Raw genomic sequence first — 123,467 nt, 5'->3', positions numbered from 1 at the left:
CATAATTATAAAGATATTTAGAACGGATCCCATCCAGTTAAATTAGCTCCAGTAATGTCCGGTGATAGCTTTAGATGATGCCACCTACACAAAATGAAATCTAAAGGCTAGAAATTATTGCTTCTAAAATTAAATTTCACACCGTTAATTTTCTCCTCTCCACTGTTTGGTACAAACTAAAATTGCAGAAGTTAAAGTAGTAGTTTTGCTCAATCACCAAAATTGTATGACAGCTCCAAATTATTTTATTCTTTCATAAAATTAGTGGCGAAGTTAGAAATATCATTAAGGGTGTTAAAGATTTATTACATGTGTATGAAAAATAATTTTTGATCTATATACTTGATACAATTTTTAATATATATATTATGATTTTTCGACAAAGGATGTCTGACTAACCACCTGGATGAAAATGGATTCCCTCCAGTTAAATTAGCTCAGTTGGACACTCCTTATCGAAAAATCATACTATTTATATTAAAAAATTTACGAAGTATACATGTCAAAAATAATTTTGTACATATATGGTAAATATTAAGCACCCTTAATGAAATTTCTAACTTCACCACTAATTTCGTGGAAGAATAAAACAATTTGGAGCTATCCTACAATTTTAGTGATTGCACTACTTAACATCTGCAATTTTAGTTTGTACCAAACAGTGGAGAAGAGAAAATTAACGGTGTGAAATTTAATTTTAGAAGCAATAATTTCTAGTCTTTAGATTTCATTTTGTGTAGGTGGCATCATCTAAAGCTATTACCGGACATTACTGGAGCTAATTTAACTGGATGGGATCCGTTTCCGGTATTTAGTCGTATATTACTCCCTTTGCTTCATTTAACTGATCTCGATATCAAAAATAGATGTTTTAATTTAGTAATTATTTATATTAGGAAATCAAAAAAAGATTATTATTGTTCTTAGAATTGAATAATTATGTAAAGGTAAAAGTAGGTAAATTTAGAATTTTAAAACATCATTAATAAGGTTAATTTAATAAAATATATTATTAATTAAAAAAAATAAGAGATTTATCAAATAAAAAGGGATCAAGTAATATAAAATGGAAGGAGTAACATGGCCCTTAGAATTGTGATAAACTCCAATCTTATATATCTTCAAAGATTTTTTCTCAGAATTAGTAATATACTTCATCCTTGCCAAAAAAAAAAAAATTGGAGTACTTTTCTTTTTAGTCTATTCAAATTGAATGACTCTTTTTTTTTTTTTGGTAAAATTTTAATTTTAATTTTTTATGTGTTATATTTAAGATCATAAGATTAAAGTGTATTTTAGTACATTTGATATAATCTTTAATTTTAGACCACAAAATTCAAATAGGTCAAACAAATTGAAACGAAAAATATTATTTTCACTCTTAAAAAATATTAACGTGTGTGTAAACGACTAAACGAGGTGCTCTACCAACTAAGCTATAGCTTAATATTTGTGATACATATGTTAATTAAGCAAAACGTGTGCGTCGTACGCATAGAACAAAGATTTCATTTTCTATTCTCTTACACTCGTTTACGTTTAATCTCTTCACATTATTCGAAAATGAAGTTTAACAGCTTGTGGATTGGAATTTAAAAACCTATAGTCAAAGCCAAAGGAAATAATAGTAGGTTTATTTTTAATTTTTTTAGTTCTTCACCGGTGTTTGGAGTTCGTTTTGAAGCCCCAATTAAATTTAGATCGCACACTGCAAGGTGTCGAGACCTCTTATTAAGAGTGGAGCAATCTCACGACTGCATTCAAGTTAGTGTAACTGGAATACTTTTTAGTTTACGTCAAATAAACGATAAACCAGAATCTTATTCCAAAAAGGAATTTTAGAAAGAAAAAAAAATGGTCTAGATTACTAAATTAATTTGATGGCTACGAAAACCACAAAATATTCTCTTTTTTCCTTCTTTTACTTCCCCTCTTATCCGATATAAAAAATATTTACATCAAATCAATAATGAAAGTATGATATATTTTTTCATACAGACTCATCAATCGACTATGGTTAAATTATATATATATATTGCAATTTTGCTAAAATTAAATTGCTTGATTTAGTATAATTTTTACAATACTAAAAAAATAGGAACTAAATTTCATCGCTAAAAAGAAAAATTTGTTACTGATTCTATTTAGCAACGTAATATCATTTATTAGCTACACGAAGAACTTAGTAACAAAATTCATAACTAATTCCATTTTTTTCCTCAGTGTTAACGGCTAATTTTGAAATGAATTAGATCATCCACATAAAATAATCAGCAAGTTGTTTAATTTGTTTGATCTTCCAAATGATTTTATAAGGAGAATAATGAAAATAAAAGCCAAGGCTATGAAATTTTGTCAAAGGCACGAGAAAGAGCATATAGTATGGAAAGAATTATTTTATACGTTAATTAGTCTCCAAAGTGATTAATTAACATTCCTATTAATTTCAAGTGAGAAAGAAAAGACATAAAAAAGAATCAGATGACGACTTTTTAAACAAAACTACTTGAACAATTTGGTTACATATTTCTTTATTTAATTAAGATTCATACTCGAAATGATTGTCTATTACAAACACAATAAACAAAAAGCAAACGCGACTAATTAATTTGACATTAATTCTTCATAGTAGTTGTAAAAAAGGGTCTCATCTTAGACTAATCTTGAGAATTTCAAAAAAAATTACTTATAATAATAATTTTAAAATGGGGTCAAGTTTGAACAGCCAATATTACCATTGACATTTTGAAGCAAAAACAATTGTTTTCCAAAAATATGTCATTTTTAGTGACGAAACACCAAAAAAATATTTTCATTTCTTTTCTAAGTTTCTTCTTAAATAAAATTAAATATCTAATTATCTATTATCGCTCGTACCAAACACACCCACATGAATTGTGAATCATAAGATATTTGTACAATAGTGAATTAAGATATACAACGGAACAGAAGTCATACGGCCGACATCTACCTTAATCATTAACGTAGGGACAATGCCAAAGATAAAAGTACGTAATAATGGATGGACCCATTGTAGATTACTTATTTAGTCAACTAGTTGAACTTTAGCCAGTTGACCATTGAGCAACAAACAAACTGAAATTCTGTTTGCTTTTGTCACCTTTGAAAAAAGAAATCATTTTTCTTTTTTCTACTTAAACAAAATAATCTAATATATTATATTACATACATCAACTAGAGAAGTAAAATTGTTACAAGCTTGACATACAAATGACGATATCAATTGAATTATAAATATACTCTCTTCAAAGTGTGATGATTGTATTTTGAATTTCATTGAATAGCTTTCAAAATGTATCTCCAGTATGGTACAAGGAGAAATGGATTCTACAATTAGCAACATAAACAATTTAATTTCTATAACAAAATTATACTACAATTCAAAAGATAATATTTATAATAAAGAAATTCAATCATGATATTTCAGTTTTCTCGCATCACTCAATTCATATTTGGTTATGAAAAGGCCAATATTTCATTTGGTAAAACTGCACTAAAGCTTCTTAAAGATGAACAAGTTTGTTTTTGGAAGCTGAGGGGCCGTTTAGCCGACCCAAACTTGTTTGGGATAGAAACGTAGTTGTTGTCATGTTTGGTTTAACCCTCAAAGCTTAGTTAAATTACTTGAGAAATCAGTTACAAATGTAGGAATCAGCACAACAATTTTGTTACACGACTTCTATGATCAAGAAACTGCCATACTCCATTGCCCTGTTTTCTCCATCTCAATTACCTGTACTGCACAAAACTACATTTCTAGATCCCTAGTCTCATACTTGTTACCAAAAGAGTGTTATGTCACAGTAGAAACCGAAATATAGTACAAGTTGTTTCTACGAATAAGTTTAGCTGCATAAAGCAGCAACTAATGTGAGCAGTCCTGCTTGGGTAATCAGGCCATTGCACTGTCAGTCCGAGCTGCATCTTCAGTCGATTGGCTTCATTAATGTCTCAATCCGTCTGACAGAGCAATGCAACTTGTTCTCTCGCCTCAATAATTGCAGAAATGAAGAGAACCGATCAGTAAACTGAAGTAAATCCAGAGCTCAATCACTATCTTCACTCAACCTAAGCCAGTTTTTGTCCCAGATACAGGTCTAAGCATTGAATGATTGAGAGCGGGCTGGGAACTTGCTGGTGCATTAAACATACCAGGTGTTGAAGAGGATGGGTGTATCGCTGAGAGTGGCAGCCGAGGCCCAAATCCATAAATTCCTTGTTGCTGCATAAATGACATTTGAGGGTGCATTGGTTGGTTGTTCCCATATCCAGCAATAAAATTTTGTTGTGGAGGACCTGAAACTTGTTGCCTACTATTTCCTGTATTACTGACCACTGCTGCACCAGCACCAGACACACCCATTGGTCGGGATACACGAACCGAACCAGGTTGAGTTGTCATCATCCGAGCACGTTCTCCAAAAAAGCGTTGCCTTGTTCTCTCCAATTGTTCACATTCTTTCATTAACAAGGTCTCCACCTCAGCGAACTGCTTTAGCTTCAGCTCTAACCTCTTCAACTGTATGTACAAGGAAAGTAGTAGAAAGGTCAAAATTATTGCAAAGAGAAGGCCAAGAGAGATGCATCCTTAACCAAACATGGTTCAAAGCAAACATAGAGATCCACAAAAGAAGCTCCCAAACCAATGATTTTCCTAAAAATGCAGAAATAAGATACAAGAGGAAGAAATAGGGCATAACTTCAGACATAGTTGTAGGGACTTGAAATTTTCCTCTCTTTTTCAATAAGCAAACTAATTCAAACTTTAGATAAAATAGTGTGTTAGTACCATATTACTTATATACCATTGATGTCATGTCTATGGTTTCAAAAATATCAAGCAAACACAAGAAAAATCATACTCCTCCTTCCCAACTTATGTGAGGCACTATTTGACTTAGGCACAAAGTTTAAGAAAAAAATGAAGCCTTAGACATTTGTGTGGGTAAAGGGGGAATAATAAAGCTAAAACGTTCTAATTACAGAAAGGTGACTTTCTTTCTGAGACAGGCTAAAAAGAAAAGTAGTTCACATAAATTGGGACGGGGGGAGTAGTATCCAATGGTTACCTGCTCCAAGGAGAATTTGAAATTCATCAACAATTTATATTACTGGCATTACATTCTCCCATCATAATGTAAGGGAATGAGTTGTTGTCTCTTTATATGGTCTTGAACAATCCTCAACTTCCACCTAGATTTTGGGTTGGCCCAAGATCTATTTATTTTTTTTAATAATCTTAGGGTCAAGACCCATCCCTATTATTGGTTTATCCCATGGTATGTTGTGGACACTCCAAATGTCCGAATCTGGGTGTGTTAGAATGTTCTACATTGATTTGAGGGAATGGATTGTTATCACTTATATGGTCTTGGACCAGCAGCACCTCATGAACTTATTTTTGGGGTTGAAATAGGTCAGATGATCATTTTCTTCTCATAGAAATTTTGATCTTTCTTACCAAATTCATATAGAATAGAAAGCTAACTATAACAAACCATGTCCTATGCAGACCTCCTTATACACCAAACCTTAGGTCGTACTATATGATGATTGAAGGTGATAGAAGAGAACGAGGTAAGACCTAAAATCAAGTGGAGAAACATTATCTCATAAGTCCAAAAATCTCGATATAAGTGTGACAGTTAGAGAAATCCTTGAGAGGTAAATTATTTAGTATTGAAATAAAATGTGCTTTGAACAGAGTGGAATGAATAAAGATTCATAAAGTTGATCTCAGTTCTCAACTAGTTTGTATTATGAATTATGAATTTATCCACATAAGGTATGTATTATGAATTTATGATGAACTCATCAGAACCTCAAACCACAGCTCTCCAGTTACATCCCTCAAACTCAAACTCTTCCAACTTTTTTTAACCCAAGAATCGCTACTAGCAACAAAAAACAAACTTCAGCAGAAGTTCTTCAAACCCATTGTAATGCACCTATAATGGCCCTAATACTTCGCAAAACCCAAATGCCCGAAAGTAAAAGATGTCAATAAAGAGCTTAACCAAGCAAAACGCGAAGAAAGAGGATGAAATGGACTCAACAAGAGGTCAATTGGAGATGAATAACTACAGTATCATCAGATCACCTGATGGTTGACTATGTTTGCAGATAACCGCTGAATCTCACGTTCTTCATGGTCAGCAAAAAGCTTTGATTTTATAGCTGCAGCTGCAAGACCAACTTTAGCAGCAGCTCTTACACTTTCAGTGGATAATGGAGCACCTCCAGTATCATGTTGACCCCAGGGACCTTGTCCTCCTGCCTTTTCATCTGAGAAGATTATATTAGAAAATATTTGAAGGATGAAACAAGAACAGTCAGTACTAGTTCAAGTTTACAGGCACCTTTTAGCTGATACGAACTTCCAACATCTCCATGAGGACTTCCATTCTTTCCAGGCATTCTTCCTACACTGGTCCTGCAAGATTGAAGTATATACCTTGAGATCACTAAGATGATTAGAAATGTTTCATCTGTTGCTCCTCAAGAAACTAATAAACTGTGGTATTACCAATTGCTGAATGCAACAAAATGCATGAAGACGAACATCTTTAAAAAAAAATTCTCATAATATTTGCAAAAGGAAATAATGCTTCCTTTATGTTAACACGAAATCTAAATTTATTGTTGGTTATAATGAAGTATCCTTTTGCTGTGTATTTAAAAGAAGGCTGAACCCATCGGTATCCCCTTAAACTTGGCACCAAGTTTCACTTAGACACCTCAACTAGGCGATGCTCATTTTAGATGCCTCATGTAGAGTTTCGCTATGTTATTTCGACACTTTTCCTTACTCAACATAGCATGTGTGTTACACGAATTTTATGCGTGTGAAACACTTTTTTGTTGGAAAATATTTTTGCTTTCTTCTTCTTCCTCACTCTTCTCTTCCTGTAACTTCTCCACCTTCCATCACCCAACATCACCACACAACTTTTCAAAAAAAATCTGCAAAACTTTGTTGGGTAATATTAGAATCCAATTTCTTCAACAAAAGAGTCAATTTCTTTAGCAACCTCACCAGAAAAAATGAAGATCATCATCATTCTAGATCTTCATCATTCTCTAAGAATTTGTGACTCTTTTTCTTTTTAAAATCAAATCACATAAAGTTTAAGATCTGCTACATTAATGTTGTCTGCTACTACAGTCTACAACTAAAAAACTCCCGCCCCTAATAATACTGAGAAGTTCTCTTGATTTTCAGTTTTCTTACTGAAAATTATCCTAATTTTCTGTGTCTGTAACAACGAAAATTGGAGGAACAAGCTATTACACCGTCTGCATCTTCACCATTTAAATAACTAAATCCCCAACATTTTCCCATAGCATACATAACTAAATCCCACAACATTTCCCCATAGCATTCATAACTAAATCCCCAATATTTTCCTCCGTCTACATCTTCACCATTTATATAATATTGTTATTTTTGTTTCAAGATGCAATTTTGATTTTAAAAAAAGGGAGGAATCAAGGAATGTAACACAAGAAATCAAAATTTGTATAGCACAAGAAGAACACATGAATTTTAATGGATTTGAAGAAGAACACAGAGAAAGAACAAAAACACATAGAAGAAGATGCAGAAGATGTGGGGGTGAGGACTAGGGTTAGATATTTTGAAGAAAAAAAAAGTAAAAGTGAGTTTTTAAAAAAAAAAAAAAAAATCCACATGTCACATGTTCTTCATTTATTTATCCACGTAGGAGGCGTTTGGATACACGCACCTAAGCTAGTTCTAAGAATATAAAAAAAATGTCAAAATGACACATCAGAACCCTACATGAGGTGTCTAAAATGAACATCGTCTAGTTGAAGTGTCTAAGTGAAAATTGCTGCCAACTTTAGGGGCCACCGATGGATTTGGCCTTAAAAGAATGACACCATTATAAACTTGACTACCTCAAAACACGAATAGTTAAGCTCATTTAAGTTTTCAAAAGGATAAAATTGCAAGACCAGAAAGGTGCTCACCTTTTGCCTCATCAAAGGTGGATCACATTGCATTATGGTTTCAACTTTCAACTATCAAAACAGTGTATTTGAGCGAATAGAGAAGTGTGAAACTGTGAATGCTTCTAGCTCACAGCTAATGTTGACATATTATTTCTAGACTAAATGGCCAACAAATTAGTTTTACTGAAAATGATAGGAGGTGAATCTCACATCGACTAAACAAGGAAGAGATGATGGGTATATAAGGAAGTAAGCCTTAGACCCTGGTGATGCATTTTAAAGCCATGCATGCCCAGGCCCAAAGCAGACAATATCACTTGTGGGTTGAGTTGCTATAAAGTGTCTTACCCAAGGTAGCAAAGTATATCGTGCCACTATAAGTTGCTCGGACTCGGGTGCAAGGGTCTGATACGGGTGTAGATCTAGTGGTTGGATCCTTCAACAACAACATACCCAGTGTAATCCCACAACTGGGTCTGGGAGGGTAGAAGTACGCAGACCTTGCCCTACCTCTGTGGGGTAGAGGTTGTTTCCGATGGACCCTCGGCTCAAAAGGAATGTCATAGAAGCAGGATAGAAAGAAAAATATACAACCAAATAGCACAATACAAATGTTAAATCCTTCATGATGTAAATTTTAAGATTCGAGGGTATAGATCTAAGCACAGACACAAGTGCGGGGATTTGGTTTAAAGTAATTCAAGTATCAAAAAAATAGAATTATAAAAGTATTCCTAAATTATGGTTGACAATTTGGAAGGAAGGAATGCACAAATTTTCAAGAGCAAGTTCGAATTATTATTAAGTACGTATTAAGTTCGAATTAGAAATCTTTGTATCTATCTCAAATTTCTCTATTGTTCTAGGTCAAAGTACCCAAAATTGTTTGACCGTTATCTGGTACGGATCCCACACCCACACCCAAGTAGTGTTGACACTTGACACAGATGCAGCACCCAAAGTGAAGAGTCTGTGCAACTTAGGTGCCACTGAAGCATTCATGAGCATGGGCAAGCACATGAGCAATAGAAAGCAACTAAATTTACAGCATTAAGACCAACTTAATACCCAAAATAGAGTTTAATAGCAGTAGTGCCATTTTGGCTTCACAGTGTTGACTAAAGCTGCTTAATGAGTAGGACAGTAGGCTATTTGATCCAGAAGGGTTGTGTTGTTGACTCTTTCTTCCATATTTGGAGATGATAACACATACTCTTTTCACATAATCAAGTCCTATTATTATATGAGAAGAAAAGGCTTCAGCAACAAAGAGAAATAGTTGGAAAAATAGGGTGAATTTGGTCATACCGGTCTTTTTTTTTTTGTAAATACATAAACCAAACCAAAAGCTAGCTATGATTCAGCTTATATCTTTCAATTCAATTTTTTCGGTTGCCTTTCTGAGTTTGTGCCTATTCTAAACTTTGGAGTTTTGTTGGGCTTATAATATTTATCAAAAAAATATTTTAATTCTTATCGGGGGGTGGGCCCTATTCTTTATTTCTGGTCATCTTTCAAGTTATTGATACCCAAAATGAAAGGATGAAGAGGAATTCTAAACCAAGGAAAGAAATCTAACAACTTCTTTATCATTAATTATCTTATGGCATTTTGTTTCAGAGAGTTCATCAAGGGAAAAATATACATGTCTTATAAGTGAATTGATTTCTTCTATCGTTCAAAAAGAATCAAGCGAATTGATTTCTTCTACTGATCAAAATGAATCGATTCGAGTGAATTGATTTCTTCTAGTTTTTTTTTTTTTTTTTTGAACTTGGTAACTTTGTATTATATCACAAAACAGTACATGGGTCGTACTGTAACCTTCTATACAAGTGTACTCCTGATTTCACTTCTCTACGTCTAAATTGAGTCTAACACATCAATAATAGAGACAGTGTCATTAGAGTATAATTGATTAGACCAAAAGACTAAAAGTAAAATGCAGTTTAGTTTAACTTTCTGCACATTGTTCTCTATGCTCTCAAAACATCTTGAATTCCTTTCTTTCCAAACAGCCCACCAGATACCCCCGGGATAATTCTCCATCTACCTTTGTCCTTAGCATGTACACCTGCTTCCTCCCAGCATAGTAATGCCTCAGCCACCTTCCTGGGCATTGTCCAGGAGATGCCTTTGAGGCTTAGGAATATTCTCCACGGATGATGGGTGTACTTGCAATGTAAAAATAGATGGTTAACAGTCTCAGATGTTTCACCACATAAGAAGCACCTGGAACACAAGGTTCTCCCCCTCTTCATAACATTGTCCTGTGTAAGGACTGCTTCTTTAGCCATTGACCAGACAAAAAAGGAGACTTTGTGAGGGATTCTGCTCTTCCATATTTGCTTCCAAGGCCAACTTGAGCACTGTTGATCTGTCTGATCCATCAACTTGTAGGATTTGTTGACTTTGAACACTCCCTTGTCATCTCCTGTCCACCACAGTTTATCCTCACCTGGCTGTAGTCCAGTGAAAGTGTTCAGTGTTTAAAAATTCAGCAACTCTCACTATTTCCCAATCATTAAGGTTTCTTCTGAAAATGAAATTCCATCCTTGTGGTGACCAAAGATCTGCTATAGTGCTTTGTTGAAACATGATTAGGTTGTAGATGTCTGGAAAGAGATCTTCCATGTTGCCTTTCTCATGCCAAATGTCCTTCCAAAATCTGGTCTTATTCCCATCCATTACTTTTGCCTTTGAGTTACTTTTAACTTCGTTCCACAAGCTTCTGATGGACCTCCAGAGACTAACACCATAAGGAGTGGTTACTTCTTTAGTTATCCAGTTGTCCTCTTTTTCATATTTAGCTCCAATTACTTCCCTCCATAGCATCTGGTTGTTGTTTGCATACTTCCACAACCACTTCATACTAAGAGCCTTGCTTTGCAATTTCAATTTTTTTATTCCTAGACCTCCATTTTCCTTGCTTGTCATGACTTCTTCCCATTTAACCAAATGAAAACTTTTCTTTTCTTTGTTGCCTTGCCACAAAAAATTCCTCCTGATACGATCCAACCTCTTAATGACCCTTGGTGGGATAGGAAACAGGGACATCATATAGGTTGGCAAAGCATCAAGTACTGAGTTAATAAGGGTCAGTCTACCCCCCTTTGATAAGTACTGAGACTTCCACTTGGCCAATTTCTTCTCACACTTCTCAATCACACTATTCCATATGTCTATGGACTTGGATTTGGCCCCCAAAGGCATTCCCAAGTATATAGTAGGCAGAACTCCTATTTCACCACCTAGAATTGATGCTAAACAACTCATGTTGTTTACTTGATTTATAGGATACATCATACTCTTCCTCCAATTGATATGCAAACCAGAAATACCTTCAAATAAGACCAGAATCACCCTTAGATACTTCAATTGTTCTTCCTTAGCATCGCAGAAAATCAAGGTATCATCTGCATATTGCAAGTGTGTGACTTCTAGTCTCTCAGTACCTTCTCTGGCCACATCAAAACCCCTTATCCAGCCTCTCAAGTTAGCAGCTTTTATCATGTTGTTTAAACCCTCCATAGTGATCAGGAATAAAAAAGGTGACAAGGGATCCCCTTGTCTGAGACCCCTTTGGGTTTGAAAGAAACCTGCAGGGTTGCCATTGATGAGTACTGAGAATCTTACAGTTGATATGCAAAACTTTATCCAGTTCAACCATTTCTGCCCAAAACCTATCAGGTTCAACATCTTCATTAAGTATTTCCAGCTAACATGGTCATAAGCTTTCTCTATATCCAACTTACAAAGGACACCTGGCTTCTTTTGGTTATTTCTGGAGTCAACTGCTTCATTTGCAATCAAAACTGCATCCATTATCTGTCTCCCCTTAACAAAAGCCATTTGTTGTGAGTCTACCAACTTGTCCACCACCCTTTTCAGCCTCTCAGTAAGAACTTTGGAGATAAGTTTGTAGATGCTACCAATTAGACTAATTGGCCTGAAGTCCCGCAACTCCTTGGCACCTTTCTTTTTGGGTATAAGAGCTATAAAAGTTGCATTGAAACTCTTCTCAAAAACTTCATGTTCATAGAAGTTTTGAAAGGTGTCCATGATGTCTTGCTTTACCACATCCCAACATTTTATAAAAAAACCCCATAGTAAAACCATTTGGACCTGCTGCTTTGTCAACAGCACATAACTTCAGACATCTCAACACTTCACTTTCCTCAAAGTTGCTTTGTAGAGCTTGATTATCTTCTTCTGTTAGGACAGGAAATTGCACATTTATGTACTCAGGTCTCCACTGAGATGATTCCTTATACAACCTTTTATAATATTCAACAATTTCCCCTTTAATTCTGCTTGGCTCTTGATTCAGTTCTCCATGTATCATAAGCTGATCAATGTTGTTGTATCTCCTATGTGCATTTGCTATCTTGTGAAAGAATTTAGTATTCTTATCACCTTCCTTCAGCCATAGAGCCCTTGATTTTTGTCTCCAGGAGATCTCCTCCTTTTTTATCAACTCTTCATATTTCAACATCAATTCAGAATTTTTGGCAGACTCCTCATTAGTAAGGATTCTGTCTTCCCTCTCAGCTTCTAGATCAGCCAACTGTTCAAGCAATTTCTTCCTCTGTATACCCAAATTTCCTTCTTCCCCATTCCTCCATTCTTTAAGTTTAGTCTTCAGAGCTTTTAGTTTGCAAGCCAATCTATAATCAGGTTTCCCTGTGAAGTTGAAAGAAGACCACCATTCTCTGACTCTGTCAATGAAGCCCTCAGATTCTAACCACCAATTTTCAAGATATATTGTTATTAAAATCAGTTTTAGAACTTAAAATCCATTAGATTTGTGTGGAAGTGGAGCGAGTATGATCACTTATAGTAAATTAGATTATTTTTTTCATGGCAACACTAGTATTTTTATAGAATAAAACTTACAATGGCAAGTCGATAATAATCACTAGGGCAAACACTGCCCAATTTAGACAACAGAATTACACTATCTTGTTAAGTCCATGTGTAACCAGTTAAGCTAATCTAATTGCAAGGATCGTAGTAAGAGTAAGGCAGTCACACATCCGGCAGCATAGATAGAAGAGTAATCATTTCTAAATTTTATTTCCTTTTCTCCTAAGAACTAACACTGTTTATACATGCCTAAAATTTTGGTGTTTCTCTTTCTCCAAAAGAAATAAAACCAAACCAAAGAGTTAAAACTCACAAACTGAAACTGAACAGAAGAACCAAGAAAGCTTGAAATTCAGATTCAAATGATTTCCAGTTAAGTACGATGAAAGCAAACCCTAGAAAAGAGTAGTGCTTGAATCACAAGTTCCCCGAAACATGCACATCAAAGTTTCTCTTACTCATCTTTTCTAAGGTTCTGATTTACCTATATTACTTGTCCCAAAAAAGGAGGTAAGGATTACAGTAATGGTAGATTTCATGAGAAAATACAACCTATATCTAACAGAAACAATGAATATAAATGGGCGAATTTAACAACCCAGTTGCACAAACAATGGGAGGACACCAACAATTTAAGAGTAGAATCCCTGGAGCAGAGACATTTATTAAGTCTGACGGGGGCCACTTACATAAAAACATTAGACCCTTTGGTGTTCAATCGACAGAAAGAAATGAAGCATAAGGCAAAACTGCATGATCTGCCTTTATAGTATCTCTATCACAAGTATGAGGTGACAGTTAGAAGCAAGGCATACAACCCAGCTTATGCGCTAGAGATGCAGTTGTATCCAAATAGAAAACCATACATGTGTCAGCATGCAACCCAGTTTCTTGCATCTCAGATGTTAGTGATAAAAAGGCAAAGCAATAAAGCTCTAGGGTCCGTTAGGGGGGGGGGTTAAGAACTCAAGTGTGTGCTTTAATGGAAAAAGGGTGGAAATAGAAAAACAAAATACTATATATATATATATTTGATTCAAGACTAATAAATATAAGTATGAATAACAAATAATGGTGTTATCAAAGGCGAAAAGCGCAACAAGGCTCTAAGGTCAGTGGGGGTTTTAAGCGCAAATAAAGCGTGGGCTTTAATTAAAAAAGGCGCAAGGGAGAAAAAACACAAATATATATGTTTAGTCCAAGACTAATCATTATAAACATGAATGGCAAATATATGACCAAAGAGGCTCATTGGCAAGGAAAAGTTTGTCTTAGAACTTTGTTGAAGACACTGAAACGCACATAAAGCGAGGCGAAGTGCTCAACACATTTTGAGCCTCGCTTCAGGGCTTAAGCATGCTTAAAGCGTGCCTTTGATAACACTAACAAATATATGGACAAAGAAAATGAAAAAACAATTATGATAAAGTGAAATACCAATTATTTAGTATTGCCTCTTCAGGAAACGCTTATTCGCAAGGAAAAATTGTCTTTTAGCCTTAATGAAGACATTGAAGCGCACATTAAGCGAGTCGAAGCGCTCAACATGTTTTGAGCCTCCCTTCAGGGCGTAAGTGCACCTTTGACAACACAGCCGTCGCCATAGTTTCTCTACCACAGGTGAAAGAAACATGGCTTGCAATCCAGTTCCATGCAGACAGGAACGTTATGTGACAAAGCAAGTATAACAGTGGCGACACAACCAAGTATGCACTGAAAAATAGCAATCAGATCTCCTCTGTGCTTCCATTTAGCATTGTATACCTGTGCATATAATGGACTGCTCGTATCTCTAAAACTGGAGAAGATAAGCCAGCATCCTCTTAGTTACTCCAAGGTGTAACTAGCTCGGTAATATCAGCCAAAATGGAGCTCCATAGATGCAGCCAACAAGATTCTTAGATTTAAATGCTCCCAAAGCATAGGGGTTATGAAAATTACAGAGATGACTAAAGGTAAAAAAAATTGACAGGTAAAGAGATTACTATAAGGGACCGTTGAGATGATGAAATAAAGTATTTCATGTAGCACAAAATGCCTAATGCAGAAGGTACAATGAGGAGAAACACTTGGGCAGTTGGAAACGAATAAGAGAAGGTTGAGGGGATGTCAAAAGAGGTGTCTGATTTGCTGGCAAAGGATGTGGACGGAGAGCCAAGAATTCAAGTTCTAGATAAACCTATACAACCAAAAATAGAATACTCCCCCTGTTTTTCTTTCTTTAAGAGTTCTTTTGACAAGGAAAGATTAGTTAACTGTCGTTAAGAAGTTTTTTTTTTTTGAGATAAAGTGTCGTTAAGAAGTTTTACAGTGCAGATACTTACTTATTCTTATATTTTATTATTACTTGTTATTGCCTTTACTTCGGTATCATATTATTTGTTGTTGCTACTGATGACTTCTACCTTTATTTTTAGCATGTCTTCTTCACTTATGTATTTCCTTTCAAGTTCTGATATTGATAAAGAAAAAACAGTAGAATACATACCCATTATTTGTTGTGGATCCATCCATCTGAGTCATGTTCCGTGGTGCAGTTAAAGTATCATCCTTGGATAAAGCTGCCAAGGATGCATGGGCACATGCTGCAGCAACTCTCGGTCCAACAGCAGATGCCAGAAAAGCAACCTACAGATAACAACAGAGAGCTAAAAAATTCTTCTTTTTGTTCCCACCTCAGAATAAGGGCCCTCAGCACTCAACTGTCTATAATTTAGATGGTATGGCAAAGTCAATTTAAATGTAATTCAAACAGCTGCTTAACAATCATCAAAAAATTCTAATATATCACAAGTTATGAAAACACTAAGGAGAGGTGAGCAAGTATAAAAGAAAAATGTTAATATAAGCAATGTCTACACCATCAATTATTGGAGAAGGACTCAGAATGAGATACACAAATTAAGAGAATCAAGACACTAACCACCTCAAACTTAGCAAAATCTCTCTACTAAAACTTGAACCTAAGAACAGGTAGTTCCACGTCCAGAGCCTCAATATTGACAGGGCTGCTAAGGCCTTCCCTTATTTAATTCTACGAAGCCATGTACAGTTGCACATGCAGTATGTATTAGTTAATAATTTGGGATCTGATGGATCATTCCAGTAAGTTGAATGAAACAGTGAATAGATAACAGCAGGTAGATATTTAAATAATTTAATTTTAAAAATTCAAAAAAAGAAAGCTGCAATAGACGAGAAAACCAAATAAAAAGGGTCAGTCACATCTGCAAATTATATCATTCATTTTGCCAAATAAAGGAATATATCTAGACATTTTAGTTTTATCAAAAATTCAACTCTGAATCTTCTCTGTTAAAAAGCATCATAATGAATTCCTACGTGTTTCATTGCTATAACATTTTTACCATTGTGAAAGATCTTTTTAGAAAAACAACTCATGAAGAAGACTTGCATTAATGTTTCTCATAAATAGTTCATCTGCTAACTTCTATTTTGACAATTATCTCACCATAGGGGGATTATGGGACCCTTCAACAAGTTAGACAAACAACTGAACAAGGATAGCCTAGTTCTCTACCAACCTACCCCAATGAAATAACTGAACTCAAAAGGCATGTGTTAAAATGGTACTAAGAGCCCGTCAATTGTAGTTGATTAAAAGAAATTTTAATAGTCGAAGCTTTGATTAAAAGTAGTTTGAAGTGTTGAAGCTGATTTCCACTAGTACTGGTAAATATTGTGCTTGATTCGTTAACAACTTATGTAATGTCTTTATTTCCACTACCTGCTAAGGTTGAAAAAGTTTGGATAAACTAAGGAGGGAGTTCTTATGACAAGAGAATAGTGAAACGGGGAATTCTCACCTAGTAAAATGGACCACTATTATAGCCAGTAAAGAAGAGGGGAGACTGGGAATTGGAAACTTGAAGCAATACAAAAACAACTTGGTGTTGAAATAGCTGTGGATGTTCATATCTGAAGAACAAGGTTTTTACAGAAAGAAGTAGTTAATGAAAAGTATGGAGTTGATCCCTGCAGTACTAAAAGCTGTTGTTAAAGATTGACAGAAGTCCCACATTGGTGGTTAATGAGATGGGTGGACTCCTTATAAGGCTTGGGCAATCCTCCTCCCTTTGAGCTAGCTTTTGGGATGTGAGTTAGGCATAAGACCTAATTTAACATGGTATCAGAGTCAGGCCCATCCCAAATTATTGTTCACCGATGTTGGCCCCCTATTTAGAAGAGTTCAAGCTCCAGTTGAGATCTGGGCGTGCGGGGGAGTGTTAAGAAGTTTCACATCAGTAGAGGGATGGGAAATTGATCTCCTTATATGGACTTGGACAAACCTCCCGTCATGAGCTAGTTTTTGGGGTTGAGTTAGGCCCAGGTGTCATATCTTTACAGCTGTAAACATCCCTTGAAGCGCTGGGTTTAGAGGAATCTCTGGCAACAATTATTGGGCAACATTAGTTACAAGATGGGATGGAAGGAAGATAAAGAATGACTGCTGGATCGCTCATGCTCCTCTCAAAGAGTTGTTCCCTGACATACATAGACCATCTGTGATGCCAGAAGCAAGTGTCCAATAGAAGCAATGATGGTTGGAATCTCAACTCTAGGAGGAACTTGAATGATTTGGAAATGGGTAGACATGCTAAACTGCTACTGATTCTGGAAAATTCTAAGGTCTGTGACAGTGCCAGGACACGATGAAGCTGAAAGCAGAGGTCAATTCACAGTGAAATCTCGTTGTGATAGTTTGATTTCAAGAGGACTTCAGAATAATTTTTGGCTTCGGAAACAGATCTGGGAAACTTATGCTTCTTACAAGGACATATATTCTCATGGTTGGTGGCTCATAAAGCAAGCTTGAAATTACCAAAAAAAGAGGATACCGATTGTGATCCAGGTGCTTTTGTGTGGATCCAGTTCAGAGAGCATAGATCATTTGTTTTTACACTGCTACATCACTGATCAATTATGCAACTGCTCCTTAACATGGTGGGACTTAAATGGAGTGCCCAGAGAGACGATTGGGTTTCTAAAAAACTGGAACATCAAGGGTAAGAACAAGAAGAAAAGGAAATGGTGGTACACTATGCCTTCTTGTATGTCGTCTATTTGGAGAGTAAGGCATATGAGGTGCTTTGAAGACAAAGCAGGCTCTATTCAAAAGATCGAGATGAATTTGTTTACTTTTGTTTTATCTTTCATGTAAAAAAATTTAACCAGTGAAAGTGAAGCAGGAACTGTTAGATCTGATAGGATCCCTCTAAAAGAGAAGGGACATACTTTTTCTACTGATCTGTGAATGCTTTTTTTTTTTTGCAGCCTTGCACCTTCTTAGTGCTTTTAATCAATACAACTACAGATTCTTACAAAATTTGTTGAAGCTGATTACAAAATATACTTCAGCTCTTGTTGTGTATGGATAGAACTGGTGAAATTGATAAAAAGCAGTTGGTGTGTGTGGTAAAAAGTCTAATAAGCACTTTATTCTTGTAAAGTGACTGAAATGCCCTAAAGCTACTTTCAAATTTAAAATATTAGAAGCATCTCTACATGGAAAATGACAAATGACAATAATGAAATGGAGAGGAAGGAGGTGTTGTTTTGGGAAGGAAATTTCAGGGGTTACAAAAAGAATTAGGAATAACATAGCATAACATTGGTAAAAGATAAAAGCTAATAAGCTGAAAGTCATATGTTGGGGGGACAAGCTATGACTTTTGGCTGATTTTGGCTAATAAGTACTAGGCATATAGGCACATTTGGCAGACACCAACAAAGTAGGGCAAGTCAAAATGTGTTTATGTGTTGGTTTAACTAGCTTATAAAAGCTTACCCAAACACCCTCTAAAGCTCTAAAGGAAATGCATCACCCTCCACGATTTCACGCAGAGAGAGATGAACCAAAAAGGAAAAGGATACTAAAAGAGAAACAAACTATAGAAAACAAATAACATATTTGCGTTATAAACAAGTGACATGCCCTTCCCCACCCGACAAAATGAAGGCAACATTCCTCAAGAATCAACAGATATCCTTGCAGAAACTAGGAACTAAAGTATCTTCATATGAACAAGAGGAATAAACATTTCATAAGAGCAGGCTGACAATAACAAAGTCCTACCAGGGACATTACTGGATTTCCACAGTTCTCAAATGGAAATTTGCTATCAGAATCAAGGTTTCCAGTGCTTGGTCCTACATCATAACAGGATGAAGCAAGAGTATTAAAGATTCAGCATTGTGATCATATAATAAAGAGATATGAGAGTCCACTGTCTCACCTGCAAGATTCCCATTCAAAGTTGAATGGGATTTATTACGATCTTCACCTGTGTTAGAACTAGAGGCACCAGATGCACCTGGAAGTTCAATATTGTCTAATGAGGCACCATCCAAAGGCAGGCGGACAAAATGAAGGATGCACTGTGCCTTTGACTTGGTGCCAACATGTTCTGCAATTTGATTCCAGTTTTCATTGTAGAGTTGCATTCCCTCAAGAAGCAATAGTGTTTCCTGGTCAGTCCAAGTATCTCCATCTAGATCTCCATAATCTTTCATAGAGCTCACTTTGACAAAATCCAAGCTAGAGTGACCAGCAATAAACCTACCCTCATGGAAGCAATCCAAACACAATAGAATATCAATCTGTCAAAGAAAAAGCATGTCAGTGTTGAAGGCATCCACCACTCAACAATATTCATCAAAAGAAGTCATGTAATTCAGCGCCTATGTGCCAAATGAAGCGCTAACTTTAGTCGCACATAAATTTCTTCCCCAAATGATGTTGCTGAGAGAAAAAATTCATAATCTCAAATTTTCTTTTATGCTAGCAAGAAAGGTTCTTAGATTAATGTTTTTCCTTCTTTTGTTAATCTTTTCACAACCTCTTTGCTAAAGCCCTGGTAACAGCTAAATCTAATTCTGACACATCAGTAAACAGCAAGATCTTATGGAATCCCGCATCTCTCTACCAGATAAGAGCGGCAAAGGAACTAAAAGCCGATATTGGTCTTCTTCTCGCCTGATCAAGAAGGTAACTTATTGTGCATTCAAGCAATGAGAATTTTTACTGCACGTACACTTTCTTTAACACCAAATGAACAGCATATATGCCTATTACAAAGTACTTAAAGCTATCAAAGTAACTACTCTCTTCTCTCCACAATAGCAAATAAGGCATTGAAAATTTGCTCCATTAAGAAATACCTGAAAGAACTTAACAAGCATTTACTGATTCTTCAATATAAGCCATAACCAGCAAATAAAGACAACAGTAGATGTGTGATATACCTCTTTCTGTGACTGATAATGCGCTAGTGGAACAGGCCGAGAACAACAATTGCATCTAATTTCAGACAAGATTTCTCGAATTGAGTTGTCAAAATCGGACTCATCATCGCAGTCACGCACAAGTTCAGGATAAACATCTTTCGCCTTCAGTCGACATTTAGGCTTGTCAAATTGGACTAGGCTGTCAATAGACTTCAAACCAGCTACTGGAACACAGAGATCACTGTTTGTGTCCTCATACAAATATGTGCCATCTTTTGGGGCCTCATCTTTAGGAGGAACAGCACAGTAGTTGATGATCCCCCAATGATCAAGAAATCTTGCAATTCGAGTTACATCATCAGCACTGATACCAGCTACGATCTCATGGCAATCATCAACTGACAAGTGCTTTACAGGAAACTCCATGTACTTTGCAACAATACAATTTCTACACTCCATGTATTTTTCGGGTGTATGTTCAGCTGACTTTCCAGAGAAAAAATGTGGCACCACTTGTCTTTCCAATCTGTGCACAGTATTAGGTGAAAACCAATCTGTTTGCACAGGAATAACAAAGGGCCAATTAGACAAAGATCAGAGACCATAAACAAAAATACAAAAACAAGCCACCAGTACAAGGTTCTCAAGCAGTAACTGACCTACACATGGATACCATGAGCAACGCAGACGACATTCATTTTAAGAAGAAATCAATGATTAATCTAAAAAGTACTGCAATGGAGTACTAAGCCACCATGTAGTCTCAAAAGTAACAGAGAACATAATCCAAATATAAATCCAAGAATGTTACTCTATACTAGAAATAAGCAGCAGGTATGCTTGTATCCAGAAATACTTTGTACTGCACTCAAGTCAAATGCACCATGAATGCCAAGCATAGCATTTCCATTGTTTTCATATAGAAAAAATTCCAAGTGGACTTCTGACCAGTCCAGTTGTCGCATAGGTTTGAAACTTCGAGTACGAACCTGCCCTATCTACCTTCCTCCCAACTTAAATACCAGGCTTTGATTGTGACAGTGTCCAAACCCGTTACTTGTGTCTAATGCATATTGCGTCTTCACCACTGAACCAAAGTCCTAAGTGTCATTTCCAGGTGATTTCCAAGTGATTTTAAGAATTCAGATTCCCAAAAATCCACATATAACCATTTTTACAAACCGTGATTTTCTTTGAACCTAGCCAAGAGACAGACTTCTTATTCTCAGACAGATACCCCTAGCAATCTAGGCAACTTCGTCAAAGACTAAGCACCATTGGAATATAAGGAGACCTTCTTAAGGCAAACTACTTTTATAGAATATTGATACCTGCCACTCACCCCTCGAGATAAATCTGGGTGATAGAGGTGTTATTCTATAATTAATTTGGTAAAGCGCATGCAAAAAATAACATTGATAGAAAATGGCAGATGTTAGTCAAAGGATTACAAGTAAGATTAGTTTACTAAGGCACTCCACAATCCACACATGCAAATCTAGAATTCATGTCTTTAGTTCAGTTGGACCAAAAAAGTGTTTAGCTCGGTAAGTTTCTTCTAGCATCTATCTCACAAGTATGCCATCAACACTAGACTTGGACAGTAAGGTACAAAAGAGGATTCCAAGTTCTTGTTTGCACAGCTAATAACTTGTATAAATTCATATTTTTCCTGTGAGATATCACATACACCTCTTCTAACCTATCAATTATTCTATAAGATACACTCCTGGTGAAGGACGTTATCTTTGAACTGGAAGGGCAGCAATACTCAAAAGAAAGTGGAAGGAGATTCATAAAATTGCAACAGTGTCTATACCACACCTCTTTAAGGTCCCATTGCCAGCAGGCATACTGATTTGATAGAATTACTGCCAATTACCCTAGATACTAAGGTCAGAGATTTCTCTTAAATTTCAACAAATTAGGAAGTTATTAAATCCAAGGATCAGAATTGTCCTTCGAAATAATAATAATAATATCATTGGACTATGCAACTATCTTATTTCCCAAAAGTAGTCAAGTCCTGACAGAAAATGCAGAACTTCTACAGTACAATTAAGAAACTCCCAACAGTTGACCTTTTCAGATTGTTAAAAAAAATGCATACTACAGATCTTACACATATCACTCCTACTCACGGTCTTATCATTTCTTGCTCAAAATCATTATTCACCAGCAAACAAGTATTTTGGTACTTAAAAGCACAAAAAGGTTCCATCAACTATGGAAATGATATGCAACAAAATTTCACTATAAGCACATTGTATGAGTACCTGCGTGCATTGGCACGACATGGATTCGACCTGCACTACCATAATGCTTAATGACACCGCGACCCGGCAATATCTGTGGAGGAGTGATGACATATGAACCACTCCCACTACCTTCCCCTCCTCTTTCCTCAGTCAACAAAGAGTGACTATCTGCAGGCACAGCTGAAAGCGCCTGAAGCTGCCCATACGATATGTTCTCCAAAACCAACCCATTCTGCCTGCTCTCCCCACTTAGCCCAGCCTTCTCTGTTGCCACAATATTCAGCACAGATGAATGAGGCCGAGTCACTGCTCGTCTTACTACCAAAGGAAACTCACTAATCCGGTCCCTACTTTCTGACACCAACTCAACAGAGTAACTTCGATCCACTGAATTGTTAGGGTTTTGATGGTCATCTTCCATCTCCTGCTGTTCAATGTCTTCTTCATCCTCCTCATCTTCAAACCCGTCATCATCATGTTGGTTCTTCGATTTCCTCGAAATTAAAGGCTCCCGCTTTCGCTTCCTCCATCTATTCCTCGTCTCTACAACAACAACAACTAGTTAGCTTCGCCTATATCAATTCCTAACATATGGATCCATCAAATTCTAGCACAAAAATCAACCATTTTCAAATCAATTTCAAAAAAAAAACTCAAAAAAATACATATTTACGAACAAAAAGAAGAGGGTTTTTTTGTGTGCACCTGAGGAGGAAGCTGGCATTGCTGAGAGAAATTGGGTTTTTGGGTGCTGAGGAAGAAGGGGTTTAAAGGAGAGATTTGTGGGGTCTGAGATTGGTTGTTTTAGAGAGAGAAACACAGAGAGGAAAATGGGGAAAGGGGGGATTGGATTGTCTCTCTGATGCTTCGATGATAAATTGATAATTTTGAGCTCTTTTTTTGGAATTTCGCAGCTGTTTTTTCTACAATTAAATTAAATTACTTATTAATTTGTATTTAAGACAATCTTTTGATGGTTTAACCACGCGCTCAATAAGAGGGTGAGTAAAAACATGTACGCGCAAAGAGTAACGTAAAGCTAATTCTTTTTTTTCAGTCCTTCATATTTATCAAACAGACACTTGTACCTGCTTGAAATTCTCTTTTCGTCCCTCTAACTTCGTGAATTTTTATTCAAACACCATAACATTAGGGATGTTGATTCGGATAAAACTCGAACCAGATCGATTTTATTAGGCTTTCGATTCGATTTGGTTTGATTTTAAATTTTTTAAATCTGAAGTAGATGGTGGTTAATAAAGAACTCTTTGATCATAATTTCCCGTAAGAATACTGTGTCGAATATGAAACTTGTGGTTGGTAGAGCATGTTCTATTTTTCCAAATTTTCAAGATGAAAATAGAGGGATTGGCTAAACTTCCTCTATGCGGTTGCATACAACTTTGCTTGAGTAAGGAGTAGATCATTCCAGATAGGCTGCTTTTGCTATTACTGACCACGGAAAGTTAATGCAAGTCGATAGGTCCTTCAATCATCGAGTACACTATCGACTTCCCACACTTATCATGACAACATCACTGATCTTTGGCGCTTATGGGGGGCCCTATCATACACATGCACCACCAGAGTAATTGATAGTATTGATTTGATTTTTATTTTGTTTAGAAAAAATAAATAAATAACTGAACTGAACTGATAAATTATATACATATATTTTATTATCGTAAAATACATAATATATTGTTTTGTAAGCAATTTTAAATTAAGTATATTATATATATGTCTATATCAAATTTATTTATAATTTATTTATGAAAACATAAAGGTCCAAGATAATAACATTTATCTTATAGGTTTCATGTATATGAGTGTCTATGACAATTCTTGGTGGATTAGGAATGTCGTTGTCTCTTCATTCTAGGCCAGAATGATGGATTTTGAAGCTTTATTCACAGTAAATTCAGTTATTGAAAGATCCAGTCGTTTTAACTATTTTTTGTTTTCTGAATAGATTGTTGTTTCTTTTTCCTCTTTTGAATTAATCATTTTTTTTTAAAAATTGTATGGTTAATAACTGAACGGAAATAGATAACAACCAAACTGTTGGTCTTTATGCATTTTAATATTAAAATTAAAATATTAAGTGCATATGTTAGTGTGTATAAATTGACAAGAATGTGAATGTAGCTCTTGTAACCACTATTGTCATAATTTACCATTAATTTCATGCATTATTCTACCTTATTATACCTTGTAACTTATGTAACCTTTGAGCTATTCATTTACCCAATTTACTATCCATAATTGTCCTATTCTTTGGAAGAAAGATTTTCTACCCTGTAAATAGTGATGGTCTTCCTTTGTGTTGAGCATGACAAGAGATAGATACGAGAAAGAGTGGGAAAAATAAAAAATGAGAAGTATGGAAAAATATTGTAGTGTATAATGAGGAGAGAATTGAGACAAAGAAAAATGTTTCAAGTCTTCAACTAATTCACTATACAAAAGAGAGTAATTATATATTGAAGGAAGATATTCTTTTTGTGGAGCTTTGAACTCTTTAACTAATTCGTAGTTGTTTGAATGATAAAAAGAGCAAATTTGACCCTTTTGATTGCAAAGTAACTGGGTCAAGTAAATAATTCAAAAGGACAAAATGTAAATAACAGATTAAACACAAATTAATACTTATAATTGTATTAATTATACTTTTAATGGTTGGAGAATGAAAAAGATCATTTTTCTGATCTGGCATGCCAATACCAACACTCCTCCCTTAACAGTAGGTGGTAAAAAAAAATGCTTATTACTATTTTCATTTTATTTTATTTGAATGTCTTATATCAAAGATATATTTTTATTCGTTCATTTTAACAAATTAGGAGAATTTGATTGTCTTTTATAAATAATAACATAAATTATTATTTTATCAGTTCATTTTTATTTATTCTCTATACTAAATTAATAGATGTCTATTTTTACTTGTCCAATTTTAAAAATTTAAATATAATTTATCTCTTAGTTCCTAGCTTATCTTTATTAGTATTAATTATAGTCATTTTTCAAAATATTAAATTTATTATATTCAAAAGATGATATAGTTAAATTCATTATGCTTATTGTTATTTAAGGAGTATGCCAAGTCAATACTGAACAAGTAAAAATGAACAAAGAAAACAATAGTAAATTTTAGAGGTTAAAAACATAATTGGTAAAATTAATTTAATAAAATAAACCTCTAAAAAAACACTTCCTCCGTTCACTTGTAGTTGTCACATTTGAAATTGGCACACCGCACACCCATTAAAAACAGTGATTATCATGGCTGTTTTATCACATTAATTAATATTATGTTTTGAAAAAAAATAAAATTAGGCAGTAAGTAATTAATGCTAAAAATAAAATATGAAAAAAATTATATTTTTTTAATATGTTAAAAAGTAACAAATAAAAATAAAATAAAATATTGTACTTTTGTATAATGAAAAAGAAAAATACCCAAATCAACATGGATTAAGCAAAATGAACGGAGAATGTATTATTCAATGAGTAATCATAATTATTTAATTTGCAGTAAAAGCTATAGTTATGACTTATGACCTTGCAAAGCTTTCTCCAGAGGGAAGCAAGTTACGGATAAAATGCACATCATCCTCTCATATCTCACTTAATTAGGATATGTATACATATATATTATTCGCTCCATTTTTATTTGAATGTCGTTTTTATTAAAAATAATTGTTCTTTTATATTTGTCATTTTACAAAATCAATGCATAAATAACAATATTCTTCTTATTTTACCTTTGAGAGTTATTAGCTTTAAAAGTATGCATTTGACCAACATGAGAAAACAAAGTGATTAATTCATGTTTACTGGTTAAGTAATTAATCAAAATAAATTAATTTATTTTCATTAATTGAAAACTTAAATTCAGGAGAACACTAAATAAGAGTAAAATGGTAAACTTATCTTATTTTTTAAGGAGATAAAACCTAAAATGGTGACAACTAAATAAGAACGGGAAATATTATTATTGTTTGATCTGTAACATTTTCTAGCTTGTTCTTTTAATTGAAAGCTTGTCAAGAAGGGCGAATTTATAGTCTAAATTAAAATGGGGCATATAAATTTGTGATCTTTTATAAAATTAAATATTTTGTGTATATATTTTCTAAAATTTTATAATATTTATTTACTGATATCTATGCTATAAGAAAACTAAATGATGAATTGGTTAAATGTTAAGTTATTTACTTAAAAAATTAGTGATCAATTATCACTTACTACATTTCTCCCTTTAAAAAAAAAAAACACAGTGCACGATTATGAGAGGGACTTTTTGGATTTTTATTATATAGTATATTAATTTTGAGATAAGAAAAAAAATGATTTTTTAGGTTATATAAATGTGTCAAATCATTTTCTTTAAAGCTCATATTTACATGTAGCATATGTTACAGTGATTAAGGATAGTGAAAGAAGACTCAAATAACATCTCAACTGAGTTGGATGTATTGGGGATCAATTCATTTTTATTTGTATTGGTAAAAGATGAAATGACACTAGATTTTTAGAGGAAGTATTATGGTATATATTATTTTGCAGACGACTTAGTATAGATTGATGAGACATGCAATAGAGTTAAAGATATATAAATTGAAGATTTAGAAGTAGATCTTGAAATTTTAATTTTTTGAGGTTGAGCATGATCAAAATAGAGTACATGGAGTACAGGTTTAGTGTCGCATTACAAGAGATAAATGGGAAGAGATGATTGATACATTAGATGTTCTCAAGAGAGAAAGTTTAAAGTATCTAGCTTTTATAATTCAAGAAAATGAGGAGATCAATGAGGACGCCGTACATCGTATTGAAGCGGGGTGGATGAAATGCTGACTCGTATCTGGTGTCATGTGTGTTAAGAAAGTGTTACCGAGACTTAAAGGTAAGTTCTATAGATCTAGTGGTCGTCAAACTGACTATATTGTTCGAGATTGAGTGTTGGTCAATCAAGAATCCACACTTTAAGAAGATGAAGTTAGTAAAGATGAGGATGCATACATGATGAGTGTGTGAACATACTATGAACAAAGTGGCAAGATTAAGAATGAAGATATACATGATAAGATGATAGTAGCCTCCTTAGTGGATAAGTTGCGAGAACTACAGGCATGCACATAAGAGAAATACAAAACCTCGAGTAAGGAGGTGAGAGAGTGACAATAATAGGTTTGAGGAAAAATAGAGATAGATCAAGAAAAGAAGAAAGAGAAAAAAAATGTAATTAGCCAAAACATGAGATATCTTTATCACACTAATGACATGACTCTTATTAGATGAGCATAAATATCGAGAATTAGAGTAGATAGTTAATAAGTAGTCAAACACTTTCTTTCTTTCTATATCACGACTCTAGCTCGGAGCACCTATTGTTCCCTTATTATCGTGCTATCATTATGGTATCTTTCCAATTTATTTCTACGATTTTTTGTATACTTCAGTTATTTTTATTATTTCACTATAACTATTTTTTAATTTCATTATTTTTATCATAACTTTTAATCTTATATTTTTTCAAATTTATTCTAAAATATTATTTTTTAAATAAAAACTTATCAAAAATAATCTCCGTAATTCCTATTTCACAAAAATAGAAATAAAATCGACGTACACCTTACTTTTTTCATATTTCACAAACTATATTAAGAGCCTGTTTGGATGGGCTTTTAAGCTGGTCAAATTGGCTTAAAAGCCAGTTTTTGACTTATTAGAGTGTTTGGCAATTATCAAAATGACTTATTTTAAGTCAAAAATGACTTATTTTAAGCCAAAAGCTAAAAGCTAGGCGGGGGGGGGGGGAGCCTCTTTTTTTTTAACTTAAAAGCACTTTTATGTTGACCAAGTATATTACCTTTTTGCCCTTAATTCTTTTATACAATTTCCAAATTGCCCATATTGAATTATTATTATTATTATTATATTATTATTATTATTATATTCTTATTATTATTATTATAATAATTATAATTATTATTATTATTATTATTATTATTATTATTATTATTACTATTACTATTACTATTACTATTACTATTACTATTACTATTACTATTATTATTATTATTATTATTATTATTACTATTACTATTATTATTTTTATTATTATTATTATTAAATTATTATTATTATTATTATGTGTATTATTATTACTATTGTTATTTTATTATTATTATTATAATAATAATTATAATTATAATAATAATAAATATTATTATTATTATTACTATTACTATTATTATTAATATTATTATGTGTATTATTATTATAATAATTATTATTACTATTACTATTACTATTATTATTATTATTTTATTATTATTATTACTATTACTATTATTATTATTATTATTATGTGTATTATTATTATAATAATTATTATTACTATTACTATTACTATTATTATTATTATTATTATTACTATTATTATTATTATTATTATTATTATTATTATTACTATTACTATTACTATTATTAATTTTTTTTTTTTATTATTATTATAATAATTATAATTATAATAATAATAAATATTATTATTATTATTACTATTACTATTATTATTATTATATTATTATTATTATTATATTATTATTATTATTATTACTATTACTATTACTATTATTATTTTATTATTTTATTATTATTATTACTATTACTATTACTATTATTTTATTATTATTATTATTATAATAATAATAAATATTATTATTATTATTATTATTATTTTATTATTATTACTATTATTATTATTATTTTTATTATTATTATTATTATTATTATTATTTCTGAAATATGAACTTATATTCCTCTTATAAGGTGGTAAAGAAATATGTGAATGATAGAAAAATATTATTACTTTTGGATGTAAAACATAAATTAATTTTGTTTTAATTTTTTTTTAAGTATAAAAACCTTAAATTAATCAACTTTTTATCATGTTAACAGCTTAAAGGGTATTTCAGACATTTTGATAAAAAAAAAGTGTTTACCAACACTTATTTGCCAAACACATCAACAACTTTTTTTTCAACTGCAGCACTTTTATCCAAACACATAACTACTTATTTTTAAAATAAGTTTCAGCACTTTAAAAAGTTACTTTTTAAAAGTTACCTTTTTTAAGTCAATCCAAACGGGCTCTAAGCATGTTCGTTGTTTTTAAGTAGATTCATAATTGATGCGAAAGAGACAAGTTGTCTGTGCCGTCGCATAACGTGAATTCCAAGAAGTTCACTCACCCACAAACCTCTCCGAGTTGAGGGGTCCTTTTCACTTGGTCACCTAATATTGTTTGTCTATTTGTTTAATTTTATACAAATTTAAGTGTTTAAGTGTACACACTTAAAATTGGAGGATATAAATGTGAGTTAAGACTAGCTCCAAACATAATACGAAATATTAGTTTCATCTTTGAACTATCAACAACTTTTAAAATATTATTTTATTTGATTAACTAAACTTTGACACACCCTTAATTTGTCATAACATAGATGTGGTCTCAAACTTTTGTAAGAGAATGAGATTCTTAATAAAAAGTCAAGAGAGATGTTGAAAACACTTCTAATGTTGACGATAATTTAGGAATGTATTTCACTCATGTTACAAAATTGAAATGTATTTAAGTTCAGTTAGTCAAATAAAATGGTGTTTAGGGTTGTCAATAGTTCAGATGAACTAATAATTCAAATCAAATTTAAGAGTGTTTTCAATACTTCTCTCTTTTATTTATATTTTATTTTATACGTCTCAAAATGAATATGGCTTTTAACTCATTTCATACCCTTTAAAAGTATAGAATATAATTTACTAAGTTATCCTTATTGGTTAGTACTATATGTTTTTGAGAGTTAAGTAAACAAATTCTTCCAAAATAGAAAAACATTTAAAGATAATAATTATCTTAGAACAATTTGTTTTTGCTAAGGCTTATTTTGGAAATATGAAAATTACAAAACAAAGAAAAAATTGGCACACATAAATTTTTGAAGTGGTTGTGCAGATGAATGAACCCATCCCCAAAACTCTTTTTTTTTTTGCTCTCCTTTAGCATGAATTGAACTTTTTGCTTAGCTTTTGGAGATCAAGAAAGTATTTTGCCCCAACTCCTTTTCAATTTTTGTTCCAAAATCACCATGAAAGTGCTGTTGTTAGTGCTGCACTTTCTGCTACTATTGGAAAGCTGCTTTTCTGCTTTTAATTTTCCCATATGGAAGAAGCAGTTAAAATCTGGTTCTTCTCTTGTGTTCCCTCTAACTGGAAATGTGTATCCTATTGGGTATTCTTCTCTTTATTTCTAAAGTATGATTGAAGTTCATAAATTCTTGAAAAGGTTGTGTTGTAGTGTCATTTTTCTTCTAAACTATCATCTATTTCTGTTTTCATTGATTTGGGGGTTTTTTGATCGTCAATGAGCTTTGTTTATTCTTGATTGAAGTTCACCAATTCTTGAAAAGTTGTGTTGTAGTATCATTTTTCTTCTAAACTATCATCTATCTCTGTTGTTATTAATTTGGGTTTTTTTTTATTGTGAATGTACTTTGTTTATTCTTGATTGAAGTTCACCAATTCTTAAAGGGTTTTAATTAGTACTGGTTTAGTGATAAGTCATGGATGTTTGTTTAGTGATTAGGTATCTAATTGTGTTTTTCAAAGGGAAGGAGGGAGATTTAATCACTGGTTTTGTTTTGTACTGCTTTACTTAACTGGTACAGTAATACTCATTTCTTTTATGCTTTTATGGTTTGCTGATTGGGTAGAAATTGAGTGTGTGTGGATTTGGGAATTGGGATTAGAGAAGAAGAAGAGGATTACTATATCATTCAAATGGTATTATCCGGTACAATGTCCTACTTCATACTTATAATTATGAGCAATAAGAGTTCTAAATCTTAGCTATATAAAAGGAAATTAGATGCAAGTACAAGAGCTACAGGGGAAGTTGTGAGTCTTGTGATTGATTTGAAGCTTCCAGAAGAGTGCTAAGTGTGGGGATTTTTCTGTGTGTACATGAACTAGTTTCGTTATTAACATGTCATTTTATTGGGGTCTTGCGAGCAGAGGGTGCGAATTCTAAATTAAGCAAGATATTATTATCTATAACCTTAGTTGTGCGGACTCTTCACTTTTGATGCCACGCCCGTGTCGGATTCTCCAAAAATACATACTTTTGGCGAATCCAACACTCACCCATTGACATTTTTGAAGAGTCCGAGCAACATAGTCTATAACCACCAATCCACCATGGAATGCCTAGGTTCAAATCTCAAATAAGGAAAAAAAAAGAAGAGGCTATAGTCATTTTTTCTCCATGTCTAAGTGTTGGTAGGCGGTGAGACTTGAGAGGTAGAGGTAGATTAGTCGAGGTGCATGTTAGCTGCCCAAACACCTTCGTCATAAAAAGACCAAAAAGAAGAGGATTATTTGTATGTTTCAAGATCTGACATTCATTTTTTTCTCTATTCAAAACTTTGAAATACTCTTAAATTTTCTCTATCTGTTCTTTCTTGTAAATCCAGGTGGTCTTTTTATGTGCAGGTATTATCAGGTGACACTTGAGGTTGGCCAACCCCCCAAACCTTACTTTTTCGATATAGACACTGGTAGTGACCTAACTTGGCTGCAGTGTGATGCACCTTGTGCAAAATGCACCCCGGTAAATTACTCCCTTTTCCTTGTCTGTAACTTAAATCTTTGAAGTAAATTTCAGCCTGAAAGATCATCAATTTATCTGATCTTTGTATACCATGATATCGAATCATGTTCCAACCCTTAAGCATTAGTCTATGCTTGTCTGAATATCTGGAATATGCACCTTGCAGGCCCCTCACCATCTTTACAAACCACATAGAAATGTTGTCACATGTAAGGATCCTGTATGCACGTCCCTTCACTGGCCCGAGAACCATCCTTGTCACGACCCTAATGAGCAATGCGACTATGAGGTTGCGTATGCAGATAGTGGTTCATCCTTGGGAGTGCTGGTCAAAGACACATTTCCACTTAGATTCACCAATGGTAGCATTGCTGCTCCTCATCTAATATTTGGGTGAGAAACATTCATAGTACTTGTAGTAAACCTTAAAAATGAACTCGAGAGGCCTTTCTGTTTCTTTCACTTGTTCATTATTAAATATCCGATGCATTTAATTTATGACCTCCTGATTGAGTCGTCTTACGTAACTTTTGACACCAAGTTGGTGTTTATCAGAGAGTTTTTGACTTGCCAAAAAAACTGAATTAAGTCGTATGCTACAGTTGTGGCTACAGTCAAGAAGTGCCAGCTTCTACTCATACACCTTTTACAGATGGAGTTCTTGGTCTTGCCTATGGAAAATCAAGCATCGTATCGCAATTGAGTGGCTTAGGTCTTATCAGAAATGTAGTGGGTCACTGTTTAAGTGGGCAAGGTGGAGGGTTTCTTTTCTTCGGTGATGATGTTCTTCCCTCTTCTGGAATTGCTTGGAGACCAATAGAGCAAACATCTTCGGAGTATGTCCTCTGTTATGTTATAGGGTTAGTATCCGGAGCTTTGGAACTTAATGAAAACTGATGCATTTCTATGATTTCAGAAAGCACTACTCTTTGGGACCAGCAGAGCTCTTATTTGATGGGCAGGCCACAGGAGTAAAGGGTCTTCCAATTATTTTTGACAGTGGAAGTACCTTCACTTACTTTAGTTCGAAAGCTTATGATATTTTTCTATCTTCGGTAAGTTGGGGAAGTGTTGTTATAGTCCTAAATGCTTGATTCTTTTCTGTGCTCTAATAATAGTTTGTCTTCAGATAAAGAAAAACATAAATGCAAAGCAGCTGACTGATGCAACGAATGACAAAAGCCTTCCCGTCTGCTGGAGTGGTTCCAAACCCTTCAAATCTGTTAATGATGCCACAATCTACTTCAAGCCATTTACACTGAGTTTCATGAAAGCCAAGAATGTTGAGTTTCAGCTTCTGCCTGAGGCCTATCTTATTGTTACTGTAAGCACCTTTTCAACTGTTTCTTAGGTATTAAATTATGGTTGGATGATGTCAAAGACTGATTTTTGCTCGTGTTCTCTCAGGAGCATGGTAATGTATGCCTGGGCATACTGAACGGTACAGAAGTCGGATTAGGAAATCATAATCTGATTGGAGGTACAAAAGTGCTGCTTAAAATAATACATTCAGAAAATCAGTAGTTGACAAAATGAAGAGAAAATTCAGTTCTTAATCTGCATAAATAATCAAGGAGAGCACTAGTTTTTTTTAATAGAGTTTGTGTCCAAGTTCTCTGTGCACTCGATCTTTCTAATTCTGTTCATTCTTTTCACCAACAGATATTTCTCTACTAGACAAAATGGTGGTATACGATAACGAGAAAAAACAGATTGGATGGCTTCCAGCAAACTGCAAGAAGCTTCCGTAAACTACATAAACTCTATTATACATTTTCTTGCTTTTCACATTACGAGTCTAGTACATTACTCAGCATAAACTTTTTATTTTCATGAACAGCATCAGTCGTGATCATGGCGAAGATTATTATGATGCATACCCTGCCAACATAGGACTAAACAAAGGGACATGTCCTGCAAAGTTTGACCCTTTGAAGCAGAACCAGAAATAAGGTGACAAAATGAAGCTAATGTGGCTTTGATACCATTTTCTGTAAATGTTTGGAGCAACAAATATAATTGACAAGTCATTGGGAGTACAGATATATTACTGAAATGTTCCCTATGACCTGCACCGAAGTTATCGGGTTTATCCCAAATACATACAGTAGTACACGTTTAGCCTACATCATAAGATCATCTCCTAGCTTTGAAATTCTGAATCTCAGCTAGCTATACACTTTGGGCCCCCGTTGTGTCTGCTTCTTATATAAAATTTGGGCCATTTACAACTGCAATTGAGTTGATGCAATTCGCGTAATACCTGTCAGAAATGGAAACTACATATTAGATATATTGAAAACAATTTCTTGAGGGTTGTATCTAATATTAGTGTAGTGTTGAAAGTTGAAACACAGAATTCATCTTTCAAATAAATAATACGAGTGTTGCCTTTGACATTTTTGGCTTCTTGAGATCCCAAGTAAATTTCCATCTACATTTTAATATGTATTCTTTTGCCATTTTGATATAAAGAAAATTGCAACTTATACTACAATTGATCTAGTTGAGTAGTTTTTGGATATCTGAATTTTACTTTTACAAAAATATGGAAGAGATTCACGCATGAGGAAGGAACACATTTCTGAACAGCTCGGAGATGAAGATAATCTTTTCTGGTCTGCTATATTCAGTTATGTTAACAGAGAAAATAGAGAAAGAAATCAAACTTTCATCAAGAAAATGTAATTCATTTTCATGAATGGAGGGTTTTAAATCATGTTATTATCTTTACTTATGCATTTACTCAATTATTCATAGGGACCAAATAACATATCTATCTCCAGAGAAAAGATCATCAGCCCGTTGGAGAATACTAAGAAAGTATATTTGCTTGAGCTGTGGCAAGCTCACCTTAGATGTCAGAAAGTTCAGGAACTCCCAAGTAAAATGCTATAAAACATCAACCAAGCACTGCATTTTCAAAGAAACAAATGTAAATGTGAGTCCCAAGTGCAAAAAGAATAATTAAAAATCATTTTAACAGGTTTTTTCAGTTACAACAAAATATAAAATATTTATCCCCCTTCCAGATCTTCCTGAGGGTAAAACAAGAGGTGAGCCAATGTACTTGGAGAAGACCATTTAAATATGCTGACAAGATAATACTAATTGTTGTCTCGACAACCTAATACAACATGCCAATTCATTAACACCTACTACCATACACCAATAAAAACCAATCGGATATCCTCGATATTAATGTGTACTAACTTCTATTATATTGCTCATGGAAGGCCGAACTGTTTAGGACATGTTTATCATAAGAAAATTTGATACCCTCGCCTAAAGCAGCTGTAGCTTCAATGATTCCAGCATCCTGGAAAGATGATGGATCAGCTGGCCAAGTTCCAGGATGTAATGAATCTAATGAACAGCTGTAGACTTATGCTCAATGCAACCAAACCCTTGCGGAAAAATAAAAAATAAAAGGAACTATGAATCACTGCACATCCATGAGCCAAGGGTCTTTCAGAAACAACCTCTACTTTCACAAGGTAGGAGTAAGGTTGTGTTTATACCACCCTCCCCTGACCCTACTTGTGGGATTACATTGGGTATGTTGTTGTTGAGTTACTGCACAACAACACATTTTTCTAGACAACAATAACCATAAAGCAGTGAAACAAATAAGTTTTAACCTGCAGTTAAACAGATTTTCAATGTTTTCTGCACAACATTTCAACAGTCAGGCCGAAACTATCCCAGGCATGAAGATGCCAAAAACTGCATTAATATTTCAACCCTGAAAATCACCTTTTACGTAGAACTGTTCATGTATCCTACAGATGTCAATCTGTGAGGTTGTTGCACAGGCATGCAGACATTTCTCACTTAATTATTTATTTAACTTTCAAATATTTGACTTGCTAAGGAGGTTCGTGTCGCTGAAGTGTCTTAAATTCACTAAATAACCATATAATCATTAGATAGGTTATCTAGGACTGTCTTTTTTGATAGAGCATTTATAACAACGACTCAAAAGCATCCTCTATCCTTCCTAGTAGATGCAAGTTAAGAAAGTAATGCTTGCAAGATAGTATGAATAACATATAGCAATAATTAATCTAAGGATTCTTAACAGAACCACAAATAAAGTAGAAAAGAGAACATTTCCTGGTCAGCCAGTCAATCAATAAATTTAGTGCATGGATAGGAGCGCTCTAACCTTTGCACGACAAATCTTGGTAATGGCCTCAACATGAAGGCTTTGGAGCTCTTCGAGTGCATTAATATCCAAGCCACCCAAATCATCACCCTAAAATTCAATAAAAATGTGATTCATCTTGTAATGTCCAAATAAATGCCAGATTGATGACATTGTGTCTTGAGTGAAGAGTACAACACACAACAAGTTTCCAGTCTTTAGGCAAGAAGCAATGCTCATAGTTCTTCAAAGTGAAGCGCACAATTTACAGAAAATATAAGTTATCATACTATTCTAACAGTGGAAAGACGCTAAGTTGAATCACAACGTCCATTAAATATTGAACGACCATTTTACCCTTCACCTAAAAGTAAAATTACAATGCATTAAATGAATATTTTGAACTCTACAAGTAAATATACATTTTAGCTAATCCTAATACAGGTAAATAAACCTATACACATTGTAGTACAATGAATCAACTTAATGGTAATTAAGTAGCTCACATAGCTAGATGACGCTTAGGCTTCTTCTAATTATTGATCATGTGAAAGTTGAATCTCATAATAATGTAGAAGAATGTGAAAAGTATTATGTTTTTAAGTTTCTTAGTCTCAATAATAGCTATTTGGGATCACAAGGGTCTATAAATTAGGACTATAAATACTTAGTTATATCTTATCCTTCTTGGAAATGAAACAATGCTTCTTTAATGATATTTTTCAATGTCTTGGAGTCGCTTGGTTGCATATGATGTTGTTACTTCTTGAAATCACTTCTTCAAAAAGTGATCATGGCATTTGGATTACTTTTTGTGACGTTTTTAATATCTTTTAACAAATCTGAATTGTGTATCACTTTTTAAATAATAACAATGCTATATTTAGCATCTCTTCATATCATGCGGAAGATCATTACTTGTTTAGCAATCAACGTGGAGAGCAACTTGAATAATAATGTGTTATTAATTTATGTTCTTTCAGAGAATATCATTTCCACCTTACATTTCTTTTATTAGAACTTGATATTTCTTAAACAAAGATGTGTCATAAACACTATCAGCATAACAAAGTTACAATTGTAAAGTTTGAACCCTTCACGGTGGCTCAGATGGTTTGGCTAGGGACTTCCATAATGGAGGTCTTAAGTTCAAAACCCCTTGTGATCTTCTAGGTCGACCTCGTCGCAAGAGGCTTGCCTAATGCGATTTACCTCTTCTTCGTGGTTGCAAGCTATTAGACAAGAGTGGGGTTTACATTTGTGCTGAGATGTTGATTGGAAGTTGACTAGCAATGACCATTACATTTGAATTAAGCAAGTTGATAAAACTTTAATAGGCTTCTGGATGTGATTCTTGAAGATTAAGTGCTTCATTTTTCATTGATTTTATTTCTTAATTCTTTTGTATTCTTGTTTAAACAGAGTTTTTTTTTTGTAGCAATCTTTTAAAATTACTACAACAATCAAAGAGAAAGTGAAACTAATCATCTAACTATTATGCTCTGCAAAAAACGCATTCAGATCTTTGTAAAACGATATGCAAGATCTGAATGCGTTTTTTGCAGAGCATAATAGTTAGATGATTAGTTTCACTTTCTCTTTGATTGTCGTGTTAATTTTAAAAGATTGCTACAAAAAGAATAAATAACTTTGTTTAATGAATCTAGTTTGTGTTTACTCAATGTCCCTTTAAGATAAATATAACACTAAAGAAAAAAAAAATCTTTGAATTAGCTACATAAGATAACAGCATTCAACATCCTTACTTTTTAAAGTTTTAATCTATTACTCAGATACAAATGTTTTAGAACTCTTATACAATCTTTTAAATTTTTTATTCATCGACACATTACACGCATGAAAAGGAAATACGTTGAATGATCTTATTGTCCATAAAAAGCTAAACAAACTTCTTACCCTTTAAGCAAAAATTACTACCATAAATTTTTTCTACAAAGATGGAATCATATATTCTAATAACAATAAGGGGGAAAATAGCATATTAAAGTAGGCACATTAAAAGCAATTCTCTCCACTATTTCTATAATAAATTGAGTCATTAATTTTCTTATATTATTTATATGAAAAGATAAATAATGCATGAAGTTTTTTTAGCACAGTAAAATCCTGTTGTATTCTCGATAGAACTGATATAATAATGCAGTAACTCCTTCACTTCTTGTCAGTTTCATACTCTTCTAGAAGTAAGTAGATTTGAACAGTATGCTTATTCACATTTGTGAAAGAGTATGAAACTGATAATGGAACAAGTCTTTTGCTCTTAACAATATGCTTATTCATATTCTTTAACTCTTAACATTTGTGTATGCTAAATTGAGATCAATGGAATTGGATTCAAGAATTAGAATTCTAGGTAGAGTTTATCTATGTAATTTTGGTAGCTTTTTTTATTTGCTATCAAGTTTAATTTTTAATGCATAGACTCAGTCAATCAGATGCCTAGAAAATAATTCAATGAACACTAATTGTCTCATTTTCTTAGCTTAAGGTTCTTACTGGTTCAATAAAAATCACTGCTTTCATAGTTTAACTAATTTTATTCTTTTCAATATCAGAATTCATGCCAAAAGCCTTAATTTTTTCTCCTAGCTAAGATGTAGGAAAACAAAAAAGGCAGCTCTTATATTTAGAATTGGAGTAGAAAGACCAGATCAAAGTTCTAGGAAAGCAATTATCACCGTTATATTATTTTTTGAATGAAAATTATCACCATTATACAATTACTTTGTTTAAAATTATAATCATCAATCTTTATATGTCCCTTATTAGCACAAAGGTGATCCAAATATATAATTTTAGTTAATAGATTATGATGGAATATATATCAATTTATATTATTTCACATTTTGCTAGCTGCACCTGCACTATTTAACCTTCAAATATTATTTTATAAGTATCTCACACTTTTATTATTATGTGGTTTAAAAATTTGCACCGAATAGCATGGAATATACATTCAACGCACATATCCAAAACTAGGCTAACATATAAATAGTTAGTTCTTATAAGTTATAACATGAAAGTTGATATTCAAATTATAATTTAGGCATCCAATAAACAATAATGACAATATTAAAACTTAACAACTCAAATCAAACACCATTGAAATGTGACTGCAACATGCCTACAAAAAGATAACCTCAATTAAGAAATTGATTATTACTTCTCAATCAATTAGCCAAATAAGGAATTAGGTTAATGCATTTAATTTCATATTTAATTGCTTTAGTTTCTACTTAATTAGCTTCAATTGCAAGGGTCAGTTTTTATTTTTAAAACATCAGCATATATTTCAAGAGCAAAGAACTAGTAAATGAAGAATGGGACAGGTGAGAAAGGAAAAAGAAAACTATTGACATCAAGAAAGAGTAGAAGAAACAAACAGTAGAGAAAACCAGAAGCAAAAGAAAGCCAAATAATAGTCATTTGATGAAAGTGTTTATAGTTCACAGAACAGGTTAGCTACAATGTTCACAGAGTTGGTTAGTTGCATTCCTGATTTCAGTTTCATGGATGGATCTCTTTAATCTTTGATTTAATGTGAAAAATTCACCCACCCACCCTCCCTCCCTTGTTCAGCTCTTGCAAAGTTTGTTAACCAGTTCTTCTTTATTTGAGTTCATTAGAACTCTCAATTCCATATTTTTCTCTACACACACGGTGAGGTAATAGCAAGAAGGTAGCTACTGGAAAAATGCATATTAATCAGAGGCACCAACTTAAATAAGGCGTGGAAATGAGAAAAGAAATACCTTTAATCTTGAAACTAAATCGTCTAGTTCCTTGCACCTTTTCCTTTCCTTATGGTAACGAGCCTTCAATTCTTCTGATGTATCCACAGAAGGAATGTTTTCAAATGTTTCGCTACCTTTTTTATCTTTGGACAAGGAGATGTCATTTCTTGATTTTGCTTCCAAGATATTAGAGACATCCGACCCCTCAAATGAGACAGTCTGGGAAACAGGACCAGATTTCCTCATCTTCGCAACAAGTACCCACATATTGGCAAGCTCATTCTCCATATCTTCTTCTCGCCTCTTCGTTTCATCAAGTTGTTTACGCAGTTCACTTTCTATTTTATCTCTCTCATACAATGCAGCAACCAAAGAAGCTTCTCTTTGGTGTCGCGCACTCAGTTCTTGCTCCAACTCATCCACCGATAAACAATCTTCTGTCTTCCTACCATGTGCATCAGACCGACCTCCACCATCACCATTTTGCTTCATATCAAATGAAACAGATCTCTGACAGCAGCTATTTTTGCAAGGAGCATCTTTTTCAGCAGCAAGTGTGGCATTTGCATAGGAGAGCTTAGTTACCTCTTCTGCTAAGTTCCGAAGTTCTACTGCTGCCGCCGCCGCTAATTCTTTTGCATAAGAAGCTTCCTCAGCTAGCTTTTGATTGTGAATTTCTAAGGCTTCCTTCTCCTCGATAATTTGCTCTTTCTCTTGTTTCAGAGACTCTATTTCTGCAGTCTAAGAGGAAGAAAATCATGATTATATGTATATATATATTATATTACATTACAAAATTTACATCAAAAGCATATCAATTGAAGGAAAGCTTACCTGTGAAAGAAGCTGAGAGTTCAAAAGTGCATCAACGCTAGAGTCATTCGAGACTTCGTGCACAAATCTTTTATTTAATCTCATATTACTAGTTTGTATATTTTCATTCGTAAGTCTCTCTTCATATGAATGAGCCCCAGTCTCCCTTTCAAATTTAGCTTCTATAGATCCCTCCAAATACGCCGCAAGTGTGGCAGCGTCATGGTCTGGATCCTGCTGCTGGCATGTAAAACATTTTTCTGATACAAGTTGTTGCCTCAGCAGAAGGATAGTTTCTTGCATCTCAGAATTCTCCATCATCTTCAGGACCAACGATTTTTATTAGAGTTCAGAAGAATGTGACATCCGAATGGCAGATCATAGAAAGACTATAAATCTACCTTCAATTTTAGTTGCTCTTGCAGTACTCTGTTGTCTGCAGATTTAATCTTATCATGACAACAAACTAAATTGAGTTAGTCCAGCAGCATTTAACTAGGTAGTTAATGTCAAATGATTGAGTCTAATACCAGCTCAAAGAGCTGACCATACCTCCAGCTCAAAAGTCTTTTCATTTAGTTGAGCAGCTAGCTTGGACAATGCCTACATTTGAGTGAAGATCATAATTCAAATGCCATTATGTGATAAGAAATTACTCATGGTAAGAAATTAGACATGGGCTTGGGATGCATCCTGCAACAGATGGGACTAACATAACCTTTTGTTATTCCATCCCTCTAACTCTCTTGTTTGGTCTAGGAGTTGGACACCTCAATAAATAGGGATTTCCAAAGGATTTAAATGATCATGAGCTACTCCATCCATTGCCTTCAGATTTCACGTTGGATGTTCAAATTCTTTACATGATATCAAAGCCAAACACTGGTAAGCCCGCTTGAACAACTGCTTTCTCTCTTTCACTTTGGGCTTCTCTCTCTCAACTTAGCCCATCAAGCTATCAATAATGCTCCAGGCTCAATCATTAACTTGTTGACCTCTCCTTATTTCAGGCCTGCTTCTGTTGAGCCTCTTCTCACTACTTAAAAAACAAAATCATCCACATGGAAATCCTAACAGGATTACACGTGTAGGAGTGTATTAAAGAATGCAGCATTTCCTAATCAGTAGCTTAGAGGTTTCTGAAGGGGTTTAAATGGTCCTAGACTACTCCCATCCACAAGCACTTCAAAGTCTTCATTACATAAACACCCATGTAACAAATTCCGCCATTTCTCACAACAGCATAAATCCATTGCCTTAAGGTTTTGGGTTGGATGCTCAGATTCTTTTGATCCAAGGAATTATACGATCATTGGGGATTTTATCTCTGAAGAATTTTTTTGACCTAGGTTAAGGGTTATGGTCTTTTTCGAAACTGCAAGATTCTTTCAAGAATATGCTATAAGAAGAGTACTGCCGAAGATGGAAGTGATAGATGACAAGAAATGAGCCCAAGAAGATCAAACAAGCCATTAGAAAGGGATAAGTTCTCTCTCAAATTGGAAGACCAGTGGAACCTACCCCATTATGAACCAAGCCAGCAAGTGCAAGAAGAGTGAAAGAGTAAAGGATTTACTGGACTTCGCCCAATTCCAAGTGAATCACATTGGTCATACATCCATCACAACAACGCTCGATGATTCTGAACTTTATCAATTTAGGCCCATTCTGGATTAGGTTCAGAGGTTCACTAGAAGTATGTATGCTCTATGGAACTCCAAAAGTTTTCTTAATAGATTATAAGTATTTGTGCATCACTTTTTTTTTTTCAAATTTACCTGAGATATCTCAATATTGATTGAGCCCTGTGGCATCCTTTCCACTGATCCAACCATGCGTTGCTCCAGAATACGTATCTGGAGCTTTTTTTCTCTTATTTCATCCTTCAGGTTTCTCATTTGCTCCTAATCATGAGACAAATATATAGGCATGATTACTAATATACACATTCAGTATCCATTATATCTGGAAAAATAATATAAAGTTCAATGTTACCAATTTTCTAACCTGAAGTTGCAAGTCCCCAGGACTCTTAACTGCTTGCTCTGATACTCGTTTAAGAGAACTAACACATAATGCAACCTCACCAGCTAGCATCTTCACTTGCTCGTGAAGAAGATCCATTTGATCAGTTATAGTGGTCCCAGTCTGCAAAAGAAGATTGAGCCTCCTAGCAGAGTTATAAGCAGGGGACGACTGTAAAATCATTATCCAGAAATTGCACACAAGGTGACAGTTTATTTAGCATAAATTAACTTGACAGTGCAAAAAAAACATGATTATGGAAATCATGGCATACTCAAACCCAGAAGCCATTGTACATTTCCATTTCTAAGCATCTTTAACCTAAAGTGAAATTTTGATCTCACCTTATAGGCACCGTAATAAGTTCATTAAATCAATTACTTCCGACGAAAAAAATAAGCAGTTCTCTAAACACAGCCTTTCATCTCTACCTATTTTTAAAAATCACCTTTGAATCCAACTGCTTCAACTGAAGATTGACCATATGGAAATTGCATTTGTAACCATGTAATCTAACTCTTGCAGCAGAATATAGATGAGTTTGATGCATTGTGTCACAGATAAAATGTTTGATATGTCCTTACAGTTAATGAAGATACTAAGGAGGACCAGAGAACACATCTTTTTTCGTAGCACAATAAGTGAAGAAAATCAGTGGTTAAGATGAGTAGTGTAAGAACGGGCAAGAGCCATCTTTAAAATTTATAAAAACATATGTTGTATAGAAATAAATTCTCTTAAATGTTAGAGGAAAAACTCAAATTGAAGGGTTGGATACAAAGCAGAAACCAAGTGGGACATGTCATCTAATTACATCAAATATCCAAGACAAACTAATTTGTACAAAAAGATTTTCTATGTGGATTTCTTCATTCTTTATGTCACATCACCAGAAATTAAAACAACAAAGTAAGAACTTACTGGTGGAAGCCGACCTCCACTAGCTGCACTAAACAAATCGCCTGCCTGGGTTCTATCTGGAACAAAATCTACTGCTGGAGCATCATCTCCTCGCTTACTAACAGATCTTCTCCGCCCTTCCTTCACATCACTGAATGTAACTCTACTTTGCAATGACTTCAATGAAGATGCAGGGGAACCACTTGCAGAGCTTTCAGAATCAGCATTTGATGATGATCTAATCAGATTTTCAGGCTTCTGCACCATCAACAATTTTAGTATGTTGTTTTATGAGTCATACCTAGACAGTAAATCATTAGTATTTTAGAACAGAGTATTTCTAGAGAAAGGAATTATCATATAAATTGGCAAAGTTTTTAAAAGATAACTTCTGAGTAAGAATCATTCTTTGTACAGATCATAGTTGAAGGACAAACAGGATAAAATTCTGATACTTGGGAGACAAATATTACAGTGCTATTATAGTGTTTTTTTCTTGTCCTCTTTTGATCCTTCATCTTACTTTTTCAACCGTGCATAACAAGTGGAGATGGGAGAAGAGGAGAGACCAACAGTTCTCAGTCAAATCATACTAGCATATACTATTGGTAAGGAATGGAGTGGATTCTCTGCATCTTTCGATTTGGATACGAAGAGGGCCCAGAGAAGTGTGCTTATTTGTGCACTTTGGCTGCTAGGGAGCGATATTGACTGCAGAGAATATGAGGATAATCTTACATGTTTTTTTGTTGTTGCAAGAGGATAATCTTACATGTTAGTTGGTGCTATATGTTGTAGTTGTTTGGAAGAAGATGTAGATATCCAATTATTACACTGTATAGATGATAGGGTTATCTTTGTAGAGAACCATATTTTTGGTCTAGGATTCTCAACTTCTTAGCATACTTCTATGTATGGGGATTTCTCCAGCGTTAATAAAATTATTTACCTTACCAAAAAATTTAGCTTGTTCAATGTATCTTTCTTGTATGGCACTACATAAATGTATTATTTGTCCCTCCGTCTTCATCTTAGCTCTCCTTCTTGTTTCCCCATATTGTTTCTCGTTATTTTTTTGTTTTGTCATTTAGTACTACACAATCTACCTTTTAGTTTTGACAATAATATTCCATTTCATGCAAAAAGAAATTTATTCTTCTATCCTAAGTCTTGGTATGAGAAACACATTACCAACCCGCCAAAGTGAAATGATGGATCTTCTTGTTATCTGAAAAGTGTGCCAACCAGAAAAAACGCATCCACCTGTTGTCCATCAATCTCATACTCTTCTTATACCTAGTTAATATTTCTTAAGAGTTGAATCATTTGCACCCCACAATACATATGCCGAATTCTTGTATTCTTAAACTTGTTTTCTTTGATTTCCTAATAGGAAGCATTCACCTTTTATTTTACCAGCTGAAAATCAATGACTGAGATTCACTGTTGCAGTAGCATTAGAAACTTATATGGCCCACTTGTGACTTGTCATGTTCTAACAAGGTCTTATATCACACATCTATGAAGAGTATGGAGAAATATTAGAAATTTACTTTTAACTTGAACCAGCCAAGCATCCCTCTCTTTCTGTTTCTTCTGAAATCTTTGACCAATTCATCAAGGTTTATGACACCCTCTCTTCCATCAGCTGATATTTCGGAATCAATGCTTCCAGCGTCCTCGTCAATCATGTACTCTCGTTTTCTATCCGGTAAGTAAGCTAGCTGCATCATCAATGAAGATAAACATGAAAATGATGAGAAAACTTTATCATCATACGAATACATTCATGCAGCAAAGTGAAGTGCTCCATATCTGGTAATATGTCTTCAATACTTGTGTAACACAAAGTATTATCAGTTAGATTATTAGTCAGCACATCAAGTATAAGAAGCTAGCTGTTACCTCATCTTCTCCAAAAGAATGTCTGCGTCTGTGGCCAAGCTTTTCATGGATATTAGGTTGCATCGTACTTTTGGTGGAAACTAAGATCAGTTTGGTTAATCTTTGAATCCTTCCCATCAATGCTGCTTTCGCTTGTTCCTCCTCTTCCAATCGTGATTGTAACTTCACCTGCCCAGCTTCCAACTGCATCACACATAGAAATAATGATAAATATAAACCACTTGAATGGGCATGTGAAATAAGCCATAATATCCTGGGAAGCTGCCTTTTATTCTGTGTATATTTTAAAATGATCGCTACATTTTATTTCTGTTTATATCTGTTTGGGATTTCATATAGCTTCCTAACAATTTATACAAAAAAGGTGTTTCCCCTGCAAATTGGTGTACCATCCCTTGCTGCATAATGCATACCCTATGATGAGAGAGGAATCAGAGCAATTCTTTTTCTAATAAGCAAGCAAAAATATTATTGATGAGCTCCATGAGCTCTAGGTCCACATGAGTCTCTGTTGATACAGATGTGGATCAGTTGGACAAAATAGTTACTGGCACCATTTCTATACAACGGGTTTTCTGAAGCTTCAGATTAACAAGTAAGCTGGTGTGTAAGGATGCGATGTACCTGGAGCTTCAGATTAACCAGATCATCTTGACTGGGCCCCACTTTCTGATTTTCCATAATGCCACGCTTCAGAACATCAAGCTCTTCTTTCAAACAGGATATTTCTCTCTGATACTTTTTGATGAGAGACTTCTCGTCTATAATCTGAAATGGTCAAAACATATACGAGATATACTTGCAGCGCTTGGATGCTTCTGTTATAGCAACATAACTTTGCTCCTTATATATCCTCTCATAATCTCACCTTATTTTGTGATGCTTTTATTTCCACATGCTTACTTCGATATGCAAATTTCAAGGTGTTGTGTGTCTCCTCTGTGTTGCTGGAGGCTGGTGTTACTGTGCAAATGAGCTTTAGAAAAATCCAAAAGAGTGAATCAGTGCGTAGGTTCTTTTTTCCTTCTTTTGCTGGGCTAATTGGGGGGCGGGGGTTCCATGCAACTCAAACTCAGAGGAGAACATTTGAAAACATCATAAACAGATGATCAACAGCTGGCAGGGCTGATTAACTAAAACTTACAGAAACTCGACCATGTCCACTGAGTGATGATTGCAACAGACGTGTAAGCTTTGAATCTCGATATGGGATATGAGTGGATTTTTCATCTGTTAATTTAGATATAACCTACATCATACGTTGCTGTAGGTCAATATGCAAATTCCAGCATAATACTCAGTAAGTAATAGATTATTTTGTGCATTTTGACAAAAAATTCAGCATTCCATCTGGGGGGAATGAGAGGGACTGTTGATGCTCAAGAATAATTTCGACCTAAGAAGAAGTGAAGGAGACATCAATCTAGACGAGGGAAGCACTCGTGAGTAAAAATATGAAAGAAATATCTTACAGTGCCCAGAGTGAGTAAGCTTTTGTTTATGAATGAACCTTCCCTCCTCCTTAACCCAGTTGTCTCAGTCTTGGAACTTTCAGAGCCTGCCAAGTCAATTAGATGCTACAAACAAGATTTGTGTACAGCATGCATGATCAGCATAGTGAAAACAGAACGAAAAGATAAATGATAATGCCCGAACAACATAATGACAACATTCATAAGAAAAATTGTATTTTTACTGAACTATAGGACTATAACATTAAATAGCCAACAGGTAAATTTCAAAAATAGGATTTGACAAAAGTAACACAAGATACCAGTTGTGATAGTGCCACTTCCTCCCCTTGATTTCCTCCTCGTGAACTGCTTTCAATTGTCTGGCACAGAAAACCACTCGTTAGAACTCCCTATGTTCAAAACCATGCAGATGTGCAACAGCAACTCAGGATTTCTTCATCAATACCAAATAATAAAAGCAAAATACTGGAGATAGTAAACAATACTAGGTCTAAATTTAGTAACGTGGATCTTGCAATTTTGGCTTGACCAATCCTATCGAAATTTATGAAAAATAGAAACCCTTTCCTGTACTCTTCTGCCCTAATTACTAACAAGTGATTTGCTCTTTGAGAATCAAACAAGTGTATCTTTTACCAGAATTTTCTTGAGAGTTTTGATGTTTACCACCATATGGCACTTCTAACAATGTTCATGTGTTTATGCTATGTTAAATATCAAACCATGTCCAATATTCAATTTGATAGTGCAAAAGGAAAATCATTATGTGACATCAAATGGGACAAAGGGAATATATACAATCTATTAAGCATCCGTTGTGTAGTCGACAACATAATCAACTTTATCCTCAAAATCAAACAGAAGATGATTTCATAAATGTTCCTTTTTGAGTCAAAGACAACGCAATCATTTATCTTAGTACACGCCATAATTACTGGCTGAGAACCAACTCTGGTAGCTTTAAGTAACTAGCATGTCAATCTTAAGTAAGATAATACATTGAATTAATTACTTATGTTATCATTACCCCAAATTTTTAAGTTCCAAAACATATTATTGGAGTACATAGGTAGGAACTTCATTGTACTTCCCTAAAATCTGTGCCAGAATTATTCATTTTAAGTTTTGTGCTATTATGTACAAAATGATTTCCTTGCCTCCCTTACTTACTTAGACTGCACTACCCTTGCACAAAAGTGCACTCAAACAGAGAGTTAATAATCATTAGCAATTGAATATCCAACAACAAATCATTAACAACAGGTAAATTTCTTGTCAGCTAGAACACAGCAAAGAAGACATCATTGGCCCTTTTCTGAACGCAAAGAACACACTAGAATATAGTTTTAAAGGACAAATGAGATGGCTACTACCAGAGTGAATATTGTATGGCTCCGACTGCTCAGTAAATTAAAGTTGTTGGATCCCACATGTCTGTGCTCTGTTTCAATGTGCCATCAAATCCAAAGATACATGTTAAGAAGTTTGCCTTGGAATCGAGCAAAATGGTAACAACTAACACATCAGCACTTGATAAAGCAAGAATATCAAGGTCATATAAATGCTTAAGATGTCTTGAAGAAGACAAACCAAGCTAATTAATTAGCAAATGAAAGAGACTGCACAATTTGCTTTTGTTGGAGCTGCTTGTCTGATGGGCACAATCTTTTGGGGAGAAATCATTACTTATCAGTACATGTTAAGATAAATGTAGATGAAACTACAACTAAGCAAATGCTACCAGTTGCTTAGTGATACATAGCTGATAGCCCAAAATACGTGTACTATACATGAGATGGTTCCAACATTGTTTAGAGTAGATTAAACTAGAGAAGTGGATATTTTTCTGAACAGCCTAAAAGCTCAAGGACAAGTCAAGTTAAAACCATAAAACATAGACAGACGGAAATAACCGAAAATAGGAACCCACGTTTCACTTTAATGGGGACTTTTTCCTACTCTTATTTGTGTATACCACTTGGATAAACCATAAATCAAGATGATTTGGGATGCAGTTGGGAAATTTTAATAATAAGTTAAATTCATACAAGAAACAATGCGCATCTACTAGAGGACGTCTTACTGATGAACAGCTCTTAGCAATACACTGACCTACTTTCTATCTTTGATTCTATTAAGAACCATGTTAAGAACAGTTTGAGAATGTGTAACTATGATATCAATCTTTGTAATTATGGTAAAGATTGATCTGTATATATGATATCTGTCTCTCTGTTTGTGGGTTATGTTAGCTACATATTCTTCTGTATCAATTAGGAAAACTGTATCATCAACGCTTTCCTAATTTGACATTGTTTAAACCCTCAAAGGTTGAGATAAGATAACAATCAAGCTAAGCATTCTCAAAATCTTTTCTATCTCTTTTATTTTTCTGTATGGTATCAGAGCTTGGTTAGTAAGCTCATCCTTTGTACTTATTGAGTCTCTTCTTCTCCATTTCAATATAGTCATTCCTACTTAAGAAGATAGGCATTTCTTCCACACTTCTATGCATCTCCTAGACTGTGCCTAAGGTATTCTCTCGTGAAACATTTTTATGGTTGTAAATATAACCATGAACTCCTGATCAATACAATATGATTACTTATAACAAAAAGTATCACAAATTATTAACTGTGATGATAAAAGAAACACAGACTGGTTACATGCAGGTAAAGATAGCAATGTCTTCTTTAGTATAGAGAGACAAGAACGAATGTGTACAACCTTCACCAGATGCTATTAAGGAAAGTGCATGAGCAGGAGACAAAACAACTTCCTCCTTGATCCCTTCAACGTAGGTCCCCTGCAATTTTCATCAAATAAATAGTTAGAACTTCGAATAATAAGCAGCTTTCCAGAAAAATAATTGTATCAAGCAGTAAAAAAGGCTCTTCAATTTTTTAGTAATTAATGAACTGACTTCATAAAAGAAAGCTCCCCTCCTCCCCACCACCCTTCTGAATAGAAACCAGATAATGGAAAAGTAAGTCCACACGGAAAGAAAAGAAAAAAAGAATAAAAATGAGTCTCCAAAGACAATTTTGGATCCAAACAACTAAATTCCAGTACTCTTGCAACCCATGGATCATATCTCCATTTAGATGCTTCATAAGCCTCTATAAAAACCATTCAATTCAGAGACAGAAGTGGACAACTAAACAATCCAAACATCCAAACTAAAACATACGATGCTATGATTTCTTTTATTCCTCCTCTATAAAAAGTAGTCCAAATTGACAATAACTTCATAACGATTGTGGCTGATGTAAGAGCCAATCATAAAAAGTAATTTGTAATCTGTATACGTGCTTTATCAATCCCTTCATGGTTTTTTATTCCTACATTACACATTGACTCGCTGCACTACGGAATCAATTTTGCTTTTTTCAGAAATGTCATTACATTTGTCAGCTTCGGATCACGTGCTTGATCAAGTCGGGAAAGGATGCTTCTTGACTTGAGATTTCCCTTCAAATTTATTCAATAGATTATGGAGTGCTTATTTACTGTTTCATATTCTTTTTTGTTCAATGGTGGACTCACAAAACCTTTAGAGAACAAGAGAGGCATCAGGCAAGGGGATCCAATGCCCCCTTACTTGTTTGTCATAGGCGTGAAATATCTGCAAGGGGAAACAGATCAGCTGGCTCTAAATGGCAGTTTTAATTTCCATGTCAAATGCAGGAAGTTAGGAGCCAGTCATATTTGTTTTGCTGATGACCTTCTGATGTTTTGCAGGGCTGACCTTATCTCCATTAAAATGTGTGATGCTACTTTCCAGAAGTTCTCACAGGTATTTGGATTGCAAGCTAATACCGATAAAAGTTCAAACTATATGGTTGGCATCTCTAGTACAAAACACCAAATTATGTACATATATACTGTTGGTGAACTCCCCTTCAGATACTTGGGAGTTCTACTGGATTCCAAGAAGCTATCTACTAGCCACTACCTACCACTGATTGAAAAGATTACAGCAAGAATACAATGTTGGTCATCTAAGCTAATGTCCTATGTTGGTAGGTTGCAAATAATCAAATCAGTGTGTTAGGAATTCAGACCTATTGGGCACAGATATTCATCTTACCCAAGAAGATTCTGAAATTGATTGAAGCCATATGCAGATCTTTTCTTTGGACTTGGAGTGCCACTATCTCAATTCTCAAATAAGGCTTTAGTAGCCTGGGAAAAAGTTTGTCAACTAAAAGTTGCAAGGAGAATAGGATGTTACTGATGTTTATGGAATAAAGTTGCTATCATCAAACAGTTTTGGGCCGTAGCCAGAAAGAAGGACTGCCTCTGGATAGAATGGGTACACAGCTTCGATATTAAAAGAGGCAGCCTGGAAAACTTTCCCTTACCCAAATCTGCAGCATAGGTGATTCAAAAGATTCTGGACAGAGAATTGGTAATTAGTGGACTTGATCTTAGGCTTTTGTTGTTGATTGGAAAACTATAAGTTGTAATTAGTAACTATCTCCTAATTTGGCTTGTACAAGTTGGTTTGAGTAGGAAACATTACTGGGTATAGCTGATAGTCAGCTTCAGCTTTGTTTTGAAATTGCTTTTTTGGATGAAATAAAGTTCAACTTTCTACCAAAAAAAACAAAAAACCACGACAACATAAAAAAAGCTTCTTTTTTTTTGTTGATAAGTTATCATAAAAAAAGCTTATTATATGATAAAACAATTTGAAGTAAACTTGAACAAAAGACCATGAACATGCACTCATTCACACGAACCTGAGCGTCTTCTCGTACTCTTAGATTCTGCCCTGTTGGATCAAGCAAATCATTGATGACCTAAAATAAGCATAGAGTCAATTAAATGCATTGGTATTTAACCCTAAAATAAGAAATAAGTACAGCATCATATATCCTGAGTTTTCAATGTTTAATTTGTTAATTGGTTCAAAGTGCAGCATGGAACCCTTTCACGAGTGCCTATATAAGCAGCTTATCACCTTGATGTTTGATCATTTATACCCTTTTGCTACAGCTTATACTACTTGGATCCATTAAGCTTATTATCTTACAGAATCATAAGCTACAAGCAAGTTAAATGCTGCTTCTCCTTTCAGCTCATAGCTGGGACTAACCAGCTAATCTTGTGGCAATTTTGACAAGGATAACATTGAAGTGTCCTATTCAACTAGCACGCTGATCACGTAAATGCAGTTTATTAAAACTAAAACCAGTTTTGGAGAAAATAATACTAGAACTGGCTCAAAAAGTAATTGGGCAGATTACTTGTAAACTTGACAAGTTTAAAGAAGTTATAAAGGCAGTAATTAAGGACACAAATTTAAATAAATAAATAAATGAAAACACATACACTACTCGATAAACGTTGTGTTGGTGTGTTGAAGAAGCAAGATTCAGAGATACGCAAGCTTCTCATCAAGCCTTTAGGCTCAATGAAAGTTTTTGTAAAGAAAATGGATATTAGATCTAACTCAACCCAAAAACAAGCTCATGGGGTGAGGATTGTCCAAAACCATATAAGGATACAACAGTGAATTTCTTCAACCAATGTAAGACACTTAATGCCTTTGCATGCCCAGTTATGCGCGTGTGGAGCGTAGACAATATTTACATGGGGGCTCTACATTGTGCAAACCAAGAATTTGGATGAATCCTACTCTGGTACCATGTAATGAAAATGGGCATTGATCCTATCTTAGCCCTAAAGCTTAGCTCATGGGTTGAGGATTGTCTAGACCATATAAGGAGACAATAGCCTATTATCTCAAGTCTCAACCAATGTGGGTTACCTAGAAATTTCAATGCAACTAGAGATTTGAATTAATGTAACAAAATTGAGAGAAGTGAGGACATTTGATTCATTTGGATTTTGATGGTGTTTTCTACTTTGGGTCATTTTCAAATAGAAACATATACTAGTTCAACATTTTAATAATTGATATGCAAGTAGACGACACTCAATGAGTTTGCCGACCTTTGTTGATTATGTTTTAACATTTTTAAACCAGTTCTATTTTTCAAATTTTCAAAACACCAAGAAGAGGTCGTAGGATTAGGGTAGAAGGCTAGTAAGTAGTTGGGCACTGTTGCACTTTATGTGAGAGAGGTCGAGGGCTATTTAATAGTCGCGTAGTCTCTTATTCTTTATTGCGTATTACTACGTGTTGCTTCATTTGCTTTGTATCTAGCTATTTTGTGGTCATATTATTCTTGCAATTTTGTTTCGAAAACTTCTCTTTTGAGCCAGGGTCCATTGGAAACAACCTCTCTATCCCACAAAGGTAGGGGTAAGATCTGCGTACATCAAACCCTCCCCAAACCACGTGTGGAATTACATTGGGTATATTGTTGTTGTAAAGAAGAGGATAAAACCAAAGTCGTGGGTTTCCTTTCTATGAAATAGGGCAAGTAGAATTTTCATCACAAATTAATGGCCAGCAAAGCTAGCTCAAAAACTCATTGCTTAGACGTTAAACTATTATGCAAAGACAGACTGCCAACAGCATCCTACACAACTATCTCATTCATAAGATACCATTAGTTGTTGCAGAGCAAAGGTCCCAAGCATTAGCAAATGTAGAGTCCAATATGACTCTTCATGCTGAAAAGAAAAGAAATTTCATAGAAAAGGCATTGGCATCTCTATATATGTGTTTCTGCACTATATTTAAATTTTTTGATAGTCACGGTGTTTGAGCCAGTTTGTGCGCACCTCGGTTAGTTCCATCGAATACATGTCACCTCTCACCAACAACATGTAACTCTATCCACCAAGGTTGGGACAGATGGAAAAAAATCACCTACTATTTTTTGTCACGGATGGGGTTTGAACCTAAAACCTCATATTCTCAACTCACTTCATTGACCACTAGGTCATACCTTGGGTGTGTTTCCACACTATTGCCTGAGGGGCTAAATTTTCTTCACCTACTAGACAACTTCTTATAGCTACTTTTCTAGAATTGAATTTTGAGGTCATATAAGCATTTCAATTCACTAATTCAAAATTCTACACATTTTGCTTGCAACGTGAAAGAGGTTGCTCCTTTTATCCTGAATTGAATGCCTCCACCCAGGCCCAAAAGAAGATCTTATAATATCTAAATTGATTCGGCACTTTTGTCCAGCACACCGTAAGAAAAGAACTTCCTGATCGGGGCATCAATTTGAGTCAAAACAGATGGATGCCCACATGCCTAAACTCATTCATGTTGGATATGGTGATGTACAAGCAGTTGTCAAAGGCACATTTAAGCCCTAAAGCGAGGCTCAAAATGTGTTGAGCACTCCGCCTCGCTTAATGTGTGCTTTTGTGTCGTCATCAAGGTTCTAAGCCATACTTTTCTTCGTAAATGAGCCTCTTCTGATTAAAACAATTGATATTTCACTTTATCATAAAAAAATTCAATTTCTTTGTTCATATATTTGGCATTCATGCTTATAATTATTTGTATTTGTGTTTTTTCTCCCTTTGCGCCTTTTTCCGTTGAAGCCCAACTTTATTTGCGCTTAAACCTCCAATGGAACTTCGCGTTTTTTTGTACTTTGCTTTTGATAACACTGGAGGGTAGGATACAAAATAGAGATATATAGCTTGAGCAGGTACAGTCAGAGCACAAATTTAACAGTATAACCTGCTTGTCAGCATATGCTGTTCATACTTGAGAATAAAACACCTGCATTTCACGCTTTTGAAATACAAAAGCTGAGCCAACTGGTATTAGAGCAGCTCTAAGTCACAAGACAGATTAAACCACACAAAGCTCCTCAAGGTCTGCATTTATCTTTCATCTTACCTCAATTCAATCTCTCTCTGAGAGTAAGTATGTTAAATGTTGTTTTGATCAAAACAAAAAAATTGGAATGTAAGCTACACTAAAATCAAATTAATGACTAGAGGAAAAATGTCAAATCATGATTACCTCATTGTATATTTCAAGATAGGAGACGCGAAGGAGAAACTCCCGTCCAGGTGTCTGACACAAGCACATTTGTTAAGTCAGCTATAAACTATGAAATGTTCTTGAAATAGTATTTAAGTTTATGAAACTACAGAACCAATTTTTGCTAAGCCGTGAAAACTGGGTACCTCTTGTATAATGCCAAAGACATCCTTCACCGCTAGTGGAATAATACCAGGAGACTTTTGCTCTCCCTATAAAACATGACGAAAACTTAGCAGGATGTTTCAGATGGAAAGGGATATATCTCTGCCCAACTTGACCATGGAGCTAACACATAACTCTTATAATCAAGAACCAGCACATAAAATCAACATCAAGAATTAAAGTGTTTATTAAGACCACGTGATTGAAAACCACTCCCATATGTTCAAACAAACAAGCATTCTGCATGAAAACAATACAAACCTCTTGTCCAGCGAATTTCTTTAAAAATATTTCTTCTAGATATGGCTTTGTAAGTGTCCACTCATCATAAATAAAAAGCACTCACCTCTCACAAAAGAAATTGCTTTGATAGTTTATGCTGACGATAATGATTACAGGCCATGCTAATAAAAATTATCAGAACTTAAATCCTATTTATCTGAGAAGTTTGAGACAAAAATCTAGGCCTTCACAACAATTTCTTTGAAACATGGCGACAAGAAAAAAGTAGTTTATCTTCTTTAGATGCAGCTTGCTAGCTTTTCTTTTTAGCTGCTGAAAGTTTTTCATGAGTTATGCCACCCCCAATTGAGTTCCCCAAAACACTTTGGATGCTGTATGGTAGCTTTTCTTTTTTAACAACTTCCAGAAATTACATATCTTTCCGGCGACATCTCTGATAATTTCTTGCACTCTAGGGTTCAGTTGGAGTCTGCAGTGCACCAGTTCAGTTTTCACAGAATCTTTCAGACAAAATCTGATTTTATTCTCTGAAATATACTCTCTGGCCAGATTTTGCGGTTATTTCCTAATATTTGGTTAGACCTCTCTTCAATCCAACCATGTCTTTTGGGTTTGATGTGTTTAGTTACAAAAACGCGGGATTTAGAAATTCAAGTCTCATGATTACTTTGGAACCCCTAATGGAAAGTTCAAACTATTTAGCTTGGGCTTCCTCAATTAAGTTGAGAGAAGGAACCCAGCAGTCAAAAACTTAAATGGCACAATTTCTGTTGGAAGAGAACACCTATGGGCATCTCAAGGCACGCTAAATGTATTTTCTTGAGGTTCTCTTGTGTCAAAATGGGTTGCATTAGTGCATTACAAGTCTATTATCTCATTACAAAAAAGCACTTTGTCTTGGCAAATGTAATTTTTTCAATACATTTCCATACTTCTCACCAGATTCAAAGAATAGGCATACTCTTTGATCTTCTCAATCTTACTTTTCCTACTCCAGCTCTTCCTTGCCACTTCAACTTTTACTTTAAAAGACCTCAACCAAAAGCATTCACCATCCTAAGCCAATTGACAATTCTTCTCATGACACAGGTCCACATACTGCGCATGAATCATCATCTACTCCAACATCATTCCCTACTTCAATCGAGCACTCATCAAATCAAGTTAATCTTCCAATTGTTCTTCATGAAGGTAATTGAACTGCTAGCAACTCTCACCTTGATTTAAGTTATCACCATCTGTCACCTTCCTATCATGCATATGTACACATTAATCTACTGTTCAAATAAATTCCTAAGACTGTGGTAGAGGTGATGGTTCACCCAAGTTGGTGTCAGGCTAGATTGGAAAAAATGATAGCTCTTCGTAGCAATGGTACGCAGCTATTCTATTTTCATTATAGAATGATTATTTGATCTTTTTTCTTATTTGTAATTTGTATCATGATTCAATTGAAAGATAATTCCTCTACCACATGGAAAAATACAGTGGAATGTCGCTAGATGTTTACTGTTATAGGGGACCTACTAGCAAAGCTGGTCGTCTAAAAGATAGATTGAAACCTAAGGGATATCTCAGATTTATGGTCTTGATCATGGTAATACCTATCTTCTGCGGCCAAAATTGCATTTGTTTGTCTCTCTATCTCTATGTCAATTGTTAGAATATGAATAGGTTTATACAATTCTATTAGAATAGAAATAGGTTAATACAATCCTATTAGAATAGAAATAGGTTAATACAATCCTATTAGAATAGGAATTGGAATAGAAATAGAAATAGGAATACTAAATAGTATCCTACTTGGTAAAGGATTGTATTATAGGGTCTCAATGTAATAATGTAGACACGACAACAATTCAATAATATTTTTTTACTATATTTCTCACATGGTATCAGAGCCTCTACGATCTTGGTAAACAATCAAAGAGCTTTCACTGCCGGCAGGCGGCTATTATCCATATATGCCGCCCGTCCGACCAATGATTATGTTAGCAAAAGTTGGGTCACCGTGTATCTTTCTGGTGACTATTTTCTCATATCTAATTTGTGTAGCACCGTGCCATCATTCCGGTGACTACTTTCTTATATTTAATTTGTGTAGCACCGCGCCATCATTCTGGTGACTACTTTTTTCAATTTTAATTTTTGTAGCACCGTGCCATCATTTCGGTGACTACTTTTTCATATATAATTTGTGTAGCACCGTGCATCTCTCCGGACTACTTTTCATATTTAATTTGTGTAGTACCGTGGATTTTTTTGAACTATATTCTCATATCTTAGTTGCACAGCATCATGTGTCTTTTCAGTGACTCCTCAAATTTGATTTGCATAGTTTCATTCGTCTTTCCGGTGACTCCTCAAATCTAATTTGCGTAGGGTTGTGCCATCATTCCAATCCTACCCATATAATCTTTCTTTTTCAGTAGGGTCGTGCCATCATTCCAACCCTACCTATATTATTTCTCTTTTTCAATAGGGTCGTTCCATCAATTCGAACTATCCTATATAATTTCTATTTTCTAGTTGGGTCGTGACATCATTCCAACCCTACCTATATAATTTTATTTCTTAGATTGTGACCATTTTTAACCATCAAATCTAATATTCCGACATATGAGCATGTTCCGGCCAATTTTTTGGCGACTTGTTTAATATCGACTCATCTATTGATTCCAACATGATCCATATACTTTATACTAGATTTTGAGCACTTTGTTGCTCAGGGGGAATTTAGTAGCCTTGTATGTCGATTATGTAAGTCCTTGTATGTCGATTATGTAAGTCACTCTATGGTCTGAAACAGTCTTTGCAAGCTTGGTTTGGGAAGTTTCAACACTGTAATTTTATCACTCCTTGTTTTATTGGCATTATGCATCAAATTCAGTATTTCATGAGAAGACCAAGCACATTGAGATTGATTGTCAATTTTGTGGAGTCGAGTGATCAACTTGCAGATATCTCACCAATCCCCTCATCGATCCTCGTGTTAATTACATTTGTAACAAGCTAGGTACATGGATTGTATGCACTAGCTTGAGGGGGCGTGTTAGAATATGAATAGGTTTATACAATTCTATTAGAATAGGAATAAGTTTATACAATCCTATTAGAATAGGAATTGGAATAGAAATAGAAATAGGAATAGTAAATAGTATCCTACTTGGTAAAGGATTGTATTCTAGGGTCTATAAATAGGGTCTCAATGTAATAATATAGACACGACAACAATTCAATAATATTATTTTCCTATATTTCTCACACCAGTCATGTTTCGTTGGTCTCATCATTTTTTGTATATCAAGAATGCATTCCTTCAAAGCAAGTAAAACTGAATTGTATTCGAACTTTGTTTTTTGGTGTAATCAGATCTACTCTAATGACATTGTCTCTATCATTGATGTTTTAGACTCATTATAGGGATAGGACAATGCCTTTAGAGTTCCTTATGTAAATATGGTTTTCAGTACAACCCATGTACTGATTTAAAGAAATAGAAACAATTACCAATCTCAAAAAAAAAAATGCATTCCTTCGAAGCATACTTCATGAAGAGTTTACATGAAGCAATCACCTAGGGTTGCTACACTGGAGGAGTCTGAATTTGTATGTCAATCCTTCTATGGTCTTACGCAAATACCAAGGGCATGATTTGACCATTTTAGCACTGTAGTAAAACTTGGCATGCTTTGAGGTCCAACTGATCATTATGCGTTTTACAAGCATTTTATAACATCAAACACATAAACTTGGTTGCACGTGTTGATGACATTGTCATAGCAAGTGATGATGAAGACATTGTTTCAGCTCAAGCAACATCTTGTTGGTTATTTACAGACTAAGGATTTGGGTAAACTGAAAGACTTCCAAGAGATTAAGGTGGCACAATCTAGAAATATTGTCATTTCGAAAAGGAAGTATACTTTGGCTATATTGGAAGAAACCTGTATGTTAGATTGCAAACTAGTTGATACTCTGGTTATCAAAATGTTAAGCAAGTTACACTTTTACAGTACAAGGTGAGCTTTTGAAGGTCCCAGGTCAATATTGGAGGCTTATACAAGCTCAATTATACAGCTATTGAACACTTTCCTTTTTCATACTTCCTGTATACACTATTTAAATATCCAATTGCTTGAAGGAATAATAAAGTTCATTCCTTAAATCTTTTCTTTCTCCTTTTTCACATTCTTCAAATCAACATATGGTCTCTACAACTTGGCATAGATCAGTTCTTTTGATGGCTGGATGTTTCATTTTTAACTGCCAGCAAATTAACAACAATGTTGGATCTATAATCAATTTCAAAATGCCTGTAGTGTTGGATGAGTAATCTACTTCCAAATGTACACCAAAAAGCACAGCGAGATTAAAATGATTAATGAAAGCTTGACTAAATGGCTTACATGCATTGTATGAGTCTTTCCGCTGCTAGTTACACCATAAGCAAATACAGTTCCTGCAAAATGTGGAGGAATGAGTGCTGTCTTTAGTCTAAATAACTCTCTTCTATCCATCTATACCATAGTGCACTTAAGTGTATGATACTAATGCCTAAACAGAATTCTCTGTTTTCACTTAGTTGGCCCAATACCATGTCAATTGATGCCTCACGTGTTCAATCTGACACTTCAAAGCATATATTAATACAACATGGTTTCTAATGATAATGACTAAATTCTCCTTCAAATTTAAAGCAAGAAAATATAGAACTGAAATCTAAAGAGTTGTAACTTTAGTTTCCACATTTCTCTAACAAGAGATGGAAGTCAAAATCTTACAAATTATGCAAACAAGTAAAAGGCCTTGTTCAACTAATTTGTTGCAGTATGAGGCACAACTATATTATTTCCGATTGGTTTACATCCCAGTGAATTAATGCAAAAAGGAGTACCATGGGATGAATTGATACATTTATGGAAAAGAAGGGAAGAAGGAAATTACTTTGGTAGAAAAGCCCTAAGTCAGGAATAAAGGTTGTTTTTCTCCAATAATGACATATTAGTGTATGATATAAAAAAATCTGTAATAAGCAAACTGATCTTGTATCTGTGGTTTGCAGTTAAAGAAAATTGATATTGAGTTAATTCAGCAGGTAGAACCCCGGGAAAAGAATGAGCCATCATTCTCTTCAATTTCTATTAAAGATACCTAATTAAAGATGGAAAAAATGTATTATGGCTCTATCCCAGTTATAACATTGCAAGTTAAATTCAATATATATGCAAGAATAAATACCATTAATTCCTTCCATGGCACCACCCACCACATGCTGAGCTGCAACATCATAAACATGACGTGTAGTTGTTGCAGGACCAAAAACTCTATCTGTATGAAAGAAATGACATTTCCATACTTTAAATAAATAATATGTCCATGGAAAGTGACAAACAATTTAATCTATGAATAGTCGAACAAAAAAAGAAACAACACTAAACAATCTAGCAGCAGAACTCCTGTTAAAACTGTGACAACTAGATGGAGAAATCTATTGCACAACCCCCAAGCTGATTTGCATAGTAACAAATGCCATGTGAAGGTTCAAGATACAGAGTTATTCTTCTCCTTGGCAAGTCATTCTAAAAGTAATAGACACCATAAAATGGAAAAGATACTCTAATTCTCTGAATTTTCTCCATAAATATCCCCGGAATCATCGGATGAGAGGAGCACAACAGAGGGACAACAACACACATCGAAACTCAAGGTAAATGAACAACATAAGTTGCTTTAAGCTGGAGAAAGAGAAAATGAGGGACAGAAAAGAAATTTAATTCATTAGTCAAAGACAACTCACTTTGGTAGTATCCATACCCTGAGGATATGTTACCCATAACCAAGGAAATGCAACTCCATTCACAGTCATAGGAAAGATTGAGTCTCGGTGTTTCTTATTGAGAGTTGAAATGAAAGGAAAAGGGACAATGACGAAGAACAAAAGGAAATATGGAGCCCCCAAGGCCTAGCTCAAGTTGCAAAAGGTGGAGGTTTTGTGGCTTAGGTCGCAGGTTCAAGCCCCGCACCATGCAAAGCGAACCCGGTATTTAAGTGGAGAAGGGTAGAGGGGCGGGCCCATTATCCACCGAGTTTAGAAGGCTGTGATTGGTCCAAAGGGCAGGTCACAGACGGATTTCTCGGTTATCAAAAAAAAAAAGGAAATATGGAAGAACACAACAATAGAAAAGCACACAACAAGATAACTAAGTTCTATGATTGCATCTCCTTTTTGTTCCTTTAGTATTTAAACATGTTCGTTTTCCTTCTCTTCGTTCAAACTTGTTTCCTATTTCCTTCACATTTCCTTCCCAGTGAAGCTTTCAGCAAATTTAAGCTGGGAACCTATACGTTTAATTTAACTCATATAGCAACATGGACTGAATTTTCTAAACAGGTAGATATGCCAACAAAGAAAGGTTTTTTGGCAAGAAAAAGAGCAGGGGAACTGTCAGACAGCAGCCCTGCATGAATGAGTTGTACCTCCTGTAGCATTAATTGTATTTTTCGACAAATGAACTACTACATTATTTTTATAAATACATACACTTCCATGAAAACTAAATACATACCCTTCCATAAAAACAGATAGTCCAAGTCTTAAACACTAACCAAAACTATAAGCAATTTTTGAATTGTTCTCATTGCGGACGGTAGAATCTCCATCGGCATACCAAGCTAACTCGTCTCCTTTTCCAATTTCTCTAGCGCTACAAAAAGATGTAAAATCCACCGGTCATCAACAGCAACAGCGCACTTAAAGTACCAATCTAAAAGTCGAGAAATTACTCACTTGAGCGGACGAAACCTAACAGTAACAGTGACATTCTCCTTAGTCTTTCCAGAAGAATCCGGTGGACAGTCAGAGCTAGGAATAGACGGAGAAAGAGATGATTTTGCCGGCGGAGCGGGAACCTTCGATGAAATAATGGAAGGAGTAGTAGGACGCTTGGAGGAGGAAGACGACGACGATGGCTTCCGTGACCGGAACGGCGAGATTGATGATCGGAGAGACCTTGAAGAAGACATCGGAAGAGAGAGTGTGTGTGTAGGTCACGTGCAGGCCGGCGAAATTTGCCGCCCTCTGTATATATCCCTCCAAAATATGAGCTTTGATATGATTCTATTTAAGCGGGTTTTCGAAATTTTTGAGCCTATAGTGGAGAGACTGAATGACGAAAATAGCCTGGTGACACATGATCCAATATGCAATGGCGGATTCAGAATTTTCGTTCAGGAATTTGAAAAATAAAATAAGCAAGGCTGGACTCTCACTTAAAATTTTCCATTATTACCCGAAATTATAAAATATAATTTTTTTTTAAAAAAAAAAGGGGGGGGGGGGGGGGGACCCTAGACCGTTTAGTTCAAAATGGAGAAATCTTGTTGTCTCTTTTAACTTTATTTTTGTCATATCATTTTTGTCTTCCAAAGTTAAAAAATCAGTGCACGTTGAAAAATTTGAGACTATTTTGAAATAGTTAGTAGGGCCGTGAGAATAATGTGGAGGAAAATGCTAGAGAGTTTTGGTACGAAATATTACTAGTGATTGATTTGTCATAATTATAATAATAGAAAGATAATAATCTAATGATGAAATACAAATTATTTTATTTTTCATAATTGATCACATTGTTTATAACAATGCAAGCAATCTCGAGAATGTTTAGACCGTAAATATAATGTTACTTTATGCTTCATAGTACATTTCATGTGAAATACTCATTCAATCATTTGTGTGGAAAAAAAATATTTCGAAATTAAGTATTTTAGAATTGTTATACCATTTTTTATATGGAATTAAAGTAATATTACAATTTTAAAATAAATTATTGTGTGATTTTATCTCATTCACTCTTTAATAAATTTATCTTAAGTTTAATTTTGAGATTAGTTATTCCTTATTCTTGTATCAAACAAGCACTATTCCGTTAGTTTATGCTTTTAGACACATATTTAGAATTTGAAGTTTATGATTCATGAATTGATTTTAAATTGATATGTAGTAATATTAGGTTCGTAGTTAATTTTAACTATATTTTGAAAATTTTAAAATATGAACTACTCTTGAATTCACGTGACTGTTAGAAAAAATGGTCTGATATTATTTTAAACTTTTTTTTTTATGCTTTAACTATTTTGGATTATATGTTATTTTATGTACATGAACCCAATTAGTCGTTTATGACATATCTAGTAAAAAACAATAGTATAGACTTAACCCAAATGAGGTTTATAATGGGTGAGTGGTGGTTTACTTAACTCATGGCTGGAGCCACCGTCCCATGACATTAACTAAGGGATAGTTTGGTTTTTTGTTAGAGTTATGCAGGTATTAATTATGCAGTATTGAATAATATTGGATTTAGTCATATAGATATTAGTTATGTGATATTATTTAGTTATGCAAATATTACAATGTGAATTATTAACTATTGAATAATGAATTTGTTGTAAATTAATGACTATAAATGAGTAAGCAAATAGTTTTGAATAAAAAGTAAAGAAAAAAGAACTCTCCCTTTATACTTAAGTGAGAATTATGTTTATTTTTTTGCTATTTTATTTTATCTTATTTTATTTATTTTTTAACTCAAACGAACACTAAAAATTAATTTATTAATTTATCGAAACCACAAATAAATTCTAACGAAAACAATCCAAACGACAACAACAAATCTAACTCCTCCAATTTCCATCGGAAGCACCACCGCCACCTTCTCTTCAAGAGCAATCACGGTAGTGGTCACCTATTTAATATTTTCTTCAACTAACTTTTTAATAAAATATCCAATATTGATATACTAATAATCAATATAGCTAGGTAATGTTCTCAATAAAAAAGACATAAAAATAAATTAATATAGGTAAATGTGTAATTTATTATTTTAATACATGTATAACTTATTCCACTTTCTATTCGCATAACTTATACATAGATTTCCTCGTAAGTTATGTTGCTATTAATTATGTAGGACTACAAAAATACAATCAAATTCAAAATTAATACATGAATAACTTTTATACAATGTTTAGAATCCTACCAACCAAACATGGTATACGTTGGATTGATTTTTCTATCTTTTTTTTTTTTTTTTTTTTTTTTTACCGTGGTTTCCGGGCGTCGCTTTGCGAACCCAACTAGATTGATTTTTCTATCTAAAACAAAACTTCTACTGAACATAGTAAAACTAATACAATTTTTTTATACATGAATAAAATATATGTTATACAGTAACCAAAAGACCCTAATGATTTATAACTCTGACCATATCCCCTCTCGTAGAGAAGAATCTAGCAAAAGATAATTAGTCAAATATGTTAAACGGGATACACACTTTCTCAAACCAATCAGATTTGGCTAAACGACATAAATGCATCAAAAAAAATTCTTACTTTCAAATTATTCACCTATTGTTGTATTGGAGATTTAGAACTCCTCACAACTTGTAAGAATCCGAATTTTCATATTGAAGAATACAAATCAAAGCAAGAGGAATTTTTGGTTAAGTGATTTTCTTTTATATAAATTATTATTTTTAATTCATGATAAATTTCTTCTTTCATTTTTCAATACTAGTATACGTGTCCACGCATTGCGTGAAGATTATTAAAATTTATTTAATTGTTCAAATATATTACATAATTTTGATTTTATTAAAATATAATTATCATCATATTTTTCATGCAATGTACTTAATATCATAAAATTTTATATAACTAAAGGAATAAATCATATAAATGCATGCGCACGATCATCAAATAACATTTTTGAAAAAACTAAATATGATAATTGTATATTTCTTATACAAACGTTTCAAAAATATATTATGATTAAAAATAAATAAGAATGAAAGAATTAAGAGAATATGTTGGTACACTCTCTCAAATTAATATATGAAAAAAAAAAATTATTATTTTCTTTCAATAGAGAGATTTTGCGTAAATTAAATAATTTATTCATTTTCAAATTTTTTTCATAATGATTTTAAAATATTTATCTGAATAATAAATTCCTCATGTTAATGGTCAATTTAAAAGTTGTGTACAAAAATACATGACATCTCTTTATTCATTTCATATTGATCAAGTTTCTACGCTTCTACTCCTCTAAGTGTTATCTAAGTAAGATAAACATTTTTTATATATATAAAAAAAGAAGACTGACTCTTCAATTATAAAAAAAATTATTTTTGAGTTGAAAAATTGTATATTCACTATAAAAGTTAAATATGTGATAGTTATAACTATTAAGCATTACATTAAGTTATGGAATAGTTTAAAAATTAAGTACCTTAAAAACATGATTTATATTTTACATTATATAGCCATATATTATGGGAATGTAGCTAATCATTTCCATAAAAATAGGCTCATTAAGAGTTGAGAGATGATATATTTGAAAAACAGTTATAAATTGTTAAAGACAATATTTCTCAAAAGTCTGAAAAAAAATTAATAATAGTTAAAATTATTTTTAATGTTAATTATAAATACTGTTATTTTAACATATTCATTGTTGCCTATATTTTTGTGGAAACAACTGAATGTATTTCAAATTCATTGTTGTCCATATTAGTAATTATTAGATTTAAAATTTTTATTTTATAAAACTTAAACTGTTAAATTTTTTAAATTAATTTTGTGAATTCAATATAAGTTTTGTTTTAAAAAACTCCATTATGCATGGACAATTATTTCAGCCACGTATTCATAATTAGTTAATACTTATTTGTAATTAGTTAATACGTATTTTATTAATGAAACAGTGCAATCTAAAAATACGAATGTGTCTTAATATTTTGGAAATCAATTATTTTTCTTAATTGTTATCTCCAAAAGCTTTTGCCCTTTTTGAATGTGTCTGAGATTACGCATGTATATGTATATTGTGTTGGGGGCAGAACTTGACCTTTTTTTTTGTTTTTTTTTTATTTTTTATTTGAGTTTGCAGTTTTTATTTAAAAAATAATAATTTTTGTGGTGGTTACTGAGTAAGTTTACACATATTTCTAAATTTTAATTAATTAAATTTTTTTTTATAATCTTAAATTGCAATTTCAAACTATTTAATTTTGAGTTATTTATAAACTAATTTTAAAAAGGTTAATGAAATTTTTGGAAAACAGTTACGTTGATTGGTGAAGAATTACCGGTTTGTTTGAATATTCTTTCACTAACCCCTCCTTTTATTTAGGATAGAAGTGGGAAGTTAATGTGCAGTTAAAATATTTTTTTATTTCTCATTTTTCATTATTATTAAATAAAAATGTGCAGTTAGATGGTTCAAATTTTAAAAATACCTTTCAAGAAAAAAGGACCACAACGTTGAGTTTTTTTTAGAATTTTTTATTTTATTTTATTTTTAATTTTATTTTTAGTGTTTGAAATTTCTATTTTTATTTTTAGAATTCCAATTAATTTTATAATTTACAATTATTTATTTTTTTGGTAGTGCTGACAATAAACATTATATTTTTTAAGAGTCCAAAACGTGTTAAAAAATATATAACAATTATCTTTTTATTTATTAGTTTTATTTTCAATATTTGATGATTTATGTTTTTACTGGTTTATTTTTAGATTTTAATTTAATTCTTCTTTGTGGTAAGTTTTTTTCTGATTTTTATAATATACAGATAAATAATATATCTATATATAGATTATTATTATTATAATAATTATTATTCTATTATTATTATTATTATTATTATTATTATTATTATTATCTATATTTGTTTTTCTTTATATGAGGAGATTGTGGAAAGATGGTTAAAATTAAAAATATACCTTTCCACAAAAAAAGGACCACAACTTTAGAGTGTTTTTTTAAAAAATAAATACATACACATAATTAATTTAAATTTTTTAAAAATCTGATTTAGTGTGGTGCTGACATGTGACACTTTTTCTTCTCCTTTTATATGTGCAGTTAGATGGTTCAAATTTAAAATTTAAAATTGCAATTTCAAACTATATTTTTTTTAGTTATTTATAAACTAATTTTAATAAACTTTATTATAACATCTTTTAAAACAATTTTAGAAGTAGAGAGTTAACGTCTGCGGTTAGAATTTTTTTAGTTTTTTCTTTTTAATATTTTTTACGTGTAATTTAGTAGAAGTAGATAATGTTAATAAACTTCATTATAACACCTTTTATATATGCTTTCACTATTTTTTTTGTATAATTTTTTTTAAAATAACATTCTTTGTCCGTCTATTTTTTAAATACAGATTAAAAAAGATTGATTAAAATTTGTAAATTGTATTTTAATTTTAATTAATAGATTATATAAAATTAATTTTACGTAATTATTAAATTAGTGATCATAATCTGAAGTTGCATATATATATGAATAAGTATAAAAAAAGTATTAAAAATTAAAAAAATAAGACAAAAAGTAATGGACTTATAAAGCATATAATTAACTTTCAGATTATTTAAAATATAATATATTTAATTTCTAATATGTACATACTTATATGTATAGATTTTCCTGGGAAAAAAAATGCTCAATTTTAAAAGTTTTTGACTAATTTTCTACTCGTTGAAAGAGTGAAAGATTAACATTGAAATATGGAGATGATCTTCATGTAATTTTTCAATGTCACTGAGAGATTCATCGTCACTATCTAGGCCATTAATGTTATTTCATGAAACTATCTTCATTGATGTCTTTTGATTTTATGCTTTGATCAATAAACTTACTTTCTTGGTTGCTTCCATTTAAAAATAAATAAAGATAAAACTTACATGAATTCATGATTGCTTTAAAAAACTTTCAAGCATGAAGCATATATGCAAAATCTTGTAAATATTCAACCTAAAGATAAATTATTTCACATCTAAATATTATCATACTCAATATTAAAAATAAAAAAATAATCCATAGTCACAACATAATTAAAAAAAATAAAAATACATTCATTCATTTTTTTGAGAGTTTTCAATTTCTTTCATAATTTATTTATCATTTTTTAATCCTCTATATAGTACATTAAAAAACAACATATTTCCTAACAAAATAGGAAGAAAAAACACATAGGCCTCAAAAAACAAAAAAGTAAGATTTTCCCACAATTACCACAAAGTCTGTTCAGTACCATAATTTACAACGAACTCCTCTTTCTTGAGATATGAATTGCTCACTTAATTGTTCAACTTCTCTTGATTTTTCTCGATCATTTTTTCTTGACTCGATTATGATCATAAATTTGAGCCTTCTTTTAAGAAGGATAAAGAAAAAATAATAATTTGGAAAACAGTTACGTTGATTCGGGAAGAACTATCCGTTTGTTTGAATATTGTATCACTAACCACTCCTTTTATTTTAGGATAGAAGTGGGAAGTTAATGTGCAGTTAATTTTTTTTTATTACTTCTTATTTTTTTCACTATTATTAAATAAAAAATGTGCAGTTAGATGGTTCAATTTAAAAAATACCTTTCCAAAAAAAGCACCACAACGTTGAGCTTTTTAAAAATAAAACAATTAATTTTAATTTTTAATTTTCTTTTTAGTGTTTGAAATTTCTATTTTTATTTTTAGAATTCCAATTAATTTTAATAATTTACAAATTTTGTTTTTTTTGGTAGTGCTGACAATAAACATTTATAAATTTTTTAAGAGTCCAAAACGTGTTAAAAATATACAACAATTATTTTTATTTATAAGTTTTTATTTTCAATATTTGATGACTTATGTTTTTTACGGGTTTATTTTAAAAAATCTACATTTTTGTTTTTCTTTAAATGAGGAGATTGTGAAAAGATGGTTAAAATTTAAAATATACATTTCCACAAAAAAAAGGACCACAACGTTAGATTTTTTTCTTAAATAAATACATACACATAATTAATTTTAATTTTTTAAAAAAAACTGATTTAGTGTGGTGCTGACATGTGACACTTTTTTTTCTCCTTTTATATATAGATAGATATTGGATACACACCAATTATTCATTTTCACATGGATGGTTTAATGATTTGACTATGTCTTCCCTTTAATACACAAGACCATTCAAGAAACAAAAACAAAGACAAAGGCAAATGAATTGTAATATCTTAGGAAGAACATGAAGAGAAGAAAGGCAAAAGAATTGAAATATCTCAAAATGGTAAGTCTTATAATTCTTTTATTTGTTTCATCTTGACTTCGAACCTGCTCTAATATTTTCTTTTCATTTTTATTATAGTTGCAGATGACAGAGTCATTTACATTTAATTTTATATATACACTGTACTCTCTGATGATGAACATAAATTATTGTTGAACTATCTAATTATTTTATTTTTTTTTAAAAAGAGGCTAGGCATTTGTTTGTAATACATTACCTTGGATGTTGTTGTAAAAAAAATTAATTATAAATATGAATATTTGAATAGTTTAATTCAAAGTTTTAAAATAATCCTTATAATAAAAGTAGATAGTTTTTTTTTTCTTTTTTATTTAAATTTTGTACTTTTTTTATAATGTTCAATATTGTTTCAAGTGAAACTAAAATCACAAAATTCACGATTAAATTTTTGGGATAATTTCGAAGACCTCCCCTCAAGTTTCGTCTCATCACACTAACCTCCCATGTGGTTTATAACATTACGTTTACCTCCCTTATTTTGATTTTTAACACTATTGTTTAAACCTATTTTATCATAATATAAATAAAATACAAATTGACAAGATATGCCCTCTCTTAATATAATAAACTCTTTCAATTAATTAATTCCATCAAAATATCTTTTAATAGTTTTACTCTTTTATTTATTTATTATTTTTTGAGATTCAAATTATATAAAGTATAAAAAATGACTATATCTTATATATTTAGTAATATTCTAATTTAACCTTTTTTTATTTTATCTTTAATGATATAATTTATAATTACACTGTATTTATAATTTACTTATTTTAGATCATAAATTTAAAGATTTACTTTCATTCTTAAACGTTGTGCTCAATTAAGATTTCAATAAATATATATATTTTTTAAATGACTGTAGTTTGGGTTCATCTCTGTTTATTTACGATTGATAATTAAATGTGAGAAAGATGAGAGAGAGAGACGAGCAAGAATGAGAGAGGGAGTATTGAGGCGATCGAGATATTTGTGAGAGAGAATAAAGGCACGAGAGATACAATTATATTAAATATATACAATTACATATTTGATATCAAATGTATCACAAATATAATTAATTTGTATCAATGAATATAACTATACAAGTGTGTCAAAAACTGTTGTATTCATCATTACAAACTAATTGTATTAAGTATATTAACGAATATAATTATGTCAAGTTATATCAGGTTCAAGTGTATTAACAAATATAATTTGTATCAACGAATACACTTGTATCAATGGTTGTATTTCATAACAAATTGTATTTGTATTCGTGTGTATTTGTATTCATCTATTGCCTTGTGTATTTATATTTTTGTATTACCCATGTGTATTTATATTTTTCAGGAGATTTCATTAATAGCAACGAGATTAAATTTAATAAGTCTCCTTAACTACAGTTTGCCTGATTACACTCCATATCTATAGTTTCGTTTGCTAATGGGTATTTCCGTTTGTATAAATTGCTTGTCGTTTGTATAATTCTCTTGCCAATATACAAACATGGTAAATATATACAAAATTTGTATGTATACATTTATTTATTTTCTAGAACTTATACAAATAAAATATATCAACATGATAATTATATATAGTTAGGATAAGCATATACAAATTTTGGATTTACACAATTAGGAAAATTATGAATTTATACAAATAGGAACCGAATTATACAAATTATAAATTTATATAATTAGGAGCCGATTATACAAATACTGGACGTGGGCCACGTAATTATGATTGTAAGTTAGTTGCGAATGATAATTTGATTAAATTGTAGCTATGTTAACTAACTAACCAGTATATATTTGCTTATTCGCATAATTTTCTCTATATTGCCTTGTACATTTGTATTTATATTTATATTTGTATTCATATGTTATCTCGTGTATTTGTATTTATGCGTTACCACTTACCAATTACAATGTGTGTTTGTATTTGTTGCCTAGCGTGTTTGTACTTGTATTTGTATTCATTTGTTGTCTTGAAAAAAAACATCATTTTGTATTTATATCATTGAATATATCATCTGTATTTTGAATAATAGAAAATGTTTTGTATCGTTGAAATATCTCATTTGCGTTTTCAATCACTTAAAAAGATTTGTGTAGTTAACAATCATCATTTATATTATATCATTGTTTGTTACCATTTATATTTGTTATAAAACAACGAATTATAACTTTATTAAACTATAATTATATATAATAATGAGTAAATTTTAGGTTTATCAAACATAAAAATCATATTTGTATGCTATAGCTATAGTTTGTATAATTGTGCTCCATAGCAAACTTAATATGTATATTTCGGTATAATTACAGAAATCCACCTTTTAGTTTACTTATTATCACTATCCCCTATAAGTTATACAAATATCCAAAATCCTTCATTTTCGCGCATCAGATTAGTGTATCTCGCGCATCAGATTACTGTATCAGCGCTTATATTATTGTATCTCGCGCATCAGATTACTGTATCAGCGCTTATATTATTGTATCTCGCGCATCAGATTAGTGTATCATATATAAAATGTAATATATCTTACTTAACGATTAATGTATCTCGCGCATCAGATTAATATATCAACGCTTATATTATTGTATCCGTTTGAGGGATTTCTGTAATTATAAACTTTTAAGGGATATATTGTAATTTTGCCTTAAAGTATGTGATTTCTGTAATTTGCCTATTGTATAATCTGTTTCGATATACATATGCAAAAGAATCAATTGTATAATATGTGTTTGTATAAAGCGAGGAAGAGAGAAAGACAAAAGAAAACTGGGCAGAGGAAGATCTGTATTTGTATAATTATAAGTGTATAGGACGAAAATATATATATTTGTATATACAATTTTCTCTCGCTTTATACAAACACAATTTATACATTTGTGTTTGTATAAAGTGAAAGAGGCGAGTGAGAATTTCAGGGAGAGAGGCGAATGACAACAATTTGCTACGGGTTACAATTAAATCAAACTGTGGTTATAGCATTTAATTTGAATTAATAGTTTGCTATTTTATACAATTTTCCCTATAATAAATAGTAAATACATATTACATCTACGAGTTACTAGTATATATTTTTGTGGTTTTTCAAACGGTGTCTGGAGCTTCGACTAAATCCAGATTGCGCACTGCAGGGCCCATTCGAAGGTGGCGCTCACAACAAAATTTTCTCCATACTCAGGGCTCAAACCCGAGACCTCTGGTTAAGGGTGAAACACTTCATCAGTGCACCACAATCCATGTTGGTGTGTTACTAGTACTTACTATACAATCATTTTTTTCTTTTTCTTTTTATTTTGATATATTTTACAACACATGAAAAAAAATAAAAATATATGAATAAAAACTCATTGGCGCCAATAACTTGACCCGACAGTCCAAATATTGTCATTGTTCATTTGTTCTTGAAATACCCACTCCTAGGGTTTAAGGAAGTGAGAGAATCGAGTAAAGCTGAAAATGGCGGAGACAATCTCGTTAATGGATATTGACGACGACAAAATTGACACAAAACCAAACAAGGGCAAAAACATTGTCTCCAATACTGAACCGAGATCAGTCCCTTGGGTCGAAAAGTTTCGTCCTCAGTCTTTATCAGACGTTGCTGCTCATCGCGATATTGTTGAAACAAGTATGTTTTGATCTCTGTATATTGTTAGTGATTTTTGACCGAATAATGTACATAATTGACGTTTTTTGGGCAAAAGTTGATAGGCTTGCGAGTAGTAATCGGTTGCCGCATTTGCTGCTTTATGGACCTCCTGGAACTGGAAAGACATCTACAATTCTTGCTCTTGCACGGAAGCTATATGGTTCTCAGATGCACAATATGGTTTTAGAGCTGAATGCCTCTGATGATCGTGGGATTGATGTGGTGCGCCAGCAGATTCAGGACTTTGCTAGTACTCAGAGCATCTCATTTGGGTAAATTTTTCTTTAATCTCCTATCTTCTATGTTCTCGAATGGTGGTGCATATTCAGGACTTTTCTATATGAAGTATATAAGTGAACAATTACACTTAACTCAATCCCTTACTTTACGAAATTGGCCTCATATTAGACTTGTAATGTTATCATATTGCTCCTCATTCTGTCTCTGACTTTTCGTGAGACTAAAAAATGGCCAATGGGAGTATATGCCGGATGAGTTAAGGTGTCATTTTTGTCTTACTTAGGGAAGTAAATTGAAGCTTAATTTTGTTGTTATTTAGTGCAAAGTCAGCGGTGAAGCTAGTACTATTGGATGAAGCAGATGCAATGACAAAGGATGCACAGTTTGCTCTGCGTCGAGGCAAGAAATTACCCCTTCATCATACTACACTAAATATCTATTGTATACTTGCAAAGCTGACTGTTATGGAGTTATTCCTCTGCAGTGATTGAGAAATATACAAGAAACACTAGGTTTGCCTTGATATGTAACAATGTCAACAAGGTTATTCCTGCCCTACAATCACGATGTACACGATTTAGGTTTGCTCCACTCGATGCAGTTCATGTCTCTGAGCGGCTGAAACATGTTGTTGAGGCTGAACAGTGAGTTCCATTTTATCTTTGAAGTTAACTCCTTTCTATACTATTTTGTGCATACTTCATGTTGCTTAGTCCCTTGGCAAAATTTGGTACTGCAAAAGCGACCCTGTGTTCTTCAGTGGCGTTTCATTTCTTGCTTCATTCCTCTTATGTTCCTTTTTTCTCTGTTTGGTTCAGGCATTGTCATGCCTTAGGTCCACTGCCCCATCAGATTAATGGAGTTCATTGAGCACTAGTTGAGTACTAATAAGGAAAGAGAAATAACTAAACGTAGCAATTGATGTGCATTACCAATGTGTTTCCCTTGGTTGCTTTATTAGAACTTTTTCACCAGACTATCATTTGACCGAATATATTGCAGGCCTATGCAACTAGTAAAATACATAGACATAGTGAATAAGATACAGAAAAGACAAGCAAACTTCTTTTGACATGCCACGGAAGTTCAAGGCATCTTAAAATGCCAGCCGATAAATGTAACTGTAGTCATGCTTGTATGATGGCTTATGGCCCAGTAAGAAATAAATGTTCCCCTATTAAGGTTTTAGAGTTTTTTCTTCAGTCCAATCCGACATGTTTGAAGGCAGCTGAAGTAATACACCATGGGACAAAAAGTATGGCAGATTTTTAAGTAAGAACCTCTAAAGCTTCAGCTGTAGCACCATGGGTCTAAGTTGGTTGAGCTCAGTGGGGGATTTCTTCTTTGGGATCAGCACCATGTTAGTATGAGTAAAGAACTTGGAAAGACTGGCACCAGTGGGAAATGTTTCAGGTGGTATGATAGAAGTGACCGTTGAAGCCATCTGATCCTGCTGAACTACTAGGGTGCATGGAGAGAATGGTTTGATGAATCTCATCTTCCTCAGGTATTATGGTAGTGGAATTGTTGTCCTCATCAGTGATCAAAGGAGCCACATTGTCAAGAATGGAAAGGTCATTATCACTGGATAAATGAGTGAATAAACAAGAGAAGTGATCGATAGCAGCCTCTGAGATGATCTGGTTACCCTTGACCCAATTGCTCTTAGACTTTTGATTCTGTGAATTTAAGATCTTTTCCTTCTCTTTGACAACACTGTAGAAATACTTGGTATAGGAGTCACCCTCCTCACCCCAAGTAATTTTGGCTTTCTGTTTGAGAATAACATCTTGCATCTTCAACCACTCGGTGTATCCTGCTAGGTTTGTCTGTTATTATCAGTGTGTTGTGAAACTCACAAGTGTGCTCTAGAGTATTCAACTCACCCTCTTATAACAACCAATCTAGAGTCCCATATGCTATCTTCTTAAGTAGATAAGAAAGTTATCTAGCTATAGATATATACTGATTTAAACAATTTTGGGAAATCAATTTGAGAAGAATGCTTAAGTATTATATTTATACTGTAATTATTTCTCTACGGATTGTTTGATATATCTTACCAGATCTTTTTTTTTTTGTGATACTCATTGAATTACAAACAATATTTGTACTTGGCATACTGGCTTTTCTTGTACATTGACAACTAAAGGTCTGTCCTCAAAGCCACCTTGAAAACCAAATAATGTTATGGATACTTACTTGCTACTATATTATGGTCCTTGCAAAGGTCCACATTGCCACCGTTTAATTATTTTCTTAGCTTTCTTTCCAGAAAAAGCGGATATCATATGACAATTGTTAATAATTTCATAGTTACTCTCTGCTCTATTTAGTTTACACTATCATTTCTTTCGTCAGTCTTTCACATTGTTTGTTATAGGCTTGATGTCCCTGAGGGTGGTTTAAAGGCACTTGTACGATTGAGCAATGGTGACATGCGAAAAGCTTTAAACATTTTGCAGGTTCAAACTCCTCATCTTTTTTATCCTCATGTAGATTAAATTTAGATTTCAATTATTGTGGTCAGAGATTTCACATCACAAATCAGTTAAATTCCTTTCTTTTTACAATGTGCTTGTAGAGATCTTGCTCTCTTCTCTAGCTTGACAACCCACTTCCCACTGCAGTAAGAAAAATAAAAAAAGAAAGAAAAGAAAAAGGAAAAGTTTTTTGAGGAGCTATCAATCTTCATGGCTGCAGTTATAAGTGAGAGATTTATTGGCCGCAATTCACCAAGCTCACAATTGATTTTACGGAGAACTCAAAGGGCCTAAAGTAACTCAGTCTACCTTATTCAGTTATGGTAAAAGTGAAATTCTATAGTTACTTAGACCCATTGCTTAAGCATTTTCCCTTGAGAATTAGCTTGTTATGTTGTTCCTGAGGCTAGTTTTGGATGACTCGTTAGGCCATGGTAGAGTCTACAGGGTGACGTTTGCAGAGAGCTGATTATTGTGACTGGGGTGGGGGGGTTATGTTCTAGGGTTGCTTTGCTTATTCGAGGCCATCTTAATAAATATAATTCTTTTGATATCCTTTTTTTTTATCAGTTGGTTTCAGTGAGAAGGACATTACTCTCTGTTAATTGTCACGAGGAGACCATTCTTGGTGAAAGAAAAACGTTGAACTTATTAGATAGTTTCAGGCATGCATGAAAACACTGGTACTTAGATTAACTGAAATTACATACTTGAACTAATAATCACACCAATCTAGTTTTTTATTCTTTTTGATCTGTCGTAGCTGTCTAGTTCTTGATTGGCATTAATCTACCTATATATACATTGGTGGAGGGGCTTGTTTTACTGGCTAACAAAAAAAGGAAACCATTGAAAACTATAAGGTGCTCATTGTGCTATTAATGCCATGCAAGAAAAAAATTAAGCAACTGTTAGTTTGTTTAATTTCAGGCAGGTAGACTATTCTTTTTAGGATTCACTGTCATTAACTTTCAGCTTTATGCAGTCAACACACATGGCTTCTCAGCAGATTTCAGAAGATGCTGTCTATCTGTGCACTGGAAACCCATTGCCCAAGGACATTGAGCAGATTTCTTACTGGCTTCTGAATGAACCCTTTGCTATCAGTTGCAAACGTATCTCAAAGAGTCCTCTTCTCCTGTTTTTCCCATTTTATATATCTGTGCTCGTAGTCAATTTACTCTCTTTCTGTTTTTTGTACATAATTGTTAATAGGAATATCAGAAATCAAGACACGAAAAGGGTTGGCTCTGGTGGATATCGTGAGAGAAGTAACCATGTAAGTGCACATATTTATAGATCTTCATGTAACAGTTATTTTGGCGTAACTCACCTTTGCTCATCTAAACATCAGGTTTGTCTTCAAGATTAAGATGCCGGCAAATGTTCGAGTTCAGCTGATCAATGAGATGGCTGATATTGAGTATGTATCCCATGTCTTTCTTTTTGATGATTTTTCTTTGCCTTGTGCTAGACTAGCATTTCTGGTTTGATGCCAGAGAATCAAAGGCTGGCTTACGGTCAATTTTCCCATTTACTTGTTAAATCATTGACCAATATTATCTACTGAACTCGTGGCTAGATTATTATGCCACATAAGATGAAATCACATATTTTCTTGACCAGCTGATCTCCAATTATGGATTCTGTGGCTTCTGAACAGTGTATTGAAACCTCTGTTTACCTCACTACTCACCACCTGCAGCAGAAGAGGAATGAAATACCACTGCTTCTAGAAAAAATTATTTGTGTTATAGAAAGATGGTCATCAATGGTTTTATATTGTATATAAAAATGGAATACATGATGTGAACCGATCTTTTTGTCCATCTTCTTGGTCGAGAATTTAATAAAATTTCTTTTTCACAAAATTTGATTGAAGTATGGTCTTTAGGTTTTCCTACATATGTTTGTAAGTTGTGGATATTCTGGCTCGCAGGTATAGGTTGACTTTTGGTTGTAATGATAAGTTGCAGCTTGGATCACTGATTTCTGCTTTTACACGAGCAAGATCTGCACTTGTTGCAGCTGCAAAGTAACCATGTTGGACAACCTGGTGGCTTACCCCGCCAGCTGAAATTTTTTCTTGTTTTAAGATCTGTGCTATGCAAAATATTGGGAATGTAGGTTTTTAAGCTTCTTGATGTAGTATTGTAGTAAAGATCTCCCAAATGTAAAGTGCAATATTGTTCCAAGTGCTTTGCTGTTCTTGCACATTGTAGCTAAATTTTATATACAAGCTTTGCTCTGTTTTGAGGTTCGTTTTCCCATTTAAATTGTACATTCATGCATTTTGTGTTGTGCTGCCTGGATAATTTGTGCTTTGGTCAAGCTGGTAACTTCACATGAGGGACATGCCCATATTCCATTTTGGACACAGTGCTGGTATGTGCATTGCGCAATGATGAATGACCATTATTAAAGATTTGCAAAGCCATGGATGGGACAATCTTCTCAAGGAGATCTCTATTTTATATTTATATACTGCTAAGAGCTACAGAAGAATCTATACAGTGTGGTGCTTAAATAGCCAAGACTAACATTCTAGCATGGGAACTTCCCCCTAGACTTTGGCCCTCACAAATCTGGAAGTTTTCAGCACCAGAAGCAGTGATGATTTTAGTACTACAAAACTGAGCCTTCAGCAGATGTTGATGTGCTCTTGCTTTAGCCCCGGATGTGAACAGATTGTTGCTCGTTAGGGGATTCATATACCTTTTCTTAGTGCTCTGTTGATTGGTTGCCAGATCCAGCACTGAAACGGGGACTCAAAGTTGCATTATATCAGTCTTGGTTCACACTTCACTTACCACTTTCATTAGACGTCCTATTTGACCAGGTGATCTCAACCTCTAGAGTCTGGGATGAGCCATTGTAGCGTTCATGACTGAGGCTGTAAATATCACTGTGTATGGCTTCATTTACCACTTTATCAATTTGGATCGTTACAGTCCCAAGCGTACTCTGAAACACAACAATTTATCGTATCAACATTGTGAACAACTCATTACACTCTTCTCATCCTACTAAGAGCTGCAATATTTACATACACAGTATTTGTCCCTGCTTTTTTATGTATCTTCGTTTCAGACTATTAGTAGCAGCTGTAACAGTGAACCTTATTGAACATTGTAGTTGGAGTTGAATTGGATATTCTAAATTTAGCATCAGGAACTCCAAAAATGATGAAATTAGTTACCTTTCCAAAAGTAGTTCTGCCTTTGCATGAGATCTGCAACTTTTGTCCCTTCGGTGGAACATCAAAAGCCCATGTGAATCCTTCATTCCATTCTGGGGATGTACTGCGACTAACAACCTGATAATAAACTAGACTGTTAATAAAATTCGGATTAAAAAATTTATTGATGTATCATGTATGTGTTTTTGGTGCATCACGTAACACAAAGTAGTATCTCAGTAAGTGGATCAAATTACATATTACTTCCGGAGGTTTATAAATGTAATACTGTACTTTCTAGGAAACTTTTAGAGTAGCAAGGATAAAATTGGAAAAAAACTTAATTAAAATCTTTGTTTGTTTTCTGAAATGATAAGTATTTGGAACAGTCATGTTTAACAAGAGTGACAAATGTAAATAAGACCAGGGGAGTAGTTACTAGTTAGGATGTGAAATTTGGCCATAAGAAAGTAAAACATTGGTGAATAGCAAGTCTTTTATTTCATCAACAATTACAATGCTGACTCATTACCTTAGTTTGTCGTGCCGGACCATTGCCAATAGTCAACCGACAAAAAGGATTTGTTCCTCCCATGACATGTCTTAGATTGTCCGCACGCTTAATGGTGACAGTCAAACAACCTGGTAAGCAATGCAGCAGGCTTTCTGCTCTATCATGGAAACCTGGGGGGCAAGTTTTTATCAGCATTTGTAGGATGGGAATGGCTTCAGCTGCAACCATTGCTTGAGATTTTGACACATCAATTGGCATTGTTGACCAGGATTGTTGGAGTAAGCACAATGTGGTCAATACTGAATCCTGAGCAGCCTCGCTGCCAGATTTCAGTGCTGTCACCAGATGAGGGATACAAAGGGTCCCCGCTTCAGAAATTAGGAGCTTCGGAAAAGTGGAGAATATAATAAAAATGCTCTTCAAGATCTCTTCAGTTGCAGTTGCAGTGGGGCACAATTCCTTCTCTAGCGCCGCTGCATGACAATGCATTAGAAATGTTTTAGGCAGACAAGTAGGGAAGAAACACTATTACCACTGTCCAGGACTGAACTAAAAGATATGGAAGGATAAGAACAGAACAAAACGAAAACAAGAAGATCTGCAGTTTGCAGCTTGAATTATCTGGACAATTAAACTTGGAAATTGATGTGTCAAATTCATGAATCAGAAGGATTTACTGCTTCAGTTGTAGATGTTGAAGTATAGCATGGGAACAAATACACTGACTAGAAAACATCATACATCTAGCTGTCTTCATTTACTGGTTTATTTTATCCTGCAGCTTTAGGTTTCAGGTCTATTTTTCCTGTTCTCCTTAATCCTTTTTAGAACTTCTGCTATTTATTTTTTGTAGTAAAAGGGGTTAGGCAGAGAGAGTCATTGTAAGTTTTACACTCCGACAATTTCATGACAGTCCTCGATCTCGGAAAGCCAACTTATTATGACCAATTGATCTAGCTTCCTAAGTTATTCTGAGTAGCGTTGGCTTTCTTTAAGGGTGTGAACACAACTTTAAATTGTAGACACTTAGATCAAAAGATTAAAAAGTTTAACATCCCTGGGAAAAATATTGGAACACAGAATTAGGTCTATAGACTTTCTGGGTCTCAAGCACTCTCATATGAGGTTCTTTTTAAGTAGGTAAGCATTGGTTTTCTGTGCAATCCTATTTATTATGTTAATATATTTGACACAACTAGTGGCATCTAGTTTGACATTTTTCAAAGAATCATTGACTGAAAAAAGGAATGAACATTTTATTTTATAAGCAACACACCTGTCAAAGATCTGATAAGTTCATTTGATGCATAATCCTTAAGCGTGTGATTCGAGAACAAAAACCTTATGAGCAGAGCTGCCTGGACTGTAATTTCTGAATTAGGGGATAGAAGAAGTTCTTGAACTACTAGTATTCCACCTGCTTCTGCGACAGCTCTCCTGTTGGTTCGACTGTGCATGACAAAATTTTGCAATGCACAAATTGCCACCATTTTCATTTCTTCCGTTGGTTGATCTTCAAGCAAAGTTATCAGTGCTCGACAGGCACAGACAGAATCACTTGCTCTAGCAAGTCCTTCATGCTGGGAGAGATCACCAAGTGCAAGAGCAGCAAGAAGTCTTGCGGACTGCAATAAAGTCTGTGGATCTAGTAAATATTGTGCCAGAGGTGCTATTGCATACTTAGATACCTTCAATTCTCTTATTCGGACGTTGTTGAATAGAGCTTCAATCAGACCTGCTGATGCTTCTTCAAACTGGTGAGATCTTAGCAGATCTAGAAGAGCATCTACAGCACCGGCTTCAGCCATCAGTTCACCATTTGATAGATCAGTCTTTTCATGAGCTGTTAGAGCATTTAGTGCAAGAGTAACAGTGCTCTCAACTGTTGAATACAACATCTTTACAAGAACCACCAGGGGAACCTTGAGGTAATAATCAGCATTAGATTGTATGACATTGCAGAGAATCATAGCTGCTGACTCCCATAATGTATCAGGGGGTAAGGGATCATCTTGAACGATAACCTTTGAAAGCTCAAAAATGCCACCAGCATCAGCAACTTCCTTTGGCCATCTTAATGAGATATTTTCCAAAGCACTAATTGCTGTCTGTTGCAAATTCAAGATACCAATGCCTGCGAGCTGCACTAGGGGCACTACTGCATTTTTTGATGTTATATCTTGCTTGAAATGCTCTTGTGCAAGGAGGTGGGACAGCAGTTCGGTACCAAGCTGCTGAATAGATTGAGCTGGGGATTCAAGAAAGGAAATCAGAGGCTGAATGACCTGGCTAGGAGTAAGTTTTAGAGTGGCAAGACATTGTGGCTTCTCTAGAATATTTACAAGAGTTTGCAACGCACTGTGCTGTCCCCACAATCCAAAATCTGACCTCTGCAAAACTGTGAAAAGAGGTTCTACGATTTTTGCAGCAGATGGACTTCTTGAAATAGCACTACTATTTGTCAAGACACGGAAGAGTTCTGCAATTGTGCAGCATAAGGAACTAGATGCAGTGGGGAGTAGCTCAAGACAATTTTCTAATAGTCCTGCTTTCACCATATCCAACTTGCGTGGAGTTCGGTCTTTACCCAGCTTAATAAGTGCGAAAATAGTCGCTTCAATAAGCCGATGGTTTGATCCGGACACCAGATGAACCAGAATACCAACAATCTCATTAGCTGATGCAAGGTCCACCGGATGCTCATCATCTAAAAACCTCTCGAAAGCACAAATGGCTGATTCCACTGCTCTTTCCACATCTGATTGCATAAGCAGTACAAGGGGATCTAAGCATTCAGAAGCAATAGACAATTCTCTGATGTTAGGATCACCAAAAAGTACAAAGCATAATTCAGCAGCATCACTTTTCAGTTCCATCAAAGAAGATGATGACAGAATTTTATATAAACTCTCAAGAGGACTCCCATCTAAATCAGCCATCACTGCTGCTTTTGTATCATTCCCTGAAGTCAACTTGACCAAGGAACTAAGGGCAGTATATTGTTCACTTTCTGATGCAGTATCAAGCATGTCCGCCAAAGGTTGAACTGCTTGATTCGATGCTTCAGAATTTCTAATGTTCTCATTATCAAAGAGTTCATTTAAAGCCCTAGCAGCACTCAACCTTGCACTCTTCGACCCCAAACGAAGGACAGCAATCAATTGAACAGAGCAACTAACTGCAGCTTCATGTTGAATAAGAACAGAATTGCTAAATATAATTCTCAGTAGTTCAGAGATTGTTGCCTCAGTCAAGTCTTGAGGGCTCAAAGATAGATACTTCGCTAGAGCATCCAGTGCGCCAGCTTCAGCCATGATTGATTTATTTTCATCATTACCATCAGCAATTTGAGTCAAGAGACGAACAGCTAATGGGGGAGCACCTGCTCTATCTGGAAGTGGTTTTAACAGATCTACCAATAAAGGGATGGTCCTGCGTGCAGTGGAACCAACTCTCACTTCTTCAATTTCAAAGAGGACTTCCAAAGAAACCTGATCTGGGTATCTTACTAATGAAAATTCTTCAGATAGAGCAACAAGATTTGGCATATCTATTTCAATGTGACCAATCAAGCTTATCAGACCAGTGATTGCACCTGAATTTACAACAGTAAGATTTATTCCCTTTTTCCGATGACAGACAAGACTGGCTATTGCCTGAGCAGCAAAAAGTCTGACAATCATTTCGTCTGATTTGAGAAGAAGTGCAAGCGAAGGTATAATGCGCATGGTTGTTGGAGAGGATATAATGTTGGGGTTCTGGAATAAAATAGCTAATAGCAGTGCGCTGATCCACATGCCCTCTGCATCTTCTGCCTGCCATGACAAATATCTCTTCAGCACAATGACCAAATATAAACTTTAAGCAAATCATGAGAACCAACATTACTTCCAAAGGATTAAATTGCATAAAGGTGGCACTGAAAATAATTATCCTTTATTGTCCATCTTTTAGTCACTTCATTAACTGTAGTTTCAGTGATATATTTCTGTGCCTTAAGAGAGGGTAACTTACACATTAAGAGGTGCTTGGAAAGTCTTACCATTTGACCAACTCCAATGGTGTTGTTAAAGATAGCATACACCATAAACCACGAGTATATTGACAAAACAGTGCCTCAATGTAATCCGAAAACAGAAAAAGGACAGAAAAGCTAGTAGAAAGAAGAAGAAAATTTGCACTTCAGATATTCTCGCTCTTGTAATGATTCTCAAAATTGGAACACAGTGCAAATATATCCAAGACTACTTCCTCCATGCACATCTATTATATGAATGATATGGCAGGTGACTAGAAATAGTAAAATAAATGGTTTTTTTTTTTGATAAAGTAAGGTATTTCATTAAAGTGCACTAAGGAGATGCGAAGTTACAAATGAGAAAGGTAAACAGAAATTCTAGCTCTGAATAAATGAATTGTTGACTTTTTTAAACAAGTTTTACTGCACTGACTACAGACAGGCAACCAGTCTGTTAACAAAAGCCAACCTACAGAATAAATAAACAGGCCTAAAGCTCAAAAATTGGAAGGACAAAAACGATTGACACCAATGAACAGCTTATTTTTCTTCAGGTGGAAACCCAACTCTAATTCTCCTGATGAAGAGGCATTCGCACAGCACAAATGGGCCAAAAAATTCAAAAAGCAAACCCCAAGGATGATATAAAATTTACCTGTGGATTGGAACCATGTCTTGCAAGCTTGTCAGCAAGGGACTCAAGGCCCCCACCTTCCACTACAGTGGATGTGTTCTTGACATGAAATGATGAAATTATTGAGAGCAACCAAAGGGCAACTGTACCACCCAAAACCGTTGCTGGATCAGGAGCTTCAAACTCATTTCCTTCTCCAAATGGAGTTCTTTCTGTGAAGCCTCTAGGGGTTCTGATGTCAATTTCTAGGGAAGAACAAGTGCAGTTTGGTTTCATCATGTCAACTAATGCATATATAAGAGGTTTCAGGTAACCAGATGCATCAAGTGCATCCATTGACTGATGTTTATGCTCCTTGGCGGTACAAATGCTCAATGCGGTTCCACCAACTCTTACTTCTAGAATGCAAGAATTAATTATTCTATCAGCCAATGCGCCGATAGACCTTGATTTTGATAATAACAGATTACCTAGAAACACCGATTGATCTCCGCAAAGCCTTGATAGAATGTCTATTGACTTATCTTGGACAAGGGAAGATCCCTCACAAAGGCAATGTACAAGAGGCTCTAAACTAGAAGGAACTTCAGCAAGTGCAGTGCATGAACTGTAAGTGGAATCTGTGCCTTGTTTTGTCCTCGTCAAAAGTGCAATAAAGTCTAAAGCATCTGCTGCATCAGTACCATCAACATTCATCACATTTAATGATTCCACCATAGCAAGAACAGCAAATCGACATTGAGCACTTCCATTGAATACATCTCCCACTGGAAAGTGCCTCAATAGCCGATGAAGCCCACGTGCTGCATTTCTCCTACCTTCTGACGATCCTTCTCCTAAAACTCTTGTCAAAGCTGAAACAACGTCTTCACGCAGCGCTTCCGCAGCTATCTCTTGATCAGACAACAGATTGGCTAAAGCAGCCACTGCAGTAGCTGCAGAATCAATTGACGCTGTTTTGGCCAGCTTGATTAAAGGTTTGACATGCCCTTCAGCAATATGAGGCATCTTGTGTGTAGATTTTTGTTTTGATGCACGAGATAAAGCATGCAATACTCGAGCTGACTCTGTTGCAACAGCTGGAGAATTGCTACCCAAAAGTTTCATGCAAGGATTAACTACTTCATCTGTTGCGAGACTCTCACAGATATCATGTCGAGTGCTAAATACATTTGCCAGGACAGAGGCAGCATGTACTTGAGTATTTTCATTTGAGGAATTAAGAACGTGGACTAGCGACATTATTCCTTGGTTAGCAGCAGCACCTTTATTCACAAGGTCAGTGTGAGATGCCAAGGTAAGCACATGGCCTAACACCTCAGTTACATGGGCCTTTGAGCTTGGTAAATCTCCCAGGAGCAATACTAACAATTGATTAGTGGTAGCTGAATCAGCCGCTGTGATTAGCTTTGTTAAAGCCCTAGCTGATGTTTCTTGCCCCTTTGATTCACCATTTTTTAGGAGCCACAATAATGCCTGTATAGCTCCAGCACTTTCAACACAGGCACGATTCTCTTCACTATGACAGCAAAGGTTATGAATAATAAGTGCTGCGTCTTCCTTAGCCTTCTGAGACCCCATTTCTAGTAACTGGACCAGTGGTGGAATCCCACCAGCAGCAGTGATTGCCCACTTGCTCTCGTCAATTTGGTCAGTTAGGATTGCAAGCATTTCAACAGCATACTCTTGATGCTGTTCACTGGATAAACCCAGCAGTGATATCAGTAAGTGAATTCCTTCCCTCTTTCCAATTGCTTCCCAAACAGTCATTCCATCACAGCATAAACGCAACAAGGACAGTATTAAATACTCTAGTGCATCACCACTTACCATTGTTGTGAGCCCAGTAAGAGCCTTCTTAGATTCGGATTGTTGGACACGTTTTGACAGATAAGCATTGCCATAAAGGCTTCCCATAGCCTCAAGAAGACGCTCCTGAACCAATTTATTATCCCGTGGCTTTAGGAGCATTGCAAGAATACTCTCAATCTTTGTCGCATCAAATATTTCTTCTTCTACTTTGTGCTCAAAGACCATAAGAGCATATGCAAGTGTTCCAATTATATCAGCCACTGGAGCAGCTAACCTTGGGGACTGCGCAAGCTCACCCAGATATAGTAACAGAGGAGACATTCCATCACATATATTGGCTAAAGCTTGTATTGCATGCCGCTGAAGTTTCTCTTTTTCCTCTCTTCGCAGTTTTTCTTTAGAAGGAGAAATGACAGCTCCTGTAAGTGCTGTGACGCCCTGTGAGTCTACAACAGCTTCCTGTTTCTCTTTTCCCTCACTTTGCAGTCTTTCTTTAGAAGGAGTAATGACAGCTCCTATAAGTGCTGTGACGCCCTGTGAGTCAATAACAGCTTGCTTTGCTTTGGCAGATTGTGAAGTAAGAACCTCTAAAGCCTCAGCTGCACTGGCACGAACAGAAACATCATCTTGCTGAGCTAACAGGCTAAAGAGAGCTTTGATTCCTCCAGAATCAATTACTTTTGGAATGCTATCACTGAATGCCAACATTATACGGGCCAATAAAGAAGCTGCATTTGATTGAGTGGAAGCACTACTAGAAGAAAGAAGTCTAACAATGATGTCCACTCCCCCACCCTCTAGTGTTGTCCTCCAATGTCCATCTTTATCACCACAGAGATTTCTCAAAGCCCCAACTACAAATCCTTCCACTGTTTTGTCCGGCTTCTTTTTTGAATTCAGCTCCTCCCACAAAGTTGGTACGACACCTTCCGTAATGAATATTTTCATGCCAATAGGATCATTTGAAACTCCACTAGATGACACCGCAAAAATTGCTTCCGCAGCTGCTCTCCTTGCATCAGCTGAATCAGACTTCAAAAGTGAAAGTAGAGGTGGAATACATCCACCTAGAAGCACCTTTAACCGCATGTCTTCATCTCTGCACAATACAGTTAAGGTTGAAGCTACATTGACTTTTGCAAAAAGAGTTGCATTTCTGAGAATTGATATGAACAGTGGCATTGCTTGGCCATGTGAACCAATAAGACGTCGTGCTTCTTTTCTAGCTTTGGCAATGCCTAGAAGACGTGCTGTAGTAAGTTCTTTTTCGTGTGCAGATGATTGATTCAGATGCAGCTGATCAATAAGTTGTGCAAGTCGTGGCAGTGTCTTTTCCGAATCATCCATTTCTGCAGCTTCATTGGACTCCCTGAAAGTAAATATATAATACCTTTGAATTATCTGAATAAATCTTTTTTAATAGGTTATCTAGATAAATCATATAATGTCTCATGAATTCATGAAAAAGGATAAATAAAACCAAGCAATGTGGAATTGAAATTTTCAATCAGAAATTAACTGAGAGGTCACAATATTTTGGCTCCCTATACATACCAGATGCCCAAAGTTTCTCTACACCTACGAGATACTAATATGTTCTATCTTTCAAGCAGAAGTATAGAATATAGAAACTTCTTTTAGCAAAATCTATAACAACCACAAATAGTAAATAAATGCAGCTACAACACAGAGTAAAGAGAGGAAGAAACCTGCTCTTCTGAGAAGAAGAGGATGACACATCCTTGTCCCCTAATTCAAGGGAAGAAACGTCTGTCATTGGCAACAAGCCTCCACTTTGACACTTTTGTGGCTTCCTACAGAGTGTAAGTATCTTGTGTTAATGAAGCATTCTGGTTAGCTTGGTTACTATATGCACAAACAATAAGTAGTAGAAATTCAAGAAATATAGAAACGTATGGATGCATTTTTCTTCATAATCCTTCATGAGAAACATAAAGCAGACGCGCAAGAAAAAAAGGGAAAAGGAAGAAGAATAACACGAAACTCAAACAAGGTTCACATTCATGCTTACCCCAACAATTTTCACATTCTTCAAACCATTACAATCACAATTCCACATAATACTTGTCACCTCCACCGGCAATTGGTACCAGATAACTTTGTCCACCAAAGTTAGGACATATGTGAATAAATCACTAGTGTTTTTGTCTTTGCTGGGGATTTTAACCTGTCACCTACTCACTTCATTGACCACTGGGCCATACCTTGAGTGCTTAAAATTTCAATATTTATTGAAGCATACAAAAATATTCTAATTTCCCACAGAGTCCAGTTAATCGTGAAAAAACCATTTCCGTGGCACAAAATTCAACCAATCTACTCAACAAATAACAATACACTTAAATTCCATTGCAAGAAATGTTTTAACAACAATGCAAGGTAAAGGAGAAAAAAAAATAACAACAAAGAAATTTGCATATATACCTTGTCTCTAAAATTTGCTAGAATCCTGCAAAATTCAGCTCCTCTTGCTCTCCAGGGTTAGAAACCAGAAGAAACCCGGAATTTCTCGCCAATTTAAGAAGTGCTTATAGATAATATGTACGTATATATCTACAAAATATACGTGTAGAGGTATATATATATAAATATCTTTTTACATAATGGTACAACAAGGCTTTACCCAGAAAATCTGCATAACCCAAAAAAAAATTAAAAATCAAAAGCAATTCATCCTCATTAACGCAAATACACATGCAGGTAACAAAGATGTACACACATTAATGTTTAAATGTAACTATACAAATTTATTACATGTCTGATTGAACGGAAAAAGAGCATTTGCAGAATCTACAATCTAGAAATGGTCATTCACATGAAAAATGAATTGGAAAAGATATAGTATATTGTTTTTAATGGATTCTTCTCAAATTGAAAAAAAAAAGTTGACGCACAAGGTACCTTGGGGAATTGTAGAGTTGGAAGAAGAAGAAGAAGATGTAGAATGGAGTGAGACACGATTACACGAAGGTGTAGAGAGAGAAATAAACAGAGGAAAAATAGGAGACAGAGAGAGACTCTGAATTCTGTTTTTCTTCTCTCTTTCATTTTTCATGCGCTGCTTTATTTGCGCCTATATTCACACATGCAATTATATCTATGTAATAAAAAAATATACTACTTCCCATATGAATATAGTAAATATAATTATATATTAGGCAAAAGATATTTTCATGTAGACGGCAACTATTAATTATAGTAGTACTTTAGAGTTTGAGTGAAGTTCTTTTATTAGTAGTTGATATATTGTCTTTGTAACCTATAAATAGTAGGTTGTTTAGTTTTGACATAATTATATGGGATTGCATCCTGAATAATACAAAAACAAAACACTTAAGTAATATTCTTCTACTCTAGAGTTTTCATATTCAAAGTCTACTTCATACTTTATAGCATTTATTCACAAAACAATTCTTAATCTGAGATCAACATTGCTTTAAGGTTATTTGATGCAATGCAAACGTTCATCACATTGTTTTATTTACTCACAAACATTCATCACAGTGTTCATCCGATGCAATGAAATGAAAGGGATTAAATGAATATGCATGATATGAAAATAAAGGTCTTTTGACAATAGAAGGCATATTACTTCTAATTGATTCTTTGGCCATTTTGTGTAAAATTCTAAATCGACGAGGCGCTATTGAATGTTATGATGAGTTTGAGAAGAGGTAATGTTATGATGAACTTAAGAAGAGAGATGCTCAAAGGAAGAGAGTGAACGTCACCTTTGTTAATAAATATTACTCCCTCCGTCCCATTTTATGTGGCAACATTTGACCGGGCACGGAGTTTAAGAAATAAATGAAGACTTTGAAATGTTTACCAAATTGCCCTTTAAAAAGTAGACTCTTTTTTCTCTCTCCTCATAAATGTATTGGAGTATTATTTTAAGATTAAGTGGGACCAACAAGGATAAAAGAGGAATTGTACCTTTATAAACTTACCAAATAAGGAAATGTGACATTCTTTTTGGGACTGACCAAAAAGGAAATGGTGCCACATAAAATGGGACAGAGGGAGTAACATTTTTGATGAAACAGTGTTGAATGACATCCTTTGCCATAAGATGTGGCTCTACAATGTTAAATTAAGAAAGCTTGCAGAATTTTGACTTGAAGCTCCAAAAATAGTTTTAGACAGATCTTTGACAAACGAAGATCACAAAGAGTGTTTGAAGTATTGTTGAGCGGATATTTGCACATTTATTTCTTCTTTCTTCTATTTAAGTTGAATGATTAGTATAATTTGATTATCCTGTTTGAAGATTTATGTTAACATTTTGATTATCAATCTTGCTCTTAATTATTTGATCACCAATTAAATATTATCTACAAATCTAAAGTTGAAATCGAGAGAAGGAACAGTAGATTGCACATATGATAAAATAAAGTTGAACTTGGGTGAGGGAACCATAGATTGAACATATGAACTCGGGAGAGAGGACCATTTAAAAATTTATCTCTAAATATCTATTTCTTCAAATATCTTCAAGTTTTCAAGACTTCCATAATTTCAATTTTTTTCTAAGTAAAATGCACGTCTAAACACAACTTCAAATTCCAAAATTCCTTACTCCAAAAACTCATTTTTTCAAGTTTCAAGTTCAAAATCTATGGTCAAACGGGAAGCTTAGATTTGATCTGGAGCAGAATTGCATGCTGATATTTGGGGCAACAGGGATCGTCAGGAATGATTGTGCTCCAGAAGTGCATTGAGATTCATGCTGATGCACGAAGGCAAAATCATCTCAATTGCAACTTGATTCAAATTCATTTCAAGTTGGAAATTCCGACGATCCAAGCTTGTTGCGAAGAAGGAACACTAAGCTTCATCAATTTGGACACTGAATTGTTGATTCATTCTTCAGCAACTGAGAACATGGTGCAGGGAAAACACTGCAGCTAGAACCAGAGATAAATTCACAATTCCACTTCATAGATGGGGCTAGCCCAAATAAACTGATATTTTTCATGTGTATGTCCTCAAATGGTGCTTCCTCTATGCCTACTAGCAAGGGAGGTCTCTTTGATTCTAGACTGACCACATTACTGATAAAAATACCGCTTACTTTAGGTAGTGCTTTAGGATCCCATTTCTCGTCAGGGTGGTCATTTGCTCCCCTGCTAAATCTAATGGGCACCTTCACTCTTTCCATTCTCATATTATTTATCGTAATATTGACGATGTATCCACCTCTTCCAATGTCAGTTTTAATCCGCACACCAGCTGCAGAATCTCTAACATATAAGTCTTCTATGAGGACATTAGAAACACCTCCAGACATCTCACTGCCGATACCAACCCCTGAGCATGTTGGGGTTGTGCCTTTCACTCTCCTTACAATGATGTTTGAGCTTGGACGAGCCATTTTCATACCATACTGATCCCACCCGCTTTTCACTGATATAAGGTCATCACCACTCTCAATGTAACAATCTTCAATGCAGACATTCAAGCTGGAGTCTGCCAACAAAACAATTACGCATATAAAATTAGATATTCTAGACACTCTTAATCTTACAATCTAGTTTGGCATAAGTAATAAAATAGAGCGGACAGTTTTATATGCCTAGGATAGATGAATCGATGGAAAAACAAGAGAAGTTCGGTTAAAATTGAGGGTGTGTCTGGTATGTAGATGTTTTTCATTTTTCCCATGTTTGATTGGTTATAATTTTTGGTTTCTCTAGGAAAACAAGTTCCCTAAAAATAAGAAAAATGACTTGCCTATAGAAAGTAGGAAATAAAATCTTGTAAGTGACATTGCATGTTTATTGACTCCTCGCCACTCTTCAACGCACCCTCCGTAGTCTATGTCCCCACTACACACACCCTACGCTCCACCTCATCCTCTAGTGTTTGTCTAGATTATATACAAATGCTTTTGGGACAATACTCTCTACTTACTTATCAAACACGAGAAATTAATTAAGAAAACCACTTATTTTTTATGAAACATTTTCCTTTATACCAAACACACCCTGAAAGTAGAGGTGAAAGAGATGTGATAATTTTTCCCTTCAGTTTAGTTTTAGTGTGGCTTTTTAGTTGAATACGGGAGATACACTAGATAATAAAATTTCAAATCATTCTTCTTTCTCCTGGTAAAAGATTTCAAGTATTACATCAGAACTTAATGGGCGATATAGGATATACCTGCATCAATGCCATCTGTGTTAGGGGCATTAAGAGGAGCCAAAATAGTCATGTTTCTGATTACAATATTCCTGAAACAAATGCAACATCAGGCGTTACTCTACCAGCTAGCATGGATAATTTGGCGAATAAAAATAGCTCTCGTGAAGGAAAACTAATGAAAGGAGGAAGAGCATGTTTATTTAACAAAAATTTCCTGATTAAACTCCTGCATCTTAAGATTTTGCCTTGTCCTCACCTCAACATTCTACACAAGCAGGAAAAAGACTACTTTGGCAACATCGAATCCTTTTAATCTATTAGTTGGTTCTTGTGAAAAACAATGAGGATTGGTTCCAACATATTTAACGGTAGTAACTAGTAACCAATATCACCAACTCAGTTGTTCTTTGAGCAAAACCACATCACTTCTGCTTCTATTGGAACACAAGATTCCCCTTTTCTGTTTGTGCTGCTATAACATTATATGTATGGTTGTTTGATTGATTAATTGAATATGGATATCAACTTTTCAAAAAAATACTGTGCAGCAATGAAGAGCAATTTCCTCGAGCCAAAGTAATTAGTACTCCATTCATAAGTAACATGCAAAAATAGATAGAGCAGTTTATCAAGAGAGCAAGAACCTGCAATAGATGGGATGAATTGTCCAAAATGGGGAGTTCATGAGTGTAAGATTTTGGATCAGGATGTTCTGAGAGTTAATCAGTTCAACAAGGTGGCCTCTGGTGTGTACCAGGGTTCTATTCCACCAAAGATCCCACCACATCTTTCCCTGACCATCTACAGTCCCATTTTCCCCTGAAATTAAGCAGGAAACATTGATCAGATGCACAGGCACAGAAAATGTCACAGCAAAGTTCCATTCTCATTCGAAAGGAAAGAGGGGAAATAGCGAGCGGGGAAGTATTAATGATATATATTTATGGAAAGAGAGAATAAAAGAGTGATCACTGAGATAAAACGTAACTACAAAAGCATAAAAATATCATTCTCGTCAGAATCCATTTGGGTAAAGTTTGTGTCTATTGAATTCTTACTTCTAATATACTTTGAGCATGTTCATGGATTATGGTAAAGGGGAAGTGGTCAAGAAGCGTAGTTACCATTATTTATGAGGCAGTAGTACTTAGAATTAAATATTTGTAGTAGTATAGACGTCATTGTTTGCAAGTGTGTATACAAATCCCTCATGCAAGAAATAATTAAAAGAAACCATTCTCTAATAAAATTCTCTATTTGAAAATTAGATTGATTCTTGAATCAAGATTATCCCTTACAAAAATCTTAGATAAATATTTTAGACAAACACAAGGGGTAAGAGGAAACTACTCTTTGTGTTGAGATGTTTAATCTATGCACCATTTACCAAACTGTTTTGCTCAATCAAAATTATCCAGCAAAGGACCTTATAACACACTGCTTATCTGCAAATCTGAGTATGATATTACTACACAATCTTTAGAATTCTGGTCAAAGAAATTTTTAAAGTTTTGAAGTCGCATGTCAGCAATTCTAACACAGGGAATGAGGGGAGGGGAGGGATTTAGGGAACACTTTAAACAAAATCTGAATGCTTTCTCCATGTTCTTACTGTTAACAAAGATCACGGATCAGTTGAACAGCCAATACCTAGTTGCTGTTGTTATTGTTAATCTTACAAAGAAGTTTCAACATACTCTGAATTTGCTGTTGCTTCAAGTGGAGCTAGAGTTACTGACGGGTACTAGCCAGCTTTAACAGTTGACATCCATCAAGAGATTCTTGATTAAAGTAATGCTCCTCATTAGAAGTGAATAATAATCATCTTGGCTTCTACTTTTTTTTTAGTTATCAGCTGACTTAGTCTATCAACTAATCACATGTCAATGTAACAACACAGTAGGAACTAGAGTTACATTCAACATTCTGTAATCGTTCTTTCAAATCAAAATGCAAACAGATTTTGTCAACTCGGACTTTGGTGTATTAGACCTTACATACATCATATTCAAGAAGAACCTTCAGCACTAGAATACAATTTAACCTTTTGCTATGATCTAGGTCCCTGATATCATCCAAGAAAGTTTAACTTCATTGAATACTGAGGAAATTCAAGACGAGCTCAATTGGCATCTAAAAAATATCATAGGGTGGAAGAAGATCTCAAGCATAATGAAGATTTGTTGGCAAAATCTTACACTATTTGAAGGCCCAAATTGAAGTCCAAAAGGATGTGCATTTTGGGGCGCAAAGTTGGGCCCAATGTTTTGGAAAACGAGAAGTGGAAAAAGCAACGAGGGCTCGCTTTATTGAAGCAAGAAGAGTAAAGTGAAGTACACATTTTTTCTAACTGAAGCGCAATTTAGTACAAAAATAAATATTAATTTGCAAAGATAAATAACCATAACCAAGAACTCAAAAAATAACATATTAAGCAAAAATTTCAGTTCTTACATTAAAAAGTAAATAATATATAGTTATATACTCCCTAGATAGTAATACATTCTCATTAACATATTAAGCAAATATGTGCTCAAAATTGGACAGTAACGGAAAATATATCAAGAAGTATAACCAAGGACTTTTCTTAAGAACAAAAGGGCAAATCCAACCCTTTTTTATTAATTAAATACAGTAAGTCTTCATAATGCCATGTTTCTGGTGGGGGACAACCGGACAACTATCATCATGACTCCAGTCTCCAACATTAAACAAATCAGTAGCAGCGCCTAGGTGCTTTTAATCAATACATATTATCATTACGGAATATTTTTTAAGCTCAAGTGCGACTACTCAGTTGTGACTTACTTGGCAAAGAACAATAATGACTTGTTAACACATGGGTGCAGAAAGTACCTGTAATTACAACATTGGTGAGACCATTTCCATGAATAAGGCTAATATGTCTCGCTCCCAGTCTTTCTCTCCCTCTTCCATATGAAGGCAGAGCGTCGATTATCGGCCATTCATTTGGATCCTTTTAACAACACAAAAGAAATTCACATTTTCTGTAAAATTAATAATTTTACAAGATAACATAGTTAATTTCCTAAATGGTCATTCAAGTCTTGCGAATTGCCGATTAAAATCACTTTTTGTTTCTTATTAACAACAAAATCATACTCTTTTCCTCTTAAAACATTTTTGTTAGTGGAATGCTATGTGAGACAAAGTAAACAAAGGAAGAGAAGCCATTAGTCATCTGGGGATAAAATAATACTCCAATTAGATCTAGGCCAGAACTTGGAATCAGATTCACGGGAGGGAAATTGTAAAATCAACACTTAGCCTTTATTGACTTTATCGAAAGTACCAAATACACAGACATTGACAAACATCTATTAAATTCACGTGTGACCACATAGTTTCCATGTGAATCCCAATTTAATTAGCTATACAAAGAACTCAAATTTTCTTCCTTGTGAGGGTCTGGTCCACCCGTCCACCTTTCTCACCCCACCATAGCACCATCTTCTACTCCAATTAAAATATGTTATATACACTTGTACTATTTTTCGTGTGGTTTTCGATATTTAAATTTTATTTTAAAATTTTGAATAATCTACTGTATATGGTTTAAATTTATGTCAACCCTATGCCCGAATTCATGTTCAAAATTAAGTTCTTTGAAACTCAAACATCTTCACATAAATGGGTACACAGGAGTATGACTTAAAAATCTTCTTTGATTGCCGTTTACTCAAACACTTCATTTAATACAGTAATAAATTGTAGGTAGGTTTCAAAAAACTAAACACCAAAAATGAGATATGACGGAACTCGAAATCTTAATAGCTCAGATGATTGCCTATGATATTTCGCCCTCTTACCCCGTTTCTCCTTTACCTATACGGCTATGCCTAATTTAAAATTAAAATAAATTATGAAGGTAATGGATCACCTGAGAACCGAGGATAACAGCGCCATATTCGAGGAAGAGCGTGAAATTGCTAGTGAGATTGAAACTACCAGTAAGCCATCGACCTTTAGGAACAACAAGCTGGGACCCACCACTCTCCGTGAAACGGGCCATAAACTCCATGGCCCGTTGAAACGCCTTTGTATTTGAGGTTTTTCCATCCCCAATTCCACCGAAATCCCTGATTGATTTCACCACCTTCCTCGCTGGTACCTGTTTGAAGAAATCAGAGCAGCTCTTCTGTTGATAACCCGACACTACTCCTACCCGACCCGAAATGAAATCCAAAGGGATCGAGAAAATTGAATATTCTCTATTGATATGTAGACTAAACAGAGCAATTACAGTGAACAGAACCAGCACAGATACCCATAACGGTCTCCTTATTCCTCCTCCTCCTCCTCCTCCCTTGATTCTATTCAAATTTAAAAACAAAATCGGGGTTTGTTCTTCCATAATGTCTCTGCATGTAGACATAACCTATGTCTACATGCAGATAAAAAAGAAGAAGAAATTCTCTTTATCAACGATTGGGCTATTCATGAGTCATCAAAACTTGTAGAATAAGCATTCGGAGGCCGGTGATTGGGTTTTGGTTTTGTCTCTGTCTTTGTATAGAATCACGATGAATAATTAATGGAGAGGAGGTTGACGGAAGGTGCCTTTCGATCACACAAAGTGCGTAATATATTTAAAATATACTAATAGCTCTCGTTTTAGTGGGCATGTGTACAAAGAAGAAAAAAAAAAAAAAAAAGAATATGCATGATCTAATTAACGTCTTCCTCGTTTTTATTTTATTTTATGATTTCACACTTGCATTCGGTGTCATTACACCATAATCTATGTTGGTCTTTCTAGTTTATTAGTTATTACTCCCACTTTTCCAATTTTTTTTTTATAGCTTATTTCATGTCTATTTTAAAAAAAATAGAAAGAAATAGGTTCTCATTCATTTTACATTCGTTTTATATTTCTTCTTCTGTCTCAATTTATGTGACAAATTTCAAATTTCAAAATTCAAATAAGTCTATCTTTGACGGTAATTTTTTCATATATCCTTTAAATATTTGAATTGTCAATTATTGTGACTTATAATACTTTTTATGTAGTTTACAAATATATAAATTTCATTTTTAAAAAATTGAAGATTACATGAGTGAATTCTTTGTCAAACTTAAACTGTTTGACTATCGAAAAAATGACATATATCACATAAATTGGAAAAATAATTTTTTTGTCCTTTTTACAAATTAAGATAATTTTGTTATGATTTTTTCATACCACCTTTATTATTAAATAACAACATAATTTAATAGTATTAAATTTAAAATTTTAAAGCATTCTTAATAAAATCAATTTATATAGTTAGCATGAGTCAAGAAAAATGAACATAGAAAGTAAAAAGTAGTACTTAGTAAGTTTTATATATATATATATATATATATATATATATATATATATATATATAGAGAGAGAGAGAGAGAGAGAGAGAGAGAGAGAGAATTGAGCACTATTAAGAAAGACAATTCTTTAATTCAAGATTATGATTTAAAACAATTACTGCTATTTTTTGTTTTAAATTTCTAAATCGACTAGTATTTTGAAATTGTTTTATAATTAAAATGATACTTATATAATACACTCTCTTAGGTAGAAAAGGTCTTCCCCGATTTGTTTTCGAAGAAATTAGGTAAAAAGTAGTTTGTAAATTCACATTTGCGTAAACGTGAATGAGTTGGCATCATAAAATGGTAGGAGTACTTTTTTCAATTGATGATGCCGCTATGTCCGGACACTAATTGAAGGTCATTTTTGGGTATCACATAAATGGGTTGAACTAAAATTAGATTGGTTTAAATGAAGGTGGAGTGGTATTGAGATTTTGTTGGATTTTAATGCGATTATCAAAAAATAAAAATAAAAATAAAAGCGGAATGATTTGAGAGATTTCTATACACTTTGATTATAAGTTGGATTCTTATACTTAATATTTCATCAACTAAATTCTAAACGCATTAAAACATAATATTTTAAACACATTTAACTATTGATCGAACTTATGTAATATTAATATTGTTGGTCGGAAAAATGCGTCATTGCACCCGTTTACAAGCAAATTGAGTATAATAGTTTATATTAAAAAAACATTAAAAAATTAAAAAAGAGAAGAGAGAGCAAAAAGCTTTAGGTCTTTGCCAATTTTTTTGGATATCTCCCAAGTGCTTTCTATCTCTTCGCCGAAAAATTATATGGTATATAGAGATTAAATTTTAGTTTAATAAATATATATATAAATATTAACGCCTTTTGAAACAAGTTGAAAGTTTAATCTATTATTAGTTAAGGGATTGCAAAAAAATGCATAAGGTTGCGTGTTCTCAAGCCCTACTAGCCTCGTTATAATAATTTTTATTACGGTCTAAATAATAGTTACAGATGAAGTTTCAATCCCACCAATGAAGGTGTTATAAAAAAAAGAATCATAAATAATTAAAAAGGTGTTCTATATATAAAAAAGAAGAAGGGAAAAAGGGTAAAAAATACTCCTCAACTTTAGTTTATTAGTTGACTATACCTCTGCCGTTAAAACAAAGTTATTTATACCCTCACCGTTACTAATTTCATCATTTATACCCCTCAATTGACGAAAATTCTCAAATTGACTCAAATTAACCCGAATTTAAAAAAAAAGACCCATTCCTCATTTTAAACCCAATTCCCCAACCCTCTAACGCATAACCCCGTATATCCCACCGATTTCAACCCCATTATTCAATCGTACAAAAGAAATCTCTTTCACGACAAGAGAAAAGTAATTGATGATGGGTGCTTGAACAAAAAGTCAAAAAAGAATCATGTTCTGTTTTGCGATGATCAATCTAGAGAGTCGAAAGAAAGTTTTGTTGGTGAAATTGAATTCGAAATTAGAGGTTGTGGAGAAAAGGATTGAGGCCTTGAATATGGTGAATAACGGGCATTGGGTTATTGGTGATGTTGCAGGTTCAATTTCAAGTGGAAGAGAAATTCTCCATCAACTTCATTTTTTTGAGCTTTTTATCTTCACTCGAAAATGCAAGATCCGTCAAATCCAAATTCCATGAAGTTGTCGACGAAGACGTCGTTTTCAGCTGCATTCCGTCCATCGCACCACCAACGAGCTCACTCGGAGGTGAATTTCCGGTTGCCGGAGGATCTAATCAAGAAAAGTGTAATTCAGATTTCGAGTTCTGGGGAGTGTTGAGATTAATGGTGATGCTATGGCGGCTGATTTTCTGGGGGAGTTTTGGTACATTGGTGAATCATCAAACACTTACTAATGATTCTTTCATGGCTCTCAAGCCTAACTATGATTATTCCTTTCCATTTTCCACTGGTTCTTTCTAGGATTTTTGAGGAAGAGCCGTAGGAATGGCAATAGGACGGGTTGGGGTGGGTTAGGGCTGGGCAAGCCTCGACCCGCAAAGATTTTAACCCGTCCTACCCCGCCCCATTTAGAATTTTTCAATGTTGTAACCTGTCTCGCCCTGCCCCGCTACACCCTGCCTTGCCCTGCCCCGTTTAAGTGTTACTTTTGCACTTTTTATATGTTCTATTGATTCTTTATACTTGTTCTTAATGGCAAAGGAGAACAATTGTCAATACAAAAAAAATCATGAAAGAAAAATCTACCATTAAAATATTCTACTATTTAAATTGTCCAAAACAAACTTTCCTCCACCTACACAAACACACCCAAAAAGATTCTATCTTCAGAAAATCAACCAAAAAGGGAAAAAAGAAAAAAAATTCTGGAGTCTGCATTTTTATCTTTAAGTTATAAAATTCAATATATTTTGTTCTATATCTTTGTTAGCATTTCTTTTGCAATAAATAGAAGCAAAATCTTTAATAAAGTACGTGACTTAATCATTTTAATAATAGGGCATTATCAATCATTATTGTATACCGACATCTTAATTATTTTTAAAGTCCAATTAGTCTATCTAATAAAATATGAAAATGAAAGAGGAGAATAAAAACTAAATATCACCAATTATTTATAATGTTAATCTGCAATTCTGCATTATTTTATTTTTGGGATCAGACAAAGCTCAGCTGAAAATAATGGGCCTTTTGGCCCAATACAACCCATCCCTGCCCTTTTAAAGTTTTAAAAATATTAGCTTTGACCCGCCCCGCCCTATCCCGCCCCATTAAGTAGTGCCCTATCTTGCCCCTTTAAACCCTTGCCCCGCCCCGCCCTGCCCCATTGCCATCCCTAGGAAGAGGAGAGGGTGGGGTTGGTTTTTTTTTGTGGGTAATTTAGCTGCTCTATCAAAATTGTTTATTGACCGGGTTGGAACGGGTTATGCGTTAGAGGGTCGGGGAGTTGGGTTTAAAACGAGAAATGAGTCTTTTTTTTTTAAATTCGGATTAATTTGAGTCAATTTAGGAATTTCCGTCAATTGAGGGATATAAACGATGAAATTAGTAACGGCGAGGGTATAAATAACTTTGTTGAGGAGTATTTTTGACCTTTTTCCCTAAAAAAAAAGAATCATAAATAACTTTTTAATTAAATTTTATTAAAATAAAATTAAATAAAGAGCACGTAAATTCTATTGTCTTATTACCTTATATATAAGCCAACAACAAAGAGGACTAACACTGCAGTACGTAATTGTACATTATGTTATGTGAGTTGTACTATTTATATTTTATCCATATTTATCTTTATTTTACCTTATCATCTTTATTTTCCAAATTATTTTTTGAACGAGTGTCAACTGTCACATGCCTAATATTGATATCAATGACTTAGGTTGAATTAATCGAGAGCTATAACAATAATTTATGTAGAGTTGGAAAATAGGTAATTAATTGAAGGCTATAACAATATTACTTTTTTTTTTATATATATAAGCCAACAACAAAAAGGACTAATGCTGCAGTACTTAATTGTACATTATGTTATGTGAGTTGTACTATTTATATTTTATCCATATTTACCTTTATTTTACCTTATCATCTTTATTTCTCAAATTATTTTTTGAATGAGTATCAACTGTCACATGTCTAATATTGATATCAATGACTTAGGTTTAATTAATTGAGAGCTATAACAATAATTTATGTAGAGTTGGAAAATAGGCAATTAATTGAAGGCTATAACAATAATCAATGGTGACTATTTTTAAATAAATTGGCTACAATTGCAATTCAAAATTAGGACAAAAAAGCAAAAAAAAAAAAACTAACAATCCAAGTCTCCCAAAATTAGCTAATTCATGCGTGCTACAAAGGCAAGCATATGAATTATGTTTGTTCACCCTAAATTTAAGCCATCCAATGCGTTAATTTGTTCGGTTGAAATTTGTCATGATCCCTAATTCTTTGTTATGCCTTCCTCCCCAGGTGGATGAGTTTCTAACAATAACACACAATGCTTAATTCTGTCAGGGACCAAATACAAATGGAGAAAGCAATTTGAAATACAAATGGAGAAAGAAAATTGAAAAAGCTAGAGTGGTATTTAACTGTTGCATCAAAGTCACTTATTTTTTATGGGTTTAAACGAAACTTTCCTCCTGAATCATATTTTATTTTATTTTTTCTGAAAGGTACAAATGTACCGCTGAAGAAGAACCAATATCCATGTGAAAAAAAAATCTGCTTGAAAAAATGAAAGCTAGATTACTGTCAACAGTTGCAAGATCAAGAGAAACCTTTTAGGATCTATCATTAATATTTTTAGCATTGTTAGTAGTGTAATTTTCAACTAAAAATTGTGTGAATTACAATTTTCGTTTGATGGCAGAGATTTTTTTTTTTTGGTTAATTCTGAAAATTACAATTGTTGATGATTCCTTCCCATGTAGTGATTTTTTTATGAAATCAATGCATATCAATTGTTGAAACATTCAGGTGTAGTTATTTTGGGTGTCATACGAACCTAACTATGCACCAACTATATCTTTTTTATGGTACTAATGCATTATTAACTTGATGCTAATACAATTTGTAATGACGAAATAATTAAGGTAAGACTTTTGGTCCTTTTTTTTCTAAATAATAAATATTACATATTTGAACACATTAAAAATCAAATTATTGGGCTTAGACCACGTGCATCACTTTCTAGTAATTATATATCTAGATAATTATCGGAATGAAAAAGATGTCAATGATGACATATTCATATGAGGCAAAGTTACAAAGTAGCTATCAACATTTACAGTATGCTATCACCATACATTATTAATGTTAACTTCTTTTAAGAAAAAAAAAAAACCAGAGTAATTTTAGGAGTAATGTATATCATTTTTTATGAATAGACAAAAAAGATGATTTAAACCTTATCCTCCATGTGTACATATGACATATTATAAGAAATCTTAGCAAAATGAAGAATGCTAAGCAGATCAGATAAAGATAGAGGATGTGTTGTCAGTTTTGCAAGAAAATCAATCACTTTATTAGCTTCCTATAATAGTATGAGATGAGAAGGTGATATCATGTTGAACGATATTATTAATAGTATTCTTTACATATCTTTAAATTAAGATTATGAGAGGTCTTTTTTTCATCGTATTTATAATAATCAGAGAGTTATGGCTAAAATAGTATCAAAAATGGATAAAAAATTAGAGATCGTAAAAGCAAAAGAAAGAAATGACCTCCGGTGCACAATTTACGACCTAACAAAGTCGGATTATAATGGACCTCATGAGTTCGATTTTTTAATTATAAAATCATTTGGGGTCCAAATCTCTATCTATCTTTTACTATTAGACCATTGATGCCTTTTGATTTAAAACTAATGTATGTTGCCTTATTATTATTACACTCTTTAATTTTATATTTTCATGAAAAAATTGACTTCCCAAAGTCGCTTTTTTAAAAATATTTTTAAAAAACCCCCGACCTTTGGAAGTTGTTTTTGCAAAAAATAAATAAAAAATAATTATAACATCAACCTGTCGAAATTATTTTTTAAGAAAAACCAGCCTTAAGGAGATCAATTTGCATTTTTCATCTATAGATTCATGGAACGAATAGATGAAATTAGATTTGAAAGCTTATCTTTGTGAGTTTTTATCTAAAGGACTTGACCATCTTCACACTAAGAAGTTCTACTATATAAATTTTATGCATGTGTCTCCGATAGTTACCATATTGACTAAATACATTGTCTTTATTATTATAAAATATAATGTTTGTGGATATACACAAATTGTGGCCTATCAGCAAAAGCGAGATTTTGAGTTCTTAGGATTTCTTGTGCAATAGTAGGTGATGATATGACCGCAATAGGAGTAGTACATAATTCATATTGACTAAATACAATGTCTTTATTATTATAAAATATAATGTTTGTGGATATACACAAATTGTGGCCTATCAGCAAAAGTGAGATTTTGAGTTCTTAGGATTTCTTGTGCAATAGTAGGTGATGATATGACCGCAATAGGAGCAGTACATAATTCATATTGACTAAATACAATGTCTTTATTATTATAAAATATAATGTTTGTGGATATACACAAATTGTGGCCTATCAGCAAAAGCGAGATTTTGAGTTCTTAGGATTTCTTGTGCAATAGTAGGTGATGAGATGACCGCAATAGGAGCAGTACATAATTCATATTGACTAAATACAATGTCTTTATTATTATAAAATATAATGTTTGTGGATATACACAAATTGTGGCCTATCAACAAAAGCGAGATTTTGAGTTCTTAGGATTTCTTGTGCAATAGTAGGTGATGATATGACCGCAATAGGAGTAGTACATAATTCTAGGAGAATGGTTTGAGAATAATTAAAAGGACAATAATAGAAAGTAGCATTTTATTTATGCCCTAAAGTATTTTTTTTAAGGACTGTGTCATATCCCAACAATTCACTTAATATAGACTAAAGGAAGTATTAGTCCACCTTCTATTTTGCATAAAATAATATATACATATGAGTGGAGCGATGGCCGCATTTTCAATGTATCCTCACAGCTTGATAAACTTTAATATTTGGAGATACACTTGTGAACCCAAAGTACACTCTTTAAAGAGAAAATTAATGATCCCATTATTAGCAATGGATGCTAATTCTTCACGTCATTTGGCTAATTTTCATTCAAATGTTTGGGGATACAATTTCCTTTCTTACACTTCTCAACTCACCGTATGTACTCACAAATATATATATATATATTAATATTATGTTTGAATTTGTCAAAACTAATACATTATATGCTAATTGTTTTTGCCTATACAGGAAATTACTACTCAAGAAAAACTTGAAGTTGATGAGTACAAAGAAAAAGTCATGAACATGTTGATGGAAATTCATGACAATAATACACAAAAACTTGTGTTGATAGACACAATCCAACGATTGGGAGTATCATATCATTTCCATAATGAAATCGAAACATCCATTCAGAACATTTTTGATGCATCGTCCCAACATAGTGAGAATAATGACAACCTTCACGTTGTTTCTCTTCGTTTTCGACTTGTGAGACAACAAGGCCATTACATCTCTTCTGGTACTTATTTATGCTCTATCGCTGCACTTATTGTTTTTTAGTGGTTATTTAAATACTTTTTTCGTTTCAATTTGTTTCTGAATTTGATTTAATACGAAATTTAAGAAAATAAGTGAGTAATATATTTAGAGCTTCCACCTATAGTTTTCTCTACTACTACTACTTGAGAGCTCATGAAACTCCTTTAGACATAAAGAAGCTCATGAAACTACTCTATACGTTTTGCTTTTCGAGAGTATATTGTATGGACTTTGACCAATATCTTAAAATGTCCCTTTTTTAAATTATATTAATATGAGAAGAATTACAACTTATAATTATATTGACCGATAAAACAATACGTGATTAGTAGAAATAAATTAGAGGGGATAATATTAACATGTCAGATAAAATGTTAGAAATTAAAAAATTTCTAAATTAGGAAAAAGGCGTTATTGATAGAGTTATAGTTCATGAGAAAGAGATAATTAGTCATCTGGCGTGGTAGAGAGTGAGTTCATGTGAAAGAGACAAGTTCAACTCAGCCACAAACCTCTTTGTGTTGGGGTCCATTTCACGTGGCCGGACTCACTAACTAGTACTTTCTCCGTCTCAATTTATATAATATAATTTGATTTGATACGGAATTTAAGAAATAAAAACTTTTGAATTTTGTAGTCTAAAATAAGTTATAGATTTTTGTGTGGTTATAAATCATTTAATTTAGAGTAAAATAAGTATTTTAAAGTCAATTTACCCACAAATATAAAACTTCAAACTAAAACCTATATATAAATTATGAATTCGCCTGTAATTTAACCAGATGTATTCAAGCAATTTGTGGAGAGTGATGGAAAATTTAAGAAAACTCTTAATAATGATGTCCAAGCATTATTAAGTTTGTATGAAGCAGCACAAATGAGAGTGCACGGGGAGGATATTCTCGAAGAAGCTCTTACTTTTACCACTACTCATCTCGAGTCCATGATCCCCATGTTAAACAATCCACTCAAGGTTCAAATTATTGAAGCCTTAAGCCACCCTATACACAAAGTTATGCCAAGATTGGGAGCAAGAAAATACATAGACATTTATGAAAACATGGAATCACACAACCATTTGCTCTTAAAATTTTCCAAATTGGACTTCAACATGTTGCAAAAGCAGCATCAAAGAGAGCTTAGCGAGCTTACAAGGTACGTACATACACCATTGATCTTATGTTCCTCTTTAATTAATTGGTATAATACGCGAGCCATAAAATATAATAATCTTGTATTGCACGCTCTTGTGATATGTATATATAGCTGGTGGAAAGATCTGGATCTGGCAAGCAAAGTGCCATATGCAAGAGACAAATTAGTTGAGGGTTACACATGGACATTGGGATTGTATTTCGAGCCTGAGTATAGTCGTGCAAGAAGAATGTTAGTAAAAGTATTCAAAATGCTCTCAATCTGTGATGACACTTATGATGCATATGCAACTTTTGATGAACTTGTGCTTTTCACCAATGCGATACAGAGGTAAAATTGATGAGCAGAAGAAATTAAACATTTTAATGACATACAATAATAGTTGATACAAGTTTAATTTTTTGATGCATAGATGGGACATAAACGCCATGGATTCATTACCGCCATATTTGAGACCATTTTATCAAGCTATTCTGGAAATCTTCGATGAAATGGAAGAAGAATTGACCAAAGAAGGTAAATCAGATCGCGTCTACTATGGTAAATTTGAGGTAATCCTCGTGAACTTTGCTTCATTAATCGATTAAGACTACGTTCTAGAGAAATAACAAAAATATTGGCATGAAAAATGCATACTTATATATTGTCGGTTTATTTTTGTGTTACCATTTTAGATGAAAAAATTGGCTAGGGCCTATTTTAAAGAAGCGGAATGGTTAAATGCTGGCTATATTCCAAACTGTGATGAGTATATAAAAAATGCAATTGTAAGCACTACCTTTATGGCGGTTGGAACAACTTCTTTGATTGGTATGGAGGAATTCATAACAAAAGACACTTTTGAATGGATAACAAATGAGCCTTCGATTCTTCGAGCTTCATCAACTATCTGCAGATTAATGGACGATATTAGTGATCATGAAGTAAGTACAATAAATGATATTAGTGCATTTTCTTAAGTCGTGATCATATCTTGCATGTTTTCCTCGAATTTCATCAGTTCCAGGATCAAGTGCAAAACATAAAATGTGATAAGTAAATAGAAAATTCAGTTGAAGATATTGAATTTCTATTTCATGTAGACTGACCAACAAAGAGGACATGTAGCTTCTGTCATTGAATGCTATATGAACGAATATGGAGCTTCAAAGCAAGAGGCCTATGTTAAGTTTCGGAAGGAAGTCAAGAATGCATGGAAAGACATAAACAAGGCATTACTACGCCCTATTGAAGTACCAATATTTGTTCTCGAACGAATTTTAAATCTTGCACGGACAATGGATACTTTTTTCCAAGATGAAGAAGATGGATATACAAATTCCAATTCCAAATGTAAAGACATTATTACCTTGTTGCTTGTTGATTCTGTTACTATATGACGATCATAATGTGTATGCACCATTGGACAAAGCATTTGGAGCAAATGTGGAAACATTTTGCATCTTTATATTTATAATTAATTGGTTTATGTTTGCTTTCAGAAAAAAATAGATAAAGAAAAAGGCAAGTTCAATAATCTTTTTTCCCCAAAAATTTGGGGTGATATGGTTAAATGGCCCTCTAATAAGGCAGTATTAAAACTTTTGGTTGGTTAACTTATTGGTCCCACTCACTCAGTATACTAAAAATAATTTTTAGCGGTAATTGATTAACAATAATATTTTAATTACAGTTAAGTATGTCTTTGTAGAGATAATTATTCGTGACAATTATATTATAGCACTCTTTGTAAATGTGTTAAAACCTATAGCGATATTGGATCCAATGACAATTAACTAATGCCGGTAAAGATTTTAACACTCTTTGCTAATATGTATATTTACTATTATCAATAAAAATTATTTTTGTCGTAATGACTTATGGCTCATGGTTTGTGCAGTAGTTAGATTTGCATTTGAATACTAGATCGCCCAAGTAGTATTAAATTTTATAAAAGGGAGATCCTTCTGTAATCATAGATTGCTTATGTGAGATATGATTGTTTTGGTGATTGGATGATTGGAGGAGCACATCTTATCTATTTCTGAGTTGTTGAGAGTTCGATTCTCTGCTCTCTAATTTTACACTACAAGTCAAGTATTTAACTCTCCAGTATTATTATTGTACTCCATGAATTATGTACCAAAATGAAAAATTGAATATATTAGGCTATTGAACCATATGTTTCCGATAAATTCCCGGAAAGAAACTTGTATAGGCTACTTCCTTTTCTTTTTATCAATCTCTTTTGCTCGTTAGAGACAAGGTCCATGTCCCACCCTAATCTTTTGTAACTATTTCTACGTATATGTCACATAGTAAGGGTCTAACCAAACCCCCTACACCCCTAGGCTTACAATCTTTTTTTTTTTAACCCTCCTAGGGAGCTCCCACCCCTTTTTGCTCTCTTGGTGACTCGAACTCGCAACCTTTGGGTTGGTAGTGAGGGGTGCTTACCATGGCTATTTACGTAAAAAATAATCTCGATTACCATGAAGCATATATGTAGTATATAAAAAGTTTATTACTCAAATTAAGAGGCTCTCTAAAGGACTTTATATAGGCTTAGAAATTCTAAGAAGTAAGATTTTCAATACATTAATATTCTCCATCGTTCTTATAATTTGTGGCGTTTATATACAAATCTTTCGCTTTTGATGCAGTTATTCCATGTGTTTCAGTCATATCCAAATCTTTTGGATTAACTCCATATGGGAGTTCCCATTCAAAGTGGTGGAGTAACTGAGCCAAAGGAAGTCCAACATTAGCTAAACCGAATTGTATTCCTGGACACATCCTTCTTCCTGCACCAAACGGGATAAACTCAAGGTGATTTCCCATAAAGTCAATTAAAGAGTTCTCGAATCTCTCTGGTATAAAACTTTCGGGATTTTCCCAATTTTTCGGATCTCTCGCAAGTGCCCATGATTGACAAGTACTCTAGCCTTGTAAGGAATGGTGTATCCATCTATATTTGTGTTCTCCCTACATTCCCTAGGTCCTATAAGAGGAACTGGAGTATGTAGCCTTAGTGTTTCTTTAATCACTAAGTTTAGGTATGTCAACTTTTCAATGTCTTCTTCACCATAGTTTTTCTTTCCCTTAAAAACTTGCCTCACTTCAGTTTGGGCATTCACCATAACATTTGGGTTCATCATTAATTCTGATAGTGCCCAAATAATAGTCGTAGATGAAGTTTCAGTCCCAGCAATAAAGATATCCTATTAACAAACAAATAAATTAAGTCAATGGATTACACCAATAGCGTATTCAGTGAAACCCTACAAAGCAGGGTCTAGGAAAAGATCGAAAATAATAATGAGATGAGAGAAAACTTACAGAAATCACAGCTTTAATGTGTTCATTTGTGATTGGAAATTGAAGTTCCGCGTTCTCTTTCACCCTAAGGAAAACATCAACCAAATCTTCGTCTCCAAACTCACCATTTCCCTTCTTCCCAGCTGCTTTATTTTCAATATGTTCATTAATGATATTTTCCATAATTGCATCAATCTTTTGATGTACTTTCACCAATCTAGATTTCACACCACTTATGTTGTGAAGTAACTTCCAACACTACTAAAAAAACTGTAAAAAGAGACTTAAAAAAGAGACCTAATGAGGTCTCTTTTCTGAAAAAAGAGACCTCAACGGTAGGTCGATATAATGTAGGTGACTTTTTTGTAGAGACCTCATGAGGTCACCAAACAGAGACCTCACGACGTCACTAATAAATTTTCCAATTTTTTTTTAAAAAGAGACCTCATTAGGTCGCAATTTCATAATTTACATTTGTTTTATTTTTAATAAAGGTGGCCTCATGAGGTCACTATTATATTATTTATTTTTATTTTATATTTAAAAAGAGAGACCTCACAAGGCCGCTTTATCTCATAGCCTAAAAAATGAAATTGCCAAAAAGAGACCTCGTGAAGTCTCTTTACTGCATTTCTAAAAAATAAACTGCAGAAAAGAGACCTCCTGAGGTCTCTCTACTGTATTTCTAAAAAATAAAATGCAAAAAAGAGACCTCATGAGATCTCTTTTATGAAATTTCTGGAAAATAAAATGCAAAGAAGAGACCTCTTTTTCTGGAAAAAAGCTAACAGCTTGTAACTGTTTTTGCAGCTGCTCATCACCATCATATTAATTCAATACCTTTTTAATTAGCTAAATCAAGCTCAAAGAGTTTCCAACAATCAACTAATACAACACATTTACTAAATATTCTCTTATCAACTCAATATGCAACTCACCTTCAACGTAATCCGAAATTGAACGAAAAATCATAAAATCCATAAGTTATATAATAGGATTTCAATGTTATCATGCATTCACAAAAAAAATAAGTCCCATAAAAAAGTCATAAAGTAAAGAACTTAGATTATCTATTACAACTCTAAACTTCACTAATGTGGTAGTGTGTTTGCCACATGATCCTCATCTTCTTCATCACTACTAGACTCATCTGTCATATTTCTTTGTTGACCATAGACTGGATATCGAGTAGGTTGAGACCGAGAGGGTTGAGGAGGGAAAATGACGTCATTGGAACAAGGGGGAATCCCTCTTGAAGCAAGTAATGCATCTAATTGAGCCTTAAGACCCTCATACTCTATGTCCCTGCGCCTTTCCCTAGCCCACGATTCTTGGACTTGGCTAGATAGCTCAGCTATCTTTTGCTCCATAGCTAAATTTTTCTTCATCGATTCATCATCATAGGAACTACTTAGGCCTTCAAACTCAGAATGATATTCACAAAAGGTTTGTTGTGGCATGCCATAGGCATACTCATATCTACTCGGCCCACCAATCAAGTCTAGCCACACTCTCTCAGCCAGTTTTTGGGTAAGTGTCATACCTCGATTTCTTCTGGTTAAGTTTGTCGTAAATCCTCCAAAACTTGAAGATATCGATTTTAAATTGAATGGTATTATTATTAGAATATAAATTTAGAAAGCAAGTAACTATTAGTTTAAATTAGAGGCTTACATAGGTCAATTCAGCTCGCGGCTCAACCCACACGTCTGGATCTTCGAGATTTTTCTTCTTTCTTATGTGTGTTGCCCTGAATGCCTCAGTCTAAGTTACCAATCTTCCTAGTTCCTTTTCCTACATATTGAACTAATTAAGTTATAATCAAGAGTAATTAAATATTAATACCTAAAATATATAAAAATTTACAGAAAAATGATACATACCAATTTCCTCCTCATACTTCCTTGACTTTGAGCCCCACTTGTGTGTAGAGAACCACCCTTAGTAGATGGTCTAGCCTTCTTACCGATCTCACTCATTTGCTTAAATCTTGGATCCTTCGCCCTTAACAATATCTGGTTTTTCATAATTCAAACATTGACATTTATTACAAGGACACTTAAGCACACCATTACGTTGAAAAAGTTCTAGTGTCTTTGCATACTCCACAAAACCAGTGACGCCTTCTACAAATTCAGGTCTTAGCCCCATTCGACCAAAATTAGTCATTTTATACATCCAACTACGATTCATCTACATAAAGATCACAAAAAATTGAATTTGTTAAACACTAATTTATGTAATAATTTACTGAAAATCAAATTGTAACAATCCTAGTAGGGACTGCTTAACGAGGCCTTGTGCAAATGAATAAATGTATCTTTGGTGACTACAAAAGCATACTTCTCTCAACAGTTTGTCCCAAATAATGTCCACTTCCCTAAATAAATCAAAATAGAATACATCATTAAAAAAATAGTAGTAAGGTGGCACTATTACAGAAGGGTCAAGGACCTTTCTGGGCACAATGATTTCTTAACTTTCCTCTCTTCATTACTGCACAATGGTTTATATCTATAGACTATAGTATATATATAACTTTCCTCTTCTCATTACTACAACCAATAAAATAATAGGTAGATCCATATGTCATCTTAATTACTCATAAACAAAGAACAAGTCATCTTAATTGTCAATTATCAGCAAAAACATCTAATCCATACATTTTTCAGTTTAAAAACAACTAAAATACATACAACGACATAAACCAAAACAATATTAGTTCTAAGTTTGCATCAGAATTTACAACGTGATTATTTTAGATTGAGATATAAGATATAATAATCTCAAAATACAATACAAATCTTCATAACAGGTTTTATTTCTTTATTCTTAGATATTACTACCCATGTATCTTTAGGCCTTAGCCCCTCTTGACCAAAATTATTCCTATTATACATCAAACTACGATCCATCTACACACAAAATTTGAATTTTTCAAGCAAGAAATTAAGTCATCTTCCCAGTTAGTAGTATTAAGGGGTTTCTTGCATTTGAGGCAGCAGCTTCAACTAGCATGATGATGATGATGATGCAGCCAATAGGCACTATTAAGGGTCAAGGACCTTTCTCGGTACAATGGTTTCTTAACTTGTCTCTCCTCATTATTGCACGATGGTTTATATCTATAGACTATAGTGTGTGTGTGTATATATATATAACTTTTCTCTCCTCAGTTAAAAAACAACCAAAATACATACAGAGACATGAATCAAAATGATATTAGTTCTAAATTTAAATCAGAATTCAACACATGATTATTAGGAGTTATTTAGAGTGAGATATAAGGTAAAATAATCTCAAAATATAATAGAAAATCTTCATAACCGAGTTTATTTCTTTATTCTTAGACATTACTACCCATGTATCTTCTTCTAAATTATATGATACAAAACTTGCTAGCATTCATGTTAATCATCATGAGAAGTCAAAACAGGACATTAAAATAGAACAAGAGTAAAACCCAAAGTTAATTATATGTTCATGAAGTGAAAAGAGAATCACAAATTCTACTAATGCTTGCAGTAAATTGAAAGAGAGAGTCTACATTGATGGATGCTTGCAATAAATAAACAATATAGTTACAACTTGGTTTAAAGATTGAAAGATTCACCTTTATTTGCAGAGAAAGAAATCGACACCGAGAATTTGAATCGATGACGAAAGCTTTGGCTTCAAACCGAGTGAGTTCCGAAGGTGAAAACTAAAAAACTTCACACTGATGAGAGGCTTGACGACAACCGGAGGCTACACATCTGTAAAACTATGGGGAAGAGACAAGTTAGGGCTTTTTTTAGCTTTTAGGTGAAGAGCAGGAAAGGAAATGAACTAAATTAAAAATGCCCTCTTATTTTAATTTAATAAAAATAAGAGACCTCATGAGGTCTCTTATTTTAAAATATTATTTTACAAATTTGACTAATAAAATGAGATCTCACAAGATATATAAACCTAAATTAGTATTTGTTATTTTAACAAATAGTGACCTCGTGAGGTCGCATATTTTATACAAAGACATACTATAAACTAAAAAAATTAAAATAAGTCACTTATATTATTAATTAGGAAGATTTTTTTATAAAATTGACCTCACGAGGTCTCTCCTGTTAAAAAAAAAATAAAAAAAGTTATTGATGCAAATAGCGACCTCATGAGGTCTCTTTTTAGCGACCTATTTTTGAGGTCTCTTTTTTTAGGTCTCCTTTTGCAATTTTTTTAGTAGTGCAAGAAGGGAACAAATCAGCCACATCAAATCCTCCAGCAAAGACAAGTACTTCCTTTAAAAGTGTTATAAACTCGTTTCGATCTTTGCATATCTTTCCAAAAGCTGATCTACAAGTAACATAATTCGTTAACTGAAAAACTTTTTCTGTCATATTTATTGTAGAGCCCCTTGTGGAACGAATAGATGAAATGAGACTTGAAAGCTCATCTTGTCGAATTCCACTAAAGGACTTGACCAACTTTGCACTAAGAAGTTCTACAATACAAATTTTACGCATTTGTCTCCAATAGTCACCATATTGGGAAAATGAAACGTCTTTATTATTGAAAAATATAATGTTTGTGGATACAAATTGTGGCCTATTAGCAAAAGCGCGGTCATGAGTTTTTAAAATTTCTTGTGCAATTATAGGTGATGATATGACCATGGTAGGAACTTGCCCGAGTTGCAAGTACATAATAGGTCCATATCTTTGCGATAAATTTCTAAGAACGCGATGTGGAAGTCCTCCTCCGATTAAGTGATGAAGATTTCCTATAAAGGGAAGTCTCCATGGATAATGTAATCCATGCATAATAAAAATGTCATCTTTAAAAAAATGCAATTTAATTATTTCTAGTGACTTTGTTTCTAATTTCTTCTGTATTTTCTTTTAATTAATTTTTTTATTTTAAAAAATAATCAAATTATACAAAATCTAATCGATTATATTTCTATATAACACAGAATGAAGACTCTGAAACCTAATGAAGTTCTAGGTGCACAGAAGTTCCTATTTTGTTATTTTTATTTTTGGTATTATACCTTCTTAAAATAAGGAAGTATGTGAATACATAAAATTTGGATGAAATTTAAAAGTTCTATTTATTAGAAAGTATTAAATTATATACCAGAAGTCAAACGGGCGGATAAGGCGAAAGCCCTTTACAACACTCATCGGAGAGAGGGTAACCTATCCTTATATAGTAACAAATTAGTCTTATTTCATTATTATTTAATTATTATTAAAACTAAGAAAAGAAATTCTTGAATTTAAATATTATATTAATATTTCACGTAAGAGTTCAGTGTTTCAAATGTCTTACCATGATTTTTGAGGACTTATATGTGAATATGTTATAAAATATGTTGGTATCTTTCTGGCCTAATAATGAAAGTAAGATATGGACATACTTTTATCATGATTTTAAAAAAATTCATAACGAACTCATATAGAAAAACAAAATCTTCTGACTTTTTTTATATATAATTTGAAATGAGGAGGTTACCCCTAATTAATATGTGGAAACATAAAGTCTGAAAATTAAATATATTAAGTTAATATTTTACAATAAATGACTTAATATAAAAAAAAGATATGGAAAATTGTAGAAAGAAAATTAGATAAAGAGAGCACATATATTCTATGGTCTTATATTTTGTATATCTAGATTATTATCCAAATGAAAAAGATGTCAGTGATGACTTATTTATATTTAGCAAAGTTACAAAGCTATCGACATTTACAGTCACTACAATAAAATAGTTTTTAGCAACAATAAATACACATATTAATAAAGACGGTTAAAACTTTTCATGACATAAGGTATATGCTTCTTTAGAGACATTAATTTACAAAAAATGTTAATTAATTCTAAAAATATATATTTAACAGTAATTAATTTATTATTATTATTAATTAATTATCACTAAAAATTGTTATCACCATACTTCATCAATGTTTACTTTTTTAAGAAAAAAATCAGAATCTAATTCCAACAGTGATATTGTATACCATTACACAAAAGATGGTCTAAATCTTATCCTGTGTACACATGACATATTGTAAGCAATTTTCGAAAAAAATGAAAAAATGCTAAACATATCAGATAGGGATAGGGAGTGTGTTCATCAAGAATTGTGGTCAGCAACTTTGTTAGCTTCTATATAATAGTATATAGTGTAAACATGTGATATCATCTTGAACATTATTGTTAGTAGTATCTTGTACAATGACCTCTAAATTAAAATTATGAGAGCTCTTGTTCTTCATCATATATACAACAACAAAGAGTCACTACTAAAAAAAATATAAAAAATTAGAGATCGAAAAAAAATGATCTCAGGAACATAGGATATCGAAGGCTTGAGATTTTTTCTTAACAGGGTAACCACAAAGAAAATTAATAATTTTATATTTATACTATAATTTGGTGTTGGGGATTAAAAAAAAGCGCAGAAGCAAAGAAAGAGATTTTCTGAAGTCTTTGAATTGCAATTGAATAGTTATATTTGTTGAAATTACGTAGAATTTTTTTATTTTTTTATTTTTTATCTAAAAATATTTTATAGTATTTAATTTCATTTCAAGTCTAGGGTTTACATTAATTGCAAAATATTTAATTTCCTTTTTAGTTTAGTATCTAGAAGAAAAATAATACACTTTATTCTTCTTAATTTTTCTTTCTAGTTTCTTACATTCCATAACAATATTGATAGTTTGTTTAATAGGCTTACATCTAATTAACATTAGCTAAATAGAGTGGATAAACATGTTCACGAACTCTACCATATCAACTAGAAAATAACAAACAATTTCATGCTAAAAAACCAAACAACACTAATTTTTACTAGCTAAAAACTAGAAATTAAATCGAATATTTTGAAGCATTAAACAACATTTGGTATAAAATTTATATTCTATTATTAAGATTACATGTAATTAGTACGAATACAATTTAAACTAGTCTTTTATATTATACATATAGTTAAAAAATTAAATATGTCATTTATTTGGTTAATACTAATTGTTGTGATTTATTATACTTTTTACGTCAATTTTAAATAATGTGTTACTCTCCAAGTACCATATTATGCGTTATTGATAGAATTTTGAGAGTCATCCAAATTATGAAATTTTTTAAGTTATCAATTATTATGATCTATAATAATTTTTAGTTAATCTTTAAAATACATAATAAAATTTTAAGTTATTAATTATTGTGATTTATAATACTTTTAACATATAAAATATATATAATGGATTAACAAAAGTACAATAAATCGGGTGAGAAAACATTTGGGTTTGAGAGTTGCGTATTTCATGATAGGCCAGACTTGGACAAAATCTGAGCGAGATAAGGTCTAGAACAATCTGAGAAGAGGATTAGGTGAAGCGTCCAAGTAGAATTTGGTTTTCTTGCAGCTAAGATGTTAATGAGTCTGTATGACTTTTCGGATGTGAATTCTGGGGAATAGAACTCTCAATATTGAATTTGGCGTGAAGGGATCGGTTTGACTACATTAGAATTTGAAGGGTGTTGCAAAATAGACTATTTCAGGAAGATTTTCGAGGTTCGGTCCCGTGCAAACCGTTATAGAGAGTGGGATTTATTCCCGCTATGGGGCCTGTTTTCACGTTTAAAAAAAGAAATAAAAGACTTATTTTATAAAGAATCGATTTAGCTTAACTTTAAAAGAAAAACTAATTTTATATAAGAGTTGCCACTTAAATTGTTAAGAAAAACAAGAAAACTTATAATTTTCAAAAGACTTAAACAAATAAATCATTTGAAAATACCAGAGGGGTTCGAGGTTCAATTTATACTTTAAGATGGTGTTAGCCACTTGAAGTGTTCGCCAACACACGATTGACCTACGACTTAACTTAATATTTGATTCTTGACCAACTTTTGAAAATTAATAAAGTAAAGAGAAACCAAATTTTATATTACTTAAAGTAGGGGTGTGCATCGGTCGGTTCGGTTCGATTTTATGTATTATCGGTTCGATTTATTGATTTTCGGTTTTTAAATACGTCAACCAAATAACCAAATCAATAAGAGATTTTTTATCGGTTTTCGGTTTATCGGTTTTGGTCTTAATGGTTCGGTTTTCGGTTTAACCAATAAGAAAATACTTATAAAATAAATATATGACTTCTTTAATAAATTTGATGCAACAACACAATAATGTATAAAAAAAATTATACAAATGTAACACAAAGAGAAATTAAGAGGAATAATGTTCTTACTTTAGATTTTGACGTGCTGTATAATGTGAAGTTGTGAACTAAAAGTCACTTTGAAGTGTGAATTGAAGGCTAAAGGATAAAGACCGTAACTAGTAAGGTATTGAGATTAATATATAATATTTATGTTCAAGTAAATATAATAAATTATTAGGCTTAATGGGTTATCGATTTACCCAATAACCCAATATTAAAATCAATACCGAACCGATAACCCGATGATTTTTTTTATAAAACCATTAAAAATCTGTTAGTCCAATAACCCAATAACTATAAACCAATAACACTTTTTTCGGTTCGATTTATCGGTCGAGTCAGTTTTTGCACACCCTCACTTAAAGAGAATATATTAAGAATGATTTTTGAGGAAATAACTTTTTATTAATAAACAAAATATGTAAGTAAATAATAAATAATACTTTAATTAAACATAAAAAAAATAAAGAAAGGTTATCTTTGGGAATTTAATTAAATTCAACCAGACAAAACAAAGGTTAGAATTAATACAAATAATAGAGTAAAGTAAGAATGTCAAATTTGGATTTCTGGCCCAACGTGCCCTAACTCTAAGATTGTCAAAATAATGGGCTTTTGCCATTTGAATCAGAATCAGTTACTGCACATTTTTTTGGGGGTTTTATTTCCATTTCCGTCTGGACATGCAACAACAAACAAAAATTAGGCTTTGGCTCATCTCGTTTGGATTGTTATACAACTCTTTTAACAAAACATATTGTCTCAGCTAATGAGCATCATCAACATTGTTGTCCAATAAAGCTTCTACATGTTCAGTCCATTCCACAAGATCAGTCCCTCTCACAAGATCAACCCCGCCCACATCGTCAGTCCTACCCATAAGATCAGTCTCATGTCTAGTCCCTTCCACAACATCAGTCCCATATCTAGTGCCTTCAGTATCATGTCCAAAGGTAGCAATCCATTCCAAAGAAGGAGTCCCTTGTCCAGCAGCCAATGTAGAGTAATGTTCAACAACAGGCATAACATATCCTCCCAAAATGACAGTCCGAAGATCAGTCCCCCAACAAGATCAGTCTCATATCCAGTCCCGTCCACATCATCAGTCTCATATCTAGTGCCTTCACTATCATGTCCAAAAATAGCAGTCCATTTCAAAGAAGGAGTCCCTTGTCCAACAACCAATGTAGACTAATGTACAACAACAAGCATAATATATCCTCCCAAAAAAGCAATCCGAAGATCAATCTCTCCCACAAGATCAGTCACATGCCCAGTCCCTTCCACAACATCGGTCGCATGTACTAAATCAACATAAGTCTCAAATCTAGTGCCTTCACTATCATGTCTAAAAGTAGCAGTCCATTCCAAAGAAGGAGTCTCTTGTTCAGCAGTCAATGTAGAGTAATGTTCAATAGCAGACATAAAATATCCTCCCAAAAGGGCAGTACGATTCAAACCACTACTTGTCTCACCTAAACGTAACATTTTGATCGATACAACAACAGAACACCAGATGAGCAAGTCAACAACCGCTGATAAAGGCGATTAACAGTAGATATGGAAGTTAAAAAAAATCAAACATAAACTAATTAAAAAATTATACAAAATAGAAATTATTTCACCTAAAAATGAATTAGCAGAAAAGTTACCTCTAAACAATTTTGTTAGGACATTGTCCCTTGAAGCTCTGGTCCTATAGGCTGGTATTTTGGCAATGACCTCATAAATCAGTTTAAAACTATCAATTGATACTCCAACCTCCACCCTTTTTTTTCATTTATTGCCTTACTATACTCTAATACTTAATCAATATAATAAACTGAAAAATTATTACTAAAGAAATTTTGAACAGTTGTATCACAATCAATTAGAAAGAGCTGATCTAAATTTTGATCCAAGACTGCAATTGAAAACTTAGCCTCTACTGTCCAGCAAAATGATGCTATAACATATTTTTTTAGTTCAGTTAGGTAGAATTAAAAGAAAATGGGATTGTTCTACGATCATTAACTAATCTGGCCACCATTTATTTTGTATGATCTTCAATTATAATAAGAATGAAAAAGTTATATCATGTTTAAAGTCAAAATAAAACAGAATAAAAGAGTTGGAGTTACCATTAAGTTGTTCTTCACATGTTATAATTATTTCCCTTTGTTTTGTCCTTTGAAGGGTCATGTGTAGGAAGTGTAGACACATGTAGGAAGTATAGACACTCAAATTGTCAATCCACCAAGGAGAAAACGAATAGATTGAAACTGTGTATCCAACCTTCTGAAAAAATAAAACAAGAAATAAATAAAAAATAAATATTTATATTAAAGAATTACTTAACCAAAAAATGTAAACTTGAAATTGTTCTTTGATTAATTTGTACTCCTCGATTGAAAATTTTGCATTGATATGGATCGTAAGGAGTTCTAAAACTCCAATACAACCAGTACTGGACAATTTGAAAATAGGGAAAAATTTTAATGCATTAATATTGAATTGTTTAGCCAAATTCAAATGCAAAAAATCTAAATGGTTAAAGAATGTGTAGGTATTTTGTTTAAAAAGTTTTGATTATTTATTTTTTCCTAGATTGTTTTCTATAAGATAGAAGATGAAAAGAACTATAAGCCATTGCATAAGGTGAATTCTTGGCAGTGAGTTGTGTCTCATCATCATGGGAGGGAAATCAAAATTGAATTAAGCTATTTTTTGAAACCTCCATGGTAGAACAAGCACTGTGATGAAACAAATTGAACATCATATTATACATAGCTGCATATAATTGTTCATTCTCATTTGAAAAATGTAAAACACAAAGGTAAAATGTCTACAGAAGATGTAAAAGAATAATTTTTCACTAGCATAAAATGACACATAATCTGTTCATAAAAATATGTATAAAGATGTAAATGAATAAAAAAATTTCTAGAAAGTTGGAAAGATAACTAATTGGAACCCTAAACTACTGTAATTTCAATTGTCTTGAAACTCTAAAAGACTACTTTGTCATTACAATTCTCTTGAAATTCTAATAGACTGATTCAAGTGTAACAAAATGATTTATTTCAGTTTATATTATGCAATGTATTTGTGGTATGCATGATTTGCGATGACTAACGTTTGATAATATATATCAAGGAAACATGACACAGCCTTGGGAATGCACCAAATGCAAAGCAAAGGTGCCAAATTTGAGAGGTGTCTCAGGAAAGATCATTGACCGGATTAACAATTTCAGAAAATTAAATCAATCCAATGAGTTATTTAATAAATCCTCCTACCTAGTATTTGTATATTGATATGTTTCTTCTATAAAATCATTGTTGGGTCTTTCACTTGTGCATATATTAATTTCTTGGATAATATTATTTTTCTTCAAATTGGTATCAGAGCTTGTGTGTGATTCTTATAAAAGCCTTGTGTGAGATCCAACACATATAGAAGAATATGAGTAGATGTAATTATTCTTATCAATAGAGAAATAATAATAATTTTAGGAAGAAACAACAAAAATAATCAAAATTTCCAAAAACGTGACTGTTGACACCCAATTTGACCCTCCCCGATAATAATTAATTTTCGAGCTTCTCAATTTCTAAACGATTTAGAATAATTACTTTATAAAAGGTTAAATATTTTTTGAGGTCACTTTAAGTAATATTAGTCGGTTTTTATAATTATATATGTAATTAGTGTTTCTTAAATATTCGAAAATCGTCTAAAAAAGATTCTATTTAAATTAAATCTTCAATTGAATTAATTGGGTTTAAAGTATATTCATAATTTGGAGTTATTTAGCTTATTAGCTTAATTATTTTGGAAGTTTGTTTTATTAATTTGCTAACTTAGATTGTGGTTATAATTTTAAATAATTAGTTTATAATTAAGTTAATTAGTTATCTTGTTAAGATTAAGAAGCTCGTTAATTAATTAATATTAATTCGTTGTAGTTATTCTTTAGTCAGATTCACTATTTGAGTCAAATTGGCTAAATTTTAAAGTTAAGTGGACTGAGTTTGCAATTCATTTGGTTATTATTCTAATTCAAATATAACCACCTTTTGTTCATTTCTTGGATTAATTTCAAGGCAAAATTTGGCCCAAAACATTTCCAGCCCATTTTACGCATTACCTCCCTTAATTGCCAGCCCAACTCAACCGACCCATTCCTAGATTCCCATTCCAACCAGCCCAAATAAATCAATATATACAATATTACGTTCCAACAACAACAGCAGCCGACCGACCAGACCCCTGTACTCTCGTCTTCTTCACGCGCAAAGCGAAGCGAACCCAAAAACCAATCGCAAAATCGATACAATAGCAGCCCCAACGATCCCTCACGGGTGAACCACTTCAGCGAGTGAATCAATTCCAGCTCCAACGTACACAGGAGCAATGCTGCAATTTTCCTTGTCTTCTTTTTCTTTTTTTCCCATCCCTTTCAACAGTACTATCGCAGCAGGACGCGTTCTACTTCTCTTTCCTCTTCCGGAATGGGGCAATTTTTCAGAGAAAATGGTGTTCCCCTAAATCAGTGAAAAAGTTTTGGGAGTTTTGAATTCGAATTGGGCCTTGAATTTGGATTCATCCATTTTTCCCTCCCCTTTTCCGAACGCTAATTCATCTTCTATATATATTGTTTGTTATTTGCTGTTAAAAAAGAGAGAGGAATTAAAAAAAAAGAGTAAAAAAAAAGGATCGAAAAATATAGAACCAAGTTAGCTATAAAAAGATATACTACAAGTTTCTAGTGACATTTATTGTTATACAAATGTTGAGGGTAGTTTCTCAAAATCGAAATTCTTCTTCAGCCTTTGTTCGCGCTCACTTTCGTTCACTTCGTCGGAATCGTTGTGGTTTGGGGTTGGTTGTGGAAGGTTCTTCTCCAGCTTATTCTTATCCCAGTTGCTGCCCCGAAGAAGGTAACAATCTCAATTTTATCTCGCTTTGTCTCCTTCTTCTCGACTCTTATGTATCTCGATTGTTTATATTTTTTTTATGCTTAAATTTAGACTGAATATCGGCATAGATCTCTCTTTAACTGTTGAGTCGCACTCGTGTCTGTTATGTTTCAAATTTGGTTAGTGATTTGCCTCCCATGGTTAATATTTCAAATGTTTTTTTTTTGCTTTGTTCTCTGTTTTCAATTTGCTTGACAAAGGTTGGCTACCCATGTCATCTTCCCTACGGCCTTACCTTTCTTCCGTTATAGTTGCGATTAGTTTTGATGTTGTCCTGGTTGTTTGAAGTCCAGCATGTTTTGATTGAGTCTGGTCGTCAGATTTTTTTTTTTTTTCTTTTAGTATTTTGGTGACCAAATTTTGTTATGGTTTTTTTATTCATCTTAGTTGGCTAAATGTTCGGCTATGAATACAAAAGAGTTTCGTGAGATTGATTGTGATTCTTGTTACATTAGCTCAAGTTCATTCCATGATTTTCTTGACTTAGAATAATCTAGTTTCTGCTTATTCAATAAAACATTGGTCAACATGAAATTTTCTTGGTATTATGTCTTAGTTTATTCGATCTCGCATCCTATGAGTTTATAGTACTTTTTTAAGTTCATTATATTATTATCTTGAATTTTCTGTCGTACTTATATGTCGATCATTTTGTTCGCCACATGCAATATTTTGATAGTATATTTTCATCATTTTGATTTATCTAGTCGAATTCATCAGATGACATATCCTACTGATTTTTCTTTTCTAGCTAAATTCAGTTTGTCTAACCTTTTTCCTTGTTTGTTTTTACTGTTAAGTGGCCATATAGAGAATTTTTATTTTATCCACTGTGTTTATTTGATTGTCAACGTGTAGTGACTTTTTATTTGTAGGCCATAAATTGTCAAATGTTTGTTATATTATATGATTCAACTCTAATTTATTTTGCCTTGCTTGAAATCTCAATTGGATGCATTACTGTTTTTTCCTAAATTGATGAATCTTTGTTACCGTTTGGAACTACAGTTTCGAGTTGCTACTTTTGATTACTGATCCTTATTTAATTTTTTTATTTTTTTACTTTTGTTGCATATTATGTCATCCGAGTCTATTTCAGACTCTTCTCTTGCATTTCCTCTAGTTGATTTTCTTCGAGTCAGCCTCATC

General features: G+C 33.5%; 7 protein-coding genes and 1 pseudogene across 8 annotated transcripts; 3 read left to right on the top strand and 5 right to left on the bottom strand.

The window, feature by feature from the left end:
* Positions 1 to 3,612: 3,612 nt before the first annotated feature.
* On the bottom strand, positions 3,613 to 23,243 carry LOC125838043 (SWI/SNF complex subunit SWI3C). Its single transcript, XM_049517099.1, has 9 exons — positions 23,073 to 23,243; positions 22,386 to 22,910; positions 20,128 to 20,663; positions 19,119 to 19,482; positions 18,959 to 19,032; positions 15,350 to 15,489; positions 6,381 to 6,454; positions 6,122 to 6,306; positions 3,613 to 4,540 (listed from the first exon to the last, which is right to left on the bottom strand). Exons 1-9 carry the CDS (start codon positions 23,089 to 23,091, stop codon positions 4,085 to 4,087), a joined length of 2,373 nt encoding a protein of 790 aa, XP_049373056.1. The 5' UTR covers positions 23,092 to 23,243; the 3' UTR covers positions 3,613 to 4,084.
* A 7,173-nt stretch (positions 23,244 to 30,416) lies between these two features.
* Positions 30,417 to 34,439, top strand: LOC125838071 (aspartic proteinase Asp1-like). The gene is made up of 9 exons (XM_049517127.1): positions 30,417 to 30,663; positions 31,923 to 32,040; positions 32,207 to 32,433; positions 32,643 to 32,876; positions 32,957 to 33,095; positions 33,170 to 33,364; positions 33,448 to 33,520; positions 33,703 to 33,787; positions 33,881 to 34,439. The coding sequence occupies exons 1-9, from the start codon at positions 30,521 to 30,523 to the stop codon at positions 33,990 to 33,992; spliced, it is 1,326 nt and encodes a 441-aa protein (XP_049373084.1). The 5' UTR covers positions 30,417 to 30,520; the 3' UTR covers positions 33,993 to 34,439.
* Positions 34,225 to 62,437, bottom strand: LOC125838040 (kinesin-like protein KIN-7C, mitochondrial). The gene is made up of 26 exons (XM_049517094.1): positions 62,189 to 62,437; positions 62,008 to 62,105; positions 60,640 to 60,729; positions 59,808 to 59,860; positions 55,137 to 55,202; positions 54,970 to 55,023; positions 51,806 to 51,865; positions 49,788 to 49,866; positions 48,434 to 48,501; positions 47,360 to 47,419; positions 47,058 to 47,162; positions 46,730 to 46,834; positions 46,454 to 46,561; positions 46,210 to 46,353; positions 45,586 to 45,768; positions 45,234 to 45,404; positions 43,702 to 43,938; positions 42,763 to 42,903; positions 42,534 to 42,659; positions 41,308 to 41,358; positions 41,157 to 41,204; positions 40,777 to 41,076; positions 39,961 to 40,683; positions 36,209 to 36,298; positions 34,894 to 34,953; positions 34,225 to 34,303 (listed from the first exon to the last, which is right to left on the bottom strand). The coding sequence occupies exons 1-25, from the start codon at positions 62,422 to 62,424 to the stop codon at positions 34,933 to 34,935; spliced, it is 3,417 nt and encodes a 1,138-aa protein (XP_049373051.1). The 5' UTR covers positions 62,425 to 62,437; the 3' UTR covers positions 34,225 to 34,303; positions 34,894 to 34,932.
* A 10,474-nt stretch (positions 62,438 to 72,911) lies between these two features.
* On the top strand, positions 72,912 to 78,172 carry LOC125838076 (replication factor C subunit 3). Its single transcript, XM_049517132.1, has 9 exons — positions 72,912 to 73,160; positions 73,237 to 73,453; positions 73,741 to 73,820; positions 73,906 to 74,065; positions 75,805 to 75,886; positions 76,890 to 77,019; positions 77,120 to 77,183; positions 77,259 to 77,327; positions 77,844 to 78,172. Exons 1-9 carry the CDS (start codon positions 72,989 to 72,991, stop codon positions 77,941 to 77,943), a joined length of 1,074 nt encoding a protein of 357 aa, XP_049373089.1. The 5' UTR covers positions 72,912 to 72,988; the 3' UTR covers positions 77,944 to 78,172.
* Positions 78,173 to 78,353: 181 nt separating this feature from the next.
* On the bottom strand, positions 78,354 to 88,727 carry LOC125838035 (protein CELLULOSE SYNTHASE INTERACTIVE 3-like). Of its 2 annotated transcripts, none has more exons than XM_049517086.1 (7): positions 88,506 to 88,727; positions 87,770 to 87,874; positions 84,270 to 87,429; positions 80,873 to 83,411; positions 79,615 to 80,069; positions 79,104 to 79,220; positions 78,354 to 78,868 (listed from the first exon to the last, which is right to left on the bottom strand). In XM_049517086.1, exons 2-7 carry the CDS (start codon positions 87,835 to 87,837, stop codon positions 78,707 to 78,709), a joined length of 6,501 nt encoding a protein of 2,166 aa, XP_049373043.1. In that variant the 5' UTR covers positions 87,838 to 87,874; positions 88,506 to 88,727; the 3' UTR covers positions 78,354 to 78,706. The 2 variants fall into 2 exon arrangements, with proteins under 2 accessions (XP_049373043.1, XP_049373044.1); XM_049517087.1 differs by lacking the exon at positions 88,506 to 88,727 and adding an exon at positions 88,093 to 88,145.
* A 2,017-nt stretch (positions 88,728 to 90,744) lies between these two features.
* Positions 90,745 to 96,741, bottom strand: LOC125838060 (probable polygalacturonase). The gene is made up of 5 exons (XM_049517115.1): positions 96,127 to 96,741; positions 95,082 to 95,202; positions 92,870 to 93,044; positions 92,244 to 92,314; positions 90,745 to 91,550 (listed from the first exon to the last, which is right to left on the bottom strand). The coding sequence occupies exons 1-5, from the start codon at positions 96,619 to 96,621 to the stop codon at positions 90,919 to 90,921; spliced, it is 1,494 nt and encodes a 497-aa protein (XP_049373072.1). The 5' UTR covers positions 96,622 to 96,741; the 3' UTR covers positions 90,745 to 90,918.
* Positions 96,742 to 104,095: 7,354 nt separating this feature from the next.
* Positions 104,096 to 107,229, top strand: LOC125838051 (sesquiterpene synthase 9-like). The gene is made up of 7 exons (XM_049517108.1): positions 104,096 to 104,308; positions 104,402 to 104,675; positions 105,478 to 105,850; positions 105,962 to 106,180; positions 106,263 to 106,401; positions 106,525 to 106,773; positions 106,933 to 107,229. The coding sequence occupies exons 1-7, from the start codon at positions 104,096 to 104,098 to the stop codon at positions 107,227 to 107,229; spliced, it is 1,764 nt and encodes a 587-aa protein (XP_049373065.1).
* A 1,198-nt stretch (positions 107,230 to 108,427) lies between these two features.
* On the bottom strand, positions 108,428 to 113,946 carry LOC125837972 (premnaspirodiene oxygenase-like; annotated as a pseudogene).
* Between the last annotated feature and the right edge of the window lie 9,521 nt (positions 113,947 to 123,467).

Source organism: Solanum verrucosum, unplaced genomic scaffold, assembly GCF_900185275.1.
Source record: "Solanum verrucosum unplaced genomic scaffold, falcon-dt-bn FXZP01000079.1, whole genome shotgun sequence".
NCBI lineage: Eukaryota > Viridiplantae > Streptophyta > Magnoliopsida > Solanales > Solanaceae > Solanum > Solanum verrucosum.
This window is presented reverse-complemented; position numbering and strand designations above follow the sequence as displayed.

Coding starts and splice junctions, on each gene's coding strand:
- LOC125838043 (XM_049517099.1), bottom strand. Junction 19,033..19,118: donor TTTGAATGGGAATCTTGCAG/GTGAGACAGTGG, acceptor GTTATGATGTAG/GACCAAGCACTGGAAACCTT. Junction 4,541..6,121: donor CAAACATAGTCAACCATCAG/GTGATCTGATGA, acceptor TTGTACATACAG/TTGAAGAGGTTAGAGCTGAA.
- LOC125838071 (XM_049517127.1), top strand. CDS start 30,521: ATGAAAGTGCTGTTGTTAGTGCTGCACTTTCTGCTACTATTGGAAAGC. Junction 33,096..33,169: donor ATGATATTTTTCTATCTTCG/GTAAGTTGGGGA, acceptor GTTTGTCTTCAG/ATAAAGAAAAACATAAATGC. Junction 33,365..33,447: donor AGGCCTATCTTATTGTTACT/GTAAGCACCTTT, acceptor GTGTTCTCTCAG/GAGCATGGTAATGTATGCCT.
- LOC125838040 (XM_049517094.1), bottom strand. CDS start 62,424: ATGTCTTCTTCAAGGTCTCTCCGATCATCAATCTCGCCGTTCCGGTCA. Junction 59,861..60,639: donor TGCCATGGAAGGAATTAATG/GTATTTATTCTT, acceptor CACATTTTGCAG/GAACTGTATTTGCTTATGGT. Junction 55,024..55,136: donor TCTTTGGCATTATACAAGAG/GTACCCAGTTTT, acceptor TGCTTGTGTCAG/ACACCTGGACGGGAGTTTCT.
- LOC125838076 (XM_049517132.1), top strand. CDS start 72,989: ATGGCGGAGACAATCTCGTTAATGGATATTGACGACGACAAAATTGAC. Junction 73,454..73,740: donor ACTCAGAGCATCTCATTTGG/GTAAATTTTTCT, acceptor GTTGTTATTTAG/TGCAAAGTCAGCGGTGAAGC. Junction 75,887..76,889: donor AAGCTTTAAACATTTTGCAG/GTTCAAACTCCT, acceptor AGCTTTATGCAG/TCAACACACATGGCTTCTCA.
- LOC125838035 (XM_049517086.1), bottom strand. CDS start 87,837: ATGACAGACGTTTCTTCCCTTGAATTAGGGGACAAGGATGTGTCATCC. Junction 87,430..87,769: donor TCTTCTTCTCAGAAGAGCAG/GTTTCTTCCTCT, acceptor ATTTACTTTCAG/GGAGTCCAATGAAGCTGCAG. Junction 83,412..84,269: donor GACATGGTTCCAATCCACAG/GTAAATTTTATA, acceptor TTGTCATGGCAG/GCAGAAGATGCAGAGGGCAT.
- LOC125838060 (XM_049517115.1), bottom strand. CDS start 96,621: ATGTCTACATGCAGAGACATTATGGAAGAACAAACCCCGATTTTGTTT. Junction 95,203..96,126: donor CTGTTATCCTCGGTTCTCAG/GTGATCCATTAC, acceptor TGTTGTTAAAAG/GATCCAAATGAATGGCCGAT. Junction 93,045..95,081: donor CACCAATGTTGTAATTACAG/GTACTTTCTGCA, acceptor GCTTAATTTCAG/GGGAAAATGGGACTGTAGAT.
- LOC125838051 (XM_049517108.1), top strand. CDS start 104,096: ATGAGTGGAGCGATGGCCGCATTTTCAATGTATCCTCACAGCTTGATA. Junction 105,851..105,961: donor GAGCTTAGCGAGCTTACAAG/GTACGTACATAC, acceptor ATGTATATATAG/CTGGTGGAAAGATCTGGATC. Junction 106,181..106,262: donor TTCACCAATGCGATACAGAG/GTAAAATTGATG, acceptor TTTGATGCATAG/ATGGGACATAAACGCCATGG.